Source organism: Choloepus didactylus, chromosome 3 (genome assembly GCF_015220235.1).
Source record: "Choloepus didactylus isolate mChoDid1 chromosome 3, mChoDid1.pri, whole genome shotgun sequence".
Classification (NCBI taxonomy): domain Eukaryota; kingdom Metazoa; phylum Chordata; class Mammalia; order Pilosa; family Megalonychidae; genus Choloepus; species Choloepus didactylus.
In genome coordinates, this window is record NC_051309.1 from 108,766,367 (window position 1) to 108,888,262 (window position 121,896).

Below are 121,896 nucleotides of genomic sequence, written 5' to 3' on the forward strand. Positions count from 1 at the left end.
GATAACTGCTTAACTTCCAACATGTTCCTACTTTACCCCAAGAAAGTTACATAATATAGCAACATTTCAGTGAACTTGTTCCTACTACATCCATCAGAAATTAACAGACCATAGTCATTTCTGGGCATCCCCAGAACGTTAAATAGCTTATCTGTTCTTCTTGGATTATTGTTCCCCCTTCCTTAATTGCTCTCTACTGCTAGTTCCCCTACATTCTACATTATAAACCATTTGTTTTACATTTTTCAAAGTTCACATTAGTGGTAGCATATAATATTTCTCTTTTTGTGCCTGGCTTATTTCGCTCAGCATTATGTCTTCAAGGTTCATCCATGTTGTCATATGTTTCACCAGATCGTTCCTTCTTACTGCCGCGTAGTATTCCATCGTGTGTATATACCACATTTTATTTATCCACTCATCTGTTGAAGGACATTTGGGTTGTTTCCATCTCTTGGCAATTGTGAATAGTGCTGCTATGAACATTGGCGTGCAGATATCTGTTCGTGTCACTGCTTTCCGATCTTCCGGGTATATACCGAGAAGTGCAATCGCTGGATCGAATGGTAGCTCTATATCTAGTTTTCTAAGGAACTGCCAGACTGTCTTCCAGAGTGGCTGAACCATTATACAGTCCCACCAACAATGAATAAGAGTTCCAGTTTCTCCACATCCCCTCCAGCATTTGTAGTTTCCTGTTTGTTTAATGGCAGCCATTCTAACCGGTGTTAGATGGTATCTCATTGTGGTCTTAATTTGCATCTCTCTAATAGCTAGTGAAGCTGAACATTTTTTCATGTGTTTCTTGGCCATTTGTATTTCCTCTTCAGAGAACTGTCTTTTCATATCTTTTGCCCATTTTATAATTGGGCTGTCTGTACTATTGTCATTGAGTTGTAGGATTTCTTTGTATATGCAAGATATCAGTCTTTTGTCAGATACATGGTTTCCAAAAATTTTTTCCCATTGAGTTGGCTGCCTCTTTACCTTTTTGAGAAATTCCTTTGAGGTGCAGAAACTTCTAAGCTTGAGGAGTTCCCATTTATCTATTTTCTCTTTTGTTGCTTGTGCTTTGGGTGTAAAGTCTAGGAAGTGGCCTCCTAATACAAGGTCTTGAAGATGTTTTCCTACATTATCTTCTAGGAGTTTTATGGTACTTTCTTTTATATTGAGATCTTTGGTCCATTTTGAGTTAATTTTTGTGTAGGGGGTGAGGTAGGGGTCCTCTTTCATTCTTTTGGATATGGATATCCAACTCTCCCAGCCCCATTTGTTGAAAAGACCATTGTGGCTCAGTTCGGTGACTTTGGGGGCCTTATCAAAGATCAGTCGGCCATAGATCTGAGGGTCTATCTCCGAATTCTCAATTCGATTCCATTGATCTATATGTCTATCTTTGTGCCAGTACCATGCTGTTTTGGCAACTGTGGCTTTATAATAAGCTTCAAAGTCAGGGAGTGTAAGTCCTCCCACTTCGTTTTTCTTTTTTAGAGTGTCTTTAGCAATTCGAGGCATCTTCCCTTTCCAAATAAATTTGATAACTAGCTTTTCCAAGTCTGCAAAGTAGGTTGTTGGAATTTTGATTGGGATTGCATTGAATCTGTAGATGAGTTTGGGTAGAATTGACATCTTAATGACATTTAGCCTTCCTATCCATGAACATGGAATATTTTTCCATCTTTTAAGGTCCCCTTCTATTTCTTTTAGTAGAGTTATGTAGTTTTCTTTGTATAGGTCTTTTACATCTTTGGTTAAGTTTATTCCTAGGTACTTGATTTTTTTAGTTGCTATTGAAAGTGGTATCTTTTTCTTGAGTGTCTCTTCAGTTTGTTCATTTCTAGCATATAGAAACATTACTGACTTATGTGCATTAATCTTGTATCCCACTACTTTGCTAAATTTGTTTATTAGCTCTAGTAGGTGTATCGTTGATTTCTCAGGGTTTTCTAGATATAAGATCATATCATCTGCAAACAATGACAGTTTTACTTCTTCTTTTCCAATTTGGATGCCTTTTATTTCTTTGTCTTGCCGGATTGCCCTGGCTAGCACTTCCAGCACAATGTTGAATAACAGTGGTGACAGCGGGCATCCTTGTCTTGTTCCTGATCTTAGAGGGAAGGCTTTCAGTCTCTCACCATTGAGTACTATGCTGGCTGTGGGTTTTTCATATATGCTCTTTATCATGTTGAGGAAGTTTCCTTCAATTCCTACCTTTTGAAGTGTTTTTATCAAAAAGGGATGTTGGATTTTGTCAAATGCTTTTTCAGCATCTATTGAGATGATCAATTGATTTTTCCCTTTTGACTTGTTAATGTGTTGTAATGCATTGATTGATTTTCTTATGTTGAACCATCCTTGCATGCCTGGAATGAACCCCACTTGGTCATGGTGTATGATTTTTTTAATGTGTCTTTGATTCGATTTGCAAGTATTTTGTTGAGGATTTTTGCATCTATATTCATTAGGGAGATTGGCCGGTAGTTTTCCTTTTTTGTAGCATCTTTGCCTGGTTTTGGTATTAGATTGATGTTAGCTTCATAAAATGAGTTAGGTAGTGTTCCATTTTCTTCAATGTTTTGAAAGAGTTTGAGTAAGATTGGTGTCAGTTCTTTCTGGAAAGTTTGGTAGAATTCCCCTGTGAAGCCATCTGGCCCTGGGCATTTATTTGTGGGAAGATTTTTGATGACTGATTGGATCTCTTTGCTTGTGATGGGTTGGTTGAGGTCTTCTATTTCTTCTCTGGTCAGTCTAGGTTGTTCATATGTTTCCAGGAAATTGTCCATTTCTTCTACATTATCCAGTTTGTTGCCATACAGTTGTTCATAGTATCCTCTTATAATTTTTTTAATTTCTTCAGGATCTGCAGTTATGTCACCTTTTTCATTCATTAATTTGTTTATATGGGTCTTCTCTCTTTTTGATTTTGTCAGTCTAGCTAGGGGCTTGTCAATCTTGTTGATCTTCTCAAAGAACCAACTTTTGGTGATATTTATCCTTTCTATTGTTTTTTTGTTCTCTCTGTCATTTATTTCTGCTTTAATCCTTGTTATTTCTTTTCTTCTACTTGGTTTAGGATTGGTTTGCTGTTCATTTTCTAGCTTCTTCAGTTGATCCATTAGTTCTTTGATTTTGGCTCTTTCTTCCTTTTTAATATATGCGTTTAGTGCTATAAATTTCCCCCTTAGCACTGCTTTTGCTGCATCCCATAGGTTTTGGTATGTTGTGTTCTCATTTTCATTCGTCTCTATATATTTAGCAATTTCTCTTGCTATTTCTTCTTTAACCCACTGATTGTTTAGGAGTGTGTTGTTTAACCTCCAGGTATTTGTGAATTTTCTAAATCTCTGATGGTTATTGACTTCTAATTGTATTCCATTGTGGTCAGAGAATGTGCTTTGAATAATTTCAATCTTTTTAAATTTATTGAGGCTTGTTTTATGTCCCAGCATATGATCTATTCTGGAGAAAGTTCCGTGAGCACTAGAAAAGTATGTGTATCCTGGTGATTTGGGATGTAATGTCCTGTAGATGTCTGTTAAATCTAATTCATTTATCAGATTGTTTAGGTTTTCAATTTCCTTATTGGTCTTCTGTCTGGTTGATCTATCTATAGGAGAGAGTGATGTGTTGAAGTCTCCCACAATTATTGTGGAAACATCAATTGCTTCCTTTAGTTTTGCCAATGTTTCTCTCATGTATTTTGTGGCACCTTGATTGGGTGCATAGACATTTACGATTGTTATTTCTTCTTGCTGAATTGCCCCTTTTATTAGTATGTAGTGGCCTTCTTTGTCTCTCAAAACATCCCTGCATTTGAAGTCTATTTTATCTGAGATTAATATTGCTACACCTGCTTTCTTTTGGCTGTAGCTTGCATGAAATATTTTTTTCCATCCTTTCACTTTCAGTTTCTTTGTGTCCCTGTGTCTAAGATGAGTCTCTTGTATGCAACATATTGATGGTTCATTTTTTTTGATCCATTCTGCGAATCTATATCTTTTAATTGGGGAGTTTAATCCATTTACATTCAACGTTAAAACCGTGAAGGCATTTCTTGAATCGGCCATCTTATCCTTTGGATTATGTTTGCCATATTTTTCCCTCTCTCTATTAATATCCTTTATTGTACCCATACCGAATCTCTTTAGTACTGAACCTTTCTCCAAGTCTCTCTGTCCTGTCTTTGTTTCTCTGTCTGTAGGGCTCCCTTTAGTATCTCCAGTAGGGCAGGTCTCTTGTTAGCAAATTCTCTCAGCATTTCTTTGTCTGTGAAAAATTTAAGCTCTCCCTCAAATTTGAAGGAGAGCTTTGCTGGATGAAGTATTCTTGGCTGGAAATTCCTCTCACTCAGAATTTTAAATATATCGTGCCACTGCCTTCTTGCCTCCATGGTGGCTACTGAGTAGGCACTACTTAGTCTTATGCTGTTTCCTTTGTATGTGGTGAATTGCTTTTCTCTTGCTGCTTTCAGAACTTGCTCCTTCTCTTCTATGTTTGACAGTGTGATCAGTATATGTCTCGGAGTGGGTTTTTTTGGATTTATTCTATTTGGAGTTCGCTGAGCATTTATGATTTGTGTATTTATGTTGTTTAGAAGATTTGGGAAGTTTTCCCCAACAATTTCTTTGAATACTCTTCCTAGACCTTTACCCTTTTCTTCCCCTTCTGGGACACCAATGAGTCTTATATTCGGACGTTTCATATTATCTATCATATCCCTGAGGTCCATTTCGAGTTTTTCAATTTTTTTCCCCATTCTTTCTTTTATGCTTTCATTTTCCATTCTGTCATCTTCCAGGTCACTGATTCATTGTTCAACTTCCTCTAGTCTTGTACTATGAGTGTCCAGAATCTTTTTAATTTGGTCAACAGTTTCTTTAATTTCCATAAGATCATCCATTTTTTTATTTAGTCTTGCAATGTCTTCTTTATGCTCTTCTAGGGTCTTCTTGATTTCCTTCATATCCCGTACTATGGTCTCATTGTTCATCTTTAGTTCTTTGAGTAGCTGCTCTAGGTGTGTCTCTTCTGGTCTTTTGATTTGGGTGCTTGGGCTTGGGTTATCCATATCGTCTGGTTTTTTCATATGCTTTATAATTTTCTGTTGTTTTTGGCCTCGTGGCATTTGCTGAACTTGATAGGGTTCTTTCAGGGTTTGTAGACCAGTTGAAGTCCTTATCTCTAATTTATCAGATCTACAGCTTCGTGGAGTACACTTTCTCTAACTAACCAGCAGGTGGCGTCCACGAGCCACCTGTTCTCCACAAGCCAGATCTCCCCTGCTTAGCCTTTTTGGTGAGTGGGGGAGTGAGTCTTGTGGGGCCCAATTGGTGTACCAAGCTTGCGTGTGTAGTTGGTGTTGCCTGCCCTGTATGTGGGGCGTGTTTCTGGGCAGTCGGGGAGGGGGGGTGGCCCTAACAATCAAATCTCCCTGATGATCCTAGAGTTTTAAAGCTACTGCAATAGTCTAATCCTTCAGTTCAGTCCTGCCACAGTTTGTCTCTGCCACTGACCCACAAGTCTTTGGTATTGGCGTATGGCTCCTGAGACTTGCAAGTGGGCCCCTCTTCCATGCTGTGCACCCCGGGTCCTCTGTTGAGGGATGACTGTGCTATGTCACAGGTGAGTGCCGTCCCCCCAGGGCAGTTCTGGGCTGCTGGGCTGTGTTGGGAGGCTCCCAGTCTGCTCAAATGATGGCTGAATGGGGCTCTGTTAATTCACACTGCTCCCCCTTCCCAGCTCTGGGACATTCAGCTGAGGTTGCAGGGAAGGCTAATGTCCACGCCCAGTTTTGTGGTGTGTGCCTGTTATTTGAAGCACTTCCGTCACACTGGGTTGTCTGGGGCAGCTCTGGGCTATGGGGCTGGCGATGGGCAGGAGTGTTTCCTGTCCACCAGGATGGTGGCTGTGAGCGGACACCCCCCTTTTCTTGGGAAGTTGTGGTGTTTAGTGAATTTTCTCAGCCACTGGATTATTGCCTTTTGTCTCAGAGCTCTCTTAGTTCTGCTCTTGATTTGACATGCCCAAATTTCAATTCTTTGTAGCTTTCTGTATTGAGCTTCTTAGAGTAATTGTTTTAGAAAAAGCAAAAAGGATTTAAAAAAAAAAAAAAAAAAAAAAAACGGCCCTCCTCAGAGATCTAATGGGTTATTGAAATGCTAATAGACAAAGCAACCAGGGCCATTAAGGAAAGGTGCACAGGGCAGAGAGATCAGCCTTGCTTCGGGATTTGCATATGCGCCTCAAGGCCTGATCTCCGCCCTTCCCCTTTCTGTGTTCACCAGAACTCCAAAAATCCTCTGCTTTTATTTTGGAGTTTTTCGTGTTGTTTTTTTTCTATGCCTGTCTCCTCTCTGCTGGGCTGGCTGCTCTCAGAGTCTCTGGTGTCTTATCTCAGTCTATCTGTGGTTGGAGTTTGAATCAGTAGAATGAGTTTCCGATAAGAGCAGCCACTGCAATTCTCCCTTCTCCTTCCTGGAGCTGACAGCCCCTCCTCCCCCAGGACTGAGCCTGGCAGGGAGGGGCGCGGGTCCCCTGGCCGCAAAAACTTACAGATTTCGCTGATCTCAGCAGTTCCACGTTTTCATGAGTGTTGTATGAAGTATGCCCAAAGACAGATTGCTCTGTGGTGTCCAGTCCACGCAGTTCCTGGCTTTTTACCTACTTTCCTGGAGGAGTAACTAAAACATACAGCCTCTATGTTTTTTATATAATAATGTTAGCTCTTTAATCTACCTGGAATTTACAATTAATAAGCATCTTTGATAATTAAATTTTATAAAACTTGCTGTCTTTATCCTCCCACTAAGCAAGACAGGCAACTTCATATGTATTCACTTCCACTACCCCTTCACTGACCTCCCCCCATGCCATCTCCCATGGTGGGCCATCTGGAAGCTTAGCTCTTTTCTATCACCCTAACTCCTCTCTTTCTCTCACACTCCACTTCCAATCCATCAGCAAATCCTGTTAGCCTGATCTTCACCACATACCCAGAATCCCTTCTCTTATCTCAATGCAACCACCCTGAATGCAACCACCCTTGTCCAAGTCCCACCATCTCTTGCCTAGATGATTGCAATAGTCTCCTCTTTGGTCTTCTGCTTCCACCTTTGCTGTCCTTCACTCTATGTGCAATACAGCAGCCAGTGATTCCATTAAAACATAAATCAAATCACACCCTTTCCCTGTTCAAAATTTCCAAAAGGCTAAAAGCCAGAATCCTTTCATAGACTCACAATGATCTGTCCTTCCCTCCTGACTTTGCTAACCTCCTTTCTTGCAACTCTCCTTTCACTTCTGCTCTAGTCATATGTCTTAGTTTGCCAATGCTGCTACGGCAAATACCACACAATAGGCTGACTTGCGCAACACAAATTTATTGTCTCACAGTTTCCAGTGTTAGGAGTCCAACATCAAGGTTTTGGCCAGGCTTGCTTCCTCCCCAAGTTGGTAGCATTCTGGTAATGGCAGTCCTCTATCACATGGTGATGTTCTTGGTTTCCTCCTGTGACTTTCTCTGACTTCTGGCCTCCAAGTCTTCTGGTTTCTCTGCATCTGAATTTCCTCTCTTCATATTCCTCAGTCATATAGATTTTGACCCACCATGATTCAGTTTGGCCACACCTAAATAGGATTTTTGAAGATCCTATTCACAAATGAGTCCAAACTTTAATTGATAATACATCTGCAAAGGGTCCTATTTACAAATGAGTTCATACCCACAGAACACAGATTAAGATTAAGAACATGTTTGTTGTTGGGGTACATGATTTGGTCTACCACAAAGATTAGTATGTTTGCAATTTAATTACAAGGCACTCACTTCTGCCTTGGGGTGTTTGCACCTGCTGTGTCTTCTAACTTGAATGTTTTTCCCTAAAACATTCACTTCTCTCTCTATCTTCATTTCCTTCAAACCTTTACTCAATCAGGTGCAACCTTTTTTTGTGAGGCCGTCTCTGGCCTTTTTTTTCTAAAATTATAATTTCCTATACTCCATTTTCTATCTTCCTTTCCTATTTTCTTATTCTCCTTAGTACATATTACTATCCAAATAGGGTAAATTTTATTTCTTCTTACTACTACATCTTACTACAATGTAAGTTGCAATGAGAATAAGGCTTCTGACTGTTTTATTCACTCCTATATATCCAATACCTGACACATAATTGTGCTCAATAAATATTCCCTGAATTAATGAATGGATTACTGAATGAAGAAACTCCTTATAACAACTAAAACTTCCTTCTTCCTAAAAGAAAGCCTTGGTGATGTCATTAATTTCATTCTCTTCTTACTACAGGTTTACAACACACTGTAATGTAAAACTGCTGCTTTAACTGGTGCTGTTAACTCATCACACCTCATTCAACCACAGCATAATATACACAAAACCCTCTAATCAGTTTTTGAAGAAAATGAAAAGTCTCTTTTCTTCATAAATTCCAGTGGCTCTTTTTATCAGTCTTTATTTCCTGATAAAATAAATCTAATACAAATCTAATAAATCTAAAATCTTTGCTGATATTAAGCTCTCTTCTAGCCCATTCTCAAACAAATTCTATTCTCGATAAAATTCTATGATTCTATAAATCTATTCTTACTTTATAAAAGTTGAATTGTTGCAAACACACATTTTTATTTTATCCCTACTGAATTAATAATAAAAGTTCTCACCACCTTGCTGTAGAAAATGTATGTTAGCTTTTTTAGAAAAGCTATAGACTCATGCTTTCTACATGAAAATGAAATTCCAAACAAGACTAAGACTAAAAATTCTTAATAGGGCACTAAAGACAAATAGTAATAAATTTCTTCATCTCTAAATGTTGAACCATATTCTCAAACTTACTGAGAAGGAGAGTTAGAAACCCTATGTTTTTAAAACTGTGGCCTGGAAAAGTTTCAGAAAAAGTTTAAGCATCCAGTGGGGAAAATCATACCTTCCAACCTATTTTGTTTCAGTCAGCCCCTGAGCTAACCTCTGTTCTTTTTTGAAGGATTTTTCTGACTGTTACTTTCCTATCCACCATGTGACTGACAAGATTTAAAACATGCCATCCCTAAAGTCCTTTCCATTGAGATTTTATGAATATTATTCATGCTGGGTTAGTAACACCCACAAATTATTTACTTTATCATTGATGTAAGATTCTTTTTTGCATTTTTTTCTTCAAGGATATATGTTTTAAGCAATAATTTAGTCTGCGTTTTAGTTTTTAAAGGATTAACAAGAATCAGGACATCAAGATAATGCTCTAGTAGTTGAAGCTGCAATTATATTCTTCTAATTGATTTCAATGGCTTCTAATCAGCCAAGAAGTATTAACCAAGTGGGAGATACATAATCCCAGGCTGGAAGAGCAAATTAACATCTTCAAACCAGTGAGAGGCCAAAAAAGTACCAATTGGGTGTTAGTGATCAGAAGTGCATGAGAAGTTCAGAGAAGGCTTCCTGGAAAGAGGGGTGGTATCTTGGGCTGAAGCTTAAGGGTGAATAGGATTTGAATAGATAGAGTAGGAAGGGGACCAAAGCATGGACATCGTTCCTGTAGAATTCTATATGAAGGATAAAAAAACTCTCTTCAGCTTCCAACCATTTCTTCCTTTCCTCTGAAATGCATGGTTGCTTGGCCATCACGGTATTCTTGAAACACCCCAAACCCAAACCACACCTGTGTATATCGGGTGAGAGAAAATGTGGAGTTCTATCCACCTGCAGGTAAGTAGTGAGCAGTCTCTTGGTTTCTCCACTGAGTTTTGAAGAAAATAAATGAGCAAATGTCAGATTCAAATAGATCCCTCAAGAAGGATAATTTTAGTTGGCTGTTTGGAACTGGAAGCCTGTCTGAGCACGTACAAGCACACAGATATCAGTTACCTTTGGTCACTGAAGAGGAGCAGGTGTCTAAACAAAGTTGCTGCTAGTCAAACTGATTTAGAATGACACCGCTTTGCCCCATAGCCTGAGGGATTAGTTAGCACACAGCAAGCCCAAGATGGCCTTCATTACAGATGGCTTTTGAGGACACCTGTACTTAATTAACATGGTCCATGGCTGCATCTGAGCCTGACATTTGGTTCTGAAAGGACCACAAAGTTGTAATAATATAATACCGATAAGCTTAGGACCTGGGGAAAGTGACTCCAGCTCCTTTGTGCCAGGGGTTCTGGTAACTTCTGGCACATTGCTGGTTTTCTCTGAGCTCCAATTTACTCTCAGTAAGTTAGGCAAAGGTGAAAATGTTCCTCTTTCTTAATTCTTCACTTTTTTTATTTATCAAAAAATGTTTGCCAAGCTTGTAGTTTTGCAAGACTCTGCCAAATGTTTGAGGGAAGAAGGGAAACACAAAGATGAATGAAGCAATTCATACCCACAAAGAATGTAAAATCTTCTCTGGTAGTTAATACAACAAATACAAGCTAAATAAGGCAGCATAACACTGAGGCCAGAAGAAAGGCACATACAGAATATGCCAAGGAGGGGTGGAGTGATTAATTCTGAGAGGTTTCTGGGATAACTCCACAGAGGTCTATCTCTCTCTTGCTCTCGCTTTTTTTTTTTTTTTTAAGAGGTATCTTTTGACATATGTGTTGAAGAACAGTTTATATTCTGACTGGCTGGGGAGAGGGACATTCTATGACAATAGAAGAATGTTAACAAAAACACAAGAATATGAAAATGTATGATGTTTTTGAGAAATAAACAGGAGCCCAGTGACACTGAGTGAATACACTGAAAAAATATGTTTTTAAAAGTGGGCTGAAGCTAGATCATATGGAAGCTGAATGCCGGGCTAAGGAGATGCAATCGTTTTCTATATGCAAATAATGAGTGACTCAACATTATGAGCAGGAGTATACACCTGGGTGTTAGCATGTTACCAGGAATGCGAGTGATTGGAGAGAAGAAAGTCCAATTAAGACCGACAATCACCATGTTCCTAGAATGAGATGATGGAGCCCTGACATGCTCTAGAGGCAATGAGAATGGCCAAAAAGAGGTAGATTCAGTTTGTGGACCTTCGTACAGAGAGAACCAGAGGACGGCTCCAAAAGTTCTAGCCTGAGTTGATGTTTGTATGCCATCTTCCAGTTTAAACAACACTTTTTATGAATATTCCATCTTATGGAATAGAAGCTCAACTTTTTGTTTTCATAAACAAAGAAACTGAGGCTTGCAGCCCACCCAGATCTTCCAAATACACAATTAGCGCTTAGTAGCTTAAGACTGGTAAAGGACCTGAATCCAAATTCTGTAGCTGGGAGGACAGAGATACTTGCAGATGAGGACGAGGAAACAAGAGGAAGAAATGGTTCATGGAGGAAGACATCGGAGGATATGTTTGCTCTCAAACTGCCTGGTGGCCTTCCACAGACATCATCCAACAGTAGTTACAAACGCTTACGTGCTATTCTCTCCTAGTATTTCACAAAAGCATTGACTGGTGTTTCAGGTGTTTGTGAACATTTAGGGTGTGTTTTTGTTTGTTTTTATTTGTTCGTTTGGCAAATTAATCATTGGGGAAAATTAAGAGTGTTCCAGTACTGGTGAATCTTCCAAACTGAAGAAAGGAAGATGGAAAAAATTCCCAGAGATCAAATCTTTTAGAAAACTTCTGCACAGCATTGATGTAAATGTTGCAGATAATCTTGTTGCTCTTTTTAAATCCTGTATAGAGCAAGAAGGCCATATTTCTTTGCCTTTTTAGGGAGAGATCAGGCCTTTGAATTGATGTCTTTGGTACAGTGTAATGGGTTATGCCTCCCTTGCTTCCAATCCCAGAAACGTTCTCTTTCCCAAAGATTCTAAGGACCGAGGATTTTACTTTTAATCTTGGGGAGCTCCAAAGAGGTGGTACCCCAAGAGCACACCTGCATGGGGAAGCCCATGTGCCTTGTCTCCAGAACAGAAGGGGCACTCAGCTGGCTATTCCAAGAGTAGCTAGAAGAAAAACATTTAGATGGAAAATGTGCTGAAAATTTTCAAATTCCTCTGAGAGTAAAGCTAATGCCCTCATGTATATCCAGAGTATTTATTAAAGTATTTACTGGTAAAAAACTTTAAAAAGATTCAGATCATTGGAATTAGTATCTTTAAGTGATCTTGTTTAGCATCTGGATAACCGTCTTGCACAATTTAGGTAACAGCATTTGCTTTTTGTAAAACATGATTTGAAAAATACTGTCTTGAATGACAGAAACAAAAATATAAAGCAAATTTGTTATTGCAGATGTGGAAATTTTGCTAAGATCATTCAGAGTCATAATTTGGCAATGTGTTGACCCAATTAACATTTTCTAAAGATACTTGCTACATGCAAAGGAATATTCATAGCCTAGGATTTCTGAGCAATTGTGAGTTAGTGTGTGTGTTTGTGTGTTTGATGTGTGCCTCTACTTACAGAGGAGAGTTTGCATAAGTTTGTCATATAGGAGAAAACATTTATCCAAAAATAGTTCTTGATTCCTGTGTTACTTAATCACCTTACAGTCTGAGGAAGAAGAAAAAGTCATCTGAAAGGAAAAATACAATTGGGATATTCACTGCTCTGCTCTTTGATTTTTAGATGGTTTTCGCAAGACTGACATGGCTTTTGTGGCTGTTTCTCTTACAAAAAAAAAAATTTATAACGAAGAAGATGCTGTAACAAGATTGAGTTTTAACCATATATTAAACCCAAGCATTCTGAAGATACAACTCTTCCAAGAACAGGAAAACAAACAACTGCATCCTTTGTAAAAATGCAGTATTACTCTTCTTATTACTAATGGAAATTATTTTAGGAAATTATAGCTTCCCCTGATGCAAATTCCCATGGGGGCAGGATGGGGCGGGGGGGGGTCAGAGTGCCATCAGAAAGGACAAGAAAGGACAGACCTTTCTGAGAGCCTTGGAGACCATCTCAAGTTAAGCCCTTTTAGCCACAGACCTCTTTCTGGCTCATTCCCAGCCCACGTCCTCTCCTGCTGAACCACATCTAAACTTGACAGCCACACTCAGTGGAAAAATACCATCTGCACATGTTGCTTCCCATCCTCCTGAGGCTGGAAGACACTGATGGCATGTAGTACTCCAGATTGCCAGAGTAGTTCCAGTAATTAACTCTTTTTCATGGCAGGTGTCCATAAATAATTCCATTCTATAGATGGTCAGGCTGAGTCCCAGGGATTGAATGACTTGTCCTCTGCAAATCCCTTACAGAGCAATGGCAGAGGCACGTTCAGAAGGTAGGGCCCCTGAAGAAACTGGTCACCCCACATGCAACCTTGGAAAACGAAAACGGCTTCAGTCTCAATTGCAAGGGAGAACTTAGGCTAAATATAGCGACCCAAACTGGAAGCCAGCCAGTGTGCAGGGTGCCAGGTTCATGGGGCTTACACAAGAGCACTCTAGGATCCTTAATTGCCACAGGTGGGCTGAATAATTCTTTTAAATCTCTTCTAAAAATAATTCTTTAACGAGTCCCATTTAAGCATTGATTGTATTGTCATTTTTTAATTCAGGATTAAAAGAGATAGTGGCACAGTTGAGACAGTAAAGATGGTTGCACATTCCATAGGGAGTGATTATGAATGCAGTTTTGTTTTGTTTCTTTACAGACATATTTAACATGTTCTTTACGGGGTTTGCTTTGTTTTGTAAATACCTGAGAAACATATTTGACAATCTGCCATGCTTTGTTTCCCCAGGTCTAGGAGTGAGACTGTTGCAGTGTCTGCCTCACATTCAGAGTTGTCTGTTTGCAACACTGGGGCACCAGACCTGCTCAGGGTGGAGGGAGTCCAAAATACAGCCTAGCAAGTTCCCTTCTCCATTCCCCAGGGGCCACCATCTCTTTGAGCGCTGCAGGGCTGGACTAATAGAATGACTGTGAGCAAGGATTTTACTCCTTACACAGTTTTCATATGCATGCCTCAGGTTATTTGCTTCCAACACAGGAACAATAATGCCAAACTCTCTTCATAGAAAGGCTGTGAAGGTCAGATGAGAGAAGGAGGCAAAAGCAGTTAACAAAGGGTATGGCACATTGATCAACACTTAGTATAACTTTAAGTGATCTTGCTTAGCATCTAGATAATCATCTTTAAACAAGTTAGGTAATAGCATTTGCTTTTACTGCACCTAAACCACTTTTGTAAAACATGATTTTGCATACAGTGTAGGGTATTGGATATAGCATACTGTTAGTTTTATAAATGGCAATGATTCCAAGGGATACACACAGGTCATAACTAATTTTATGACTGCCGGAAATACAGCGGAATGTCTCTATTCCTAATTGGCATTTCAAATGTCCCCTGATTTTTTTTTTATTTGACTCACTACTTGAAGTCAAATGAAAGCAAGTGAATTAAAGTAGCATCCCTTTACCTAAGCCCAGCCATTCTGATTATTCATCTTCACTGGGCTTCCATATTTTCATATGCATTTTCCCCTTTCCTCAAAAGCAGAAGCCATGTCTGCACCTCTCTTATTAGCTGCCTCCCTGACCTAGTAACTATATAGCGTTCCATGAACTCTTGGCTGATTAACTGTTGGATGCATATGCAACCATCCACTGCTAGGGGACCTCTCCAAAGACCTAATGTACATGCCAAGTTTCCCATCTCACTGAAGCCCACAAGTGAGCTTTCCCAGCCACATGTTTAAGGAGGTCAAAGAAGGCAGGGCAGGGCGGGGGGAGTTCCCTGGGCTTCGATTCTCTCTCTCCCACTAAATTCCTAAATTTAAACATAATCTTCAAAATCCACAAAAATTAAAAGTTTTTCCCTCCCCTCCTTTTGCTTTTTTGTTGTTGTTGTTTGTTTACTTGTTTTTGTTTCTATCTAAGTATGCTCCTTTGTGTTATTTATCCTATAAATTATTTGAAGTGGCTTTTCTCTGGGGCTTTTAGGTTTCCTGAGGCTAGGCTAGTAGGCTTGTATGGCTTAAATTTTGTTTACTTTTAAAATTCTAATTATAACTCTTTGGGGAGCTGCTCTGCAAAGAGCTGTATAAAAGAATAGCTGGGTAGTTTGGACCGTCATGCTGGGACGTGCTGGCAGTGACTAAACATACATGTCACTTTGGGGCTGAGTGCAGCTGCCACAGCTCATGCCACGACAAATAACCCTGAGACAAAGGTTTGCAGTGATATATTGTTATATTTTATTGGGTGCTTAGAGGAGACAGTTAAATGAAGGTGAATGCAGCATTGTTAAATGGTGAAGCTGATTTGGGGGCACCAAGAAGTCTCCCCAAACAATCCTTCTACCTATTTTCTGAAAATTACAGCTTTTCATTCTAGTATTAAAATGTCAAGTCACATCGAACTACTTTATAAGGCAAGAGTCAGTTACTCTAAGGGAATCGGGTATACTATAACAAGGAGACAGCCTGAAGTCCAGCCCCTTAGAAGGAAAAGCCCTGAAGTAGGGATTTATTCAAACATTTGTTACTGGGTCAGTCCAATGAAGACAAAATATATTTTCTCATTAAGAGTATCCATTGAAGAGTCTCAAGATTGCTACTCCATTTCTCTCCCAGACCCCACATCCCTGCCTTGCAGAGTGCCTGCAACCCTGAGCATTCAGCCTTTTGGTTTCAGAATTGTTTTTTTCCCTGAGTGTCTGTTTTTGGTGATTGTTTGCAAATGTAGGGCTGGAACACATCAGGTTGCTTAGACCCTTGCTTCTCAAAGTGTGGTCCAGGGACAGGCAGCATCAGCAGCACCTGGAACTTGTCATAAATGAATCATCCCACCGCCTCCCCCACCCAAGACCTACTGAATCAGAAGTTGCCCTTTAACAATATCCTCAGATGATTTGTGTGCCCATTAAAGTTTAAGAAGCATGATGCATAGCTTCAGGTAGACTGATTTATTTATAGCCTGTTTGTTGGGAAGATAATGCATCTTTCTGGATGTCAAAACGGGATATGAGGCCACAAGGACTCTACCCCATTCCATTTCTTGGTAGATTTCCTTGAATGTCCCCTAGGCCCCATCAGCTTGTCAGTCCTAGGCAAAGTTGCTAACAGTTTGTCCCTGTGGCTGTTGGATCAATATCCTCCACCACCAAGAGGCCAGGCCACAGCCATCTCCCATTCTTGTATCTGTTTAGAAATTCCAGGACCTGGATGGAATGGTAAGTCTCCTACGTTTACTCAGGCCTCTGCCTGCAACTCTGCTGTGGCCCTGCTCCAACTGTTGTCCTGTTCCTGGTGGGAACCCTGGCCCTCAAGTCTCTGAAGCATTAATTCTGCTACAGACACAGCATCCAACCTACCCGCAGAGGGTGGGGACACACCCCAGCCCCCAAGGCCCAGGACACATGCACACAAGGCTGCCATCACCGTGGCCTCTTGCCATCTGCTTGATGGTCTATGATATCTACAACTCTTTCAGGTAAGAACACTTCCTTCAAGTGGCCACTTGTTTTCTGGAGAGGGGGTCAGGGAGTGAAAAGAATAAGCATAGAGAGGGGGCCCATGCAACATGGTGGGAAGCAGAGGTCAGAGGACAAAGTTGATCACTAGACAATTCTCTTTAGAGGTGTTGAAGCAGAAATTCAGCACAGAGAGCCAACTATTCAATGTTAAGTTTTTCTTTTTCTCACCCCGCCCCCAAGCTGTGCTTTACTATGAACCTCCCACCATTTCCCCAAGCAAAACTTTAGTAAACTCAACTTTTTTGCAAGAGCACTGAGGTTAGAGGAACCATGAACAGCCTGAGTTGAGTGGTGTGGAGAGAAGAAAAGGACCTCAGGAGGCAGCCCAACTGGTTAAAGGACCTAGCGACAGTGGAAGCAAGGAGCTAGGGGATGGTAACTGTGCTGGTTTGGATGTATTATGGCCCCCCAAACACCATTATCTTTGATGCACTCTTGTGGGAGCAGATTGATTAATCTTTTTGATTAGGGTATGACCTTTTGATTGGATGTTTCCATGGAGATATGGCCCAACCAACTGTGGGTGATGACTTTGACTGGATAATTTCCATGGCGGTGTTACCCTGACCATTCAGGGTGGCTGTTGATTGGATCACTGGAGTACTTTAAAAAGAGCCCACAGGCCCAGACACAGAGCAGCTGCGAGTGACATTTGGAGAGCAACTGAGAGTGACATTTTGAAGAGGAGCTGAAGCTAAGAGAAGACAAAATGCCCCAAGAGTAACATTTTGGAGAACACCGTTCTGAAACGCAACCTGGGAGCAAGCGGACACCAGCCCAGTGCCTTCCACGATAGCAGAGGTTTTCCGGATGCCAATGGCCTTTCTTCATTGAAGGCACCCTTTGTTGATGCCCTACCTTGGACACCTTATGGCCTTCAGACTGTAACTTTGTAACCAAAAAGACCCCCTTTATAAAAGCCAATCCTTTTCTGGTATTTTGCATCCTGGCAGCATTAGCAAACCAGAACAGTAACCATGAGAGTTTAAGCCCCAGGATGTAGAAATCTTACGGAGATCACTGGATTTGCCATGGCATTTGGGATGAGAAACCCTGGAATTATTATTATTATTTATTTTAATTAAAGAAAAGGGTGGCCCAAAAGGCTGGGGTTGTGGAGTCACCAATGAGGCAATTATACTACTCAGCCCTTTCCTTCCAGGGCACAAAGGTGCTGGAGAGCAAGAGAGACTAGGTCAGGTTGGGATCAGGAACACCACCACATGCAACCTGCCCACCTCTGGCCCTGAAACTGCAAGTCCTCACCTATGGGGATTCTTCCTTGAAGGGACCCACTTTGTCACTCCTTGAAATCCAGCTACCGTGTCTTTCCCCTCTGCCCCTGCCTGTCAGGCTGGTATGAATATGTCTGAACCCCACGTCTGGATAAAGTTCTAGTTCCCTCCCATGGTCTCCTGGGCCCCCAGAATCATCAGTGTTGTTGACCAACCCATGACCTCTAAGAAGGCTTTGTCTGCTGAGTGTCCTTGAAAGATCTCCAGGGGGCACCACCAAATCGTCATGCCAGCTTAGCTGAGTCTCAGCTGAGCCGCAGCCAAGAGAGCCTGAGTTTACTTCATTACCACCTTCTAAGCATGAAAAGACAGCAACTTTCCTCTTCCTGGAAGTTTGCCTTTCTCTCCCTACCCAGCCCACTGCTTGCCAGCACACACAGATGGTTCAAGGAAGGACTGAGCCTTCTTATACGTGGGAGTGTTTAATGGTACAAACTCACAGAGCTGGATAGGTCATCAGATTCTTGGCACAGGCTTAAACCACTCAGCACCCACCTCTCTCTCCCCAGGAGGAGCCTGCAAATCTGTCACCACATCACCATTGGTCTGTAGGCTCTTCAGCAGTCTCCAGTGGCCCTCAGCCTTTGGCGTGCATGTGAATCACCTGGTACAAATGTCCAGGATGCAGACTCCTGGGCTCTGTGCCTAGTGGGGATTATGTGGCTGGTGGTCTGCCTGTCACTGCAAGAAGCCCTGCTCCAGGCCCTCGATCTTGGGTTTTCTAGTATACTAGGTCCAAGCTTCCCACCTTCCAGGCTCTTATTGAACCATTACTTCTTGCTCCCAAGTGGTCTTCAAATCTTTAAATTCCCTTTGCTTCTAGTATATTTTTGTCTTAACAGTCACCTATTTAATTTAGCCAGTGCTGCCTTCTTGCTTCCCTTGCTCCCCTTACATTTTTTTTAAAACTCTTTTGGTTCCCCACAATTCTGCCCTTCCTCTTGTTTCTCCTCCTCCACCCCCAACAAAAAGCATCTAAAGGAAATACACCTTTGTAATGGCCCTTTCATAAAGACTAAAAAAAAAAAAAATTACATTTTAAAGAAAGCTCCTTTTTACCATCTTTAAAATATTTATAATACCAAAGTCCCCACATTTACATGATAAACAGAAATCACAGACCCAGACCAGCAATGAACAGTGACAAACTTAATCAACTTTAAAATTATTGCTGAGGTCATAGTCACATTCTCTACGAACAGGGCTCTGTTCTCAAAACATTTTTCATCGTAATACTGAGACCCCTAAAGATGTTTGTTCACCATTTCCAATCACCATTACAATGACAGGGTTCTACTTTAGCTGATAGTATCCCTTATTCTAAATGTACTATGAAGTAAGTGCTTGAAGATTTATTTTTACTAATTAATATAGGAGAAAAACAGTGCTTAAAATATGCTGTAATTGCAGGAGCAAAATATTACTGTTTAAGTATAAAATTGAAGCTTTAGGTTCAAATCACATTTTAGTCATTCAGATTCTTTGAGTATGCTTACCTGGCAGGGGAGACACCATGATCACAAAGGTGGTTTTTCCAGGGCAAAGCTTGTCCATTGCACTCCGAATGTGCTGACCCTTGCAATTTCCCCAAATGTGGGAAACTCGACTGCATACTTCGTGGTAGTGGGGGACTGTGTTTGCACCTTCCCCTCTTTTAAAAACGAAATCCTTTGGGTAAATGTCCCAAAGCTTTAAAGAAAAGGGCAGTGGAGTTAAGAATGGAACCGTTTAAGACTTGGTGAGACAGGTAATGAATATTAATTATTTAGTAGCCTGGTTTATAATATATCATCTTCTAGAAATGTAATATTAGTAATATCGTCACATTCAGCTGCTTTAATGATAAGCTATTCTTTTATAGACAGAAGGAAAAAGCAATGATTTCTCGTCTTTACTTCAGATAAAACATTCAGCGCCCCAAACCAATGCGCGACGACCGCCACCTGGTGGCAGCATATCCTCATCTCAGAAGTCCTGCGGGGTGCTGGTGGGGGGTCGGAGGCGCAGCAAGCACCTCAGCTCCGGGGCTAATCCACAGATTAAACTGCCGAGTGTCGAGAAAAAAGTTATATTTTCCATAATGCTTACACTCATAGCCTTCAGAGTTATTTTAAGAAATATGTATTTATCGATGCAGTTTCAAAGAAAAGTCATTTAAGGATATCTAAGCCCTGGATTTCAGTCTTAGGAAGTTTATTTCATGCAGGCTCCAAATAGACATACTGTCTAGACATACATCTGAGATTCTAGTTTCCTATTAATTTAATTCTAACTCATAAAATGCTTTGTGATAAAAAAGCACTAAGTTTAGCTGATTTTTGTATCACTGAAATCAGTAAGGAAGGAACAGTGGATAAGTCACTGGATACAGTCTCAGCTCCATCAATAACCAGGGGTGGAACCAGTTGCCCAACCTGTTAAACAGGGTGGTTGAAGTAATTCTAAGATGCTCTCCATAAAACAGTTCAAAGACCCCTCCCAATCCTTAATTCCCATCCTAAAGCAGAACTAAAGATTTTGACAGTTTAACTGACTTACTCCATTCACTCTGACTCTAGACATGCATATTATACTTGGTGATTTCAAAGCTGACCTGTTTTCATAATCTGATTCTACCCTGGCACCTCTGGGGGAAACTACAGTTATCTCAGAAATTTCTCAGCTGACTACTTGGTCATATAATTTTTGTTGTTTATCATTGACACCTATTGGTTAGTTACAGAAGTCTTTTCAAATGAAGTCTGGTCCAGAAAGCAAAAAGGATTTGGGTAAGACCCACAAGATCCATTAACACATCATGGTTTCATTTTGTTGAGTTAGCAGCTATTTTTGCAAACTTAAATGCAAAAGTTGCTTTTTTGAGGTTTCAGTTTAGTCCATACTTTCACTGTTCAGAAATCAGTGCCAAGATGATTAAGCATGACCTTTCCATACAGATGGTGTCTTGCTTCCCCAGCACAAACAGCACCTGTCACACTAACCCACAAATGCAGATGTTTGCATACTTTCAAGGCAACATATCTTTAAAATGGTAGAGTGAGTTCTGAAATAAAGGCTTTACAGAAAGGAGCATAATATCTTAATCTCTTTGTATTACCTGATAAGAAAGTTATATAGCAGTCCTAGAATATTAGGAGTCATGTAAAACAAAGCATTGTTCTTAACTCACATGTACATATGCTTTTTAAAAATTATTGACATAAAGTACAAACCCTGCTTTATCTAAAGTTGTGTTGATTCACTTTGGTAAGAGTTGCTCTGTTAAATGTAAATGGTCCCTGGCTACAATACAAAGTATAATGTGCATTAAGCATGTGTGGTAGTTTAGAGGTCTTATGTACCCCCAGAAAAGGTCAGGTTCTTTTAATCCATTCCTATGGTTGTAGATCTATTGTATGTAGGACCTTTTGATTAGATTATTTCAGTTGAGATGTGATTCACCTCATTTAAGGTAGGTCTTAATCGTCTTACTGGAGTCCTTTATAAGAGGATAGAACACAAATGGAAGCTAAGAGATAAATTAAGAGAAACTCACAGAAAAAGCCCCAGAGAAGCTGAGAGATGAGGACACACCCACAGAAGCTGAGAGAGGAAGCCACTGAAGCCAGAAGCTAGAAGCAATGAAATCCAGGAGAGAAGGACCAGGAGACATTGGCCATGTGCCTTCTCATGTAACAGAAGTGTCCCAGATACCACAAGCCTTTCTTCAGAGATGGTATCCTCCTGATGATGCCTTAACTGGGACATTTTCATGGCCTTAGAATTGTTGCTTGTAAAGTGTTAGGTTTTTTGACTGGGAAGAGAAGAGATCAAAGATCAGTTTGGAGAAAGTTTTATTGCAGCCATGTGCAGGCGGGCTGAAGCCTAAGAGTGGCAACAGCCCCGAACAAAGGTGGGAGTACAGTTTTATAACTTTTGGGGAGGGGAATTGGGGGAATAATTGTTGGTGGGTAAGATAAAGAAGTAAGGAGTTGAGTTAGGGGATTGGTTTGCTCAGGGTAGGATAAGGAGTTGATGTCGGGGTGTTCAGAGTAAGATGAAGAGTTGACGTCAGGGAGGTTATTACGTTATGGAAAATTTTTGCTTTTGTCCTTGTTCAGACTGTTACATTAGCTAAGAGTGGGTTTTATGTAAACAATCATGTCCGTTGTGGGAGAGCTTCCTGGAATATTTGCTAGGGGTGTGTTGTGTATGTGTTGGGGGTGGGGAGTTTTGCCTAACGATATGCTAATAAACCTCCATTTGGTAAAAGCCCTTCCATTTCTAGCATATTGCATTTCTGCAGGTTTAGTACACCGACACAGCAGGGTGCAAGATAGCTTCACAACTCTGAATGATTGTTTCAAAAAAGTCACAGTGTCTCGAAGTTAAAAGGAATCTTCAAAGTAATTTAGAATAACTTTCCTCCCAAAATAAGAATCCTTTCTACCAGTGGTATACAAAGGTGGGATGGGGTAGGAAATTGAGATCAGTTTACTTTATTCATAGCCAAAGAGAAGGATTTAGAAATAATAAAACCAACAAAAAAGTCTGTTTTTTGTTACCACCAAACGGCAGCAACCTACCTACTCTCCTATTTCCTATATTATCTGGCCTCTGCTCTAAAAATAGGTTTTCTATGTTATATCTCCTAATTATTAAAGTGATATTATATAACTTGCAAGGCTTGTATGTAATATGAAGAAGTACTTTAACAATTGTCCATAATTTCACTATTCAGAACTGCTTCCAGCCTGTCTTTTGGCATATTTCCTACATGTCTTTCTATCTTTTTTTTTTTTGCATCATTGATATAATTTTTATATTTATATTAAAGATCCTTAATCAGTCACATTCTTAAAGACTAAATTATATTTCATTCTATGGATATGCCATACATTTCTTAAACCTTCCCTTACTGTTGTGCATTCAGGTTGCTTCCTGTCTGCTACTCCAATAAAGCAATGATACGAGGATTATTGTTTTAATATTGTATTTGTCTAATTAGTTCTGGTACAAATTCCTAGGAAAGGAATTGGTGAGTCAAAGATTAAGCATTTTTTAAAGGCCTTAGGGTTTTACTGCTAAATGGCCAGTTTACAGTCCCAGAAAAGCATGTGAAAATGCTATTCACACCAAACCTCATCAAGATTGAGAATTATCAAGATGCTGTTTGATAGTGTTTGTTTTTTATTTATTTTCATTTTTGCTAATATGATAGGCAAAAAATTAAAGTATCCCATTGCTGTTACAACTTACATTACTTTCATTGCTAGCAGGATTTTTCATTGGTATTTTCTCATTAATTTCTCTTCAAGTTTTTTATCCATGTAGATATTCACCCTATTGAACTATATTTTTTTTTTACTGAGAACTACTTAAAGAGACTCACTATTTTTTATTCAGTTTCATGATTGGGCATGTCTCATATTAAAAGTGTTATCACATTGATCTCAAGTCTGCTGACATGCAACCTCTACCCAGCACACTTAGTCCTGCCTCCTGGAGCCACACAAGCTAAGCCTACCTTCTTTTCTATAGACCTTCAGAATTTACAGACAACCATCACAGTCACCTCTATGTTCTTTCTTTCCAGATTTATCAAGTGTTCCTAGTTGGACACACTTTAGTTTGAGTCTTCTAGAGCAGTAGCCATAAAGACATACAATAATCAAGCTACAGTCTCAATAGTACATCTTACAAAGCAGGGCTTTCACCTTCCTTGAAGTTGGCACCATTTGTTTCTGTGAATATTGACTAAAATGCCTGTGCTGTTATAAGTTTATTACGTCCTCTACAAAAGCCATGTTCTTTAATGCAGTCTTGTGGGGGCAGACTTATTAGTCTTTTGATTAGGGTGGAACCTTTTGACTGAATGTTTCCATGGAGATGTGACCCACCAAACTGTAGGTGAAAACTCTTGGTTAGATCATTTCCATGGAGGTGTGACCCCACTCATTCTAAGTGGCTCTTAATTAGATCACTGGAGTCCTTCAAGAGAGCTCATGGAAACAAGGAGCTCAGAGACATTTTGGAGAGAAGCTAAGATATGTAATCCCGAGTTTGCCCCCAGGAGAAGCTAAGAGCCAATACAAACCCAGAAGCTTGGAGATGCAGAACAAAAGACATCTGGAGACGCTAAGCTAAGAGATGAAGCCCAGGGTTTGCTGCAGAGAAGCTAAGCGAAGACCCCCAGATGCTTAGAGAGAAATGCCCTGGGAGAATAAGCATGGATGCACATGAGCTGAGAGAGAGAAGCTAAGAGAGACACTAGCCCAGAGACATTTTAGAGAGAAAGCTATTTTGAAACCAGAACTCAGGACCAAAGGACCAGCAGATGCCAGCCATGTGCCTTCCCAGCTAACAGAACTGTTCCGGATGCCATCAGCCTTTCCTCAATGAAGGTATCCTCTTGTTGAAACCTCAGTTTGAACACTTTTATGGCCTTAGAACTGTAATTTTGTAAACTAATAAATCCCCTTTATAAAAGCCAATCCATTTCTGGTATTTTGCATAACAGCAGCTTTAGCAAACCAGAACATCGTCTCATCTCTTTTTTTGAGTCCTACCTCACAGATGTCTCACAGTGAGTGAGGAAGCTGCCAAAATCCCCAACTTCTTTTCTTATGAACTGTTCTCAGAACAGGTCTCTTTGTTCTGTACTTAAAGGATTGACTCGAGGGTACCAAAAGCAGATCTTTATATTAATGGAAGTGTGGCAGACACCACTAGCAGCACACAAAACCCGTTCTTTCCTCTTCCTGACACACAGCTAGGTTACATTTCCTAACCTCCCTTGCAGTTAGGTACAGCCACATGGATAATTGTCTTCAGTGGAATGTGACTGGTAATGGGTGCCTCTTATTGTCCTGGCCCCAAACAGCCTCCCTTACCAGCTCCTCCATGCTCATTCTCTCTTGTGTCTAACTGGATTTGTGAAGCTGAGAGCAACCTTGAAATCCATGTGTTAAAGATGGCACAGCCACCATCAGCCTATGAGAAGGAGGGCTGCCCCCTCGACCCAAATATCCACCCTGTAAATAAGAAATCTTTTTTGTTTAACTATTAAATTTGGGGTCTGTGTGAAGCAGTGACTTTGTATACCCTGACTAACACAGGAGAAAGTGAGGCATAGTGGAAAAAACTTAGATGAAGATATTATGTGCCAGTTTATTCATCTGTTGGCTTTCAGCTCTATACCTGACCTCTTCTTCTCTCTTTTATATCTTGGGGGGCTGGAAGCCCCTGAACTACATTTTACTGTTTAGCTTACCAGCTGACTTCCAGAAATATTTTGTTAACTGGGAGCCTGGAGAAAGGAATAAATCTTTTTTTTTTCCCCCCTGCTTTAGGCAGTGCTTCCAACCACAACAGAGGAACAGTCAGCAGCAATTGGGGGCAGCTGCAAGTTCCAGAAGCAATGGTGCCAGTTCTCAACAGCCACAGCAGGAGTATGTCCTACTGAGTTTCCCTGACCAGCAGTGGCTCCTGCAGTTCAGCAGCAAGCAGGACTTGTGTGGACTAGCTCAAAGACGGTTAAGCTTCATGATCTCCTTTTTACTCCTTCAGTTCTTCCAATATCTTTCAAACCAACTCCTTGCATTAAATACCTCTCTAACCGAAATATCTAGAGTGGCTTCTCTTTTCTTAACAGGACATTCACTGATGCACACAAATTCTTTTCCCAATGTTGCTAATTCCTAGTAGGTTCCTACATTTCTGAGCCCCAACTTTCTCATCTATTAAAAAAATAACAAGAATAGTAATACCTGCTCTGCCTAATTAATATAATGTTTATTATATTCAAATGAAAATTATTATGGAAATTCATAATTTATAGATACATATTACATTTTTGTGATTCATGGTTAAGTTTCCTTTTGTCAGTCACATCTTCCTCTTTAGAAACTTCTTGAATGTTTCTAAATCTTGATCTAGCTAATATTAGTTATTTCTTCCTTTGACAAAGACTAATATGCTTGCTGCCAACAGAGGAGAACAGTTTTTTCATAACCACCAAGAGATGTATTTCTTGTTCTAGGGCAGTGCTTCAGTTGGTTCAACACTGTGTGTCAGGAAATACAAGCAACGATCTAATTAGCCTGGCTTCCTGTATCCACACAGAACTGATTGAATGCAACTGATGGGCTTGGGCATAGGAAACATGATGGCTACAGTGAAGAGTGACCTCAGTATTACACAGTGCTTTGACTTGACTTGTACTCACTCACTCTTAGGCCCTTCTTAATAGAGGCAGGGCATCAGACCTTCATCCATTCAGATACTTCCCAGTTATTTCTGAAAGTTCCTAGAGATGATGCTTCATGTGTGTTGAAAACCAAGTCCCTTCATGTTCTCCTGCTCTGCGCTTTGTGCCTTGGCCCTTTAGCCACATCCGCCATTAGGATGCCTTCTGCAGTGTAAAGAATTCTACCTTTTCCCTCAGCAAGCCCCCATTTCTTGGGCTATACTTACTCCTTGGAGATAGTTCAGTTAACTGGTGAGAAGCAAAGAGAAGACTTGGATTTTGATTTCAGTTCCCCTCTCTTTATATAGATAACTTTGCACCAGTCTTTCATCATGCCCATTTTTCTCCTCTTTAACTGGAAATGAAATTTCCTTTTTTTTAGCTACTCAAAGTGCTCCTATATGCATTAAATAGGGTACTATTGTGGAAGAAAAAGCACTAGACTATAAGGAAAACTAAGTTCCAGTCCTACTAAGCTACTAATTGACTTTACTACTTCAGACATGTTACCAAACTCTCTTCTTGTCTCCATTTTCTCCATTGACATGAAGAGTTTGGACAAAGGGGATTAACAATCCTTTCCAGTATCAAAGTGCATGAATAGAAGATGTACTCTCAAATAGGTAAATATGCTACTGCTATATTTAGAGTGCGTCTTTCATTTATCACTGTGATCACCACAAACATATTAAGTAGTATCTCTTTTTGAGGACACCATGCTATGAACTATGGATTTAAAAAGGTATGTCAATCCTTAATTTCAGTGGACTTATATTCTCATAGCTTTGAGGACCCTTTTGGAGTGAGAAAATTTATGTTTGCAGTAGATCACAGTTTCTCGGCCTTGGCACTACTGAGGTACTTGTCCAGATAATTCTTTGCAGGGGAGGAGGGCAAGACAGGGATGTTCTGTGCATTGGAGGATGTTTAGCAGCATCCCATACCTCTACATATTAGATGCCAATAGCAGCTCCCAAGTTGTGAGAACAAAAAATGTCTCTAGATATTGCCAAATGTATCCTAGGAGATAAAATTACCCGTAGTTAAGAACCACTTTTCTGGGGCCTATGGATACATAGTGACCAAGTAAGTCACACAAAATCCCTGCCTCGTGGAGTTCACACTCTAGGGAAGGACCCAGATGATAAACAAGTATTTCAATTATCTATTGTTGTATAATAAGGGATCCCAAATTTTGTAGCATGAAACAGCAAGTGTTTTCTCAGTCTAATGAACAGAGTTTTGTCTTAAGAAATATATCAAGAAAAACGTTTAATCACATTACAGTAGTGAAAATGTTATAATTGAGATAAGCCAAGTACATTATGGAAGTACAAATGCTTAGAAACATAGAAGGTCACCTAAGCCAGTCTGCAGAAAGGAGATCCAGGAAACACATTTTAAGAAGAAGTCAAGATTATGCTGAAACTTGAAAATGATTAGGAGTTGTTCAGACTGAATATCGGAGAAAGGCCTTCTGGGCAGAAGAGTGTGTACAAAAGCATATGTATTCTTTACAAGACTAAATCAAGCTGATTCTAAATCTCATCAACTGGGGATGAAGAAAGGAGATAACATGACCAGATAGTCTCTCAGAAGTCAGTTTTGAGTTGTGCTGGAACTTAGGATACAATGTGGAGTTTGGAGATATCTTTCCTAAACTTCCCCCATTCCTCACTTCTTGCCCAATTAAACTCATTCGTTATTTTACATGGGATCCTAGAGACCATGTCTGAAGTTGAGGTTTAGACAAGCACAAACATGGCTGAAAGTCTGGAAACTCTAATAGGAATCCATTGCTTAAGGGTACCACTGAGAGAAAAATGTCTTAAGAAGGAAAGGGTCTGATATAGTTGATATTAGTCAACAGTGGGGTCTAAAGAATGTTTCTGGATAGAGTATGAGAGGATTCTCAAACATAGCCTAACCCAGCTCCTTAGTGGTGCATATACTATGTGCTATGAAGAAATACTCAAAGAAAATACTCGTCTCCTGTCAGTACAACTCTAGAACAACTCCATTCCCCACACCCCACACCCTCACAAAAGAGTGGGCCATGAAGGAGCAGAGGTAAGGAAAGCAAACAGGACTATACTTAACAGATTGAGCACTTATCCCAAAGACCTCTGGACAACAGGAAGGAGCAATGGCATCCATATAGACAGAATGTTGACTATGAGAGCCTGGTGCAGGTGCCTCAAATGGTGAGAATCTGGAAGCAGAAGGCGATAGGATTCCATAGGAAGTAGTAGAGAAGACAGCAGGTACCCAAACACAGGTCAGAGATCAGGACAGCACCACTGCATGGCCAAGGAAGGTCAACAGAAGAGAAATCTACCAAAGGCAAATCAACACATTAGTTCCAAGAGGAATGATAAGTAGCAGCCAGAGTAGTGGGGTGGCAAGAATAGAGCAGAGGCATGAATTATATTTGACCAATCCATAAGGGCTCAGAGAATATCCTTCTCACCACCACTTGGGTGTCTGTCTGCCTAGCTGACATCTCTACTTGGTTGTTTTATTTCTTAATGTACTAAAATTACTTTTATGAAATATTTACTGAGCACCTTGAAGCTCTTGCCACTGCCCTACTAGACTTGATTTTAAATCATCCAGGAAACTATGTTCCTTTAGAGATGTATCAGGAAGGAAAAATACAAAGTGCTTGTACCTTTCTTTTCTCCTTACATGGAAGCTCCATTTGTTCTGTTTCCAGTTTCTTGCTCTTCTGGGTGTTGAAGGAATATCCAGACAGCTTTGAGCTTGCCATAGAACTGGAGGGCTGACCTACAGTGAAAAACAATGACTAGTTATTTCTTTTTCTGCTGTTCCTCTACTCCAATTCAATATGAATTGATGATTTCTTTTTGTTCAAGGGTTATGAGAACAGGCAGTGGGAAACAGTGAGAGCACCTCAACTCTGAGCTATGGTAACCCCAAGCCATGGTTTTCCTTTCCATACTCTCAGAGAACCATTTCCCTCTGCTGAAACCATGGGTAGACTGCCATTGCTAGGTGACTAGGTGAAAAACAGCCATTGTGACATTTGAGCTTTCTGCATAGATAGGTAAATTAGGAAAAGATGGAAAAGGGTCTTAACTAAAGGGAATCGTTTCTTCTAAAAAGTTCCCCTTAGCTGGGAATGGAGGCTGGAGGGCAAGTCTGAAATGTCCTTTCTTCTGATGAAAAAAACTTAATCTAGACAAAATAACTCTCCCCAAATTCTTTTACAAGAAAAGTGATGATTTAAATGTGATAATCATTCCAACGAAGGTCTAACATTTCTCGATAAGTAAAATAATTTTACAATAAGGATTCTGATAACCCAAAATTGTTAAAACCGGCTAGATACGGTGTGTTCATTTCTATGCCAAATACCAGGGCAGAAAGAATTAAGTGCCATAAGCCAGCACCAATGAACAGAGACTATTGAATAACCAAGTGAAACATGTGGTCTTTAAAAAATATACTTTGCTCTTGTTTGGAAGGCTTTTGGAGGCAAAAGTTGAGGTGGTGTTTCTATTTAAATAAAAATATTGTAACATCTGAACACCCTCATGTAAAATATGTTACCAAATATTTTAATGAATATTTTAATAAAATACTTCATTGTAACCATCTAGCAACTCTGCAGCAACTGTTAGGGGTGGAGGGAGAAGAGTGGGATCCTAGGAAAAATGGAATAAGTAACTAAATGGAAGAATGATATCAAAGGAGTAGACAAGAGATGGGATAGCAAAATGGGAAAGGGAGAATGGCAGGAAGGTTAAAAATAGAAAGAGAAGTCATCTCAGTAAATTCTGCTACTTTCCCAGAAAAAAAAGAAAGCTAAAAAAGGAAAAAACAGAATTTGCTAAAATAAGAACCAAAATAGATAACACTGAACAAAGGGCCATAGAAAGGGAATGGGAAATCTGCTGCATGGGCTGCTTTTCTCAGCCCTTCACTGGCCTTGACTGACCCTCTCTGTGGCAAGCAGACCCTGAGCTTCTCTCAGAACAAACCGTTTCTGAAAGAATTTTAAATATTCATGTACAATGAGTTATGCGTGTGTTAACAGAGCTTAGTGTCCCACTGGCTGTCTGTAGACCCTCAGGATTTTCTCACTGGCCATCAGAGTTATCCAGAATCTCACACATCATGACAAACAGAGGTAACAGGAAGGAATTTTAAGGAAAGATAGATCATGGGGCAGGAAGAACTTAAGTAGCTATGCCTCTTGCAATAATCTAAGACCTTGAGTAACAGCTCCTGTTGACATGGTATCCTACAAATCAGTCTTCCTCAAACTTCAGTGTGCACAGGAGTCACCTGGGGATCTTGTTCAAATGCAGATCTGGCCCAGAAGGGCTGGGATAGAGCCTCAAATTCTGCATTTGGACAAGCTCCTAGTGATGCCAATGCTGCTGGTCTGCAGATCACACTGAGGAGCAAGTTATGGGGCACCCAGGTGACCCTGAGTGAGTCAGGGAGTGATGCAAGAGTGTGTGTGTGCAAGGGGGAGGGGGAGAGAGGTGTGGGAGAGAGAGAGACCAGAGGAACATTCATTCCTGCAAGTTCATACAGAAAGAAGGCAGGAATCAACACATGTTCTTTCTTCATTTGTTACTGCACTGTGCTCTGGTTCCCAAGTTCAGAGTTGCTGCAGTTTCCCCTTAGGACTCTCAGGCAGATGGAATTCTCCTCTACACATGAATTTGGACAGAAAGCAATACCAGCTGTGAGTACCCACACTGAGGGAAGTGGAGATTAAGGATTCTGGGAGTTCTAACATGCCCCATTTGGAGGCCCAGGATGAACCCTAGAAACATTTCTGAACTTCTTACCTAATCTTTCTTCCACGGAGAAAAACATAATTGACACTGAATCATCCCCAACCAGAACATCAAGTGATGTTGGAAAGCTTGGTTCCTTAAACAGAAATTTTGAGAAAATGCTAAAAACCCAGCTTCAAGATTGAAGCTAGTGGTTTGACTCTGATTTCTTCATACTTTCTAAAGATGTTTCTGATGGAGAAGCTCCTGGGTGTTCCTTATGTTTGTGTGAGATGGAGGGTGAACGAGGGCTTGCACCATCTTCTACAAACCAGAGACTAACAGCTCCAGGGAGAAGCCTTTGGACTGGCGTCATGTGAAGAGTTTGAAATTACAGTTGAGGTGGGCTACTCCTCGTTTCCTTTGACAGAAACCACACGTTGCGTGATGCAGTGTGGGCGTCCTCAGAGGTAGCTACCTAAGTTTGCATACTTCCTGACTGACAGAGCACTCCTGCCGGTGCCTCGGGGCCAGGGTGGTGCATGTCACTGGGAGGAGTAACCAAGTTTCACTTCCTCGCTGCTTGGAGACTCACAGCCGCAGCAGGCTTCTCTCACTGAGGAACGAGAGAGGGTAAAGAGCAGCAGAGCCCATCTCTCTCTGCCTCTTCCCCACAGCACCTGGCAGGGGCTTTCTGAGAAGAGCGCGAATGGGCAGAACAGAACCTCTAGAAGAAAAGATGACGGCCCAGGATCCCTCAGATCTGTGGAGCAGATCGGACGGAGACGCTGAGCTGCTCCAAGACTTGGGGTAAGAGAGCAGATCCCCTTATCAAGTGCTTCCTGGGTGAACATTAACCCTCCACTCTCACCCAAACACTCACTTTGATTAATGATTATCTTTGGCACTCCATTTCTCTCTGGTATCCCCCATCCCCACCCCCCATCTTCTATCCTTCCCACTTTAGTTATTTGTTCCTGCTAGGTATCTTCTTGTTGGGGGCTAATTGATTATTTTTCCTGATGTGAAAACAGGTAGGTTGAGAAAACGGGACACAAATCAAATGTTGGGTATTGTTTGAGACTAGGGACAGAATTGAGATATGTGAATTGATACGGCTTAGTTTACTTGATATCGTTCCAGTTAATGAATAAGTACGCTGTTAAAGGGGTTTGATTACAAGATAAACAAAAACCTGCTGCTCCGTAAAGGGACTTTTTCAAATGGGAAAGAATGAGGAAGTTTTTGCAGCAGTCGCTTGTATGTCGTTCTTTCTCCTGACACGGCATTTGTGAGCACTTGTGTATATCCATGTCTGTCTGGGCAACTTTGAGCCTTTCAAATACTAACAATCCAGGAAGAGGATAAGTCATTTCAATCACAAAAATTTCTGCCTCAAACTGCAGAAGTTTGGGTAGGTTGGAGTCGTCGGAGTCCTGTCTTTAAGAAGGGACCCAGATGAGACAATTTATTGGGATATTTAACAAAAGAGGCAACTATTACACAAGAGAGGAACAGGGGATTTCCTGGAGAAACTGAACCTTCAACCTAAAGCACTGGGAATTTTCTGACTAAGATGATTTTGACACCTGTGATTCAGGAGAGGTGAAATTTGCATATTCTACCTTAATGAATAGTTCTAAATCTTCACAGCAATCAGTGACATAGGAACTGTTATCAGCTCCTTCTTACAGACGAAAAAAATGAGCAGCACAAAGGCGGAAAGACTTGCCTATGGCCACACATCAATTAAATGACAGAACCAGGATTCCAAATCCTATGTTCTTAATCATAGGAAAACTGAAATATCAATGAAATCTCTCTGCTTTAGGATTGCAGAGATTGTCTTTCTTTGTATTGTTCTACTGTAACAGTTCTTGATACTTCCTGTCTTCAGATTTTAAAATTGAGATCTCAAAATTGAACTGTACCTTCATATAGTAAATCAGATATAACAGCAAGAATTTTCAGTAAACTGCTCATAGTGGAAGTCAGAGTTCCAGGATATCTCTACCCTTCTAGATTGAATTCCCAAAGAGAAGAGGTATCCAAAACAGGAGTCCCAAAAGCCAGGCAATAAAGCCAGACCTTTGGGCTCTCACTGCGAGCCTCATTGAATCTGAATCTCATGGAATTATAATTCTACATGTGTGGTTATTTGTATTCCCAGCCCCCTGTAGGTGAGAATCCCCAAAGGAGAAGCGAGACAAAGGAGATGTTCAGTTCTGTTCCTTTTAATTAAAAAAACAATCCTGGAGCTGGGCTCTGTGCTTGAGTACTGTTGGTACCTGAGTTACAAAGATGAGCTAAACGAGGTCTCTGCCTTGTACCATAATGCCAATATCAGGAACAAACTACAAGTAAACCCTCAGGGGAAACAGAACTCCATCTTCCCTGTAAGTGCAGAGAATGCATGGTCAATACAATCCAGAGTCATCAAAAAAAGGAGCATTTGTGTCCAGATTTCTTTATTTGAGAGGGCCTGGAAATTTATTCATCATTTGAGGATGGTTTCTGTAACAATGAGCAATCTGCAGTTATCTAGAGGGATTGCTTTGTGTCCGTTGTTTTCACCCTTGGCTGTGCGCTAGAATCATCGGGACAGTTTTTATTCCTGGTGCACTGGCCATATGCCAATAAAGTCAGTGTCTCTGGGGGTGAGCTGCTTTCTTTTTAAACTCTCCAGTTGATTCCAGAGTGGGGCCAAAGTTGAGAACCACTGCATAAAACATAAATCCACAACAGCATTGAGTAAAGTTGCCTTTATTTTTCATTTTAAGTCTGTTGGGTATGTATCTGAATCTTAAAATTATTAATAAATGTGGCATTTTGTTTATAGGGTTTAGGGCTTTGTTTGTTTGTTTGTTTTTCCATTTCTGGTTTATTTCACTCAGCATACTGTCCTCACGGTCCATGCACCTAGTTGCATGCCTCACAACTTCATTCCTTCTTGTAGCCACTCGTTATTCCATTATGTGTATACACCACAGTTCATCATTCCATTCATCAGTGGTTGTACCCTTAGGTCACCTCTAACCATTGCGAATTGTGGATACTGCCAACATAAACACCACTTTGCAAATGTCCATTCATGTTAGGGCATTTAAAAAAAAAAAAAAACCAACTTCATTGAGGTATATTTTATATATCATAAAATCCATTCATTTCAAATATGCAAATCAATAATTTTTAGTAGCTCTACTGAATGGTGCAACCATAAATCAATTTTAGAACATTTCCATACTTCCAATAAGAACCACAGGAGCATTGTTTGTTTCATTACACTTGAGGTCATGCTGGTTTCTAGAGTTGCCTATTTCTATGATGTAAATACTCCCACCATGGACAATTTAAGCTGCCAAAATGTAAACAATAAGTTAACAATTAGTTTGCAAAATTCCTGGCTATTTAATAGTTGACTTGAGCCAGCACACTGTGGATATACTTTTAATAGGTAGTGATGAGACATCTTCACAATGACTTGTTGTCCCTGGCAGTATCCTGAATATAGATGAAACTCTTTTTCATTGAAATCTTGACCCACTGGTGAGATATGATCTGTACCAAAACTTCTGACTAATTCAATTTTCAGAAAAGCTCAGTGAAACCAAAATGATTTAATGTAGTTGGTAGTTGGTAGAAAACAGGTGGTTGGTTTTAATGACAATTACTTTTAATATTTTTAATAGGTTATTGGAGTAGTTAAGTAAATTCCTATGTTTATATTCCTGATAGATATAAATAGGTAACTTGGTGGCTAAATTAGAAAGCTATCATAAGTCTACCATTGTTCTTAGTCCCTATTTTTCTCAGGCTCTGGAATACGTAAGTTCTGTAAATTGAATGATGAACCGCAGCAAATTCATCACTCACTTTTCTAAGACATGTGTTCCTTGCTCAGAGCATAGGTTTATTATTTTAAGCCTTTTTCATATAAGAACTGATTTAATCCTCACAGGAGCACTGTGAGGGAGGTACAATTACTAGCTTTGCCCTCATTTCTAGATAAGAAAGGAGCTTTGATCACATGCCCAGGTTTCAGTGCTAGCAAACCTTCAAACTCAGTTTTGCTCCAAATCCCACAGGCTTAAGCACTAATGCTACAGTCTAATTTGCATCAAACTTCTCTCTTCTTATTATACTAACTCTAGTTATTAGTGCTAGTCTGAACTGAGAAAAAAAAGAAGGTTCTGTAATTACTACTGCTGACAGGTTCATTACTACAAGACATTAATCTTTCTATTCTTCACATAATACGTATGCTTGTATAAAAAAAACTAGGCCTAATTAGTCAGAACTGTATTGAATTTTGTACGTATTCTATTTTAAGGGTTAGAAAAATTGTATAAACTAAGGAAAGTATTAGTAAATTCAAAGCTTTAATGGGACCTGTTTACAAAGCAGTGCTACCAACTAGACCTTTAGAGTTTGTTCCCCTTCTATGCATTTCTGTAATCTTGGATTCTAAAAATGGAAGGTGGTTCTTCTGTGGGTGTATGATAGTATGTAACTAGTGTGCAGCTTGATCTGTCCTTGACTTGAGTGAATTTCCTCTTCAGTTGTTGTGTTTTTCTGTTCCTCCTGTGGGTGATGGTGACTTCCACCTACTTGCACATGGAAATCTGTCCACAGTCTCCACACTGGGTACAGTTTCTTTGCTTCATTCATTCATTCTTCCATTTAATCATGGGTCCTTAGTGGTGGCAGAAGGAATGACTGTCACCCCAAGAGCTTATAGTGCAGAGGACAGAGAATGCACATGCACCTGCAGCTATCACACAGGGCAGGGTGAGCTGAGTGCCATGACAATGGATAGCTAAGGCACACTACAAATGACAGGAGGAAGGTGCACCACTGTCAATGGTGAAGATGGCCTTTGGACCAGTAAGATTATTGTCAGTTGAAGATAGGAAAGAAGTCATTTCATAAAGAGAAAATGGCATGAGGAAAGGGATAAAAGGAGCAAAACACTATGAGTCAGAAAATAAAAAGAGCCCAGGCTGACTTAGACCCTCCCAGTGTCTGGGACTTAACCAGTTCCTGGTCCAGGGGTGATGAAAGAACCCCATGCTGGAGGTTTGATTAATCAGCATTCAGTCAGTCTTGCTCTAATCCTTACCTCCCAGCATCCTTGCTTCTGAGCTGGTTCTATGAGAAAGCTTCCAGCTGACCTTCCTGTTCTCGTTTCACAACCATATCCTCAGCCCTTTTTGTTCCCCCTCTAAGACTGGGTTCATTTCTTACTTCCACTAGCAACCCTGGAGGAGATTTTCTATTCTGATTCTGTGCACCTCTAGCTCCTAATCCCTTCTGCAGATCTGCCTGAAATTAACTAGAGTCCACATAGTTAGGTCTTACTGCATGCCTTGCTCACCTTGCGTGTCGTAGATCCTCTGTGTCATGCTCCACCTCACTCCCTGCCCACTACTGCCTGCTCTCCCTACTCCTCAGTAAGCCTTCTTAGTTTAAAGATATTTATGACTTTAAAAAGCATAAAGGTAATAATTTAATTTATTTTTGTAACACTATAATAGTTCCGTAGAAGAATGTTCTTAGTTTTTAGAGACAAATATTGCATTTTTGAGGGTCAAAGTGTCATGATATCTATCATTTACTTTAAAAACCATTCACCCCAAAAGTATATGAAGAAAATATGGCAAAAGGTTATCGATTGTTCTACCAAAAAAGAATATGTAGGTATTACTTATACTCTTCTTTCTAATTTCTTGTACTGTTTGAAACTATTCATAATAAACTGTTAAAATAGAATAACATTAATATATATTAATTATTGAAAGTTTGGGAAATAAAGAAAAGTTAGCCATGTACCACAACCCAAATGATATTTTGTTTAACTTCTTTCCAGTCTTTAAAAATTTTTTTTTTCTGTGAACATACACATATATACACACACACACGCAAACACAGATTGAATTGTGGCTGTACTGTATACATAATTTTGCTCTTGCTCCCTGGTAGGATATTTTTTCATCATCTGCCTTTTGGTCTGTCTCAAAGCAGGTTCAGAGTCTACTCTTTCCTGGACCAGCCTGTTTCTCTACATTAAAGTTTGGATAGCTAGATCCATCCAGATTCCAGAGTGCCTAAAATAGACCCTCTGTCTATTGAATTGTCAGTCAATTGACAATATGAAATCACTGAATGTTGGTAGGGACAAGAAATTATCTGGTCGTCATATTTTTTTTTTAGGAAGATTAATCTGGCAGTTTGAGCCTGAAGAGTGCCAAAAGGTGAAGATTGAAGAAAATTAATTAGTGAGGCAGTTCAAGGATTGATGAATAAGAAACTAGACTGCAATGATGACATGAGAATAGCAAGGAAGGGGCAGGAGTGGAAGCCATTTGTTCCATTAAGCTAAATACAATAAATGAATCACAAATAAACAAGAACTAGTTCTACTGCTTTTGCATATATTTTTAAAATCACATTTAAAAATTGGGGGGCTGGAAGACCAGGCAAAGCTTTGTGGAAGAGGACGATGATGAACTGAAATCCATTATATCTTTTTTCTAGTCAGTCTCTGAGGCTTTGCTTCCAGTCTAAACCCTACTACCATAGGGAGCAGCCAAGCCCTTTTGATCCTGTGGTCATTGCTGTACTGTCAGGCTGACATGAAAACTAAATAGAGGGACCTTTGCTGGAATGAGATGCCATTGTATCCCCTCCCCCAAGTCAGGGACTGCCCCTCGGGTCTCTCCACGTCCCTGACTTCCCTGGGGGTGTTGAATCGCCCAGTCTAGCTTGCTGGGTGTCTCTTTATGTGTCTGCATCTTTATCTTTCTTTTGTTTCTCTGTCTCTGTCTCCTGGATCTCTCAGTTTGAATCTGTATTTGTGTTCCCTAAGTCACTGTCTCTCTGTGCTTCTGGCTATCTGTGTGAGCCCTGTGTTCCTCTCTGTCTCTGAGTTTTGCACCTCTATCTTCCTATCTCTCTGTCTACAGCTCTTTGACTTTTGTGATTCTGGCTCTTTGTGTCACTCTGTGTCTCTGAATCTCTATCTCAGTGTTTCTATTTCTTGGAACCTCTTGCCTCATTCATTCCTCAGACTCCTTCAAGAACATGTTTAGTCTTTTTTTCCAAACCCCACGGAATTCTTTTTTCCCTTTCAGTCCTGGTTTTCTTTAGCTGCGCCTTGACTTCCACCAGAAAACCTGGGGCCAACCTTTCATGCATTGTTTGGCTAGATGACGGTACTCATATACTCTGCCTCTGTCATCACCCAGGCCTGTTTCCTAAACCTGAGGCAACTCGCGCCACCATTTAGCTCTGCTGGTTAACACGTGTAAATGCAGGCATTTAGCAATATGGAAAGCCACAGACAATCTGGTTCCGTCACAGAAACATCCCTGTTGGAAAGACTGTAGGGAGGCTCTCCTCTGTATCACACTACTCCCATTGAGGCCTTATTATAGAACTTTCAAAATCTTTTATAAGGCCTCTGCTTGGTTCTCTCTACTTGGACAGGGTCCATTACTATGATCAGTGGAAAGATAAGCCCACACTTGTGAATAAGGTTTTTAACGTGTGTATACTGACAACACCAATACCTTTTAAATATCTCACAGTGTGACTACAATACAAATTGCAGCACTCATGGCTATTCATTAAATAAGACATTTCCTTATTCTAAACCCATGATTTCTGATGGCATGGTAAAGCTAAGTCCTGTAATTTTCCACAAGAGTGTAGTGTCTAGCACCAATGATGTGAACAAATGAATACAAATGAAATCAGGCCATCAAGCAATCCCACAGAATGCTAAGGACTGATTAACCCAAGTAAATATTGCTTTAGAGTAGGAATGCCTAATAGATACATCTTATGTTCTATCACCATTGTGTTCTAGAAGGGTCTTCAGGCTGAGTCTACACTCAGCATGAAAGAAGATTAATTAGCTACATCATCCATGGCCTGGAAAAGGGGAGCTGCATCATATGTCACTTATTTGTCAGCTTTGGTCTAGAGATTTCAGAGAGTATGTCAGTTCACTCAAAAGTGAGAATAACTTTGAAAATGGAAAAAAAAAAGGTGGGGGAGAGAGAGAGAGAAAATCCTCTAAAGAAGAATAACTTTTGTTGCCATTCTGCTCCAGGGCCTTTTGGTTGCTTTCACACGATCAGGAGTTTCTGTTTTTACTTTGGGTCTAAGTGTATGACCTCTTTTTAACACTGATGGGAGAATCAAGATTCTATATCACTTCTCTTTCTTGCCAGAAAGGGGAAAAATATGTCACCATATGTCAAAAAATATGAATAACCTGTAGACATGGGTTACTAAGAAATTTTGTCATCAGGCAATGTGCACTGTAAATGGATGTGAGGCTCAATGCAAGCTTACTGTCTGTGTCCACTTGTGTCTCCCAGCATTATTTTGCATCACTCCCCATCATGGACCATCTGTTCCAGCTGGGCATTCTGTTTCCTATATATAACATGCATATATCAACCTCAGTGCATTTGCTTATGCCATTCCTCCTCTTAGGATGCCCTTTTCTCTCACCATCTAATGAATTCTATATTCATTCTTCAAGGCCCAGCTCATCATCATCATCCTCCTCCACAAAGCTTTGCCTGGTCATTCCAGTGCCCCATAAGCTCACCCTCCTACATCATTTACTGTTCATATCACTAAGGTGGCAGCTATTTGTTGATTTTCTATGTTAACTTGAAAACCCTTTTCTTTCCTTGCCATTGGTATTATAAAACCACTTGGTATTCTGCTTTGTCCTCTGGCCTTCTTCTTCAGATGCCAAACAGTATGAACTCAAACCATCAAGGTTATTGAAATGAATGAAAGTTTTTAGGACCATGAGTCCTTCCTCTCCATGCTTCTCAAAATTTAAACTGCATATCAATCCCCTGGAGTTTTTGACAAATGCAGGTTATAATTTAGCAGGTCTAGGATTAGGCCCAAGACTGTGCATTTCTAGCAAGCTCTCAGGTGGTGCTGAGGCTGCTGATATATACTTTGGGTAGAAAGGCTTTACATTAGTTTACAACTAGCAGTTACAACCCATTAGTGGTTTAAAGGCAGTTTAGTGGTCACAATTAATATTTTTATAAAAGAAATAGAAGACAAGAAAATGCTTATTCAAGTAAATTGCATATAGTAAGGATAAGTATGGTTTTCAGTAGTTTTTTATTTTATGTGCAAGTGTTGGTGACGTAGTGTGTATATATTGGGGATGATATAAAATGTATTCTCTACTGTGTTTTAATCCAAAAAGTTTGGAAGCCTCTCCTTTAAAGGACAGATCAAAACAAGACATAAAGTTAGAGCAGCAAATTAAGTTTGGGAAATAAAGTCCAATGGTATAAGTTGCTATGAGGCTCCAAAATACTGAATCAATTTCCCAGAAGGTTCTAACACGAAGAGGCACTGGAATGGAAAGGAGAGGGTTAAGCTGAGGACCAGCTATCTGGATCTATGCTTGTCTGCTTTCTCTGTGGTTGAGCTTATTTCCTGAACCTTTTGGGAGAGGCAGCTATGAGAATTCTTTAGTGGGCGGGTGTTTCCTAATTTGTTACTGTATCATGGAAGTGATAACACCACTGTTTCCTTCAAGGTCAGCTGCTGGTTTCGATCATCCCATAAACCCTGTACAAATATTGTTTTGAAGTTTGATTAGTCTCAGTTCTGTTGACTGCATTATTAGCCTTGAGATATAATTATGCCATGCATTGGCCTTGGGGAAAAAAGGAGAATGTAACATTGATTCAAGTGAATTGTTACAAATAGTGGTGTTTCTTTTTTTTTTTTTTAAACTCTTCAGGGAAAATGAGACCAAAAGAATGGTTTTTGTTTCAAGAAAATGAAACTTACTTATTCCAAATTGCATGAAATCATATTCCCAGCACCTAGAACAATGCCTAGCATATTCATAATATATTGTATGGTTTAGCAAAAATTGTAGATTCTTCCCTTTTGTAAAAGTTAATAGAAGCATATAAGGAGTTTATAAAAGAAGAGTACCAATACATGGAAATTAGAGGGTTTTCTTACTAGTTGCCTAAGTGAATAAGAAAAATGAGCTTGTTATTTGCGTGGGGTCACGGAGCTAATAAGTTAATAATCATTGGAGTGGATGGACTAGCTGAGGAAGTGACTGGAGACAAAAGCTTCACTTCTCCTCACCACAGTTCTCGCTGACACTATATGGATCTTTGTGATCAAGGTTTGCTGTTCATTAGCATCCTTTTGCTTGTGTTATTTCCCAGTAATAAAGTGGTTTCTTATGGCACTAAATTCTAAAAAACATGTATCTTCTGTATGCAGCTGGGGGAGACATTACAGAGCAGCAGAGGAAAAATAACTCACTTGGGATTTTGAATCAACAGTAAGTTCAGTGTGAATCAGCAGTGTGATGTAACTGTGAAGTAACTAATGCAATCTCAGGCTGCCTTAAAATGCTTTATTTGCAGTCAGGTCTTACCTTTAGGATAGGTTTTTTAAAATTTGGCAAGTGTTCAGAGGAGATAATGTCCCTGAGTGATAAAAGGACTGAAAGCTTGTCAAAAGAGGAGAAGGTGAAGATGATGGAAACAGAAGACAGTGCATGCTAAATGTTTTCAACTACTTGTATAAGTATCATATATGTAAATCCAAGGAGTAGCTCTGGGACCATCTTTTGAAAGATACAAAGAAGGAAACGTCAGTTCAGTGGAGGCAAGAGTTTTCTACCCATTAGTCATTGAAGTGCAGAATGAGCTGGTCTGTGCAAATAGTGAGTTCCCCATCATTAGCAATATTTAGGCAAAGATTGGATAAGAGCCTTGTTAGGGTTTAGACATTATTCAGACACTGTACAAAACTTAAAAGGAATATAAACCAAACTGATGAGTGTCATTTTCACTGGGATGGGTGATTATATATGACGTTTACTTATTAAGTTAAGCATTTTTTAAATGCTTGATTTTTAAAAAATAAAAAGTGTATCTGACTCTTGTGATCACCAGAGGTGCATTTACCATGAAGCTAGTGAAACTTCATCTTCAGGGCCCCTGCCTTGCTCAGACCCTAGTGAAGTGATTAATAAAAAATTATTAATTAATAATTAATAGTCACTGTATATGAACATTTTAAATGTCCTGGACTCATACATGTATGAAAGAAACTTAATAGAGTTTCCTGAAATTGCCAACAATACCCAAAACGTCATTATCCATATCATGTTGTGAAGCTGAAAATAACTTTTATATCCTATCAATAATTTGTTTTAAAAAAGTATTCTAGATTAAAAGTAGCAACAAGGGGGAAGATGGCAGAATAAGGAGCTCCCAGACTCAGTCCTTCCACCAAAACAACTATTAAACAGGCAGGAACTGTCTGAAACAACTATTTTGAAACTCCAGCAGTCAGAAGAACACTGTACAGCATCCAGGGAGGAGCAGGAGGAAGAGGCTGACAAATTACAGTAAAGAACTATAAATTGCTCTCTCCATATGGTGGTTCCCAGTGCCCATCCCCCACTTTTGTGGCAAGCTGCCTTGGGTCCTGGCTGGTAACTGGTGACTGAAAGGGACATAAAAATCCTCTTCCACAAAGACAGAAGTGTGCATGATCACTGATCATGGCTTTTGATTGGCAAATTCAGATCACTGGGTTCTGGTTCTGAGGGCAGCTATGGTTTCAACCTTGGACAAGGGCAGTGGCAGCTATTGTTTCAAACCTCCCCCCTGGACAAAGATAGTGTCAGCCACTCTTTCAGTCTTCCCTGGACAGGGGCAGAAGTGGTGGGGAATTAAAAATGCAATGCTTCCCCAGGGCTGTGGGGAAAAGTTACCTGAAGGGCTACATTTCCTGGGCAGGTCAGGGGAGCTTATTTTGGGGGAGCCATTGGAGAAGTTTGGGGCACCCTTCCTGACCCTCTCCACAGGGCACTTTGGAGTTGGTCTGCACCCACTTCATGGGTGCCTGGCCTGTTTTCTCTGGGAAAGACTTAATTGGGAAAGTCTTCCCTGGGGTGACCCTCCTCCCAGAATTTGCCCTGCAGGCAAAAGCAGGTGAGACAATGAAAGGAGTATAAAATACTATAGAAGAGGACAGTCTGGGACAAAAGCCTGCCAGCTTCAGAGACCTGGGAGAGAGAGGTTTGTCCCTCTGTAAACAGGGAAACTTCAAAATAACTAACAAGCAAAAGGCTAGGATTAGACAGAGGCCCAATAAGGCATAGAAAACCCTGCACAGTGTGTTCACCTTGGGCAGACCTTCCTGATAATACAGCTGAAGCTCAAGAAAATCTCTGTCATATCACTAGTTGTTTACAAAACCAAGAAACAGACATCCCAGGGAATAAAACCCAGGGTTAACATTTTAAAATATTAAAATATATGGTGTGCAACAAGAGTACAAAACAAACAAACAAACAATCAAAAAACAGGAAATGATGGTCCATCCAAAAGAAGAAGATAAACATACAGAAAATGCCAACAAAGAAGATGAGACTATAGACATACCAAAAAAAAAAAAAAGCTTTTTAAAAATGATCTTAAAAATGCTTACAGAGATGAGAGAGAGTATAGAGGAAGAACTCAGGATATTGGGGAAACAATGAATGAACAAAATGAGAGTCTAAGAAAAGAAAGAGAAATTTTTAAAAAGAACCAAATAGAATTACTGGTGTTGAAGACCACAATAAGTGAAATGGAAAAAGTGCCCAGGAGGGTTTTAAGAGCAGACTGGAGCTGGAAAAAAATAAAGAATCAGTGAACTTGAAATAAGTCAGACTGAAGGGCAGAAAGAAAAAAAGAAATATTTAAAGCAAAAATAGTCTAAGACAGCTATGGCATACTATCAAGCATACCAATATATGTGTTATGAGAATCCCAAAAGGAGAAGAAAGAGAGAAAGGAGTAGAAGTATTAGCCAAATAAATAAATAAGTAAATAAATAATGAAAGACAGCTTCCCAAACTTAGCAAAAGATGTGAGTTTGCACATCCAAGAGACTCAGAGAAAACTGAACAGGATAAACATGAATAAAAATACATACCATTGTATATTGATTATGCTATCAAATGCAAAGGACAAAGGAGAGAGTTCTGAAAGCTACAAGAGAAAAGTAACATGTTACATACAATACAAGGGCATCCCAACAAGACTGAGTTCTGGTTTCTCATCAGAAACCATGGAGGCAAGAAGGCAGTTGTTTGAAATACTTAAAGTGCTGAAGGAAAACAACTGCAGCTAAGAATTTTACATCCAGTGAGACTCTCTTTCAAAAATGAGGGAGAGATAAAGACATTCTCAGATAAACAAAAGCTGAGGGGTATATCATCGCTAGACCTGCCCTACAAGCAATGCTCAAGTGAGTTCTTCAGACTGAAATGAAACAGTGGACAGTGGTTCAAAACAGTATAAAGAAATAAAGACCTCCAATAAAGGTTAATCATTGGGGTAATATAAATGCCAGTATTATTGTATTTTTGGTATGTAACTCCATTTATTACTTCCTACAGGTATTAAATGCAAATGCATAAAAGGTAATCATAAATGTATGTATTTGGACATATAACGTACAAAGATAAAGGTGGTAACAAGCACAAAAATGGCGGGGGACAGAGGTATATAGGAAATGTACAAGTGCATGCTATTGGAGTTAAGTTGGTATGAAACCAAATGTAATTGCTATATATTTAATGTGTTAAACTTCAACCCTAAGGTAACCACAAGGAAAACAGATGAAAAGTATATCCAGATAGAAATGAAAAGTCACTCGATATGGTACAAAACAAGAAACCAAGTAAATACTAAAGTAGGCTTTAATTGAAATTAGGGACAAAAAAGGTATAAGACTTATAAAGGCTAAATAACAAAACTGCAGAAGAAAGACCTGTATTAGCAGTAGTGACTTTAAATGTAAATGGATGAAACTCTCCAATGAAAAGGCAGAAATTGGCAGAATAGATTAAAAAAAAGCATGACCCAACTATATGCTATCTACAAGTGACTCTCCTTAAAGTCAAAGATACAAATAGGTTGACAGTGAAAGAATGGAAAAAATATACTGTGTAAGTAGCAGGCAAAAGAGAGCTAGGGTGGCTCTATTAATATTAGATAAAATAGACTTTACTTCAGAAACAGTTATGAGGGACAAAGATAGTCATTACCTAACAATCAAGGGGAAAATTCAACAGGATTTTAAATTATAAAAAATTATAAAAAATTAAAATTTATAAAAATTATAAATATATATGCACCTAACATCATAGTCTCAAAATATATCAAGCAAATACTGATGGATTTGAAGGTAGAAACTGATGATTCTACATTAATAATAGGAGACTTTAACACACTACTCTCAATAATGGATAAAACATCTATTCAGAAGATCAATAACTAATTACAGGATTTGAATGATACACTAAACAAATTAGACCTAACAGACTTATGTAGAAAACCACATCCAATGAAAAGAGGATAAACATTCTTCTCAAGTGAGCATGATGAATCATTCTCCAGCATAGACCATATGCTGGACCACAAAACAAGTCTCCATAAGATCAAAAATACTGAAATCATACAATGTGTATTCTCCAACCACAATGGAATGAAGCTAGAAATCAATAACAGAGGGAGAAGGGGAAAAGTAAAAAATATGTTGAAACTAAACAACATACTCTTAAATGACCAATGGGTTTAAGAGGAAATCAGAAACAAAATTAGGAAATATCTTGAGGCCAATGAAAATGAAAACACAACATACCCAAACTTATGGGATGCAATGAAGGAAGTGCTGGGAGGAAAATTTATAGTGCTAAGCACTCACATTATAAAAAGAAGAAAAATTTCAAATCAGAGACCTAACCTCAAAACTGGAAGAACTAGAAAAAGAAGAGCAAACTAAACCCAAAGCAGGCAGAAAGAAGCAAATAGCAAAGAACAGAGTGAAGATAAGTGAAATTGAAAACAAAAGCACAGTAGAAAGAATGAACAAAACCAAAAGTTGATTCCTTGAAAAGATCAACAAAATTAACAAACCTTCACCTAGACTGGCAAAGGGAATAAGAGAGAGGATACAAATAATGAAAATCATAAATGAAAAGGAGGACATTACTACTGACCTCTCTGAAATAAATAATGACTATAAGGGATACAATGCACAACTGTATGCCAATAAATTAGATAACCTAGATGAAATGCACACATTCTTAGAAACACACAAACTACTTACAATAACTCAAGAAACCCGCAAACCAACTATTAATAAAGAGATTGAATCAGTAATCAAAAACCTTCTGACAAAGAAAAGCCCAGGAGCAGATGGTTTCACAGGGGAATTTTACCAAATATTTCAAGAAGAATTAAACTCCAATTCTGTACAAACTCTTCCAAAAAATTAAAGAGGATGGAACACTCCCTAACTCATTCTATGTGGCCAAAATCACCCCATACCCAAGCCAGGTAAATACACCCCAAGAAAAGAAACTACAGACCAATATCTGTTATGAATATAAATGCAAAAAATTCTCAACAAAATACTAGTAAACTGAATCCAACAGCATATTAAAATAATTATAGACCACAATCAAGTGGGACTTGTCCCTGGTATGCAAGGATGGTTCAACATAAGAAAATCAAGTTATGGCATATACCATATTAAAAGAATGAAAGGAAAAAAACACATGACCATCTCAATGGATGCAGAAAAAACATTTGACAAAATCCAGCATACTTTCTTGATAAAAGCACCTAGGACACTAGGAATAGAAGGAAACTTTATCAACATGATAAAGGTCATATATGAAAAACCCACAGCTAATATTCTACTTAATGGTGAAAGACTGAAAGCTTTCCCTCTAAGATCAAGAACAAGACAAGTATGTCCACTATCACCACTGTTACTCAATATTGTACTGGAAGTTCTTGCCAGAGCAATCAGGCAAAATAATAATAATAATAATAAAAGGCATACAAATTAGAAAAAGTAAAACTTTCCTTATATGCAGATGACATATACAGAAAATCCTGAAAAATCCAAAACAAATCACCAAGAGCTAATAAATAAATTCAGCTAAGAGGTGAGATACAAGATCAATACCCAAAACTCAGTAGGGTTTCTATACACAAGCAATGAACAATGAGAAAAAGAAATCAAGAAAAAAATTCCATTTGCAATAGTAACTAAAAAAATCAAATATCTAAGAATAAAACTAAGGATGTAATGGGCTTGTACATAGAAAACTACAAAACTTTGCTAAAATAAGTCAAAGAAGACCTAAATAAATGGAAAGATAATCTGTGCTCATGGATTGGAAGACTGAATATCATCAAAATGTTGATACTACCCAGCACAATTTATAGATTCAATGCAATCCCAATCAAAATTCCAACAACCTTCTTTGCAGAAAAGGAAAAGCCAGTCATCAAACCCTATATGGAAGGGTAAGGGGTCCCGAATACCTAAAGCTACCTTTAAAAAGAAGAATGAAGTTGGAGGACTCAGACTTCCTGGTCTTAAAACTTATTACAAAGTCACAGTAATCAAAACAGCATGGTGAAGGAGGAAGAAGATGGTGGCATAGAGAGGAGTGGAAGTTAGTTCATCCCCCTGGAACAACTAATAAACAAACAGGAACAACTAATAAATAATCTGGAATAACTGCTGGGGGACAACTGTGACTGCCCACATGTCATACACCAACCTGGATTGGGAGGAATGCCTGAGATTGCAGCATAAAATCTGTAAGTAAAAACTGCAGACCCATGCTGGGACCTCCCTCCCCCCCATGGCAGCCCAAACTGCAAAATCTTGCTGTAGTAGAAAGCAGCACTCTCTGAATAAGCAAATATACCTCAGTTCAGCTTCAACTGGGGTTTTAATTAACAAATGTGGACTGCTCAATACAAGCTACAAATCCACAACAAGCAGACAGAGGCTTTTAGTGATGACGGACCTTAAAGAAGCAGAAGACTTCTCTGTACAGAGATGGGGAGCCCAGAGGACCAGGTGCTATCTCTTGCCAATGGGTAAAACTGGTGGGGGGGGGGGTTGTGGACTGGTCCTGCAAGGGGGCTTTCTATCCCTTTTTCTCTCTCTCAACCTAAGCGGCTCAGTGGGGAAATCCCCAGCCATTTTCAATTCCCAGCACTCTGATCCAGACAGAGGTGGAGATAGCAGAGTTAGAGAGAGAAAGAACTTATTTAAATGCAGGTGATAACTCCCTAGGAGGTGTATCTTCCCTAAGAGGAAGGAGGTGGGGCCCAGCTCTACTACCAGCCTTCCATTCAGAATGAGACCCCAGAGCCTGGGTGAAAACAGCCAAAACAGAAACTCCTCAGTCAGGAGTGACAGGCTGACAGGCACCACCTGCTGGGCAGGTTAGGCAAAACACAGTGGCTTGAGGCCTAACAGGGTGTGTCAATCTTCTAAGATACACCCTCAGGAAAACCTGATACTGAATATTGCCTCATTCTGAGACCTGAGACCATTCTGGTCTGGGAAACCTGATTGGGGTAACCAAGGAAACCAGATGCCTAGACAACAGAAAACTACAGCCTACACTAAGAAAAATGAAGTTGTGGCCAAGTCAAAGGGACAAACTTACACTTCAACTGAGATACAGGAATTTAAACAACTAATGCTAAATCAATTCAAAAAGTTTAGGGAAGATATGGCAAAAGAGATGAAATATATAATGAAAACACTGGGTAAACATAAGGTAGAAATCAAAAGTTCCAAAAAACAACAGGTAGAATCTATGGAAATGAAAGGCACAACACAAGAGATAAAAGACATACAGCAGCAGATCTCAAAAGGCAGAAGAAAACACTCAGGAACTGGAGAGCAAGACAACTGAAACCCTACACGCAGAAAAACAGATAGGGAAAGGAATGGAAAAATAGGAGCAACATCTCAGGGAATTGAATGCTAACATGAAACACATGAATTTATGTGTCATGGGGGTCCCAGAAGGAGAAGAGAAGGGAAAAAAGGCAGAAGCAATAAAAGAGGAAATAATCAATGAAAATTTCCCATCTCTTATGAAAGACATAAAATTACAGATCCAAGAAGCACAGCGTACCCCAAACAGAATAGATCTGAATAGATCTACACCAAGACACTTAATTATCAGAATATCAAACATCAAAGACAAAGAGAGAATCCTGAAAGCAGCAAGAGAAAAGTTATCCATCACATACAAAGGAAGCTTGATAAGACAATGTGCAGATTTCTCGATAGAAACCATGGAGGCAAGAAGGAAGTCATGTGATACATTTAAGATACTGAAAGAGAAAAACTACCAACCAAGATTCCTATATCTGGCAAAACTGTCCTTCAAATATAAGGGAGAGCTTAAAATATTCTCTGACAGACAATGACAGAGTTTGTGAACAAGATACCTGCTCTGCAGGAAATACTAAAGGAAGCCCTACAGACAGATAGGAAAAGACAGGAGTAAGAGGTCTGGACCACAATTTTGGGTGATGGTAGCAGAGCAATGTAAGTACACTGAACAAAGATGACTGTGAGTATGGTTGAAAGAGGAAAGTTAGGAGCAAGTGCCCATCAAATGATGAACGAATGAATAAAATGTGGTATATACACACAATGGAATATTTTTCAGCCATAAAAAGGAATGAAGTCCTGATACATGTGACAACATGGATGAACCTTGAAGACAACAGGTTGATTGAAATAAGCCAGACACAGAAAGATAGATACTGTATGATCGCACTTATCTGAAACAATTAGAATGAGTGAGCTCATAGGGTCAGAATCTAGAACATAGGTTATCATGAGTGGGGATAGGGAATGGGAAGTTAAGGCTTAAAATGCATGGGGTTCCTATTTGGAATGATGGAAGTGTTTTGGTAATGGATGCTGGTGATGGTAGCACAACATTGTGAACATAATTAACAGCACTGAACTATATACCTGAATATGATTATAAGGGAAAATGTTAAATTGTTTATATAACAGAATAAAGAATTCTTAAAATTTCATGGAACTACAGGGAACTCTAAATTAAACCATGGACTCTACTTAATAGTACAATTATAAAAATGTGCCATAATCAATTGTAACAAACGTTCCACACTGATGCAAGGTGTTGGTGGTGGAGTGGAATAAGGAAATCCTGTATTTTATGCATTATTGTTTTGTAAACTCACTTCTCTAATAAAGGAAAAAACATACAAGAAAATATTTTTTAAAAGTATTCTAGACAAGAGACTGAATTATTGTTCTATTCTCCCTATAGAAAATCTTACTTCAAAATTGATATTATATAAAAGATAATCAAAGACTATGCAGTCAAAATTATAGGGGAAAAATTATAGGTTTGTACTAAATAGTTAATTAATGAAAACAAGTTATTTTTCTCAGTGCTGTAATGCTTGTGATATTTGCCAACTTCTTAAATTTGTAATTTTTTTGTGATTTCTCCTTGTAAACAAATATTCCTTTCTTAATTTTTTAACTTCATATATTTTTCTTAAAGGGACCTCCAATTTTTATACATTTCAAGCCCCTTAAAAACCTGGATTTTCCCTCTAGTAATCAGAATAACAAAATAAAAACTTTAAAAACACAGTTCCAATTACAGGAAACTTAAGTTCTGTGCATTACATGATTCTATATAATGAGATGTTGAATGTGCATATTAAACTATCAAGAAATCTACAGATGACAGCCAAGGAATTTCTCCAATAGTTGATACTGTCTAAATTTTCAATTGTTAACTAATCCGGTGGCTTAAAAAATCAAATCATATTGTTGTTTTAGTTTGCATTTCTCTGGCTAGTAGTAAGATTGTTTATTTGAAATGGATATTCCCTCTTCTGTGAAAGATTTTCACTTTCTCTTCTCTACATTTATATATTTTAATTTTTACAACATGTGCTTTTAAATCAGGAAAAAATAATAAACACTTAAAACAAATAACTTAGATTCCTTCGAGCTCTACTCAAATGTCAGCTCATTCAAGGAACCTGATTTTCATCTTTCTTCCTGGAACCTCCCCTGGTGATTACCTTAATCTCTCTTGAATATGGTTTTCACTCAACTTGCCTTGTCCTTCTGACTAGATTAATGGCTTCCTGAAGTCCAGCCTGGGGCTTTTCCATTTTTGCTCTCTTTGACCTGCCTAAAGCAACACCTCGCACATGCTTAGCACATATTTAAAGTTTAATAAATAAAGATTTATAAAACCGAATTATGGGAGATGGGGATGGTTGATTACGGGAAAACTAACACTTAACTCCACTTTATTTTTCACCTTTAGTTCTTTCTAGAATATACACTTCAACCATCCTTACTAAAGGTGGCCGTATTCTTACAAAGGTCACACAATGTTATTTGGATCTTTAGTCACTCTCCTAGAAAATGCACTCATTAAAAAGATAACCAGGAGAGGAGTGCTTAACTCACAAGGGGGAAATTTAGGCTTTTGTGAAAGAGCAATTCAGAGAATGAAGATCCTTATGGCATGTGGAAATCATGACTTGTAGGTAGCTGGCTGCCTTGTCAGCTGTGTATGAGCTTGCCCTGGCCCAAACCTCTGTAAAATCCTAAAAGATAGCAGTATCAACTCAAGCAAAGCTGTTATAAAAAATTAATACTCCGAGGATTTTTCAAATTAGAGCACAATGTGATTCTTCTTGCTTCATACTCAAAGTATTTCCTATATACTATGGTATGTGGTTATTATTTAAAGGATTATTATAAAAATTCTTAATAAAAAGAGCTATCAAGCTATAAGTAATTATCAGAATTCTGTAAATGCTTTAAACACAGATTTCAGATCCCACTGAAAAAATCCCAAAGTAACATCCAAATACTTCTGTCATTTTGGAATTTCAGTGAATCATATATTGCTTCAAATGACTGATCTACTGGCTTGAACTGAACTTTATGCTGAGAAGTTCATCCTAAAATTAATTATTGTCAAAAAGTATTAGATTTCACCTATCAGAAACAATTAGAATTTTGGCTTTAGGTGAACCTAAAAGTTTTTATAGCTACACATTTAATTCCTCTAGTTGTCCTTTGAAAGCATTTTGACATAAACAGATTTGAACATGGTTGTGAATCAGTTCAATGAATGGGGCTCCTCTGTGGGGAAATTACTCAGTGGCTAGTATTATAAAATGTTTTCCCAAGCCATTGCTTTTAGCTAGCAAATACATATCTTCTATACAATGGAGGCATCTTTGTCCAAAAGAGGAAATATGCTAAAGAAATATACATCAAGAAATGCAGATTTAGAAAATAGATAGCTTGGAGACCTATGCAGAAACTTCTTTCCACATTTACTCTTATGTTTACTCTTTATTATCAAGACTAAAATTTCATGCTTTAGGGATGCCATGGTGGATGGCAGTGTGGTTCATGCAAACAAAATCTCTCAATACCCAGAGTAGGGCTGCTCCTCAAAATTCTTGCACATTGTACACACCTCTTTAATAGTACTTAGTTCATGTGTATAATATCTGTCTCTGCATCCTCACCACTGCTTGGGACTCTGAGTCTCTTGGGGTCAGAATTATCTCCAGTACCTAGCTTTCTGTTACCTGAACTAAACTGAAAATGTTTTGGTTTGCTAAAGCTGCCAAAATGCAATATACCAGAAATGGTTTGGCATTTAACAATGGGGGTTTATTAAGTTAGAAGTTACAATTCTAAGGTCATGAAAATGTCCAAATTAAGGCAGCAAAAAGAGGATATCTTCTCTGAAGAAAGGCTGCTGGCATCCAGGGTTCCTCTGTCACGTGGGAAGGCACATGGCAATGTCTGCTGGTCCTTCTCTCCTGGTTCTGGTTTCAATGGCTGTCTCAGTTTCTGTGGGGCCAAGCTTAGAATCTCTGGGGTGTTTCTCAGCTTCTCTGAGCTCTCTGAGTTTCATCTGCCTTTTATCTTCTTATAAAGGACTCCAGCAAGGGGATTAAGACCCACCCTTAATGGACAGGGTCACATCTCCATGGAAACAACCTAATCAAAAGGTCCCACACAACAATAATTCTGCCCCCTAAAGAATGGATTAAAAGGGCATGGCCTTTTTCTGGGGTCCATAACAGCTCGAAACCAGCACAGAAATTAATAAAGAAAATTTTATTTGAGCAACAAAAAAATCATACCACAGAGAATAAATAGCAAGTTATGGCTTTGTGGATCTTAATGGCTCAGTAATATCAACTAAGATGTAGGAAGCACTAACCCTTGCCAGGCCTGTTGCAACCCATTTTCCATATTGTTCTGATTTGCTGAAGCTGCCAGAATGTGAAATACCAGAAATGGTTGGCTTTTATAAAGGGGATTTATTAGGTTACAAATGAACAGTTCTAAGGCCATAAAAGTGTCCAAACTAAGGCATCAACAAGAGGATACCTTCACTGAAGAAAGGCCAAGGGTGTCTAGAACACCTCTGTCAGCTGGGAAGGCATGTGGCTGGCATCTGCTGGTCCTTTGCTCCCAGGTTCTGCTTTCAAAATGGCTTTCTCCAAAATGTCTTTGGGCTTCAGTCTCTCTTAGCTTCTCTCTCTCAGCTCCTGTGCATTCTTGCTTTTCTCCCAGGGTGTTTCTGTCTAAGCATCTGGGGGTCCTCTCTTAGCTTCTCTGGGGCAAACTCTGGACTTCATCTCTTAGTTTAGCATCTCCAAATGTCTTTCTGTCTGCATCTCCAAGCATCTGGGACTGTGTTGGCTTCTGACTCCACAGTCTTAAGGACTCCAGTAAACTAATCATGGTGGGGTCACACCTCCATGGAAATATTCTGATCAAAAGGTATCACCCACAGTTGGGTGGGTCACATCTCCATGAAAACAACCTAATCAAAGGATCCTCATAAATAGCTAGAAGGAAATACCTGAAACTGTCGAACTGCAACCCCGTAGCCTTGATTCTTGAAGACGATTGCATAACTAAGTAGCTTACATGGTGTGAAAATGTGATTGTGAAAATCTTGTGGCTCACACTCCCTTTATCCAGTGTATGGATGGATGAGTAGAAAAACAGGGACAAAAACTAAATGAAAAATAAGGTGGGATGGGGGGGATGGAATGATTTGGGTGTTCTTTCTTATTTTTATTTTTTATTCTTATTTTTATTCCTTTTGGTGTAAGGAGAATGTTCAAAACTTGATTGGGGTAATGAATGCACAGCTATATGATGGTACTGTGAACAGTTGATTGTACACCATGGATGATTGTACGGTATGTGAATATATCTCAATAAAACTGAATTTAAAAAAAAAAAAGATCCCAACCATAACAACTCTGCCTCCACAAGATTGCATTAAAGCACATGGCTTTTGCAGGGGACATAACAGATTCAAACCAGCACACATGTTAACTCATGCAGTACTCATCACTATGAATATTATTGATCCTATTTTAGAGATTAATCTTGCTGCAAATTGGTTAAGTATCTTGTTCAAGGTCATACAGCTAGTAAGAGGTATCACCTGGATTGGGACCCAGGCAAACTGACTCCAAAGGCCCAATTCTAATAACCACAATGAACTGTCTCTAGGAAGTCACTAAAAAGAATGTGGAAAATCTATCATTAAGGGCCAGGAGAAAGGTGCAGAGCAGTGCACATAGGCTGCTCCTATTTCTATAGAATTGGGAAGGTGGTATACTTGAATCCATCTAGATGGCTTTTGACTTTTGAGCCCAGTATAGGAGAAGTAACCCCATGTTTTGCCCTGAATGAAAGTCTAATTCTTTCCTTCCTAGATGGTATCATGGCAATCTCACCCGCCATGCAGCAGAAGCTCTTCTTCTCTCAAACGGATCTGATGGAAGCTACCTTCTAAGGGACAGTAACGAGAGGACCGGGCTGTACTCTCTCTCCGTAAGGTAGGGTACTTAAATACCCATGCCGCTTACATGGGTATTTATTTTATCATCAGACTCAGATTACAAAATAACGAAAGTCTCCTGATTCTTCTTAAACCTGGTCAAATGAATTCAAACTCTGAATGGTAAGACTCTGAAAACATTCTTGCTCCATCCATCATAAGGGAAAAAAATGTTAGAACTGGAGAATTTATGAATTGTTTAATCCAAACCTTTTGCTTTACTGATGAAGAAACTGAAACCCACAGTGGTGGAGGGCCTTGCACACAATAGATCAATGATAGATCTAACAGCACAGGAATCCAAATCCCTGAAACCTGGCCCAGTGTCCTTTGCACCACTCCTTGCTTCCTCTGGAAAATCAGAATGATTTGTGGTGTTACAACTTTCATAGCACAAAGCCAAGCCAGCAATAAGTCCACTTTTAAATTTTTTCCTATAAATAGACTTAATTTCTTTCTTAAGGCTTCATTTCCCCCTAATGGTAAGAAAGTTCATTTAGTTCCTATCAGCTAAACCCAGCCAAATGCAGGGATTTCCCAGTCCTTTCAGGATTTTCCCTCCCTACTGTATTCCTTCTGGCTGGCCTCCCAGATCAGAGGGGCTGCTCTAGCAATGTGGAGATCAGGAGGAGGTGGCTGTTCTAGGTCAGCATCTTCCACTCTGGCTTCTGCTGACATGTAGCAAGTTTCCTTGGGTTCTTGGGCAGTTCTCCCTGGATTAGGCTGCAGATGAGAAGACTCCATGTAATTGCCTTCTACTACCCACCCACTAATCTCAAGCCACCATGGTGTCACTGTTTTCATGGGACCTCCATATACCCTTGGAAGAAAGTCACTTGCTCCCTTTGTGTTTCAATCCCTCAAGCTGATCTGGTTTAATAAGAAGGTTCTACCGTTTCTTTCCTGCTCCATGTGGTCTAGGTTTCCTGCCACAACAAACACAACACAGCCTCTGTACTCCCTCCACCTTACTGAGTCCTCTTTTCCATCCCACATGGCGACAGGCTTTTTTTTTTTTTTTTTTTTTTTAAATCTCCTCTCCCTTTGAAAGGGGGAAAAACATGCCAAGACAATATTTTCCTAAATAATTGATGACAGGTTTCTATGAGCTCAGAAGTCAAGAATTAATATCTTTACTTATCGTCTACTGGGGCCTTCTGTACTAGTTTTCTATGCTACATGGCAAATGACTAAAAAAATCAGTTGCTTGAAGTAACACAAATTGATTATCTCACAGTTTTGTATGATCAGAAATCCATGTACAAGGAGGCTGGATTCTCTGTTCAAGGTCTTATCAGGTAGAAATCAGAGTTCTCTTCCAAGCTCACTGGTTGTTGACAAAATTCATTTCCTTTCTGTTATAGGAGCAAGGTCCCTGCTTTCCTTTTACCTGTCAACTGGGGGCTGCTCTCAGCTCCTATCATCTGCTGGTGGTTTCTTGTCATGTGGATCCATGGGCAGTTCACAGCATGGATATATGGATGGTTGCTTTCTTCCAGGCCAGCCAGAACATGTCTCTCTGACTTCCTTTTCTGCCACCAGCCAGAGAAAACTCTTTGCCTTTAAAGGGCCCATGTGATTCGATTAAGCCTACCCAGATAATCTCCCTATTTTAAGATTAGCTGGCTTGCAATATTAATTATGCCTACAAAATCCTTTCCTAAAGCCATAAGGACCACACTCCACTTTGTCTAGTTTATGGATGGATGAGTAGAAAAATAGGGGAAGGAAACAAACAGACAAAGGTACCCAGTGTTCTTTTTTACTTCAATTGCTCTTTTTCACTCTAATTATTATTCTTGTTATTTTTGTGTGTGTGCTAATGAAGGTGTCAGGGATTGATTTAGGTGATGAATGTACAACTATGTAATGGTACTGTAAACAATCGAAAGTACGATTTGTTTTGTATGACTGCATGGTATGTGAATATATCTCAATAAAATGAAGATTAAAAAAAAAAAAATCCTTTCCTAACAGCATCTAGATTAACAGTTGATTGAGTAATTGGAAGATGGAATGTGTACAGCAGGGGTCATCAGTGAATGCAGTGCTGCCTGCCACACTTTCCATTCCCTGGCACTGTGGAGGCCTACAGGCCTGCTTTAGGAGGAGTTGGGGAAATAGGTGAAAGGTTGATGGGGTAAATAAGGGAATCACAGAGGAAAAAACACAATCATTAACATTTCTCATGTCATCCTCCTGCATTTTGTTTACCAATTTTCTAAATTACACTGACAGGAAAATTATTAATCAAAGATAAATTCTCTTGGGGTGGAACTGGTTTCTGAGCTTTCTCTGATCAACAGCAAATGTTAAGGTTCGACAATGCTTAGGCTATAGATGCTTCATTGCGTGGGTCTTCCAAAAATGGCAACCAAACTTGTGGAATTATTGGATAGAAGAATGATTAACATTTTTCCTATATATGTCTCATTTGGACAATTAGATCACAAGTTCCTTAAGAATAGGTGGTATATATCTATATACATATATTACACATGTGCAAAAAGTTAAAATATCAATCATTGTTTGCCATTACAAGCACTTGGGAATGTGTTTCCATATCTAACACTCCAGTGGTCATGGAGTATTTTCCCAGCTTTTCTCTGGTCAATAAACAAAGCATATGAGGTATCCTTTTAGTAAATCTGTCTTAGATGCCAACATTTTGTTTGTGCATGAGCCTCAAAGCTAGCTCAAATCTTAACTATAATGTATAGAACCCAAGAGAATGAAAATGCAGTGCTTAATTTAGTGCTTGTTACCTAGTATAAAAGAAAATATTGAGCAGACTCCTAGTGAAGGCTTTTGAATTGAAGGGGGAAATAAATATTATCAACTCAATAGCATTAATACATTGTTAAAAAGTAACCACTAGCAGAAGTAAAAGGAACTGTGTAACAGTTAAGGAGAGTGCCTGATTTCTTTTTCTCTTTCATTCTCTTTCTTTCCCTCTCTCCCTCTCTTCCCCCTCCCTCTCTCTCTCTCTCTCTCTCCCTCTCCTTTCTTTCCTTCCTTCTATGCCTGTTTTCTTTCTTTTTCTCTTTTTCATTTATTCATTTATTCCCTTGTTAGTAAATATTTTAAAGCATCCACTCGGTGCCAGCCACTTCGATAAATGTAGAAGATTCAAAGACTTTGTCTTCAGGAAGTACAATCTCACAAAAGTAATGAAACCACATACAAAGAACTCAACACAAAATAGAGTGAGGTAAATTACATTAAAAAGGCAAGATAAGTGCTTGGGTTTTTGAGAAGAGAAAAAGCAATGAACTCAAATTGGAAGCACTAAGCAATACCTGACAAAGGAGGAGATTTACGAACTGATACTTCATGAGAATCTGGAATTCAAACCATCAGAGACAAGGAGGGGAATGTTCCAGGTAAAGGGGAACAGTATGAGCTAATACACAGAGGCAGAAACTCTTTGGATTAGAGTATGTCCCATTGGACTAGAGCCAAGGTTCTCAAGGTGTGGCCTTCAGACCAGCTGCATCAGTGTCTCCTGGGATCATGTTAAGAATGCAAAGTCTTAGGTCCTACCCAGGACCTACTGAATCAGAACTTCTAGAGGTGGGGTCCAGCAATTTAGGTTTTAAGGAGCCCTCATAGAGAAGACTAGTGAGAGGCAAGCTAGAAAGATAGGGTGGCTTCAGATAATGTGGGCCTATATATTTGTATTGATTGAACAGTTGATTGATTGATTTAATACTCATTCCAAAAATGAGGGGGAAAATAACAATATTGGGACTTTGATATTTTATTCAATAGACACTGAGACAGGCATGGAAAGCTGGGCTCACATAACTAAGTTACGGAAGCAGGATTCTACTGACTCCTCAAACAGGTGAAGGAGGAAGGCCAAGGATAGAGGAGACGTTGATGAGGGTGTTACATGCCATTTCTATCGTCTCTATTCCCTGCCCTTCTTAAACTCATGTCCATTTAATGCTGAAGGATTCTTTCAGTAAGTGGGGGAGTGTGTAGGGAGAATGGTCTCTAATCCTCCATTAGAGTGAACAAATGAACACAGTATAATCTGCTAAAAGAAAGTAGCAATCTTTTTAAAAATGCCCATGATTTTGATGAGTACATCATAATTCTCCATTTTGGAACAGGTTAATGGCATTTCCCTTCAAAAAAATATTCATTTGTTACTACCCTCCCCACTATGTGGGACATGATACCAGGGCTGTAAATCCCCCTGGCAATGCAGGAAATGACTCCTAGGGATGAGCCTGGACCCAGCACTGTGGGATTAAGAAAATCTTCTTGACCAAAAGGTGGAAGTGAAATGAAACAAAATAAGGTTCCAGTGGCTGAGAGATTTCAAATGGAGCCAAGAGGTCACTCTGGAGGGCATTCTTATGCACTATGTAGATATCATGTTTTAGTTTTTAGTGTGTTGGAATGGCTAGAAGGAAATAGCTAAAGCTGTCAAACTGCAACCCAGTGACCTTGATTCTTGAAGACGAATGTATAACTATGTAGCGTGCACAGTGTGACTTGTGATTGTGAAAACCTTGTGGCTTGCACGCCCTTTATCCAGTGTATTGTCAGATGAATGGGAAAATGGGGACAAAAATTAGATGAAGAATAGGGTGGGATGGAGGGGATGGAAAGATCTGGGTGTTCTTTTTTGCTTTTATTTTTATTTTGGAGTAAAGAAAAGGTTCAAAAATTGATTCTGGTGATGAACACACAACTGTATGATGGTGCTGTGAATAACTGATTGTACACTGTGGATGACTGTAGGGTGTATGAATATATCTCAATAAAGCTGTATTGAAAAAAAGTAAATGAATAATGGGGGGAGGAGAATGGGATGTTTGGGATGTTCTTTTTTATTTTAATTTTTATTTTAGTTTTTGGAGTAATGAAAATGTTCAAAGATTGATTGTGGTGATGAATGCACAACTATATGATGATACTGTGAACAACTGATTGTACACTTTGGATGATTGTATGTTATGTGACTATATCTCAATAAAATTGCATTAAAAAAGACATTCATTTGTTAAATAACATTAAATACTTCTTTTTCCCTTTCAGAGCCAAAGACTCTGTCAAGCATTTTCATGTTGAATATACTGGATATTCATTTAAATTTGGTTTTAATGAATTCTCATCTTTGAAGGATTTTGTCAAGCATTTTGCAAACCAGCCTCTGATTGGAAGCGAAACAGGTAAACTATGAATAATTGTTTATCTATGAGACATTGTTTCAGAATGGAGGCAGGACAAGGCAGATTTCTGTTAAAGAATTGCGTAGTTGTCACTTCTGTTGGATTTGTACATATGATGTGTAATTTGATATGTTTAGAAATAATCATTTCCTGTTGCTTTGCCATATGCTACATTAATATATTATATGTGTGTGTGCATGCTTAAGTATTTCATCAGTATCTTTAGGGGAAAACAAAGTGTTTCTTACAAAGTAGATATCTTCTCAGAATGTGTTATTTAATGGATAAATTATGGAGTCAGGAGAATAACTTTTTATTCATTCGCATGAACAATTTCTTTAAAATGGCCTATCCATTTTATAATAATGGTTTGCATGTATGTGTATCTTTATAAATAAAAATATGAATACATATATATATACACACACAGAGAAAGAACTAGGCAAAACCAACTTTTTTGTTTCTCATCATTTAATTATGGTAGTTTGGAAGTGGGTGACATAGTTTAGACCCATAGGAGACAATTTTGAGCATTTTAAAAAATAATATTTACACTGAAGCTTCCACTGAGATCACTGAATACTGAAAATATTGACTAGGAAGTGTTCTTCTGTTTCTTTTGCCTTGATTTCTTGTAAGCTTTTAAACTGGAGTTGAGTATGGTGAGGAAACTTTAAAATTTCCTATTTGAGTGGTTAGAGAAAATTCAAGTTAAAAAAAAACACTATCCTGGGACTTAAATTATCCAACTGTTTTTGTTTGTATTATTTAAGGAAAGTAAGTAAAAGATCTGCTCTATATTAATGATATAGAGTCACAATTTGTTTGCTTAGAAAGATGATAAATTTCAGTTAATTGAAGGCTGGGAAATTCCAGGAACCTGTGGCAAAAGATGAACTCAAGACTTAACACAGAGACTTACCATGAATTTTGACATACTCATTTTCTTGGTAAACTTGGTCAGTGGGCTTTTTGTAGCTTCAGTGTGGTAAGAAGAGATGGCACCATTGGCTTCTGTTTTTTCTGCCATTTATATAGACTAGATGGACCTTGAGAAGAATCACAATGTTGAGTATAGATGAAATGCACAATGGAAACTGCAAAATAGTTGGGTTACTTTATACTGACCACGCAAGGGGCACGTACTAGGATATTACAAACTACAAAATTAAAGCTGTGGTCTTTTTGTCTAGTGGAAATTCTCCCAATCAGCCCTGAAAATTACCTCATTATTGAACCAGTCATAGTTCCTGTAAACAAATGGCAGGCGGGGAAGTACTTATTTCCACGGCTACCTTGGCGTTGGAAAACATTTCAGTTTCTCAAGTTCCTTCTCTTCAGATTTGTTTCTCACTTGTGTCCAATCCTTCCCTCAATTTGTTCAATCCTCAGTCACTGGCAATGGAGGAGATTTTTGAAGCTAGGGACTGTGTCTTCTCCATCTCTTTTATTTTTGTCCTTCTCCATATCCCCTGGGTCAAGGTATAGTACATGGCACTTTGGGTGGATGAATAAATGTATGAATAGTTGACTATGAGTAGGAGTTCTCTGTAGCCTTCAAAGCCATTGTACTTGTTTTCTCTCAACCTCCTCTTTTTTCTCCAAGCAAACTTGACACACTTTCTTTAAACTTTTCTCCAGACTCTATGTTCAATCTCTTGGATCACTTTCTGTGCCCCTTCCTTGACTTTCTCCAAGTTAGGGAAAAAGTCCGTATCCTGCCTACCAGTAAGTTAGAAGGCAATTTGAGATCAAGTGGATGCAGTACCTTCTGTTTGAAACTTCCTGGCACTGACCCAATGGACCAGGCAAGAAGATCACCTAAGACTGCTCCAAAGGAAAGGCTCCTTGCTGTTGGATTAGGACAACGTTAAACTTAACTCTAGACGCATTAAGCTGACTAAAGAAGGCTGATGTTTAATGCGCTACAGTTTGTAAGAATTTGTAATCTGGACTCCTATAGTACTTTTCTCCTTGATACATCATTGTTAAAAATAATAACTATTATTATTATTAAATAATTATCATTTTATTTATTTGCAATAACACCCAGGAAACTAAGCCTTTTAGCCTCTGCACTAACTCTCCTCCCTTCTATTCATTATCCACTGGGGAATTTGCTGCTATTTGAACCCCTGCTGCAGTATCATGGTACTGATGGATGTGAACTTGACTTCTGGCTTCAAGCCCTCAAGTTAGATTCCACTAACTCTGTGAAATGTTCCTCTTATCTGTACCAGCCAGATGAAGGTAATGCCACTGAGAGTGAGAACAAGGGGCAAAACTCATGACAGATGAGTGTTCCAATTTTGCCCCTCTGGAAGTAACAGGCCCCGGAAAACAAGATAACGTGCCAAAGTCATGATGACTTTTAAACCCAGAAGGGCCTCAGAAGTCACAGAGTCAGCACTGTGACCAGTGAAGAATGGTTAACACACACCAGGATGCCACCTCTTAAAATGATGTCTTTTCTTCTTGTTCATTTAATCATTGGCTCCAGTTATCAGCTCTCATTGCTCAGGAGACATCCAGGCTGATGATTTCTTGCTCACCATGAGATGAATGGCAAATTCTTCTTATAGCTTCTGTTTGATTAAAGATCACCAGGGAAAGCATTTGGTTGCACAGTGGAGGAGGCCCTACCAAGGCCTTCACCTCTAGATTCCCAGAATGGGAAGGACCGGTAGTCATTTCAGCCCAGATCCCAGCCAGGCCAAGCCTCACCCGGCAGTACCTAGAGAGTGAGCTCATTAAAGCTCTTTTACACTCATCTTCCAGCCTGGAAGGCATTATCGCTATGGGCAACGGGGAAGATGTTCAAGTAACCAACAACCCTGCACTTTTGCTTTACAGTTACATATAATGGCTACAGTAGTGTACAAACCAGAATATTGGATTTGGAATTGAAAGAAAATATTTGCGCTCAGGATAGGTAAAATTGTAGACCTAACGTGATGAATACTATTTTCAGATTGCTCTTTTCTTATTCTATTCTATTCTCTACTGTTTAAATTCTCAAGATTTCTGTTTCCTAATCCAAAAAATGAGGGTTTACTAAAGATCTAAGTCTCCTGTCAATTTTAAGATTCTAATATAATCCCCCCTTTCCCTTGTCACAATCTGCATTTAATCTCTCTAATATTCATAAAAGTTCATGTTCACTCTAAGTTCTTCTTATTAATATCCACAAACACTCTTAAGCACTTCTAGTTCTCAAAAACCAATCTTTCCCAGCAATATGCAGTGTACTTTCTTCCTTTATTTTTCTGAATGGCACTTTTGCCTTCAAACATACTGCATGATTTACTTTAAAAAATATATCTCCTTCTGTCCAGTAGTATGTAAACTCCATGAGAAGAGGGATTCTTGTCAGTTTTGTTTTCTAAGTCCCTGCACTTAGAGAATAAATGCTCATCATTATTCACAGTATTGCACTCTGGGTGTCTGATTTCCAGTGTCTGTGTTGCAGCTTGTATGATAACCATGAACAATCTTCTGACAATTAATTTTTCACTTCCAAAGTTTCAACAAAGCATAATTTGAAGTGTGTTCAGTGATGATTAAACTCTGAATCTGCTCTTCATAGATAGGGAATTATTTCCTTTTTTCGTCTGTAATAGTAAGATGCTATATAAAACTTACAGTCATACCCGTACCTAACTTCTAAACTTAAATCAAAAAGACTTGGAGATTTGAGGGATAGTTTTACTAGCATGCATATGTTTGGTCCACTATTAATTTTACTATATCCTCTTGTAAATGTTAAGATTCCTGTATAGATAGTCTTCAAAATGTAGACAGCATTTATCTTTATACTTAAATCTCCAAATATTATTCAAACAAAAGTTACCTTTCCCGTTATCTTTTGCTTATTTTGTACTACTTTCATATATGAAATTGTCATGTACAATTTATTGTAGGAATTACTGTGTTATGGCTTTAATCATCTAACCAGCATGAGAAAATATGACACAAGCCAAGTCTTGTATGTTTTTGTGCTTACCCTTTACAATAATTGGTTTTCAGTTTTGAAGATCCTATCTGGTTCTTTCTTGAATGCCAAATTTCCACTTCTCTTTTTGGTTTGATGTGGGGATTCCCAACCTTTCAATAACTACTATAGCTATTATTTTATTTTCTGACACCAGCCATCTTTTTCCAAATGGTATTTTTGAATAATTAAGTACCAACTAATTTGACTTTGAGAATTGTGTGATGCTTCCAAAAATAACTGGTGACAACTTGGAATTTTGCCAAACCACAACCAGGAATCACTTGTTTAGCTTATGTCTGCCAAAAATAAACACATTTCCTAGTTTGTAGATAAAGTGTGTTTGAAAAAGGGAAAAAGCAGATAAGGAAGGGAGTGAAGCCATTTGTGGAATGTTTACTGTGTTAGAGGCATTCTGTTAGGTGTTTCATATCCATCAAATCATTGAATCTTTTCAAGCAATCAAAATAATGTATAATGTGATCCCATTTTCAGATGAGGAAACCAAGCATTCAGAGAATTTAAGTTACTTGCCCAAGGTTGCACAGCCAGTAAGTGTTGGAGTGGAGACTGGAATCCAGGTTAACCTGGTTCTAAAGCATAGGTGCTTTCCATTCACCACACTGTCCCCTGAAACAGGTCTGACAATGAAATTACAGTACAATGTTGCCATAGCATGACCTTAAATAGATTTGGATATGGGGAATCCCTCACACAATAATATAGTAATTGTTTACAAGATATGGTAGGACTTCAGTATTTGTTTTAGTCCCATCCTCCAGTACCTCTGCTTTAAAATCTATAACAATATATTTGGTGTGTGATGAAAAACCATTGCTCTAAAGAATGCAAATCAATTTGAACTTCTGTCTTCCTATTTATTGCTGTTCTTGTTTTATTTACATGAATTGCCATTTGAGAAAAATACTAGAGGAAATCTTAAAACATAAAAAGCTTGAACAGAAAACATCCTCAAAGTGCATAAGCCAATCCAGAAAGGGAGGGTATAAAAGAGGTAAAATAAAATTTAAAGTGGAGAGAGTGAAGGAAGAGGAAAAGGAGAGCAAAGATAAAATGAAACCAGGAGTAAAGTATTTCAGCTGAATATTGTACTTTTAGACAAAGCAGGACATACATTTTGTTCCTAAGCTTCCTAACAGTCAATATTATTTTTCCCTCTCAATTGGGCCTGTGTGTGTAACTAGATTCACAGAATGTTAGAGTTGGAAGGGATCATTTAATTTCCCCTTTACAAATGAAGAAACTGAGGCCTGGAGAGAGATATGTTGACACAAAAACTCACATCTCCTGACCTCAAGCTGACTCCTAAAGAATCCATTTTTTAATATTTTGATTTAGGCATGTGCTCTCATGTACACACTAGATAGAATACATTTTACATATCATAGAGCGTTTCCTGATAGATAACTTTGCCAAGGCTGAGAATAACATATGGTATAACAAATAAACACATGAGCTCAGGGTTCAACTCCAGTCTCTGCCATTTGTCAACTGTGTGCCCTCAGGCAAGTTATGCAACTTCTCTGAGCTTCCGTTTCATCATCTTATAAAATTGAGATGATGTTAATAGGTCATACCTTAAAAACTTCCGTGATGATTGAATGAGAGTAGACATTTAAGACATTTAAAAATGATTCTTGGCATAGCTTAAGTACTCAGTCATTATTATTATTCTTTAACGAAACGCTCTTATGGCAGTTCATTCACATCATAGTCTATGTGAGAGCTGTACATTCTTTGGTATATCATCAAGAGTTAGTTTAGGGACAACTGAATTTATATTTATCAAATGGCTTTTCAAATTTTAAGCCAGTTCCACAGTGGATTCAACTGAATGGTGGAAACAAGTGACTACTTAAAAAACAGTGACCCGACTTAATGTAGATATTTTAACAGAATCTTCTCCTGCCCTGGCTAATGATATGAATCTCTTACCTAGGTCTGTTTTTCCCAGTGAGACTAGAAGTGAATATTAAAGCTCCTTCAGACATAAATGAAAACAGTTTTACTAGCAGCATTTTATGATGGGTTAAAGTCCATTTGCAGCACTGGTAGCAAAGAAGGAAGGAGAAAGGTATTAAATATTCTTATAAACCTCTAGAAAGCCACTTCCCATTGGCAAGGGGAGGCAGAAAAACCCACCATGCATAAGCAAGTTGCAGACATGGTTTCTGGACCTGAGGATAATAATGAAACCAGGATGAATGTGATCTTATTTAAATTTAATTTAATTCAACAAATATATGTATAAGTGCCGCCTATGAGCTAGGTGCGCTTAGCCACTGATCAGAAAGATGAATCAGGTATGGTTCTTGCCCTTGAACCCCTTACAGTCTAGCTGAGGAAACTGATGGATAAATATGAGCTTAAGTACACAGAAGAAGTATTCTAAATAAAAGTTCCCCTTTAAAGGAGCTATGTATACCCTGCTCTATACCACATTTCAGATACCAAACCAATACCTGAGGCTTGAGACTATTCTTACTCTTTTCCTGAATTCCCACTACAGTATAAGACAAAAACAGTCCTTCAGTGCAATCTAACTGTGTTGTATGTATGGCAGGTGTATTGTAAGTTACTGTCAAACCAAACCAAACTGAAATGCCTGCTTCAGTCCTGTTCTGATCACTTCTAAAATGCATTGCCACCGAGCATTTCTGAAACCAGGTTTCATGGCCAAGGCAGGAAACAACAGTCTCCCTCACATAGTTCAGAAACTGAAGTGAAACTTGCAGCCAGTTTCCAAGGTCTGTGGTTGCTGAACTTCCTCCCTCTTTCTCCTCTGTCACCCTTTGCCTTCTATAGTCTTTTATCTGAATCTTCCATCCAAGTCCTGGAGTTAATTTGGTCAGAATATCACTAACCCCAAGTTCCTCTCCCATGAAGTGGAGGCACTATCTTGGACTCTGGGTTGGAATTATGAGCCTGAGTTGGTGCTACATTAGATAAGTTTCTTTTGATTGCACATAACAGACATGAGCTCTGGCTAGCTGAACTTATAAATGGCAGGGGAAGATGAGTGGAATTTTGGGAGAAGATATTAGTATACCCTCCCAGAATTCAAGGGCAAGTTGAACAACCATGAGACCATAAATAAGTAAACAGCTCCGTGATAAGGGTAGCTCTGTGGCTTTCAGCAACAACAGTTGGTGGACCTTCCCTTGAGGGAAGTAACTAAGTAGATTTGTAGGTTTGCTGCCCAGGTTAGGTTGTTTGTTGGGGAGGGGTCAGGGTCTCCTGGTAATTCACGGCTGTGGGAATCTACCTTTGTGTAATGGGATGGGACAGCTCTACAGAAGAGATCATTGTAAGCCTAGCAGCCATCCAAGATGTCCATGTATTGGCCCTTCCGTGGGCAAGAAGGGTCTGCTAAGGAGACCTGCCACTTAGGACTGCAGACTTTTATCAGTGGAAGTTACCATCTTTATACCTAAATTGTCATTTTCTTCACACACACTCCAGTCTAGTCTCATTCATTCTTATTAGCTAAAATATATCTATAGTTAATTCTACTCTCCCAGTTTTCTCCATACCATTTCCTCTAGGTTATATTTTGTTGGGTTAAACCTAAGAAGAGGTTTTTGAAATAGAATTTTGGATCCCCCCAATGGAGATTTAGAGAACAATGCTTGAAGTTGTGAAGGGATTTTGGACATCTTGTACAATGCTTATGCCAGGCCAGGGTGGTTGTGGGCCTGGGGAAGCTGATTCATTCCAGGCTCTTCTGTGATGTAAACCTGACCTAACCATTCAATCATTCATTCATTCATTCATCAAGCTTTCATTACGTCATGAACTCTATCAGGTGGTAGGTATACAAAGATAAATTTGACACCATATCTGCTCTAAAGTGGCTCACAGGGTTTGAAATGCATGTGTTGGAAAGGCAATGGCTTTATAATACCAAGTAGTTATAGCCCAGAGATTCTTATACTGCAGCCCCCAACTGATCCTAATGGCTATGCTTACCTCCCAGCGACTGGTACTGTGGCAGACAGAATAACAGCCCCCAAAGATATCCATGTTTGTCCTGAACCCATGGATATGTCATGTTACTTGACAAGGGGCAGTTAAGGTTGCAGATGGAATTAAGCTTGCTAATCAGCTAACCCTGACATGAGTTTATCCTGGATTACCCAGGTGGGCTGTTTGTAATCATAAGGGTCCTTATAAGTGAAACACGGTGTTCCAGTTTGCTAATGCTGCCATTTTGCAAAATACCAGAAATGCATTGGCTTTTATAAAGGGGGTTTATTTGGTTACAAAGCTACAGTCTTAAAGCCATAAAGTATCCAAGGCAAGACATCAACAACAGGGTACCTTCACCAAAGGATGGCCAGTGGCATCTGGAAAACCTCTGTTAATTCAGAAGGCATGTGGCTGGCATCCATTTGCTCCCAGGTTGCGTTTCAAAATGACGTTCTCCAAAATGTCAGTGTCAGCTTCCAACGGCCATCTTCAAAATGTGTCTCTCAGCTGTAGCTACCTCCTTCTGTCTGAGCTCTTATATAGCGCTCTAGTAAACTAATCAAGGCCCATGCTGAATGGGTGGGGCCGCACCTCCATGGAAATTATCCAGTCAGTGTTATCACCCATAGTTGGGTGGGCGCATCTCCATGGAAACAACCTAATCCAAAGGTTCCAACTTAATCAACACTAATACGTCTGCCTCCACAAGATCGCATTAAAGAACATGGCTTTTTCTGGGGGACATAATATATCCAAACTGGCACACACAGAGACAGAAGAGTCAGAACCAGAGGGATGGCAACACGAAAAGGACTTGACCTACTGGTGCTGGTTTTGAAGATGGAGGAAGGCCACAAGCCAGAGAATGTGGACAGCCTCTAGAAGCTGGAAAAGGCAAGGAAATAGATGCTCCTCTTCAGCCTCCAGATGGAATGCAGCCCTGCTGGTTTCAGACCAGTGAGAGCTGTTTCAGATTTCTGACCTCTAGGAACTTTAAGATATAAGCTTGTGTTATTTTACATCATTACATTTATGACAGTTTGTTGCAGCAGCAATAGGAAACTAATATGGATACCTTAGGTGTTTTCCTGGTTAAATGCACAAAGAGGATTTACCAGGTGCGTCTCCCTAAAGCATCATTTAAAGCATTGTTTTCATATTAAGCATATAGAACAGGAGGAAAATTAACATTAAGTTTGAAGATAAAGCACAAGCAGCAAAAATTTTCTGATTTGAGAGCTGCTCTGAGTCTTAGGCTGGCTCCCAGTTCCCTTCTCTTCTGTTGTCAGGTGGAAGCATGTAAGAGGCACCATTTACCTTAGAGTTGTAGCCAGTGATTACCAGACCACTGCCATTTTTACGTTCTTATACTCAGTGGAATATTGCATCTAGGCCTTTTTAAATTTAACATTTTAAAAAACATGTTCCCAAAGACGCAATCATTGGAATCTCACTTGAGAATTTAAAAATAGTCTATATCAAAGCATAATGATATCTAACATTTTAATAATCCTTTTACAAACACTCCTTGATTTGGTGCTTGAAACAGCCTTGCGAAGAAAGCATAATTGTTCTGATTTGTCAGAGAAGAAATGGAAGCTTAGAAAGGTTGTGAGAAGCCAACAGGTACTGAGTAGCAGTGGTAGTAAGCAAACCCTGTTTTCTGCCTTCAGATCTGGGGCAATGGCTAGGCAACTGGAGTTGCTTCTCTTGGGTAGGTCCCTTAGGAGCTGCAACCAAATTCACCAAGCATCTATGTTAGGACTGTTGTCACACAGCCACTTAGTGTGCTCAACGGCTGCTCTTGATTTTGGTGTCACTGCTTTCATTATGACTGTAAAACTGTAACCAGCCTCTTCTCCTTAAATGACTGGATCTGTTCTCATGAAAGGATCATATTGACAGAATAAAGCACAGAAAATGTGGCAATGGCAAGCACAGGACTGGAGCCTGTGTTAACTGTGAGGGCCATTTTTCAGTGCGATCATGTCAGTGCTGCTGACGTGAATTGGATGCAGAAAGTAAAGGGGGCCAGAGCCTCTCATTCTTCCTTGGGGCTGAGATCAGAGAACTTGAAGTCGCTTTTCTCAAATGCTCCTTTTCATTTTACAGCTGTGCATTATCTGGGCCCAGGTATCAGAAGCCACAGTTCTGTTTCTGTAGACAGTACATTGTACATACTTGGGCAGTGTAGAAGGGATTTGTTTTTATTTTTATTGTTATTATTAAGGATTTTTTAACTGCAGAGTAGATGTTTTTCTTTTGTCACTCCTTTCTCCTACTCCAATACAGTGTCAGGAAACCACACCTTATATTATCCTTCATATCACTGTCCCTGACCATCATATAAAATATCATACTCCCTCAACCCCATTCCTTTCACTCTTTATCTCCTTTATCCTGCTTTATTAGTTTGTTTTGTTTTGTTTTGTTTTTGAAAAGGAAACGAGGGTTTATTTATGCCAGCGGGAGGACAGGGGACGCTTTCCCAAATCAGCCTCCCCGAATTGATTTTTCAATCGGTTTTTATACCCATCAGAGACAAGAAGTAATCATCTTAGTTAACAGGTAACAGGTCTGGAGAATTTTCAGTAATTTTCCTATTTCCTTCAGGAACTAGGTGACACCTAGGAAAAATGCCTCCAACTACCTAGGGAGATAGATGAAAAAGCTTTATTCCTACCAGGGAGGTCTGGGGACCATAGATGAATGCTTATTCAAATCTGGAGGCAGACTTTACATTTACATACTGCTTTAGACTTTACATTTACATATTGTTCCTTTGTGAGAATAAGAGCTTCCATTATAGCTGCTTCTATCTTTGAAGGTTACATTTTAAGGCTACTTTACAATTTCCTGCTTGCTTACAGTTTTAAGACTTAAAAAGTCACTGTTACAATTTCCCCCTTAAAACAATATTCATTTCCAATCTTGGGAATTTCCTGCTGAAAATTGGAGCAAAGTAATTAAGGGTCATTTGGTGAAAATTCTGACTTATAACATTCAGATATTGTCAATTTCGTTCGAAAGGGAATGGATCATTCTTAGCCAGAGTTCTGGAAGATGAAAAGGGTTTCCATACATGTCTGAGTTATAATTTTAGTACATAGAGACAAAAGGCATTTAACTGGAACAAGAATAGATACAGCTCTCAGAAAGATTACAAGCACAGTTTGAAGAAGTGTCTGTAACCATGACCCTATTCCTGAAGATAGCCAACTGAATAAATCAGAAAAATTAGAATTATCTATTGGTTTAATCATGTAAGTGTTCTGGGAGAGAAGAGATGTTATCAGATTCATCAAGAATATAGGTTCAGCATTCTGTTTTGACTACAGCATATGTTCCTTCTTGGGATGGTCATTTTATTTTGTAATACTGCTTTGCACTTCAAAGCTATTTTTGCATTTATTAGAGTTATACTATGATAGCTATTGTTTAATGCATATAACATTGGCAATTACATTTTTAACTCTCATAGATGGGACAAATGTTGCAGCTACATGATTATTAGATATATTGGGTTTCATTAGGGGTGACAATATATTTTAAATCTCAGATTCCTGTTAGTTTTGTACCAATTACTAGCTAATAAAGCGATGGTTTGTTTATAATTTCCAGAGGGTAACTGTCCCATTTTGCCTATCAAGGAAGGGATGTATAGAAAGGAATGATTTTTTTGTCCCTACTGAAGTGGAGTCTCCTGGCTCAGTCTCTTATATCCTGGATAAGCTAGACTATTCTATTCTAGAATTGAACATGTTCAATTTTTATTCTTTCAGTAAAGTTTTTCACATTTTAAATTTAACTAATAGGAATAACAGCACCATTTCACTAGTAATATTGACAAAGGAAGCAAAACAATGTTCTGCATGGGTTAAATTTACTAGCCGGTGACAAGATCATCTCTGATGATATTTTTGGTTGCTTAACACAGTGTATTTTTCTTGCATCTTGATTATTAATGACTTGAGAACTATTTCGTCTGTCCCTCATAAAGGGGATATCCACCGTGGGGAGCTGGAGACACTAGAGATAGGCAGCTGGATACCAATCCAGCAGTTAAGGCTGGTTTATAGAAGTAGAATCTGAATAGAACCTTTGCAAGGAGAGATTACTTTGGCAAGTGGCTACTAAAGGGTACATTAAGGTTATGGAAAAAATAGATAACAAAGAACATCATAATTAACTTGACCAGAAAGACTTTTAAACAAATATTTTAGGCCATCCAGAGGTTCACAAGCATACTAATGTTTTGGAATATCAGGAGGATTTACTGTCACCACAGCTTTTCATCTAACAGGAGGTGTGTCTCCATCCTGGAACATTTGTAGCTTGACTCTGGTGTGGTGAATTCCAGGGCTTTATTTCCTGCAACTTAAGAATGAGTAACAAATAACACTAAATAAGGCCTAGCCCACTTAGGATTTAGTTGAACTTGGGGATGCCAGTCCCTTCAGGTGCAGATCCAGACTTGATCTCTAGGATGGTAAGGGTATAAGGGAGTACACCTGTGGGAAATTTAAGGTGATTAGTGGCATAATTACTAATTTCAGCTGAAGTAGAACTTAAGAATTTTGCATATTGAATTGTAGTTAATTCTGAACTGGGATGTATGTTACCCACCTATTTAACCTTTAAAAATGGCCTTCTAAATATTATTTTAAAGGGTTCCAACTTAACACGCTTCAGGGTGCCATTCTTATCCTCAAGAGGGCAACAGGTATAATTTTATTTTATTTTAAATGAGTTCTCAAGCAGATTTTGGTGAGGTTGCCTTTTAAAGTCCAGTTCATGCATTCTGTTTTTCCTGTAGACTGTGGCTCGTGAGCAGAATGCAGACACCAGTTGATGCTGAAGAGTCTTGAAACACCTTTAACAATTTTTGCTATGAAAGCTGATCTATGGCTTTGAATAAAAAGCAGAAGTCCAAATTTAGGAATTTTTTTAAGTAACCATTCTGCAACTTGTACTTTTTAATCTAACAAGGAAAAAGCTTTTAACAATCTAGTTAAACTGTCCACACAAAAAAATCTTCAAATACTTGAAGATTCCAAGGACTTTTGGCTTGACTGTAAATCTATTTGCTAGTTTTCTTCACCATCCCAGCCTTTTATTATTCATAGATAGATGTCCTTTGCAGTGGACAGCTAATTTCTTGGGATGCATTCCTGCATCTAACAATTTAAAAATTAGACCTATATGCTTTATGTCTTTGTTGGCTGCAGTTATTTGACCATGCTCTTTTCAAATTGTTTTGTGAGCATGCAAATCAGCAAAAGCATATGATAGTCTGTGCAGGCCGGTGACTGCTTTGTGCTTAGTTGGAGGGCTCTTAATGAGGGCATTTAGTCCCACAATTTGTGCTGATGTTCCCGGCGGGAGAGCAGTCTTTGCTACTGAATATCTTACTTTCTGTAGGATGACACTTAAGATTATCCAGCAGCACTGCCTGATATCGACTTAGCTTCTCCATTGTGAGCTACTGTCCCCTTTTTGCTCCAATACAGTAAGGACAAGGCCATCCTTAGGCTATAGTCTCAAACTGTCATATATTTTTCCAAAAGGCTTATACAAGTATCTCAAAGGTCATGCTTTTCATGGACAGACAGGTCAAATTCTTTGATGGCATCTGGCAGCCCGAGGCTGGAGCTGATATCAATTTGCCTTTAAAATTTGAAAGGCAATTGTACATCTGGTGTCGATTTTAAATGTTCTTTTTTATTTCCCTTTATGGCCAGATATAGAGGTTTGGCTATCATTCCAAAAATTTGGTATTGGCAGTTGACAGTAGCCTGCTATACCAAAGAATCCCAAGTTCCTTTTTGTTCTTTAGCCTGGCCACTTGCCAAAGGGTCTAGCCTGCAAAAAGTCTCTTGTGGAGCTCTACTCCCTGAAGATTACTGGACAAGACTTGTATTTTTTAACACAATCCAATTACATTGCTGTTTTATTCCTATGTCAAGTTCTACTGATTTGAATGCAAAGAGTTTTTGTGAGTCTTTATTTATTGGGATGCAATAAATGGCATCCTTTAAAGTTAAACTAAGTATATGTGTCAGAAATATTGATGAGGAGAGTATACGAATTGGGTACTGTGGGGCATATATTTTCTATCATTGGATTGATTACTCTTAAATTCTGGACAAATCTGTAATCTTGCGTTTCTGGTGTCATTAGTCCTTATTCTAAAATCTTTTAATTGGTGGCAAAAATGCTCTCTCTTCTCTTCGCCTAAGTGGACATTGTTTAAACATGTTGGAATCATGTTTGGCCGCAATGTTACCGTGACTTCTTATACATCCTTGGCTTACCTTGGCTTATCCTTGGCTCACCTCAAGGATATTTCATGGCTCTTCTTCGTTAGGAAGTTTTGGCTTGCCTGGATCTTTCAATGCAGTTTGTAGGCCTGTTCCTAGAGCCAGAACTTGTAAATTCATTTCGCTAGGTGAGAAAGAGAGCTTTATTAGATTTGCTTAACACTTCTCTTCACCTGACATGTCATATTTATACAGATTTTCAAAACTATTTTGTTGGACTCACCTAACTAGAATGTAATCTCCATAAGAGCAGATGCTAGATCTTTTTGTTTCCTTTTGTATCCAAGTGCCTTGACAAGTACCTGGCACTTGAATGAATTACTGAATTCTTTACATCTCCTTCAATGTCTGGTACCATTCAGGGCCTGCCATATAAAAGACCTCAGTGAAATGAAAAGCAAGAAGCCATAGTAGGGGAGGAAAAAAATAAACACTGAGCTTACTGTTTTTATAGTTCAAATTTCTAGTTTCTGAGTGACTGATGGGAAGGAGGCAGAAGAGAAAATGCCAGAAGTGTTGAGTCAGAACTGCTCTAAGCCTTCTGAACTAAGTTCTCAAGTCCCCAAAACCACACTTAGCATCCTCGATGGGTCCCTTTTTCAGCCTGGATCCTACCTCCTCGGATGGAATGGGAGGCAACCACCTGTGAGCAGCAGCCTGTTCACTTCATGTTCATTTAAGAAAAGAAAAGGCTTCATTTGGTTTATTTCATTAACTGGGTGGTAAGAGAGAGTGGGGAGAGTACTGTGATTCTACTTTTTTTGAGATCCATTGATGTGTTACAAGTTTGTTCTTAACCTGTTAAAACAGGCAGTGGAATAAATCCTCCCATACCACAGCACATTTGTTTGATTTTGTTTTCATAGTTTTGGCCAAATCCATCTGGAAAATTCCAATAGTGATTTAAGATCTAGATCAAATGTCACCCTCTCAAGGAGGTTTTCCTTAAGCATTCCATAGAAGAGTTCCGCCTGGGTGCCACCCGCAGGCATTGTTCACCCTGCTGGTGTTTGTATCATCACCCTGCTGATTTAAATGACTGTTTCTATACACTTTTGAGGACTAAAAGGCCAGAAATTGTCTCATCTTGCTTTCCATCTCCAGTGGCCAGCTCAAGTGCCAGGCACATAGCTGGTCCTGATAAATGTTGAAAACACGAACACATGAATAACCAAAACCAAGAGACTTTACAATCCATCCATAGAGATCCAGGTGTTAGCACTCGGTCCAATTATGGTGCTTTGTCTTCACGCAGGCACTCTGATTGTTCTGAAACATCCCTATCCAAGAAAAGTGGAGGAACCTTCCATTTATGAATCCGTCCGTGTTCACACAGCAATGCAGACAGGAAGAACGGAAAATGACCTCGTGCCCACGGCTCCTTCTGTAAGTGACCATCAGTCTGACCACAGGCTCTCTAGCTATGTAAAAGTGACAAAGTGCAGCAAGAATTTTATGCTTTTTTAAGTGCATTTTTTTTTCTTATAAATATTCTAACTTGAAATATAAAACTTAGACAGGAACATAAGGCTTGAAGCCTATGGCTCAGTTCATCTGGCCCAGGGTAGACTGTAAAAGTAGTGCAATAATAATAGGATTTTAAATGCTTAGAAAATGGCATTCAAATTCCCATCCTTACTTAACCAAACAAGTTGAGGTAGAGCAGGCAAGAGATGTTTAGTTTTACATAGCTGACTAAACTGTATTCTTGGACAAGGTTCTTAAATTACCCATGAGAGAAAAATATTCTCCTCTTTACTATCAAATCTTGAAATGTTTTTTTTCCTAACCTGTTTTCCCTTCACTGAATGAAATGTACAGGCAGAAAACATTTGCACAGCTTTCTTTGCAACTTGAGCCATTGTTCAGTTTCAGTGCAACTGGGGCACTCATTGTTCTCCTAAGGTTTCATTGTGTTTGTTCTGTGAATTGTGACCCTGCAAAGAATCTTCTCCAGCATCCCCCCTTCCCTTCATTATTCTCATGGCTCTTCTATTCTTTTTCTCTGCCTTGTTTGCTGAACGCTCCTGGTATGAGAAATCTGGGTTTGTGCCAATGATAAGAAGGGCAATACATGAATGAAATATCAAGAACTACTTCCAGATAGCAATCATTACACTTGAAAAATAATCACTTAAGAATATTTAGCTACAAATTGTATTTTAAAAGATGCATGACCTTCCTGTGTACCATAGTACTCTTTCTCCTCTGCCACCAGAGAGCTCTTTAAAAAGCAGATTTACCACATGACCTCTCTGCTTAACATTCTTCTGTGGTGCCCACAATCTTCACAGCCCAACTGAACCCTGCTCACCTCTCTGGCCTCCTCTCACCCTATGCAACCTGCTTCTCTCAATAATGGACATTTCTCTGAATGTGCCCCTTCTCCCCTCCCTGCCTCTGGAATGCTGCCATCACCAATACCGCTTCTGTCCACTCATCCTTCAAGACAAGCATCAGGATCAGTATCTTCCGGGAAGCCTTCCTTGACCCATGCTAGTTTGCCCCCTCTTCTGTGCTGCAGAGCTCCCTCTGTTGATCTTTACCCTAGAATCACCATCTTGTGGCACAATTACCTGCAAAAGTGTCTGTTCTTCCACCAGCCTTGGATTTCCTAAGGATCAGGATTATAATTAGTCTTTGTACTTTTAGAACCTAGCCCAGGTCATGACACGTGCTACATTTTTGCTGCTATGCTGCATCTACTCAATAAAGACAGAAAACTATACAGGCTTTCTAGTGGATTCTGAACTTACTCCTCACTCAGGAATCACTCACAACTTGACCAGCATGGCTGGGGGGATAGTTCTGGTCCAGTCAGAAGGCTTTTGTCACTTACTTCAGGCAAGAGTTATCAGCCTTTGCTGCTTACCCCAGATAGCCACAGTCTCCTGCACCTCTATCTCCACCCTGACAGTGTTGTGGACATTCAGACTTCTGCTTTTTCTATTTGGCATGCAGTTCTTGCACAAGCTCTGGCAGTGGAGGAAGAGAATTAAGTCCTACTTACAGGAAAAAGAACTTCTTGCTTTAAGTGAAAGTGAAAAGTATTGCCTATTGCCCAAAAACGTAGATGCTTGTGCAAAACTGTATAACAGCCTTTGTCAACTGCATTTGTGGAAGTTACTATGTGTACATTTTATGAATGGCATAGGGTTGTCTTCCTGAGACATGATTAAATTTAATTAATTCATTTCTTTAGCAAACTTTTCTTTAAGCACCTTTTATACACCAATACTGTTTTAAGCACTGGGGTTTTGGCAGTGAGTAAGACAAAGGCCCTGCCCTCATTGAGCTCACATTCTAGCGGGGAGGTCACAGTCAATAATCAAAGTGATAATATAAGACTAGATAGTCATAAGTCATAAAAAGAAAAATGAAATAGGATATGGGGAGAAAAGGGAAGTGGGGAGGCCTCTTTGAGGAAGTGGAATTTGAGCAGATACCTTCCTGGAGGGAAAGAACGGCTCATGTGAAGATCTGGAAACAGAACAAAAGTCCTGAATTGGGAACTAATTTGAGGTGTTTCAAAGACCAGCAAGAAGGTCAGAATTATTGGCACTGAGTGAGCTGGAGAGAAAGTGGTAGGAGATGAGATTATTGAGGTAATGAGGGGACAGAGGATGTAAGGCAATGGAGTTCTCAGATGAATACTCTGTCGCTGGGGGCAGGGGGTGGAAATTTATGTAACTGTTTTGGTTGTCACAATGCTTTGGGGGCACTACTAGCATTACTGGCTGTCAAGAACTGTGAAGGGCCTGAGACCCCACTTGCAAGCTAACAAGTTCAGCCTACCACAGTTTCATGGATGGTGACAGGAGACACAGAACTAGTGGATCAAAGATGGCAGACTGAGAAGCTTCAGGGTTCCATCCCCTTATGGAAGCTTTGAACAGCCAGCAGGAACTGGCAGAAACATCTTTCCCAAAGCTTCAGAAAACAGTTAAAGGATTGCAGTAATAGAACAAGCGCCAAATCAAGAAAGAAGCCACTACAACTGATTGTACACTTTGGATCTTTGGATAATTGTATGGTATCTGAACAATCCCAATAAAAATTAAAAAAAAAAAAAGAAAGAAAGAAAGAAAGAAGCCACTTAAAAGCAGAAGGATTTCGTGGCACCCAAGCTGGCCCTTTCCCATCCCCTCACCTGTTCAGTAGGGAACCAGCCTCTACTCCCAGTGTGAATCCCTGTTCTCAGTTCTGGTGGGAGCAGAGTAACCCTCATGCACATACAGGGAGCATGGATGTCTGGGCAATCTGCCTGGTGGTGGCCTGAAGGATTCACTGACCCAGAACTCGCCCTGGGTATAGAAAGTGGTTCATGAGCTCTCTTACAGAACACTTGGGGAGAGCAGTCAAAGCATGCTGCCTGGGGCAAGGGATTCTGGCTGTAGGACACACAGCGTAGTGCCCAGGGCTGTGAGGAAACTGTTTCCTAGGGAAGAGAAGACATTCACATTCACGTAGAGAGAGGAATTCCTAGGGCCACGCGTACATGCCCAAGACAAGAGGCATCTGTATGAAGGGTCAGGGAGGCCCCTATGCTTTGGCTTGGAGCATTCCCCAAACTCCTTGTAGAGATAAGCCCTGAAGGAGAGCACTTACATAAGTCAATCTGGAAAGACTGGGAAAGAAGTTTTCTTCTTTTTTTTTTCCCTTCTTCTTTTTACTTACTAGTTTCTGGCATTCAAGAAAAGCTCTTTTATAACACCAGCTGGATACAAGCTTGAGGAACAGATGCTCAGAGTCTAAATTCCATTAATAACATACCAAAATGTTAAAATGTCCAGGTTCCAACAAAAGATGGCAAAACATACCAAAAAACAAAACAAAACAAAACAAAAACAGGAAATAATGGTTCAGACAAAGGAGAAGTTTGAATCATGAGCTTAAAAAAAAAAAAAAATCATTGACATCAATCAGACCTGGGACATCCCAAGCAAAAACTTCTAAAACCTGATCCTAAATATGCACAAAGAGCTAAAGGAAAACATGAACAAAGAATTAGAGGAAATCAGGGAAACAATAAATCAACACAAAGAGAATATCAATAGACAGATGAAAATTATTTAAAGGGACCAAATACATATGAAGATCACAGTAACAGAAATTAAAAATTCCCTAGAGGGGTCAAACACCAGATTGAAGTTGGCAGAAGAAAGAATCAGTGACCCTGAGGCTAAGACAATAGAAATCATCCAGTATGAGGAGTAGAAGGAGGAAAGAATGAAGAAAAGTGAGCAGAGCCTGAGGAACCTGTGGGACACCATCAAGCATACCAATATGTGCATTGTGGGAGACCCAGAAGGAGAAGAAAGAGAGAAGGGGCAGACGGAAGAAATAATGGTTGAAAACGTCCCAAATTTAATGCATGACACGATTATATACATCCAAAATAATCAACAAACTCCAAACCAGATAAGCTATTATAAACTGTTGAGTGCCAACGATAAAAAGAGAATTCTGAAAGCTGCAAGAGAGAAACAATGTGTCATATACAAGGCAGCCTCAATAAGACTAAGTGCCTATTTTTCATCAGAAACCAGGGCAGCATGAAAGCAGGAGAAGACACATTTAACCTGCTGAAAGCAATCAATCAATCAATCAATCAATTGCCAACTAGAATTCTAGATTCAGCAAAATTGTCTTTCAAAAATGAGGGAAGAATTAAGACATTCCCAGGTAAACAAAAACTGAGGGGCTTTGTTACCACCAGACTGTCACTAAGAAATGGAGTTCTGCATATTGAAAGGAAAGGACATTTGACAATTGACTGAAGCCATATGAAGAAATAAAGATCTCTGGTAAGGATAATAATGGCATGGGTAAATATAAATACCAGTACTATTGTATTTTTGTACCTCCCTATTTTAGTTTGCTAGGCTGTTGAAAGAAAATACCATAAAATGGGTTGGGTTTTAACACGGGAATTTATTAGCTTAAAAGCTTAAAAGCTTTTGAAGCTGCAAAAATGCCCAAATCAAGGCATCATCAACACAGTTGGTTTTGTTGCTGAAGACCAGCTGCCAGTGATCCTGGACTCTTCCATCACGTGAGAAGGCACATGGCAGCATCTGCTGGTCTCTCCCTTATCTTCATTGCTTTCAACTTCTCACTTCCATAGCTTTCTCTCTCTTTCTATATTCATCCTGTTTATAAAGGACTCCAGTTTCAGGATTAAGAAGTAACCTGTCAAGAGACCCTACTTACAATAGGTTTACACCAACAGGAGTGGATTAGACTTAAGAACATGATTTTCTGTGGTACATATGGTTTCAAACACAACACTCACCTTTATGTTTCCTACAGGATCTAAAAGGCAAATGCTAAAGACGTAATCATAAATCAATAGTTTGGGACTTATAATGTATAAATATATAATTTGTGACAAGAACTACATAAAGGTGGAGGAATAGAGGGGCATAGGGACATAATTTATGTATGCTATTGAAGTTCTTAAGTTGATATCAAAGTGAATAAGATTGTTATAGATTTAGAATGTTAAATTTAAGCCTCACAAAGAAAATATCACAATCACAAAGAAAATATCAGAGAGCATGCAAACTCATAGAGTCAGAAAGTAGAGTACGGGTTACCAGCAAGGGGTGGGGGCAATGAGGAGTTAATGCAAAATGAGTGTAGGGTTTCTGTTTGGGGTGAAGGAAAAGTTATAGTAATGGATGGCGGGGAGGGAATGTGATTAATTTCACTGAATGGTATGATTGGAGGAGATTGGAATGGGAAGATTTATATTGTATGTTTCCATGATTGAAAATGAGATAATGATTTTTAAATGCAATACATGATACCACATGGAATCTAAAAATGGAGGAGGAAAGGCTCAAAAGGACATTATCAGGACAGAAGAAAAAGTTGGAATATAGAATGTAAGCTGTATATCAAGGTTAAATTTCTTGATCTTGATAACTGCTCTTAAGGTGATTGTATAAGGTGTATATCCTTGTTCACAGGAAACGTACATGGAAGTATTATGTGTTCAAGGAGTATGATGTGTGCAATCTGCTCTCAGGTGTTCAGAAGATAGATAGATGATAGATAGATAGATAGATAGATAGATAGATAGATAGATAGGAAGAAAGAAATAGCAAATGTGGCCAAATGTTGAAGTTGGTGAATCTGAGTGTCTGGAGGTGTGGGGGTCTGTTGGAGTTCTCTTTATGGCATTTGTATTATTTTGCAACTCTTCTATGTGTTTGAAATTATTTCGAATTAAAAATTATAAAAAAAAAAAACTATTGGGTCAGAGATGAAGGACAATTTGTTACTCACAGCAATAGCAGTTGCCAAAATATCAATGTTTGTTCCAGATCCCTGTGCTGGGTCCCAATTCCCAAGCAGCAACAAGAAGAGGCCCGGGTGATCCCTACTTACACACTGGGCTGCATTACAGGAGAGGAACAGTGAGCTTAGGGAACGTGGACGTTGGGCAGTGCGTATGCCTGCCTTTTTGCTCTGGAGGAGACTATTTCTATTTTCCAAGGCTGTTTGCCAGACAGACATCCTTAACAAATTGGTCCACAACAAAGCTTGCTTGTAAGACACACAGAATCACAAGAGACCCCTGGAGAATTGTTTCCCCCAAGTGGGTAGGGGTCATGGGGGCTAAATATCCTGCAAAGCATCGTGAAGAATTATCCTGCCCAAAATGTCAGTTGTACTCCCCTTACACAATACCAATGGTCTTAGGGGACAAAGTAAAGAATTTACTTCCGTTTTAAGTGTTGATGGGAAATTATGAGTTGAGTAATGTAATTTAAGTTTTTAAAAAGATTATTCTCACTGCTAAGTGGAAAATGGGATGGGGGCAAATCTAGAGGCAAAGAGACCAGTTAGGAGGCTTTTACAGCAGACCAGGTAAAGATGGCGGCCACTGAAGCTAAGGAGAGGTGATAAGAACTAGTCAAATTAGGAATGTGTATTGTAAGGACAATATTTACTGATGGAGTGAATGTGGTGTTTTAGTTTGCCAAACTGCTGAAAACAGATACCATAAATGTGGTGGCCTTAACTATGGGAATTTATTAGCTTAAAAGATTATAGTTCTTAGGCTGAGAAAAATGTCCAGATCAAAGCATCATCAGGCGATGCTTTCTTCTCAGAGACCACTACCTCCGATCCTGGACTCCTGTGTCACATGGCAAGGCACATGGCATGTCTGCTGCTCTCTCCCTTCTTTTCCAGGTTTCGTTGCTTCCAGCTTCTTGTGGCTTTTTCTCTCCCTCTCTCCATATTCATCCTGTTTATAAAGGACCCCAGTAAGAGGATTAAAACCCACCCTGGGTCTTCCACGCCTTCAGTGAAGTAACCTAATCCAAAGGCCCTGCTTACAATAAGTTCACACCCACAGGAACGGATTAGCTTTAAGAACATGGTTCTCTGGGGTACGAGTAGTTTCAAACCACCACATGTGGTATGTGAAAGAAAGATCTGCCATTTACTGAGGAGGTTAAGACTGCAGGAGGAGCGGTGTGGGGGATGGGAAAGTGGAGTTCTCTTTTGGAAATGTTAAAAGTGAGATTCTGATTAGAAATATTGGTAGAGATTATATGAGATAATATATTCAAGTGGCCGATACAGAATAGCTCCTATCTAAAATGTTAGTTTCCTTAACTTCCCTTTTGTGGTATTTGACTCCCTCTTTCTAAAAATTCTGTTTCTTTCGCTTCTGCAACATTTTTCTCTTTATTCTGTTATCTTTTCAACACATTTTAGAGTTCCTCTTCCTGAACTCTTCCCTTGCATGTTGTTGGCCTTCTCTAGTATTCTGTCCTTGACACTCTTCTCACAGTTAATATTATGGTGTCTATCCTTCCTAGCATTCTCATTTATATTTATATCTATCTTTATTTATATTAGCATTCATATTTATATGATAATAACTTCACTGTAAATACAGTTCAAATATGCTTAACTCAGTTATATAATGTGGACATCTTCTGTGTAATTATAGTCTTCTAAAACACTATTAAAATAAATTTCCTAGTATTCCATTGTTCAGGTGTGTCAATTTATTTAATTAATCCTCTATTATGTTTTTACATGCTATTTTTTATTTAAAATAATTTCAAAGTTACTGTAAAATTGCAAGAATAGTACAAAGAACTTTGTTTTTCTTTTTCCTGAGCCATTTGAGAGAAAATTGCCTACATGAAAACATCACCCTGAATATTTTAGTGTGTGTTTTCTACAAACAGGGACATTCAGCTAGGTGAGCACATAGAACCCTTAAACTTAGGAAATTGATATTGATACAGTATCACCATCCAATCCACAGATTTTATTCAAATTTAGCTACTTTTCCTAATAAGACACTTTAGAGCAAAAGGATTCAATCCAGGATCATCATTTGTATGTAGTTGTCCTGACTCTTTAGTCTCCTTCACTCTGGAACACTTCTTCAGTCTTTCCTTGATTTTGTGACTTTGGCACTTCTAAAAATTAAAGGCCAGTTATTTTATAGACTGTTCCTCAAATATGGTTTGTCTGGCACTGCCTTATGATTAGATTCAGATTATGTGCTTTGGGTAGAAATACCACAGCAGAGAGGCCTTCCCCTTCTCACTGCTTCCTTTCAGATGGTGCACGATTTCAATTCAACTCATCACAATGTGTTAACTTTGTTAATTTGATTAAGTGGTGTGTGCCAGCCTTCTTCATTCTAAAATTACTTTATTCTTTTCATTATTAATATATATTTAGTGGGGAGATTATTTGAAATTATGTGAATATTATATTCCTCATTAATCTTTTACCCACCAATTTTAGCATCCATTGATGTTTCTTGGCTATTTTAACTATTTCTATGATCATTACCAAATGGTGATTCTCTGATTCATCCTTCTTTTTATATTTATTCGTTATCATTCTACTGTAAGGCAAAGATTTTCATTCTCTTAATTCATTCAGTCATTTTTATTTTAGATCAATGGGTTATATTCAAGACTATTGTTATTTATTTTAATTCTTCAAGTTTTCCCAATTTGGCCATAGGAGCCCTTTCAAAAGGTGGCTTCTTTGTCTGTCAGACATGAAATCTGGCCTCATTCTTTGAACACTTCTTATTTTCTGGTGTAACAAGATGTCCCAGGCTTATCTTCTACTTTCCTAGTGGCCAACTCTTGAGTCAGCCATTTTTTCCAAGAAACCCTGTTCTTTTTCTGGAGAGTGGTACTTTAGAAACCAAACTAGGCACTAGCTGATTATGGTTATTGGGATATTAGAATGTCACTCACCGAGCCTGCTCCAGGGATAGAGCTAGGGAAAATATGTATGTATATAGGTATGCACACATACATAATTTACATCTATATTTCTATTTATCCATTTACCTGCTTAATCATCTATCCATTTATCTATCTAATCATCTATCATCTATCTGTCTGTGCATTTGCACCAACACCTCCAATCTCAATCCGGTACCACAAAGCCCACTGGAATTTTTTCCCTTTCCATATTTGTAATTCCTATACCCCACAGTGAGGAATGTTGCTCCCATTATCATCAGCTTACTTATTTGATGTCCAATCCAATGAAACCATTCTCCAACTGCTGCTGCCCCTACCACCTCACCCCAGACACCCTAATCAACCACCCCAATCAACCACCCCAGCCTCCAATACCATGTTTCAGGCCACTGCCATCCCTGCCCCCACCGCAGATGCCCACCCAGCCTGACTTGGCTTCAACACCATGCACTGGACTTGTCACCTCCACCCCTTTGGGCGGAAGCCCTTCTCACCCTTCTCAGGCTTCAATACCTACCCCAAGCTGCTGCCGTCACCCACGTGAATGCTCTCTGGACCGCTTTGCACGATGGTGCACAAATGCCCTCCTTACTCCTCTCAGGAGCCAACTCTGTACACCAAACTGCAGCCCTCGTGCACGCTCATGCTGGAGCCAGCCTTGCTTCACATGGCTTCATGGCTCCTGACTGAAATATTAAGGAAGGCAAATGGCAGGAAGACAGGAAGGTTAATCCTTCATTTTTAAATATTTAGGTTGTTTCCAATTCGGGACTCTTATAAACATCTTTGATGTTACAGATCATAGATTTTTTAAAAAAGACATATCTGCTATATTATTATTTATTTTCTTACCTCCTGAGACTCTGAAGAAAATCATTATTTTTAGCTTTTTCCTCTACAGCCTTCCACTGATCTCTCAAGAAAACTAGCTAGACTTAGTGTATGTTACTTGGATGGACTTAAAGACGGAGAGTAGCATAATTCCTAAGTTAGAATTCAATGAATTATTCTTTCAGCGTCTTCCATATAACAATTTTATCCCTTATTTTGCCTCTATAGACATTAACTTGCAACAACACAAAATGTTAATTTTCACCATTTCCATAATATAATATCTAAACTCACTTTAGCCGGTTCAGTTCCGTTAATGTCAAAATAAATCAAACTAATCATGTGATACTGAATTTACCAATCTTGGTTTAAATGGACACCTGGGAAAATCACCATTATTTTAATGCCATGAAAAATTTTAAAGTAGTTACCACTTCTTGTTTTAACTCTTTTTTGCTGTGATAGTTGTTGTTCCTCTTTTTATTTGGTGAAGAGAATTTACCTCACGGAAAATTACTTTGGAAACTCCCATAAAAAGAACCTTGACTTCAGTCAAGTCATTTCCCAGTTTTTATTCATTTTTTTCTTACTAGTATAAGACAGGACAGCCTATTTCCTAGCAGGAAATCAATTTCTTCAGAAATGTATGAAAAAAACAAAACAACACAAAACAAAAAAAAACCAACGCTGTAAGTTTCTTGATCGTAGGATCCTTATGAAAATTTCTATTCACACAGTTCCCCACCTTTCCTTACATTTCATGGTGCTAATTAAGTGTGTGATATTGTTGTTACCCTTGAATTAATGATATGATCCCTTTTGAACAAGTCAAGTGTAAATAAACCTGCACTCCCAAAAGTCTGCCCCATGGATTGTGGGTTTCAAGAAATGGTCAATGAAAAGGAAATGGGGTTCAGTGATAAAATAAATGTTGCAAATACTATGTCTAAGGATCCCTCGAAAAGATTTGCAAAGCACATTAGAATAATGCAGACTCTGTGATGCTCCAAAGTAAAGGAATCCTTTTGCTTTCCTAACTCCAGAGTTTGGCAAACATATTCACCACAGATGTGTGTGTGCCTGTGTATGCCAAATCCCTGGCAGTAATCCAAGCAGCTGGGTTTCACATGACACACATCATCAAACCCTAACTTGTATTAGTGAAAGGATGTGGTCTATTTTTGCAAATTTCTGGCTCCAGATAGTAGGAGTCTTTCAGTTGTTACCTGTTGCTACAGAATTATGCCTGATGACCCAATCTGAAAACGATGGGTCTCTCACAGTACACGGAGGACTTTCAATCGCCTAGGTAAAGAATGAAAGGTCACCATTTAAAGATCAAAGGCAAACTTGTTTGTAGTGTTAAAATAGGACAGAAATATAAAGACAAAAACCGTGTTTTGACAGTTCTGACCTGCACTTGTGGCTTCTTTATTTTTCAGCTGGGCACCAAAGAAGGTTACCTCATCAAACAGGGGGGCCTGGTCAAGGTGAGGAAACATGCCTTCTCCGGAGCGGCCACAAAGAGAGCACATCATGTAGACTGAAGTCTAATTTCGAAACTGACCTTTTTTTTTTTTTTTTTCAATTTTTTTTAAAACGTAATTGCCTACTCATTTTGACCCAGTTATGATATTTACCTGTTCTGAGGATTCCTCTTCATGGTTAATTAGTCACAATCTAATGTGACTGGAAATGACTTAGCTGTTTTTTGGCAAGCCCTACATGAGAAGGGCCTGAAGTTTACACTCACGAAAACATACAGCCCTTTAAATAGGGTAACTGAGGATGAAAGTAGCAAGCAAACTCGAGAACATTTCCTTTTTTTCAGTAAAGGAAGTCAAAATTTTATAAATGATTTACTTTAATGTGGATTAAGAAGGCCATAGGCCCTTATTAAAGGATTTTATAAAATACAGAAGAAAACTTGAATTAGGATTTCATTAGTCCCAGGTATTCAACTGTCCCCCGTATATTTAACAAAGTTACTCTATTTCATTTCAACACCCCAACAAGACCTTCGTGGAATATATCTGCTTCTTCCTATTTTAAGAGGCAGGGTCCTCTACCTTTCTCACAGGGACTGATCTGCTTGAATTTAACCTAAATAGTTATTTTTGTCCCTGCTAGACTATATGCTCCTTGAGGACAGGAAATAGTCATACCATATTCATCTTTAAATCCTGTTTTTCTTTTAGCTGGGTGCATAGCCACTCTGCATAAGATTAGAGTTCAGTCAGTATCTAAGCAAGAGACCATGGATATTGAGAGGCAACTAGCAGTTTTTGCCACGGAAGCCATGGAATTCTTGGACAAGGTTTAGAATATCATATGGTTTGAGGGCCCTAAACCTCAATTTGTTAATTTGTAAAACATGAATAATAATACTTGGAATTGTTGGGTGAGATTTGGCAACACTATCCATAAAACTCCAAGGATAGTGTGTGACCCATGGTAGGGGCTCAAAAAATATATATTCACATTATACAGTTAAAAAGATGGAAATTTTAGTGGTTTGTCATAAATCACCGTAAGTATTTATCATAGGCTATTTCTTTTTACTTGTTTAAATATTGTTTAATGATATATCTGCCTTCAATATAAAATTAGTTTATGAAATGCATTTTAAATTTCTTATGTATTTGGAAACTTTTTCCTCAGAAATGAGTCTTAGCACAAGAATGTTTTTCAGGTTTACTGTATCTAATCTTTTAGATATTTTTAAAAAGAAAGGAAACTGCCTAGCTCAAATGTTGCTTTTCTCTATTCGAAACCCATGTGTTTTAACTGATTTTTTTTTTTCTCAGACATGGAAAACAAGATGGTTCACTTTGCATAGGAATGAACTGAAATATTTCAAAGACCAAATGGTGAGAAACATTATAATACATGTTCCCTTTAAAAATCAGCTCTCTAGAAGAAAGGAATGTCTGCCTTTAAAATCCCTGAAATTCTCCTTATGTCTACCTGAAACATTCAATAACAGATTAGAAATGTGAGTTCCTGATTACTAATATTAGCAGAGCTATTTTGCAAGACAAGATGGGTATCCCAGAAATTGTTTTCTTGGACTGGCTAAGCTATAGCTCCCCAGAGAACATAATTCCCTCTGTCTAGAGCAATGGGATTATTCTTTTGTCACAATTTATTAACTGTGTCTCTGAAACAATTTCCCTATTTATTAAAAATAGGTTCATCTCCCATGCCCATTTTATTAAACCTGAAATTACTTCATGTCTTCTTACCTTCCCTATAGAAAATATCTTAGAGTAGAAACCCAAGAAAACGGGGGAAAAATATGACTCCCTTCCATGTGTCAAAATACACCTCCATCAATCTAAGTTGATGAAGGCATGTCATTAATGCCCAGAGTCATGAAAGGCTAGTCCCAAAACCAGGGATTTGTGACTTCCTGTTGTAAGGCTTTCCTATTTTCAGCTGTCTTAGAGTAAAATTGACAGTTGCACTTACTAGAAGACTTGCTAGGGGAATAAGTGGTGGACAGATTTGCATGTATGTGTGCATGTGTTATTTATTGGTTCCTCTTTCTTTTTTTTTTAAAGTCACCAGAACCAATTCGGATCCTAGACTTAACAGAATGTTCAGCTGTACAATTTGATTACTCACAGGAAAGAGTAAACTGTTTTTGGTAAGTTGTTTTATAAAGGAGATATTTGCAAAAGTCATTTATTTGCCAGTCCTTATTTTAGCTAAAGAATAAAAAACTGTATATCTTAATATAGTACAAATGTTCTGATCTGATAGAGGTGGACTTAGCCCTTGTATGGGATGTGTATTGTCAGTTTAGGAGGGCTTTCAGCTGAGTGTGCCATATTAACACTTCATTTAAAGTGGCTTAAACAAATAGGCATGTCTTGGGTACAACTGTTGATGTCATACACTGCACAGGTAAGACACCTGTAAGAGGATGCCATTCACATTTTAGACAGTTTCATTCTTTTGAAAGTTTTTTCCAATTTTAATTATGATTTTGGTGACTCCAAGGATGAGTGATTTGTATAATTATGACAATTTCTGGCAGATGGCACAATGCATTTTGTTGTAACATAAATAATTTGTATATTATGGCAATTTTTAAACTGAGAGAAGTAACTTCCCATTGACTTTTTAAAGTTTTCAAGTATACACAAACTGAAAGACATACATACACATGTACCCTTCACCTAGATATATTAATTTTCAATATATTGCCACATTTGCTTTATGTATCTAAGTATCCACTTTTTTTCCTGAACTAATTGAAAGTGAGTTGCAGGCATCATGGCACTTTACCTCAGAGTTATATTTGTCCTAGGAGTAGGAATATCACCTCTAAAACTATAATATCATTATCACACCTAGATAATTCATGCTAATTCTATATTATCAGTTAATAAACAATCTTTTAAAAATTCACGTAGGAGCTAGCAAGTGATTATTTTTCTCATATAACAAGAAACTGGAGGCAGGCAGCTATCTTGACAAGGTCAGATTAAGCATATCAGCAATTTTCTCCTTGCCTTTTTCTCATACTTGCCACAGCAGGGTCCAAGATGACTACTCCAGCTTCAGGCCTCATGTCCGCATGTAAGGCAGGAAGAAAGAGGAAGGAACACTATCAGCCATGTCTTTCCCCTTTTCTCAAGGAAGCACACGTTTTTCCAGAAACTCCCCTGTCAGATTTCCCCTTATATGTCATTGTCCAAGCCTGGGTCCTATGGCCGTCTCTAGTAGCAGGTGAGACTAGAAAAGAGTAATAGCATGATCATAATTGACTTAAATTAACCATGATTTATTGCCTGGGATTCTGTTAGCAAGAAGAAATGAAAACTTATCTGTATTGGTAAGCAATTAATAGTGCCCCACGCAGGGAGTACCAAACAATGACAATTTCAGAAACTAGTTTTATATGGCATATACAAAATTTTATTTCTCTCTCCCCTGCTCTCCACTCACACCTCAACTGGATCTCATATTAAGGTTTTACCTTCTATGCAAAGGGACTTACCTCTTATATATTCAACATTGATTACTGATACAAATAGAACTTCAGTTCAAGGCTTCTTTTTTTTTTTCCATAAGAAGGGAAAAAAATATTTTAAATGTTTTGTATTTCAACTGTAAGGACAGGAATTACAGGCAAAATATAAACTACAGCTGACCTTATAGGTCAAATGATTTTAACTATAAAACCAAAAATACAGTCAAATGAATTACCAGATTCATTAGGAAAAGTCTTTTGCACCAGGTTCATCTTCCTTCCAGCAGGACTAACTCATGGCCAGAGGTGGGCAAAATGAATAGGCGATTAGTTTTATTGTCCTTTTCCCTGTCCTAGCTGAAAATTCCTATATCCATGAAGGTCAACAGTTATCCCTTACCCCTTTGAAGTAAGCTAGCACAAGGGAGTTCTTTGGGCAAATTCTGTGTTATCTGTCTTCTTCTTCTTTCAATCTTAACAAAGGTTCTCTGAGTCATTTAAGAGATTAGCTAAACAAATTTATGAGTGCTGTATTCAGCCTAAGGCAAACAATAAAAAGTCCTGGGGATTGCCCTGGACATGATTTTTTCTTCTTTGACATCTTGCTAGAGAATATAAATCTGGTCCATAATAATAATATGAATCTACAACTTCCTCAACATTTTTGGTTTGCTGGCAGGAATAGCTTTATACATATATTTCAGTTTTTCAAATTGCTTACCTGGGTCCTTTACCAATTCTTTTTTCCCTTGGAATACTCTAGATAGTGTTCAGCTAATATATAATCAATCTAGAGTTTCTTATATTCCTTCTTTTTTCTTATCAGCTTAGTATTTCCATTCAGGACCTTTTATCTCTGTGCAAAGACAGGAGTAGAAGCTGATGAGTGGATCAAGATATTACGCTGGAAATTGGTGAGTTATAAAAGACTTTCAGATGCCTTTTACCCAGAAATAATATACTGACCATTTCAAACGTATTTCTCCTGAAAGAGTCAGAGTGTCCCTGGGATATTCTGGGGTATTTACTTGCAAGCTTGTGAAATGGTCTATTCATTCTTCTGGGCCATGAGATAGAGGTAAAAAAGAAATGATGGAAGAGCATTTGGGTCTCAGCCCTACAGCCTTAGCCTACTCGTCTTCCTTTAATGTATGTAAGTTCATCCACTCTCGTTTGCAGGGGAACATTGGAGAACAGGGTTCAGATAGAGGAAAGTTGACATATATGTATCTGCAGTTGAAAAGCTGCCTGACTTTTAAATTGTCAGAGAAGGAAGCTTGCCAGAGAGACTTTGCTTAGTTTCTAGTATAAGCATTACTTCGATTAGGTCACGGACAAAAGGTGGTTTACTTTATTTACTGTCTGTATACCTTCCCAGAGGAATATGTCATGCTTATAAAAATTTGTCAGCCTCATACACTTTTTGTATGTGTTTGCAAGTTAGTGAGTTGTTAGCCAAGAACTTGTTCTTAAAGGCTTACTAATATTTTCATTAAATGCTACCTTGAAACCCTTGATGTTTTCAAAAGTAAAACAGTTCCTTCCTAATTACTTTTTTTTTTGCCTTTTTTTTAATCATTTTATTGAGATATATTCACATACCACGCAGTCATACAAAACAAATCGCACTTTCGATTGTTCACAGTACCATTACATAGTTGTACATTCATCACCTAAATCAATCCCTGACACCTTCATTAGCACACACACAAAAATAACAAGAATAATAATTAGAGTGAAAAAGAGCAATTGAGGTAAAAAAGAACACTGGGTACCTTTGTCTGTTTGTTTCCTTCCCCTATTTTTCTACTCATCCATCCATAAACTAGACAAAGTGGAGTGTGGTCCTTATGGCTTTCCCAATCCCATTGTCACCCCTCATAAGCTACATTTTTATACAATTGTCTTTGAGATTCATGGGTTCTGGGTTGTAGTTTGATAGTTTCAGGTATCCACCACCAGCTACCCCAATTCTTTAGAACCTAAAAAGGGTTGTCTAAAGTGTGCGTAAGAGTGCCCACCAGAGTGACCTCTTGGCTCCTTTTGGAATCTCTCTGCCACTGAAGCTTATTTCATTTCCTTTCACATCCCCCTTTTGGTCAAGAAGATGTTCTCCATCCCACGATGCCAGGTCTACATGCCTCCCCAGGAGTCATATTCCACGTTGCCAGGGAGATTCACTACCCTGGGTGTCTGATCCTATGTAGGGGGGAGGGCAGTGATTTCACCTTTCAAGTTGGCTTAGCCAGAGAGAGAGGGCCACATGTGAGCAACAAAGAGGCATTCGGGAGGAGGCTCTTAGGCACAACCATAGGGAGGCCTAGCCTCTCCTTTGCAGCAACCGTCTTCCCAAGGGTAAAACCTATGGTAGAGGGCTCAACCCATCAAACCACCAGTCCCCTATGTCTGTGGTCATGTTAGCAACCATCGAGGTGGGGTAGGTAAATACCCCTGCGTTCTCCACAGGCTCCTCAAGGGGGCACTACATCTTTTTTTCCTTGTTTTTCTTTTTTTTTTTTTTAACTTTCCCTTCTTTTTTAAATCAACTGTATGAAAAAAAGTTAAAAAGAAAACAAACATACAGTAAAAGAACATTTCAAAGAGACCATAACAACGGAGTAAGAAAAAGACAACTAACCTAAGATAACTGCTTAACTTCCAACATGTTCCTACTTTACCCCAAGAAAGTTACCTAATGTAGCAACATTTCTGTGAACTTGTTCCTACTATATCCATCAGAAATTAACAGACCATAGTCATTCCTGGGCATCCCCAGAACGTTAAATAGCTTATCTGTTCTTCTTGGATTATTGTTCCCCCTTCCTTAATTGCTCTCTATTGCTAGTTCCCCTACATTCTGCATTATAAACCATTTGTTTTACATTTTTCAAAGTTCACATTAGTGGTAGCATATAATATTTGTCTTTTTGTGCCTGGCTTATTTCGCTCAGCATTATGTCTTCAAGGTTCATCCATGTTGTCATATGTTTCACGAGATCGTTCCTTCTTACGGCCGTGTAGTATTCCATCGTGTGTATATACCACATTTTATTTATCCATTCATCTGTTGAAGGACATTTGGGTTGTTTCCATCTCTTGGCAATTGTGAATAATGCTGCTATGAACATTGGCGTGCAGATATCTGTTCGTGTCATTGCTTTCCGATCTTCCGGGTATATACCGAGAAGTGCAATCGCTGGATCGAATGGTAACTTTATTTCTAGTTTTCTAAGGAACTGCCAGACTGACTTACAGAGCGGCTGAACCATTATACAGTCCCACCAACAATGAATAAGAGTTCCAATTTCTCCACATCCCCTCCAGCATTTGTAGTTTCCTGTTTGTTTAATGGCAGCCATTCTAATCGGTGTTAGATGGTATCTCATTGTGGTCTTAATTTGCATCTCTCTAATAGCTAGTGAAGCTGAACATTTTTTCATGTGTTTCTTGGCCATTTGTATTTCCTCTTCAGAGAACTGTCTTTTCATATCTTTTGCCCATTTTATAATTGGGCTGTCTGTACTATTGTCATTGAGTTCTAGGATTTCTTTTTTTTTTTTTTTTTTGATCATCATTTTATTGAGATATGTTCACATACCACGCAGTCATACAAAACAAATTGTACTTTCGATTGTTTACAGTACCATTACATAGTTGTACATTCATCACCTAAATCAATCCCTGACACCTTCATTAGCACACACACAAAAATAACAAGAATAATAATTAGAGTGAAAAAGAGCAATTGAAGTAAAAAAGAACACTGGGTACCTTTGTCTGTTTGTTTCCTTCCCCTACTTTTCTACACATCCATCCATAAACTAGACAAAGTGGAGTTTGGTCCTTATGGCATTCCCAATCCCACTGTCACCCCTCATAAGCTACATTTTTATACAACTGTCTTCGAGATTCATGGGTTCTGGGTTGTAGTTTAATAGTTTCAGGTATCCACCACCAGCTACCCCAATTCTTTAGAACCTAAAAAAGGTTGTCTAAAGTGTGCGTAAGAGTGCCCACCAGAGTGATCTCTCGGCTCGTTTTGGAATCTCTCTGCCACTGAAGCTTATTTCATTTCCTTTCACATCCCCCTTTTGGTCAAGAAGATGTTCTCCATCCCACGATGCCGGGTCTACATTCCTCCCCGGGAGTCATATTCCACGTTGCCAGGGAGATTCACTTCCCTGGGTGTCTGATCCCACATAGGGGGGAGGGCAGTGATTTCACCTTTCAAGTTGGCTTAGCCAGAGAGAGAGGGCCACATCTGAGCAACAAAGAGGCATTCAGGAGGAGACTCTTAGGCACAAATACAGGGAGGCCTAGCCTCTCCTTTGCAGCAACCGTCTTCCCAAGGGTAAAACTTATGGTAGAGGGCTCAACCCATCAAACCACCAGTCCCCTATGTCTGTGGTCATGTTAGCAACCATGGAGGTGGGGTAGGCGAATACCCCTGCATTCTCCACAGGCTCCTCAAGGGGGCACTACATCTTTTTTTTTTTTTTCCTTGTTTGTCTTTTTTCTTTCTTTTTTTTTTTTTAACTTTCCCTTCTTTTTTAAATCAACTGTATGAAAAAAAATGTTAAAAAGAAAACAAACATACAATAAAAGAACATTTCAAAGAGACCATAACAACGGAGTAAGAAAAAGACAACTAACCTAAGATAACTGCTTAACTTCCAAAATGTTCCTACTTTACCCCAAGAAAGTTACATAATATAGCAACATTTCAGTGAACTTGTTCCTACTACATCCATCAGAAATTAACAGACCATAGTCATTTCTGGGCATCCCCAGAACGTTAAATAGCTTATCTGTTCTTCTTGGATTATTGTTCCCCCTTCCTTAATTGCTCTCTACTGCTAGTTCCCCTACATTCTACATTATAAACCATTTGTTTTACATTTTTCAAAGTTCACATTAGTGGTAGCATATAATATTTCTCTTTTTGTGCCTGGCTTATTTCGCTCAGCATTATGTCTTCAAGGTTCATCCATGTTGTCATATGTTTCACCAGATCGTTCCTTCTTACTGCCGCGTAGTATTCCATCGTGTGTATATACCACATTTTATTTATCCACTCATCTGTTGAAGGACATTTGGGTTGTTTCCATCTCTTGGCAATTGTGAATAATGCTGCTATGAACATTGGCGTGCAGATATCTGTTCGTGTCACTGCTTTCCGATCTTCCGGGTATATACCGAGAAGTGCAATCGCTGGATCGAATGGTAGCTCTATATCTAGTTTTCTAAGGAACTGCCAGACTGACTTCCAGAGTGGCTGAACCATTATACAGTCCCACCAACAATGAATAAGAGTTCCAATTTCTCCACATCCCCTCCAGCATTTGTAGTTTCCTGTTTGTTTAATGGCAGCCATTCTAACCGGTGTTAGATGGTATCTCATTGTGGTCTTAATTTGCATCTCTCTAATAGCTAGTGAAGCTGAACATTTTTTCATGTGTTTCTTGGCCATTTGTATTTCCTCTTCAGAGAACTGTCTTTTCATATCTTTTGCCCATTTTATAATTGGGCTGTCTGTACTATTGTCATTGAGTTGTAGGATTTCTTTGTATATGCAAGATATCAGTCTTTTGTCAGATACATGGTTTCCAAAAATTTTTTCCCATTGAGTTGGCTGCCTCTTTACCTTTTTGAGAAATTCCTTTGAGGTGCAGAAACTTCTAAGCTTGAGGAGTTCCCATTTATCTATTTTCTCTTTTGTTGCTTGTGCTTTGGGTGTAAAGTCTAGGAAGTGGCCTCCTAATACAAGGTCTTGAAGATGTTTTCCTACATTATCTTCTAGGAGTTTTATGGTACTTTCTTTCTATTGAGATCTTTGGTCCATTTTGAGTTAATTTTTGTGTAGGGTGTGAGGTAGGGGTCCTCTTTCATTCTTTTGGATATGGATATCCAACTCTCCCAGCCCCATTTGTTGAAAAGACCATTATGACTCAGTTCAGTGACTTTGGGGGCCTTATCAAAGATCAGTCGGCCATAGATCTGAGGGTCTATCTCTGAATTCTCAATTCAATTCCATTGATCTATATGTCTATCTTTGTGCCAGTACCATGCTGTTTTGGCAACTGTGGCTTTATAATAAGCTTCAAAGTCAGGGAGTGTAAGTCCTCCCACTTCGTTTTTCTTTTTTAGAGTGTCTTTAGCAATTCGAGGCATCTTCCCTTTTCAAATAAATTTGATAACTAGCTTTTCCAAGTCTGCAGAGTAGGTTGTTGGAATTTTGATTGGGATTGCATTGAATCTGTAGTTGAGTTTGGGTAGAATTGACATCTTAATGACATTTAGTCTTCCTATCCATGAACATGGAATATTTTTCCATCTTTTAAGGTCCCCTTCTATTTCTTTTAGTAGAGTTATGTAGTTTTCTTTGTATAGGTCTTTTACATCTTTGGTTAAGTTGATTCCTAGGTACTTGATTTTTTTAGTTGCTATTGAAAATGGTATCTTTTTCTTGAGTGTCTCTTCAGTTTGTTCATTTCTAGCATATAGAAACATTACTGACTTATGTGCATTAATCTTGTATCCCGCTACTTTGCTAAATTTGTTTATTAGCTCTAGTAGCTGTATCGTCGATTTCTCAGGGTTTTCTAGATATAAGATCATATCATCTGCAAACAATGACAGTTTTACTTCTTCTTTTCCAATTTGGATGCCTTTTATTTCTTTGTCTTGCTGGATTGCCCTGGCTAGCACTTCCAGCACAATGTTGAATAACAGTGGTGACAGCGGGCATCCTTGTCTTGTTCCTGATCTTATAGGGAAGTCTTTCAGTCTCTCACCATTGAGTACTATGCTGGCTGTGGGTTTTTCATATATGCTCTTTATCATGTTGAGGAAGTTTCCTTCAATTCCTACCTTTTGAAGTGTTTTTATCAAAAAGGGATGTTGGATTTTGTCAAATGCTTTTTCAGCATCTATTGAGATGATCAATTGATTTTTCCCTTTTGACTTGTTAATGTGTTGTAATACATTGATTGATTTTCTTATGTTGAACCATCCTTGCATGCCTGGAATGAACCCCACTTGGTCATGGTGTATGATTTTTTTAATGTGTCTTTGATTCGATTTGCAAGTATTTTGTTGAGGATTTTTGCATCTATATTCATTAGGGAGATTGGCCGGTAGTTTTCCTTTTTTGTAGTATCTTTGCCTGGTTTTGGTATTAGATTGATGTTAGCTTCATAAAATGAGTTAGGTAGTGTTCCATTTTCTTCAATGTTTTAAAAGAGTTTGAGTAATATTGGAGTCAGTTCTTTCTGGAAAGTTTGGTAGAATTCCCCTGTGAAGCCATCTGGCCCTGGGCATTTATTTGTGGGAAGATTTTTGATGACTGATTGGATCTCTTTGCTTGTGATGGGTTGGTTGAGGTCTTCTATTTCTTCTCTGGTCAGTCTAGGTTGTTCACATGTTTCCAGGAAATTGTCCATTTCCTCTACATTATCCAGTTTGTTGCCATACAGTTGTTCATAGTATCCTCTTATAATTTTTTTAATTTCTTCGGGATCTGCAGTTATGTCACCTTTTTCATTCATTATTTTGTTTATATGGGTCTTCTCTCTTTTTGATTTTGTCAGTCTAGCTAGGGGCTTGTCAATCTTGTTGATCTTCTCAAAGAACCAACTTTTGGTGATATTTATCCTCTCCACTGTTTTTGTGTTCTCTATGTCATTTATTTCTGCTTTAATCCTTGTTATTTCTTTTCTTCTACTTGGTTTAGGATTAGTTTGCTCTTCATTTTCTAGCTTCTTCAGTTGATCCATTAGTTCTTTGATTTTGGCTCTTTCTTCCTTTTTAATATATGCGTTTAGTGCTATAAATTTCCCCCTGAGCACTGCTTTTGCTGCATCCCATAGGTTTTCGTATGTTGTGTTCTCATTTTCATTCGTCTCTATATATTTAGCAATTTCTCTTGCTATTTCTTCGTTAACCCACTGATTGTTTAGGAGTGTGTTGTTTAACCTCCAGGTATTTGTGAATTTTCTAAGTCTCTGATGGTTATTGACTTCTAATTGTATTCCATTGTGGTCAGAGAATGTGCTTTGAATAATTTCAATCTTTTTAAATTTATTGAGGCTTGTTTTATGTCCCAGCATACGATCTATTCTGGAGAAAGTTCCATGAGCTCTAGAAAAGTATGTGTATCCTGGTGATTTGGGATGTAATGTCCTGTAGATGTCTGTTAAATCTAATTCATTTATCAGATTGTTTAGGTTTTCAATTTCCTTATTGGTCTTCTGTCTGGTTGATCTATCTATAGGAGAGAGTGATGTGTTGAAGTCTCTCACAATTATTGTGGAAACATCAATTTCTTCCTTTAGTTTTGCCAGTGTTTCTCTCATGTATTTTATGGCACCTTGATTGGGTGCATAGAGGTTTATGATTGTTATTTCTTCTTGCTGAATTGCCCCTTTTATTAGTGTGTAGTGGCCTTCTTTGTCTCTCAAAACATCCCTGCATTTGAAGTCTATTTTATCTGAGATTAATATTGCTACACCTGCTTTCTTTTGGCTGTAGCTTGCATGAAATATTTTTTTCCATCCTTTCACTTTCAGTTTCTTTGTGTCCCTGTGTCTAACATGAGTCTCTTGTATGCAACATATTGATGGTTCATTTTTTTTGATCCATTCTGCGAATCTATATCTTTTAATTGGGGAGTTTAATCCATTTACATTCAACGTTATAACCGTGAAGGCATTTCTTGAATCAGCCATCTTATCCTTTGGTTTATGTTTGTCATATTTTTCCCCTCTCTCTATTAATATCCTTTATTGTACCCATACCGAATCTCTTTAGTACTGAACCTTTCTCCAAGTCTCTCTGTCCTTTCTTTGTTTCTCTGTCTGTAGGGCTCCCTTTAGTATCTCCAGTAGGGCAGGTCTCTTGTTAGCAAATTGTCTCAGCTTTTGTTTGTCTGTGAAAAATTTAAGCTCTCCCTCAAATTTGAAGGAGAGCTTTGCTGGATGAAGTATTCTTGGCTGGAAATTTTTCTCACTCAGAATTTTAAATATATCGTGCCACTGCCTTCTTGCCTCCATGGTGGCTGCTGAGTAGTCACTACTTAATCTTATGCTGTTTCTTTGTATGTGGTGAATTGCTTTTCTCTTGCTGCTTTCAGAACTTGCTCCTTCTCTTCTGTGTTTGACAGTGTGATCAGAATATGTCTTGGAGTGGGTTTATTTGGATTTATTCTATTTGGAGTTCGCTGAGCATTTATGATTTGTGTATTTATGTTGTTTAGAAGATTTGGGAAGTTTTCCCCAACAATTTCTTTGAATACTCTTCCTAGACCTTTACCCTTTTCTTCCCCTTCTGGAATACCAATGAGTCTCATATTCGGACGTTTCATATTATCTATCATATCCCTGAGGTCCATTTCGATTTTTTCAATTTTTTTCCCCATTCTTTCTTTTATGCTTTCATTTTCCATTCTGTCATCTTCGAGGTCACTGATTCGTTGTTCAACTTCCTCTAGTCTTGTACTATGAGTGTCCAGAATCTTTTTAATTTGGTCAACAGTTTCTTTAATTTCCATAAGCTCATCCATTTTTTTATTTAGTCTTGTAATGTCTTCTTTATGCTCTTCTAGGGTCTTCTTGATCTCCTTTGTATCCCGTACTATGGTCTCATTGTTCATCTTTAGTTCTTTGAGTAGCTGCTCTAGGTGCTGTGTCTCTTCTGGTCTTTTGATTTGGGTGCTTGGGCTTGGGTTATCCATATTGTCTGGTTTTTTCATATGCTTTATAATTTTCTGTTGTTTTTGGCCTCGTGGCATTTGCTGCACTTGATAGGGTCCTTTTAGGATTTGTAGACCAATTGAATTCCTTATCTCTAATTTATCAGATCTACATCTTCGTGGAGTACACTTTCTCTAACTAACCAGCAGGTGGCGTCCACGAGCCACCTATTCTCCACAAGTCAGTTCTCCCCTGCTTAGCCTTTTTGGTGAGTGGGGGAGTGAGTCTTGTGGGGTCCAATTGGTGTACCAAGCTTGCGTGTGTAGTTTGTGTTGCCCGCCCTGTATATGGGGCGTGTTTCTGGGCAGTCAGGGAGGGGGGATGGCTCTAACAATCAAATCTCCCTGGTGATCCTAGAGTTTTAAAGCTGCTGCAATAGTCTAATCCTTCAGTTCAGTCCTGCCACAGTTTTTCTCTGCCACTGACCCACAAGTCCTTGCTATTGGCGTATGGCTCCTGAGACTTGCAAGTGGGCCCCTCTTCCAGGCTGTGCACCCTGGGTCCTCTGTTGAGGGATGACTGTGCTATGTCATAGGTGAGTGCCGTCCCCCCAGGGCAGTTCTGGGCTGCTGGGCTGTGTAGGGAGGCTCCCAGTCTGCTGAAATGATGGCTGAATGGGGCTTTGTTAATTCACACTGCTCCACCTTCCCAACTCTGGGACAATCAGCTGAGGTTGCAGGGAAGACTAATGTCCACACCCAGTTTTGTGGTGTGTGCCTGTTATTTGAAGCACTTCCGTCCCACTTGGTTGTCTGGGGCAGGTCTGGGCTATGGGGCTGGCGACGGGCAGGAGTGTTTCCTGTCCACCAGGATGATGGCTGTGAGCAGACACCCCCCTTTTCTTGGGAAGTTGTGGTGTTTAGTGAATTTTCTCAGCCACTGGATTATTGCCTTTTGTCTCAGAGCTCTCTTAGTTCTCCTCTTGTCTTGACCTGCCCAAATTGCAAGTCTTTGAAGCTTTCTGTATTGGGCTTCTTAGAGTAATTGTTTTAGAAAAAGAAAAAAGGATTAAAAAAAAGGGCTCTCCTCAGAGATCTAATGGGTTATTGAAATGCTAAGAGACAAAGCAATTAGGGCCATTAAGGAGAGGTCCACAGGGCAGAGAGATCAGCTTTTCTTTGGGATTTGCATATGAGCCTGAGGGCCTGAGCTCTGCCCTTCCCCTTTCTGTGTTCACCAGAACTCCAAAAATCCTCCGCTTTTATTTTGGAGTTTTTCGTGTTGTTTTTTTCTATGCCTGTCTCCTCTCTGCTGGGCTGGCTGCTCTCAGATTCTCTGGTGTCTGGTCACAGTCTATCTATGGTTGGAGTTTGGATCAGTAGAATGAGTTTCCGATAAGGACTGCCACTGCAGTTCTCCCTTCTCCTTCCCGGAGCTGACAGCCCCTCCTCCCACGGGACTGAGCCTGGCAGGGAGGGGTGCGGGTCCCCAGGCCACAAAAACTTACAGATTTCGCTGATCTCAGCAGTTCCATGTCTTCATGAGTGTTGTATGAAGTATGCCCAAAGTCAGATTGCTCTGTGGTGTCCAGTCCACGCAGTTCCTGGCTTTCTACCTACTTTCCTGGAGGAGTAACTAAAACATACAGCTCACCAGTCCGCCATCTTGCCCCGCCTCCCCTAATTACTTTTTATGAAATTATCTGACATATAGATGCTCTGTCAAAATTGAGAATCTTATTGAATATTCCTTTCTAGATACTGAGACTTTTGCTTTTCTTATCATTTCATTTGAAATCCAAATAAATATCCCACTTGTTTTGAGATTATTCCAATGTATTGGATATTCAATGGGGAAATACTTTGTCATATGAAACCTTTGTTCAGAGATGAATCAAATTTGTTATTCTTTCCATGTGTAATAATAAAAGTGACACTAATCATTACAGAAAAACTAAGGTAAAAATATCTCAAATGTATATACTTTCAGACTTCTCTCTGTGCAAATGTATATTTAAAAACAAAATGTAATAATTCTCTGGTACCTGCTGACTCCACTTAACAATATATTGTTAGCATCTGTCCATAGCAGTATCTTAGATCTCTAACTTCATTTTGATTCATTGAATAGCACTGTATTTTATGGACATACCATAAATCTTAGGCCAACTCCTAATCTGTATATGTTTTAGCAACCTCTTTATAATATTTCTCCTGAGAAAAATACAGAATGTCAGGTTAAAACTTAGGAGGAGCTCATGATAATTAATTTATAATTACATGGTTTCTTTTCTAATAGGCATATCTTATTTAATATTTGTTAAAAATCACTAAGTAATAGCTATGCATGTGTGTGTGTCTGTGTGTGCTTTATTACAGTCACAAATAAGAAAACAGCTAGACCAAGGAGAAGCCACCATCCGATCTCAGTCCTTCATCTTTAAATAGACCTTTCCTGACATGGGAGGCCCTGCCCCAGAAGCAGAGTGGAATACTCCCCGATGCTGTGATCAGCATCAGCCTTTGGAGGAAAGCTGACTCAGGACTTTTCTTTAAAAACAAAACAAAAGCAGATGCTGATTGGGACCTTTCAGAATATATCATATTTTCTGTCTCATGGAAAACTGCTGCCCTTCCAAGATGTGGTCTTCTCCTTGAGAATAATACTGAAGAAACCATTGTTCTCCTAGAAACTGGTTAGACCACCACTTCCAGACCTGTTCACATTTAGAACATGTGCTTTTGTTTTCACTCATTGTGGTCCCTAAGCTTTTTGACATTAGTTGCCTGGAGTTCTACTCTGTGTCATGGTCAATTCATTTGACATCAGCTCAGAAAGAAATAGCTGTATACTTTGAGGTATAGAAGCTTTAGAATGCGTCTTCAGAAAAGATATTGAGCAGCAACATCAAAGTTTGGGGGCCAGAGGAGGCAGGATAGTGTTTGTTTTTGTTTTTATTTCTCTTTTTATAAAAAACAAAAACAGTTTCCAAAACTAAAATGGAAAATGCTTGCAGTATTTATTTTCTCTTTTTAAAAGGCTCAGATAGTGGATCCTTTACTTGTAATGATAAACCCATGGGAACTAATTGTTTTGTGGGCGATTATCAGGACATTAAAGATGAATGAAGGTAAAATTTTAAATACATCTCTTTTAACCATTTTTGGGAAATGTTTTAAAGAGTGAGGAAACATAAATTGAGGGAGGATAATAAAGTAGCAGATAACTTGTAATTAAATAGTACTACTAATAATAGTAGATCACTTGAAAGCAGTAAGTTATCTTCATTTGACATTTCTCCAAACAGATTGAAAGAGACTTCTCAAGGAAGTGTTATAACAACAATCCCTCCCCCTCTCCCAGAGTTAGCTGTTGTGTTGCACCAAGAGATGTTCAGATCACCTTGCCCTGAGACTGCTCAGAGTCCTGCACCTATAGAGCAATTTCTGTTGCCAGTTGGGGGAGTAACACTAAAGCCACATGAAACATACAACAGAGTGTTACACAGAATTTCCTAACTAGATTGATAAAGAGGAATGAGTTACTAGTGTCTAGAGCTAAAAAAAAAAAAAAAAGAGAGAGAGAGAAAATATTCTAACCTAACCCCTTCCATTGTTTTTATTAAAACTACTTATTTAGATAGAAATTTGAAGGAAGACAAAAGTGGAGGAAGAACTTGAAAATAAAAAATTCGGTGCAAAGCTAAGATATAAAACTGGTCTTGCAGTCCAAAGGAATGCTATGTTACAATAAGTTTCTTGTTATTTAAACATCTAAGTCTTAGAAATTACATTAATTTTTAAAATCTATCTCAACAAAGTTTGTAAACCAATTTTGTTATGTTTGTGTGATATGGTATAAAGCAAATGTCAAGTTGGAATATATCTTGTCAATTTTGTAAGGCAAGTAGTTATATTGAATCCTCACTGAGATGTAAGGTTTTATGTTTTATTTTCTTAGAACCAAGAGTGTTTCTGTGTGTAGGTAATATTATTTTACTTTTTGTAAAATGTATGATGTTTTTTATTTATATTCTTTGGTTTCATTTATTAAAAACAGCATGATTTTCCTGCATGTATTGAAGTATATTTTAATATCTGTACTTTAAAAGAAATACCAATGATTAATATGATAAATTGCTATGAAAAATTGCTTCAGTTAGATTATGAGCTACAAAGGATCCAGTTCTAGAAAGAATTCCAGTCCTCAAGATTTTAGTTGAATAAGGAAGAAACTATAAACACATAACAAGAGAATCTATAGACATAAATAAGATAAACACTATCAGAGAGGTATGTAAAATTACATGATGAAGAGTGTGCTTCAGCTGAAGACAAACCCATTTATTGGAGGATTTTGACATGAGAATGCAGATCTAACGCATACCCACTGTGTAATCAGTACTAGGCCTGAAGCTATACTTGTGCAACTCATTGGATGCTCTCAGCAGCCCTAAAAAGTGGTTGTGATTTCCCTGCCTGAACAGAGCCTGGTGAGGGCACTCAACTATTTTTTCAAGTCCAAAACAAGGGAGGATGTTATGTGCCAATGGCAGGTCAGAGTGGGGGAGTTTGGGAGAGTAGCATGTGAGGCTCTGTCTGCCAACAGGGATATGCTTATCACAAAGGATAAGACACAAATTATTAGCAATTTTTCCCTTCTTAGAATTCCTTCCTGGGGAAATCTTGCCACAAAGGAGAACTGTGGGAATGGTTATCACTGCCCATGAAGAAAACCTGCCTCCTCTTCCAAACACTCTCTGGGATAGGATCTTTCCCTTCTCACTCATGTGGCAAGCAAGAATGCTCTCCCCACTCTACCTCTCGTGCAGGCTGGGCATACAGGTCAAGGAGTTACGCTGTCTCTGATTCAGTCAGAGAGCAAGAGAATTAAAGACTCAACGGTCCTTAAGGTGACATCAGTCCTACTTCTCTCCCTCTCCACTCCTTCAGATGGGCTTCAACAAACCCATGGCCAACTCGCTAGCCAAGTAGGTGACAGACCCTCAGCTCTGCTCACGAAGGATTCAGGTTATCTGAGCATGACTTAGAACAGAGTTTCTCAAACAATCTGTGGTGAAGGACAAGACTTTTTTTTTTTAAATTTACAATCTGCCACAGACTGGGATTTTGTAAAATCCAATAAAAATGAATTATTGGAAAAAAATTAAGGAAACTAGACATCACAATCTTAATTTTTTATTATCAGATTGAACAAAGTTACCATGTTAAATTGCTGTTAAGTTTTTAAACATATATTCTCAATTTATGTACTTATCTTGTCTGTCCTGATAACAGTTTGCAGAATGGCTCAGCCTGCGGACCACACTTTTGAGTAGCACTGGCCTAGTGGTCTGGCAGGAAAAGAAAGCAAAGCTTTCTCAAGAAAGTTTGCCTTAATAAGGAAAGGGCTGAGGTGCAAATGCTCAGCAAAACCTAAAGGAGCTGTTTCACTAGAGTCTCATGGGGATGGACATTGAGAGTGTAAGCTGTGTAGATGCAACCATGAATGAAGATGGCACCCTTGGCCATCAGAATAGACACCGGGGCCTCCAGGCACCTGGAACCTCCGTGGGCAGCAGCAGCGATGGCCAGAGAGGAGCCCTGGGAGGAGGAGCAAGAGCAAAGGAAATTGGCAGGTGCAAGGTAGTGTCTGTAAAAACTGGTTTCAGGAACACACATGAAAGGCTTTAGGGGACTCCTAGAAATATATGGAAGGAACCAAGCGGGACTGAACTTTCCACCAAGGAAGGATGGAGCCCGAGAAATATAATTTCACAACTTTGGACACTACCCTGATTTTCCCTCTAGGATGGTTTCACCTGGAAAACAAGGGTGACTACTATATGATGCATTCATCTCACTAGTCTTCATTGTTGACAAAGCCAACTATATTCTAATGTGATTGTCCTGTGGGAACATATATAACTGGATTGTGCTATTTCTCTACCTTCTTTTCTAACCCTTTCCCACTTGACTTCCAGCTCTGAGATGGAAGATTTTACTCTCTTCTGTTTCCTCATTTGGATATGGTGGTAGTTTGAAGCTGTTATGCACCCCAGAAAATCATGTTCTTAAATTTAATCCACTCCTGTGGGTGTAGACACATTACAGGTGGGACCTTTTGATTAGGTTATTTCAACTGTGATGCGACCCACCTCATTCTAGGTGGGTCTTAATCCTCTTACTGGAGTCCTTTTTAAGAGGATAAACAACAGACAGAAAAGAAAGAGAAACACCCAGAGAAGTTTAGAGAAAAAGTTACAGATGGAGAGAAGCCAGAAGCTGAAGCAATGAAACCTGGGAGAGAAGGACCATTAGATGTCACTATGTGTTTTGCTATGTGACAGAGGAACCCAAGCTTGCCAGTAACTAGTCTTTAAAGAAGGTATCATCCTGTTGATGCCTTAATTGGGACATTTTCATGGCCTTGGAACTATAAATTTGTAAACCAACAAATCCCCATTGTCAAAAGCCACTCCATTTCTGGTATATTGCATTGCATCAGCTTTAGCAAACCAAAACAGGTATGTTCTCTGCTGCGCTCTCTGGCTGATTCTTTCTGCTCCTTATTCCCCTCCTGACTTATTCTTTGGCAGTTCTGCTACATATTCCCTTTCCCTGCTTTTCTTCTGGGGTCCTCATCTTATTCGAGTACACCAAAAGAACTGCTTAGCCCAGCAACCAGTAAGGTATCTGGTATATGACATGCTCAACTAACATTTGTTGGGTTGACAAAAATTTGTGATGACAGCTCAGCAACGATTCAAAATAAACACTTTAAGAAAAATCAGTCTTGAAATTTTGTTAAATTTAAAAGCATTCCAGTTGTGTCAAATATAGTAAGCAGACAAACAAACAAACTTTGGCTTTCAAAATGAAAACAAGAATGAGGAATGGGAAGAGATTATGGCCAATTATATATAGAAAATCTGAAAGCAAATAACCATTTTCTACTTTATGTTGCCACATCCAAACACTATGTACTCTGCCTGAAGGAGTAAAATAAAACTTCATTATATATTTTTTCAATTCTGGAACTCAAATCATGTTTGTGGATGCAACAAAAAATAATATGTCCAATAATCTAAAAAAGGTATTTTTGCTATTTCTCAATGTGATTACTGGTAGAGAATTCTCATTAAATAGAACCAAACGTCATATGAATTGAAGTTTGGGGGAAACTATTTAGGGGGAAATAATAGGTTTGGGTCACTCCACCAGGCAAAGAACAACCAGTTGAGGTGCATGCTGAGGGTAAAGAAAATATAGAGTGGTAGTGGAAGAGGGCAGTAAATAAATACCAGCTACCACCACATGACCAATTGCAGAAGAGGACTATGATTGCTGAGTATTCCTTATTTTGTTATATATTATATGGATGTATATTAAGCAATTATCTTTTTTCTTCTCTTATCATCCAACATGACATATTAATATTATTAATAGTTAACTGTACATCACAGTATTAAATTACAGGAAATCAAGAAAAGGGAACACCACCCAAGGATTTTGCATCCTCTTCTGAGGAAAGGGTTAGCATGTTTTTGGTTGTACACAGGATAGTGGTATCATGTTCGATGGAAATATGACTTTAGTATTGTCTTTATTTGGAGATTAAGTATGGTTTAAGTAGATTTGTATGGGTGCCAAGAACCATGAAGTTTAGCTTCATGCATCAACCTGGGTACACCATGGTCCTGTTATTTAATCCAATATGAAACTGGTGTTGCTGTAAAGATACTCTGTAGATGTAGTTAACACCTACAGCCAGTTTAAGTAAAGACTATCCTCAGTAATGTGGGTGGACCTCGCTCAATTGGCTGAAGGGCCTCAAGAGGAAATGTGATGTTTCTCTGAGGAAGAAATTCTGCCTCAAGACTGCATCCTCACTTCCTGTCCATGAGTTTCCAGCCTGCTAGCTTGCCCTACAGATTTTGAACTTGCAAGCCGCCACAATTGCATAAGCCAATTCCTTGAAGTAACTCACATATCTTCTGTTGGTTCTGTTTCTGTGGAGAAACCTGGCACAATTTTCTTCCCAACTATTTCATTACCATTTTATTATAAATTTTGCTGTTTGCTGAAATATTTTATTTCATTAATTTACTTTTTATTTTTTGAACAGTTTGGAAATTCAAGAAGTACAAAGACACTCACAGTGAAAAGCCTCACTCCCTTCCTGTCCCCTAGGTACATAGTTCCACTCCTTGGAGGCTACCAATGTTACCAGGTTCTTCTGGATATCCAAAGACAGTATACAATCAAATATAAACATACACACACACATATATATATATTTTTTTTTTCTTTTTACACATAAATTTGTACATAATACCATACACATTGTTCCAAAACTTGTTTTTTTTTTTTTTTTTTTAATCAGCATTGTCTAAAGTACTTCTTCATTCTTTTACCATTGGGCAAATGTAGTGATTTCTTTAGGCAGTCCCCTGTAAGGGTGATGATACAATCTCTCATCTAAATTGGGACACCTGAGAGTGAAAGCACTATTAATAATTACACATGTAACAGCAGGTATAAACTAGTATTGTCTGAAAAACCAGAATATATACTCATTTTACTTATGATGGATATTTAGCTTAATTCCAATCCTTTGCTATTATAAAGTTGACAAGAATACATTTATAAACACATAACTCTGCAAATGTCCATATGCATCAGTAAGAAACATTTCTAGAAGTGGAATGGCTGCACCAAAGGATATGTGCAATTCAAAGTTTATAGAGATTGCCAAATTGCTCTACAAAAGGGTTTAACAAATTAAACTTCAATTATCAGGGCATAAAAAGTGTCTGTTACTTATGGAATAATCCTTTCCCCAGACTTATGATGCCTTCTTTGTACCATACTAAGTCCTCATATGTACATACTAAAGTCTGTTTCTGGGCTAGTATGTGCCACTGATCTGTCTAGCTGTGTACCTAATCTAGTTTTACATTACCTTTTCAAAAATTTCTTAGCAATTTTCACCTGCTTATTTTTCCAGGTGACCACAGAATAAGTGATCTATTACACTCTTCCCAAATAGAAAATTTAATAGTAGCAGTATTTACTATGCAAAGGTTAAGTCTTCCCATTTATTTTAGTCTCCTTCCTTGATTTTCTGGGTATACAATTACTACTTGCAAATAAACATTTGGGCGCTTCATTTTTAAAAAAGTTTACTTTTGTTTCATGCATCACTATGTTGGCAAAAAATTTCTGAACACTATTAAATGATAATCCTGATAATGGAAATTAATATTTAGCTAGATATTAATGGGTATGTCTAACGCTTCACTATTAAGATACAAGTAACTATTTATAGCTCCCTACAGGTAAATTATTGTCCTTTGCACCTAATCCTTTGTAAAGGCTGTTGTTCTGGCTCAATTTAAGTGTCTCCATTCTCTATCATCTTAAAGGCAACCCCTGGTTGAAGTGAATGATGCCCATTAGAATCACGCAGTATGGGGCTCTGGTGCACGACACACAGTAGGTGCTCAATACATGCATAATGAACTGTACCAGTGACAAACTCTGATTGTCAAAGAACCTAGATAACATTCCAAAATATAAAAGGCCTATTCTAAAACTATGATACCTCTTTTCTGGAGATTCAATTAGGCTCATGAATGGGGTTTATTTTCCAACTGACAATTTATTCTAGGTAAGAGTCTTCAAACCGTATCTACAAGAAACACTCATTATTTATTCATGTGGGTTAAAGACTGAATTAACTTAACTATGTTCTTTAAAATTTTGGAAGAAAAGTCTCAAAAAAGAGAAGACCTATATACTACTCAAACTATACTCTTAAAAATACTATTTTATTTATACTTATGTATGAAAAAAATGGTTGTATTATCATGTTTACATACATACCAATATTGGAAACAGAGTTCAATAACAAATCATATCTAAATTTTATAAAGAACATGCAAATATTAAAACACTGATTGGTTATAGTCAGCAGAGTGAGGAAAAAACCCATTAGTTATAATTTGCATTTTAGGTAAAGAGCAGCACCCTCTGAGAAGAATCAAATAATTAGCAATATTCATCTATATTGAGAAATAACATATACATAGGAAAGTTAGTGATTGTACTGATTTTATTACTTTTTGCTAAGCCATGTTATCTTCCTTACATTCAATGCAAAGAAATAAAATTAAATACGAAGAAAAATATGTCCTCAGTATTATTCACATAAAAAGGGTCTGCTTCACTCTGAAGGCCTGGGAGTATTATACAACAGGGAACACGTAATGGTTCAAGTGGACTGATGTACCACTTTGATTCTGATCCACTGAAGAGAATCTTATTCATATTTGGTGACTGAACTAACTCCATGGGAGCTGAGATATATTGAACCATTTCTGTAGTGTCCCAGTTCTCTCTAAATAAGAAAAGACCCTAAACAAGGAAATATAACAATCTGTCCAGAAATTATATCTATATGCTCTTTCTTAGTGTAAGATGGAAAAGGAGCTCTTTCTTGAGTCTATGGATACAAGTATTATTGTGGTATAAAGATTGCTGGATTCATATTGTGTCTGGTATAATGAAGATAAGGTGCATGTTGAATCCACCGTCAGATTAAGAAACTTCCACAACTTGTCTCAGTTCTTCAAATAATGGAGCAAGTTCCTTTTCTAGACTGACAATTAGTCCTAAAACAAAGAGATAAAAAAAATGAGAAAGTTAGAAAAATGTTCCTGAAAAAATCTTCAACTTAAATTCCCTCTTGTCAAAAACTTATAGTTACTAAGAAGTCAATTAGTTAATTTCCTGTAACTAAAACAAAATACTGTAATTCTACATAGAGTAACCAGAAAATCCATATTCATTGAGGTTTATTTTCATCATCTATTATTGAAGTAGATGAAAAATATTTAATGTCTTAGGAGATAGAGTGAATTATATGCACTATAATTTTGTTACAGAGTTTTGAAAGGAAAATCTTAATTTATACCTTACAGTTTAAAAACCTGCATTGATTCAGAAATAATACACACAATTTTTACTAAATAAGGCACACTGTTTTTAACCTGAGCACATTTTAAGGTATTATCAAAAGATAGACAGGATGCTTCAATCTTGAGTAAAGGAATGATCAGAAATTTGTATTATTAAATTCAATAAGGCTAAGGCATAAATGGGTATTTTAAGGGGTTTTCTGACTCTAAACCCACTATTCCTTTTATATTAGACTTCTCAGTTATGGCAGTATTAAAAAAAAGTTAAAAGCTGGACTTAAGGAAATTAAAACACACCTGTGTTGGCACTGCTGCTGGCTATGAAACTCACCACCAAAGGCAAACGATTAAATTGAACCACCTAAAAATAAAATAAAATTTAAATTATATGTTGATGGTAAAAAGGCAATACAATGCAAATGAAATATCTTACTCTTTAAAGTTTTAAAATAGTCAATATGTAAGATTCTAGCCCAATATCATGGTATTACATTGTGAAATATGAAAGAGCTGGAAGTATTTCCACAAAACAGAGTCACTGATTATTCTCTTAAAAATATTAATACCACTTAGCCTGGAACCTGTTTAAGGTGGGACTGTGTTGTCTTCACCTTTTTATTTAAAGTCCAGCAGAGTGTCAATTACACAGTAGGGGCTCAATAAATACTTGATAATTAAATGGCTAAAAGCAGCATTTTCTTAGTTATTAAGCAGTTACATCTTCATGATTTTTTCTGCCTCATATGCACCACTGAAATAACAGTACAGTTTTCTTTAAATGTAGCATCAGTAACCGTCAAATTAAGGGTTAAATGTGTTAGTTATTTTTCCCTAATATCCATTAAAATACATAGTTTTAAAAAAAAATTGTCACGTGTATCATCAGTGGTACAAGAAAATCTGGGAAAGACTACTTTAAAGCAGAAGGGATTAATTTAGTCTACAGAAAATGCAGCTGGAGATCAAGAGACATATAACAATTTCTTCTATACAAACAACCTCACTAAATATACATATTTCAAACCAAATGGAAGAATTAGCAACAATAACAAATTTAAATAACTTATCATTTGATTTTCAAGGGGAAAATTTTATGTTACAATAACAAAAAACTGTATTGGTTAAGAATTCACAGCTGTTTAGCCAAGGGCACCATCTACTGGAGGTAACCATGACCTGACTTACCCGTTTTAGAATAACCTATTCTTTGTTATTAATTCTTAACTACTTTTCTGCATTATTTCCTGGTGCAAAATATGAAGAAAATTACTACAGGTTAACAATCAATTTGAAGGCTAAGAATTTAAAATCCTGTCCCCTCAAAAACTAAAATTTAGAATTAGAACACAAGTTATTTTATATACAAGACATAACAATAATGAGTGAAATCAGGAAACCATTCAATAGTTACGAACTTACCTGGTAGGTGTTATAGTAACAGATAATACTTTTGTTTTTTGAAAGTCCAAGTTTGCTCCCTTGGTCTGTTGCAAGGGCAAAAGTAGATAAGAAACCAGGTCTTAAAGCATGCTCTGGAGCATTATCATTGGCCACTGGGAAAATAAAAGATTTAAATAAAAATTATACAGAGGGTATGGTAGGTACAAGATTTACATATTTTTTCATAACCATAAAAACTCAAGCAGAAAGGTTATGTTTCACACATTTTTCAGTCACAAGCAAACATGACATTTGCATGTAAGTGTTCAGTTTTACCTTTAATAACAGGTACACCATCTCTATCTGACACAACAATAGCATGGAGCCCTTCAACACTGAAAGAAAAAATAGTTAAAATATAATAAAACATTCCATTTTCTCAAAATACCTACCTCAAAAGTAGTAATGGTAATTTTCAAGTATAATCTGAAAAACCATAGGAACTCACTGATATTCTAAACTCCTATGATGTCTGCCAAAACTCTTCCAGAAATGGAATGAATGTGTATTATCAAGATGCTTACAATCTTTACAAATTTATAGTCTGTCAATGAAGATTTAAAACATAGCTGGTTCTCTATTAAACTCGCTAATGTATTCCATGGTTTACAAAAGTATGAAAGGCTATAGTGATGGCTATAGTGACCAAAAAGAAGAGAGACAATTTTCTTTCTCTCATTCATTCCAATAAAGTCCCCAGTATTTGTGGTACTTACTTCTTGTCATACTATGATAAGTAAATATAGACATAGTTGCTGCCTTCACAAAGCTTACACTATAAAAGGAGAGCAGATATCAATCAAATAATCTCTCACTAAAAATATAAAATGCACCTGACACAGTGCCATTGAGAGGTCTGTGGAGATGGGATATGAGAATCTATAAAAGAGAGGGCTGATGTAGACAGGTGGCTCAGAAGGATTTCCCCTGGAAGTGATTTTTTAGCTGCAATGTGATGGTACTAAGTGAGAAGAGGACGAAAGATCATTTTAGTCCAAAGGAACAAAGCAGAAAGAATAAAGGTCATTCAGCAATCCTCCCAGCCATGTCTACCTAAGAAACAGTAAACAAGTAGTTAAGGACATAGCTTTGAAGTTACAAAGACCTGGTTCCAGTCCAGCCTGTGCTTACTATTTATGCTATACTTTAGGCCAATTACAAAAACTTCTCTAAGCCTCAGTTTAACAATCTGAAAATGGGATAACTCTACTTATCTTATTTGGCTTTTGTGAAATTTAAATAAAATAATGTATGTAAAGTATAGGACTGGTATACTGCTAACATTCAAAAATTATTATTATTAATTAACATCAAAGGTGTCATCTGTGCACACTGACAATGACATAATTTATCACTGCAGTTTAGATATTAGTGAGAATCCCTGTGAAATGAACAGTTAAGAAATATATACTCTAAGCACAAAAATAAGGTGTCAAAAATCTTAATGGGGAAATATCTCCAAACTCTCAACATTTACACAAAACTGATAGCCCTATAACTATCCTGTAGTAACTGTAAACTGCAATTCAGAAATATGTTCAGTGTTCTTGTGATGGCCCAGAATTAACCAATACTTGTGTTAGTCTTAATGTTTTAACTTAGGAATGTGTAACATTCATATCAACCTAATTTTAAGATACAGAAATTAAATAAAAAAAAATCCCACTGTCAAAAATTATAAAGTCAGAGAGGTATTATTAGCGTTTAAGGGGAGAATTATTATAAACAAAATCATTTATCTTCCTCACATTAAAAATACAAATGATAAAATTTGTATAAATATTTACTATTAGCATTCAAACTTGAAATAAGCTATGAATTAAACCACACTCTACAAGATCAGTACATAAACAAATATATTCTTCTAAGTTAAAAACCAGGGTATATAAAAACATAACCTACAGATATGTGCACATGCGCAAATCATTTTGTGCCAAGTAATAAATGCCAATGTCACTTGAAATAAGACTGGAAACTTAACTGTCCATTAACAGGACAACTTAAATAAACTACAATACATACATACAATGGAATACTCTGCAGCCAAAAAAAGAATGAATAAGCTTTTTAGGTTTTGGAAGGACTGATCTCAAAGTTACATGGCTAAGTGAAAAAAAAATACACACTTATGAACATTGTGCACAAGAAGAAATTTGTGTAACAAATGTGTAGGCATGGGTGTATACGCATGTGTGTAAATATGTTTTCTTATACATATGTCTGCTTGTATGTGCATAAAATATCTCTGAAGGTAAATTGAGTGCTTCTGAGAGGGCAACTGTGTGTCTGGGGGGCAGGAATGGAAAGTTTCTCACTCTATGTCCATTGGTAAATTTATGGAACTTTATTCAAAATGCAAGCAAATTAAAAAGAGGAACGTTTAGAAAAAATTGTGCTATCATTGGTAGCTTAATTTTTCTCATTTCCATGGTAATTAAACTAAATGTCAACTAATGTATCAAAACACAAGGTAGAAATAAAAGGATTTTCTTTTTAATAGATTTCAAGTTCATGGAGATAGAAGTCCAAGAAAGCAGAACATTTTTTCATGTACCTAGTATCCATTTAAGGAAATCAGGTCACAGATATAAAAGGTGTTTCCAACTCTACACATGTTGGACAGAGTAATATGAATAGGTTTTACTAGTAATTGAAAATAACTGGTGCATTAATAGATATACTAATTTTTTAGAAGGAATAAATTAAACTTTATAAAATATTCTGGAGAAATCGAAAACTTAAGCTTACTAAAACAACTATTTTTATTCCAAAAACGAATGCTTTGTCAGCATCAAAAACATCACACTTAGCTGTAGTTATACAATGATAAAATATTTGGCTATTTTAAAAGAAAAAGTTATAGTTATTAAAGCCCGAGACTGCTTTGGATCACAACCAGATTTTAAAATACAAATTACAAGAATGATATTTAACAGAGAATTCAAACGCACAAAAACACACATTTCATTAATATCTCTAGTTGGCTGATTTGGTTGCTGAGAGGCATCACAGCAAAACAGTAAGAAACAGAGGTGGATTCACAGCTCTGAAGCCAGGCTGCCTGCATCCAAATTCCTTAACTTTATATCCAACTAGCAACAAATTTCAGAGACAGTTCACAACACTGAGGATAAAATATTGGAGGCTGATCCAAACTCAAAAGAATATGATGATTGACCAAGGCATAGAAAAGGTTCTGGCTCCTTATCTTAATGAACAAGATAAAGCATATATTCTACTACTTTACAAGTTATCACATTATTTGCTCATTCTTTTAGCTACTGCAGATGCAGTAAGCCTGCTTTTAAGAAATGGTCATGAATATGAATCAAACTGGCCTCAGTCATGAAAAAAAAAAAAAAAGATGGTACTAACCTCTTTCCTTCATTACAGAAAGATTTTCATTATGTTTTTATATATATCTTTTACTGAATTTATCTCTTGGATCAGTATTATCAGCTAATTTTTTCCCATTGAAAGATAAAAGTTGTCAGAATTCAAAGAAGAACCTAGCACTTACTTTTCAATTGACTTTTTTTTTTTTTTTTGGTCAACATTAGAGCTACTCAGTAATATAAGTAATACATTTGGGATCATTCTCAACTCTTACATATAAGTAGCGTCATCATATCCAGTGTCACACACTGTGATTTTCAGAGAGTGGCTGGTTGTTAAAGTGAAACTCTCACTGTCAGAAACAATTTTGTTACACATGATCGCTGACTTTGTAATTCTAGTCATTTATTGCTTTATTTTATTAGATTTTATTAGATCTCCAAGTGAACAATCAGTATCTTACAGATGGCTTTACACCATAAGAACACTGAATGCAATGCTACTGTTGTTTCTTTAAGAGTCAAAATAGGATATTAAATCTCTTAAGAGTTTGATGCTTATGCTCTACCAGTGTGGTGTTTCCCTCATTTTAGCACCCTTTCAATATGCTACAACTCCAAGAAGGATAACTACAGACAGTTCTTATTTTGCACAGTTCTGATAAGGACATATTTTAGTTACGACAGTTTAGTAAAATAATACTACTTTCCTAATAACACAAAGCATATTATATTAACTAAATAACTGTAAAGTACAAACTTCACTGCTAACTCTTCAGTCCACAAGTTACTACATAAAGAACTACATAAGTAACAAGCTGCACGTCACGACGAATGACCAATCATGGCACATCTTTCTAATTCTGTGGGTGACTGGTCATTGTATATCTGTTATTCAGGCACAGAAAGCAAAGCACATAGTTTTGATGCCTCCTTTTCTATCAATGATAAACCACATTTCATTTTACAAATATGGAAAACTGAAAGAAAGAGGCCAATAAAGATCAAATACAGGAAAGAAATGAAAAGTATAATGCTGGAAGTGAAATTCATATTGAACATGTAAACAGAGTGTTGGAAGAAACAACTAACTGAGAATGTTGACACCTGCTGTTGGAGAGACTCGAGAGGTGTACTCAGAGGACTTAGTGAAGGCAAAGGTATTGACATAAATAAGGAAAATGGTTATGATGAAAAGGATGAAGATGTCCCAGAAGAAATGATGCTGGCAAAAAACATCAGATTAAATGAAACCTCAGAGATACTTCACAACATTGAAAGCACTAAAGATAAAATGTTGGAAGCTGATTCAAACTTAGAAAGAAGCATGACAATTTGCCGAGGCAGAGAAAAGATGCTTGCTCCTTATCTTAAGGACAAGAAGAAGGTAGTAAACACTGTTCAACTACTCTTGGTAAGTTTTTAACAAAGAAATAAAACACTTTAATTCCCAATGTTTCTGATGTTTTAAATTAGTATACTAAACAAATATAAGTTTTAGTATTTTTTTTATTCCCCTAAATATTTATAATTGACAGTAAGTATTTTTAAATGGACAAGAAATTTTAAAGGTCATGAAACAAATATAATTTTTTCCAACTGATAACTAAAGTCATTTTGCACAGTTTCAGCTTGCACTGTCATTTTTACAGCCCCACATTAACATGCAAAACTAGGTCTGCCTGCATTGCTAACCATTAGGTTGAAAACAAATTGGCAGCTTGTCTTTGTAGTTTGCCAGTAGTAGGAAAGAGTAAAAATGAATTTAAGAATACATTAAAACCAATGGTAACAATTATTTCATTTAATACCTCAACAGTGTTTTCTTTCTGATATAGAAGAAAAATGTGGATAAATCAAATCCAGAAAATAATATCATTAATTTCCAGTGGTTTGTTATCAGAGTTGATAAAGGCACAAGCCAATAACAAACCACAACAAACAATTTCAGCAAAAATCCAAATGAGTTTTTTCTACCTACAGGAATAAACTGACACTTAAAATCTTTTTAACTTCAAACAGATTTAGGGGATAAGAAATAAAAAAGAATCTCAAACATATTCTCTATCTTACCTTAAAGATTATTCAATCAATTTGGAATCACCTCATTTTGGAATGTGACAATGGATGTCTCAAGTCATAGTCTTCTTCCTAACTCCCTCAACTCAGGAATTCTGAGTTACTTGTAAATGAACATGGGTAAAAAGGAAAGCTGCACATGTCATAGAAGGCATCATTTGTATAAGGAGAACTCAGCTAAACTGACAAAGTCCTTGAATCAATAAAAATATCTAAAAGGAAGTCTGCCGGCCTTAAAAAGAGCCTAATTTATAAAAGTGTGTATCAAATGAGTTGTGTGCAAGCAAAAGAAAGTCTCGTGATTTTTCAAGTATAAACTTGTCTTCGTCGCGCATTCTCAGGTTATACAGATTCAGCAAGTAAGTCTTAAAAGCAATATTAAAAATTAAGGCAAGTTCTTAGGTTTTTTTCTACCTCTCTTAAAATTACTGTTAACTACCTCAAAGTAAATCCAGGAAAATACAATCACAGTATGTTTGAAAGAACCCTAATGTGTCAAGGAATCTGAGTTCTAGCCCTCTAGTATCTATTAGCTGTTTAGCCTTAGACAAGTCACATAACTTCTCTAGGCCTCATATTACTTATCTACAAAGTCATTTGTCAACATCATTTGTGCTGCCTAGGGTAACTGTTACTTATTTGAAAGTGCTAATAGCATAATATATTTATAATGGTACCAGTCTAAAATAAGTAGAAATGAAATACTACATCAAATTAACATGTTATGCAGAACTTATTCAATAAGAAATTAATATATTTTTACCTTGGTAATTTTTTATACAGGAACCGTTTTAGGTCCTAAAAGAGAATATAAAAAATCATATTATAGTAACATGACTTCTACTGGTTCTCTAGAAACCAGCCTATCCACAATTCAAGGACCTTAAGTCACTATTCATAACCTTTCTTGGTTGGATTTTATCTTTCTCTTTTTGATTTTGAGACTTACTAGTTGCGTGACTTGGAGCAAAATTAACTATCCTTTTTGTCGAAGTCTCAGTTTCATTATAGGTAGGGATAATCACAGAACCTACTTCATAATTGTTATTATTGAAAAGGTGCACTTAAAGTGATTAGTAAATCTGGAAATGAGAAACACAACTACCTTGTGAAAAATTAGATTATACGTCTCATACTATTTTATACCATTACTATTGTTGTGTCCACTTAAGAATATATAATAAATGTCTTTTCATGTTCATAGAGAGATTTTCTAATCTCACTTTTAATGACTCTGGGAAAGTTGATTAAGTTCTCTGAAAACTCAGTTTCCTCACATGATTAAAGATAAATGACAACATACGTCAAGTGTTTAGCATGGAACATAGCTAGGACTAAGGAAATAGAAGACTATTTTATTTTGTCTCATTATACTCTCTCACCTGGGGAATTTCATCAATAATCCAGGTATCAATTATGACCTCTACATAAATGAATCAGTCTCCTACTATTTTCCAAACTTTAATGTTCATTTTATTGTATGCTATCACCACTAGCTTACCTGCTCTCATCTTGAAAACACACACACACACACAAACTGAATTCACCACGCTCCCCCTGAAATCCAGATTTCCCCATTTTCTCTTATTGTTTCCACTAATGGCACTAACAATCTCCTGGTTATTCAGATTTGAAACCAAGGGAAATATGTAACTCTAACCTCACTTCTGCCACTTTTTAGTCACTTGTCAAGTCGAATTTTAAAAATTGATCTCTTCCTCTCCTTTTCCACTGACACTACAGTTCAGGTTCTTTTATTAATTATGACTTGCACTAGCCTCCCAACAGATATCCTGGTCTCCTATTTCTTTCAACCACATAGTTTTATACCAAGCTAATCATATTATTTTCCTTTGCTAAAACCTTTACTGCAGTGGTTCCAAACCTTGGCTACGGATAACTTGGGGAGCTTTAAAATATACTGACGCCTGAGTTGGAGTGCTCCCCAAATGATTCCCTATGCGGTCAAGGTTGAGACCCAATGTTTGAATGGCTCTTTACTGTTTACTGAATTATTAAAAATTCTTTAGACATTCAAAGCACTCTACAACATAGGGTCTAGCTCTAATTTTACAGTCCTGCCTTCCACCACTTCCTTCCGCATATATATACTCAACTCCAGCTAAACTGGATCACTCACAGTTCCTCTACACACACCTCTCCCTTTCCTATCTCCCTGACTTTGCTTATGTTATTCATTCAAATAGATATATCCTCTTCTCAATCCCACTTTTCAAAAAGATTCCTTTTATTATTTAGAGCTAATTTCAACCACCAAATACTCCAAATAGGTGCTCCTGGCAGACACAAACCAGACATAATCCCTCTCTCCCTCCTCTGAATTTTCACACAATCACATATGCACATTCACAACCACTTCCCAACTCTATTTTATCAACAGTAAAAACCTTTACGAGAGGAATCACACACCGACCTTGCCACAGAAACCCTTGCAAGGCAGACGCTCAACAGATATGATTTGCTTATGCCTTATGAATAGATAAGGTCTCAAAAATTAATAGACGATACCCCACAAAGGGGTGCTAAAGGCATAAAAACCTAAAAAGAAAAATCAGATGTGTATTAATTTAGAATGTTCAGAGCACAGACTCTGAACCCAGACTACCTGGGTTACTTAATAGCTGTGCAACCTGGAGCAGATTATTCCATATTTCTGTGCCTGAGAATTCTCATCTTAAGACAGGGATAATAATAGTGCCTACCTCATAAAAGTTGTTGTAAGACTTAAATGAATTAGTATAAATTCAACGTTTAAAGGAATACCCAGCATGTATGTAAGCAAGATAACAGGACAAAAAACATAAAATATTAGTAGTTTATGCCAGCTCTTTCCAGTAACGAGTACAATTAAGTACACTAAACTTAGAATTTGGGTTTTATTGCTGTGCTAAGAGATAGCTTAGAAATCGTCTCAAATGTTTATAATGAACCTAGCGAGACATTATACCACTTACTGGAAAAAAGAATTCAGAGCACATGTCCTACTGACCACATATTGATGGGAAAGGTAGCAGACCATCATTTAGAAATTTAAATGGTAAATATTTAGAGCCTTTTTTATGTCCACAAAATTGGGAAATGGGAATAATACAATTTTCTCACCCTCAAGCACCTTAGTCTCTCTCCTCCACTTCTAGGTAAAAACTCAAGACCCCTCAAATTCATTTTAGTCGCCTACTCCAGATCCTAGGGAAAATAATTAACGGGGGGTGGGGAGACTTAAAACAAACAAACAAAAATTTCTACTTGGTAAGCTCTACCTCTCCCCGCTCAGTAGCCTCCTCCAATCTCCCCACCATGTGTGAGGGTGACACTCACATCCGCCATGATGAACCCCTTTCTCCCGCAGGATCAATCTCCACGCCTGAAAGAGAAACCCCTGGTGACTCTCACCTCAAGGCTTCCTCAGTTCCCCCAGCCCCAGCCAAATAAACAGGGTCACCCCTCGTCAAGGACAGGCCAGACTCGATGGATTTGCGGCTCGGAACGGCTAAGCCGAAAGGAATCGGAGCACTCCGAGACCCAGGCGGGTAGGCGGGATGAGTTACCTCAGCCCACTCCACCCCAAGGGTCTAAGCCCAAAGAGGAGGGAAAGGGGCGTACTCTCCTCCTCTTCCATCTCATCCCTCGCGCCACCTCCGGGCCCAGGCCTCCAGACAGCGCAAACGGGCACTAGTTACCTGGATTTCTGTTCCGGAACCTGTTCGGGTTCTCCCAGCTGTCACTTCAGGAACTGCTCCAAAGGTTCCTCTAAAAGCCGCGGTCACATGATTCGTGACCTCGCCAATTCTCCAGGAAGCACTTTCCACGCCTCCGACACCGGGTGACACAGGATTTCCGGGCAGGGCCGCGGAAACTACAAACGCACCACCCCACACTGCGCCCCGCCCCGCCCCGCCCCTCCCCCACCCCATTCCGAAAGGCTGTCAGCTGTTCTCGCGCCAGTGCGCGGCGCCTTGGGTCAAAGGGAGTTCTCGAGCTGAAGGAGAGACCATTCTTACGAGATCGCAGTGACCTAAAGTCCCAGGAAATGCATGCAAGGTTTTTGCAAGAAGACATTTTTATGCAGGGAGACGGTGCATGAATTTCATTAGTTTTTCAGGGTCTGTTACCTTAAAAAGCTGTACTTACAGATGAAGTTTGAGGGTAAAGCGTCACAAGCTGGTATAGGTTATTAGAAGTTATTAGAAGCTCAGGTTCATAGGGTTCGGAACCCAAATTCCTAGGTTTTTTGGCTTTCCCATGGGAGT

The 121,896-nt window shown here is 38.4% G+C and overlaps 2 protein-coding genes and 1 non-coding gene across 5 annotated transcripts; 2 read left to right on the forward strand and 1 right to left on the reverse strand.

Moving 5' to 3' along the window:
• The first annotated feature begins 19,220 nt into the window (after window positions 1–19,220).
• On the forward strand, window positions 19,221–19,384 carry LOC119530722. The gene has a single exon (XR_005216109.1). It is a non-coding gene; the product is annotated as a U1 spliceosomal RNA (small nuclear RNA).
• An 11,701-nt stretch (window positions 19,385–31,085) lies between these two features.
• Window positions 31,086–103,388, forward strand: DAPP1 (dual adaptor of phosphotyrosine and 3-phosphoinositides 1). Of its 2 annotated transcripts, XM_037830323.1 has the most exons (9): window positions 31,087–31,523; window positions 54,410–54,532; window positions 59,587–59,720; window positions 75,277–75,407; window positions 86,563–86,610; window positions 87,928–87,990; window positions 88,684–88,769; window positions 90,928–91,015; window positions 102,169–103,388. In XM_037830323.1, the coding sequence occupies exons 1-9, from the start codon at window positions 31,423–31,425 to the stop codon at window positions 102,235–102,237; spliced, it is 843 nt and encodes a 280-aa protein (XP_037686251.1). In that variant the 5' UTR covers window positions 31,087–31,422; the 3' UTR covers window positions 102,238–103,388. The 2 variants fall into 2 exon arrangements, with proteins under 2 accessions (XP_037686252.1, XP_037686251.1); XM_037830324.1 differs by lacking the exon at window positions 90,928–91,015 and having other exon boundaries at window positions 31,086–31,523.
• A 4,743-nt stretch (window positions 103,389–108,131) lies between these two features.
• On the reverse strand, window positions 108,132–121,462 carry LAMTOR3 (late endosomal/lysosomal adaptor, MAPK and MTOR activator 3). Of its 2 annotated transcripts, none has more exons than XM_037830325.1 (7): window positions 121,327–121,462; window positions 120,907–121,010; window positions 118,389–118,423; window positions 112,488–112,546; window positions 112,191–112,324; window positions 111,069–111,132; window positions 108,132–110,465 (listed from the first exon to the last, which is right to left on the reverse strand). In XM_037830325.1, the coding sequence occupies exons 2-7, from the start codon at window positions 120,943–120,945 to the stop codon at window positions 110,392–110,394; spliced, it is 405 nt and encodes a 134-aa protein (XP_037686253.1). In that variant the 5' UTR covers window positions 120,946–121,010; window positions 121,327–121,462; the 3' UTR covers window positions 108,132–110,391. The 2 variants fall into 2 exon arrangements, with proteins under 2 accessions (XP_037686253.1, XP_037686254.1); XM_037830326.1 differs by having other exon boundaries at window positions 120,965–121,010; window positions 121,327–121,452.
• Window positions 121,463–121,896: the final 434 nt, after the last annotated feature.

Bases quoted from the DNA above. Each gene is read 5' to 3' on its own strand.
- DAPP1 (XM_037830323.1), top strand. From the start codon at position 31,423: ATGGGCAGAACAGAACCTCTAGAAGAAAAGATGACGGCCCAGGATCCC. The intron at 54,533-59,586 runs GTAGGGTACTTA...TTTCCCTTTCAG, and splicing joins CTGTACTCTCTCTCCGTAAG to AGCCAAAGACTCTGTCAAGC. The intron at 91,016-102,168 runs GTGAGTTATAAA...GCTTTATTACAG, and splicing joins AGATATTACGCTGGAAATTG to TCACAAATAAGAAAACAGCT.
- LAMTOR3 (XM_037830325.1), bottom strand. From the start codon at position 120,945: ATGGTGGGGAGATTGGAGGAGGCTACTGAGCGGGGAGAG. The intron at 118,424-120,906 runs GTAGAGCTTACC...ATTCTCTTTTAG, and splicing joins AGGCTACTGAGCGGGGAGAG to GACCTAAAACGGTTCCTGTA. The intron at 111,133-112,190 runs GTAAGTTCGTAA...TTTTATTTTTAG, and splicing joins GTTACTATAACACCTACCAG to GTGGTTCAATTTAATCGTTT.